A 144179-nucleotide genomic window follows, 5' to 3' on the forward strand; every position below is an offset into this window, starting at 1 on the left:
TTTATTTTATTTATTTTATTTTAGTATGTTGCTGTTCAGGATGCCGCACTGTGTCGGACAAGTTCTTGCTCCGATGTACTTAAATGCATTTTTAATAAATTATACGAGTGCCTGTCTCATTTAACTACCTGTTTGGTAATTAGGCTATTTAACAGTCTGCTGTAGTGCAATATGGGTCAAACCTCGCCAGTGACATATTATAGTTTATCATAATGTGTGTGATAACCAACTTTAAGATGGTGTGCCTTGACGTTCTGGTTTGACCTTTGATGTCCCAAAAAGGTTGAAAACCTCTGCTGTATACAGTATGCCACGTTCACACTTTTACTTACATGCTTTTAAAAATGAAAAACACAGTGTTCAGAAAGTAATCCAAAGTATTTAGATTACGTTACTTACCTTGACTGAACAGAACACGTTACAAATTAAATTTTAGAGCAAGTATTTTGTAATCTGTAGTGGAATACATACTAAAGGTAACCCTCCCAACCCTGATCAGGAGCCAGTGGTTCTCACTGTGTAAAGCTTTGTATGAAATGTCCTCCTCCAAACCAAGTGTGTGCAAGCTTAGCAGAGAAGCAGTGTGTAAAGAAGCAGTGGTGACAATGTGTTGCAGAGGAGAGCATGTTTGTCAGCGTCGTACTGCATTGACAATAAGTATTGCAGCAATAGGGGCTACATCTAAGGACATAATTGGTCATTCCGAATTGGAAGAAACAGGGGAAACACAGCTGCTTGAGGGATACATTCCTTTGGTTTTATTACATTTATTTAGCAGATGCTCTTATCCAGAGTGATTTCCAGCACATTCCCATTCCCTCTCATTGCCCACTGTAAATGTAATACTGTTATATGCAAATTTATTAGATTTAAAATTATGGGCTGTTTAAGATATATCATTTATACTAGCGCATAAATGACAACTCAAAAGCTCATATCCCAAAGGTTGGAGGTTCAATTCCCAGGTGGGGCACTCCTGCATTACCCTTCAGCAGAAGAACTGAATTGCTTTAGTGAATATCCAGTTGTGTAAATGAGTGATTTGTAAAATGAAAAAATGTGAGCTATATAAATCTCTATGAATCAGGGTATTTTAATATTTAATTATAAATATGTAAATAAATACTTATTTACATGAGCATTGCTGTAAGCAATTTTGATATTGCTTACATTTTATATATTGCTTACATTTTACATTTTGGGTATTTCGTTAGAACAAACACACAATGAACAACCAATATATTGTACTGTCAGTGTCGGTGGGTGAGCTGGAAGCAGGGGAAGGCCGAACGCTACCTTTAAATCTATCATTACTTTTAACCTGTTCCCCTATATCCTCCTTGATTAACAATAAATCATATGATTCACAGAATAACCCACACCAATTGCGTAATTAGAATAAATGATTATGCTAGCGAAACAGCGCAGATTGTCTGTAGTGGGTGAGCTTGCAAAGGCTACATTGTGAGATTGTTTAATTAACAAGGATGGCATTTATCGATTTAAATTATGTTAAATGCTCAGGACACATCACAGCTTTTGTAAGGTCTGTGTTTTAAACGTTATTGTTCATTGCACTCAACCTAACCTAAAAGTTTATTCTCAGTAGTTCAATCAATTTAACTAAATTTAGCTCCGTTTTGTAATTAGAATTTTGTAACAAAAGAAAGCTATACTATGAAACATTTAAGAGAGCTTTGGGATTGCTTGCTACTTAATTATTCAAATTGCCATCCTTGTTAATTAAACAATCTCATGCTGTTGCTTTTGCAATAGTACACAAATTTTAATCTGCGCTGTTTCGCTAGCATAATCATTTATTCTAATTACACGATTGGTGTCGATTATTCTGTGAATCATTTGTTTTATTGTTCAGCAAGGAGTATAAAGGGGAGCAGGTTCAAAGTAATGATCGATTTAAAGCTAGTGTTTGGGCTTCCCCTGTTTCCAGCTCACCCGCTGCCACTGTGTACTGCTCTCATTCAATGTACTCTCAGTGAGTGTATCAAACTGAAACTAAACTAAGCTAAAAACTCTCTTCAGCACTAAAGCCCTTCAAAAAAAATGCAGGTGTTGCAGTTTGGCAGAAAAGTATGAAACTGTGAAACATAATGCCTTTTGAAACATCATTAGGTCTATTTCAAAGTCCTTTACACTCCAATAGAAAATACATGCTACCTGCCAATAACTGTTCTACTTATAGCAGTACTCTATAATTGAAATCTCAAAATGGCTTTTCCTTTTTATAAAGCATGCTGTTTGCTTCTATTGATCCATGAGAAATTTCATTTTCTAAACGAAAATGTGATCCCCAGTCTCAAAGAAGAACATTGCACTGCTTGCAAAGGCCAGTCAGGATTTTCCATTATCCATGATATTACACTAAGTATTTACAGAATAGAATAAGCCATTGTAAGGTAATTGTCAATTAGCATGAGTTTGAGAAAACTCATGCTAATCTACAATGCATACATGTTTAAAAACCAGGCAATGGAATGGCTGGTTGAAAAAAAATCTAACTGAAACATGTTAGAACCACTTTACTCATGATTAATTAAATCTGCTATCAGCTACCTATCAGAAGTAGATGTGACATCCTACCACAAAAATGGCACTCCATAGAAACTATTACCTAGAGTGCACATAGACCTGGAGGAGATATCAGGTAGAACAGGGACTCTGATTCAAATTACTCAGGGATTTCATGGACTCATATGTTTCAAGCTGAACAAATAAATTTGTGATAGCTGTATAGAATGGTTATTGACCAAGAACAGGAATAACACAAGGTCAGCTGTTATATTATCTGGGACAAAAATTAAAACAAAAAAGCAAAAACATAAGGCAAATAAAGGAAAAATTGGAAAGGGGATCATGGAGGACCAGATGATAGCTGTATCAAGGCTTTGGAAGGGCACCGGATATATCCCTTGTGCAGGCCCATTGATGAGATAATATGCAACAGCCACTGTGCTTAATTATGAGCCATTCCTGTGAGTGGGACTGACACCATACAAGGTCCTACAGCATTCCTGGCCTACTATGGCACCATTGTGTTGAATGGGCAGTTGCTGATGGTTTCCTAGCCCTGGGGCAGCCCTCTCTGACCCCATGTCACCTTTACTGCTGTCAAAAAAAAATGCAGGAAAACATCAATGCAAAGAGTGAGGCTTTTTACGTGTATTTGTCTTTGTTAATCAATTTTAGGGGCTATACAACAACAATAATAAATATAGCTGCAAGCAGCAATGAAGGGGCCAAGCACCACAGGGCCAAAAGGTAGACAATCAGAGCAAACAAGACACCAGTCCATCACAGGGTGAACAGACGCATTGACACCCACTCTTACACTCACACCTATGGGCAATATAGCATGTCCAATTGACATTACCTGAATGTGTTTGGACTGTGGTAGAAAACCAGAATACCCAGAGGAAAGCCACATGAACACAGGGACAAGGTACAAACTGAACGCAGACACACCCCGAACCTGAAACCTCCATATTGTTAGGCAGTAGTGCTACCCATTTGCACCACCGTACTGACCCCCACTACATATATGTCAAGCTTAAACATAAGCAGTGCCATAAAATGCAGTGTGCCTTCTTGGGACATTTCAATAAGAAGTGCCAACGCTGTTGGAGGAGTGCAATTTATGGGTATTTGAAAAAAATCCAATATCGTGGGAAAAAGGCAGAGAGCATACCATATTAGCTGAATATAATAACATGTCCCTGATTAGAAAAGGACCCCCATTTTCCAACACCTGTTTTTGGTGACAAACTTTTTGAAGATCAAATCTTACTTTTTAAAGAAATCATTTCATTTGATATCAATTTAATAAAACATACTGAATAAAACAAGGTATGGTGATATATTTTCTACATCTTTTAGATAAAATTGCCACATTTAAATAAAAATAAAATGTAATCACATTTTTAAATGAATAAGTTATTTAAATAAAAATAAAAATAGACTAGTCTACTGGGATATCTAATACCATCGAACAATCTCAGATAAATGGCGCCATCTGCTGTTCTTAATGTATAATGACATTAAAAAGTCGAATGTATGACAGCCCCACTTTGCAAATGTAATTAGTGAAGAAGAAAAAACCCTGTCTTACATTCAGGCCAATATGGAAAGTCCAAGTGTTTTTTTAACACTATTTAGTGTATTATTTGTGGTAGTAGGTCAAAAGGTTCAGGAGATGTGCTTATTTTAAGTGCTACAAACTGATTGTTAGCAGCCGTGCCATTTGGACAACTATGTGTTCATTTCCCAGTTAGGACCTGATATGTAATGATGTAATGTTCTACAAAAAAACTGGTGGCAATATCTTCTTTTCTTTGTGTAGTCTGTGCCTTGTTATGTCCATTACAACAAAATGTCATTAAAATCTAAGTACATAGACACATGGGTGTTTAAACCTGTTTTTCATAGCATCCCAAAGTGGCCAAATTTCACTAAATTTGTGTGCCGCCCAGGCCTCATGGTAAGCATGTGTACTGACTTTTATGCCAATGAACAAAAGCATTGCAGAGATATGGCCACTCTTCCTTTATGGCGCCTTGACAGGCGAATTTGTGGGTACACTGTGGCCACATTGTTCAACCTGGCAACTATCCTTTAACAACTCTTAAAGACAATGGTCCAAAGAGGTAATACACAAAAGCTCATTGTACCATAACTCTAGGAGTAGATAGTTAAATGTGTTTTTGACAAAAGCAAAGATGGATGAAACACAAAATGGCTGATGTGGAGGTTTGATAAGGTCCCAGTTAGGATCCTTAACTTTGATGAAGCACAAGAAATTTAGTTGAAATATCTGCTTTTCTGCCAGAGTAATGGGGGTTTAAATTATTTTTGATGGTATAGCGCCCCCAAGTGGCCAAATCTCATGAAACTTGGTGCATACCCAGTATTGCTAATACCAACAAAGTGTACCAAGTTTGGCATCACTCCAACAAAGCACTGCTGAGATATGACTTCCTGTTTTGGTGTCTTCACCATGGAATTTCATTGGACGACAGTGCCCATATCACTTGCCCTAGCAAAATTCTTTGAATAACTTTTGGTCAGGACCCTCTGTAGGTGATACATACTAAATTTGGTGGTGATAGGATCAACGGTCTAGGACTAGTTCGCAAAAATAGGTTTTTTTGAAAAATTCAAAATATGTTTTTTTTTTTGAAAATCCAATACAGTGGATGAGTCTATTCAATTCATCATGACCCAAGGATCCAGGGGAAAAAGATCACAACTCCAGGACAAACGGTTCAAAAGTTATAAGCAAAAATGTACCTTGAAGTTTGGCCTGTTGGTGGCGCTACAGAGATGGATGGATTAACCCCAAATCTGAGGCCTGGATGCTTTGGGCTGTCCTCTATCAATGTGCCAAATTTCATAAAAATCTACCAAGGGGTTCTATGGGCTGCCATAGACACCCAGAGGAGAAAGTATAATAGTGAAAAATTCTAACAATTACAACAGGTACCTAGCACCTTTGGTGCTTGGCCCCTAATGATAATAATAATAATAATAATTAATAATAATAATAAATGATTGTCTTGTTTTGTCAGTTGTTATGTTTGAAATGTGTTCTATCCTCCAAACAGAGGGAAAAAAGCTATCAAAGTCTGCACTCTATATCAAGAAACCCCCTAAAAAATAATGCAGGAGTAATATATCTTTCTGATTTTATCTTAATAGATATGCTGCCGAAATGCCTTTTCAAAGTGCATCACTTTGCAAATAAAACGCATGTTAGAGGAGAATTCTGCAATCACCAAGAACTGTGTTGGTATTTTTTTTTCACTGGAAATGAGCTTGCCTCGCATTCTGGCATAAGGCTAATTATCAACAGGGTCTGTTTTGGCAGGAAAATAGGCTTAAATCATCCATATTTTAATACAACATTTTGCTGTCAATATTTATTCCTGCCTCAGTGTCTATTTCCTTGAGGGGCTACTTCCATGCTGGTCATTTATGACACAATAAATTGTCTTGGTAGGCAGTTTGGGATAAGTCCTGTCTATAAAATTCTAACAAATACATGACTGAAACAAGAGCTTTAAGAAATGTAATACTGCTTTGAGGTATTTCTTGTTTCCCACTCCTCCAAAGGAAAACGTTACCCTGCAGCTGCTTCTCTCCCCATTGGTGCCATTTCAAACAGGACAACTTATGTCGAAGCCAAAATGGCAAACAGAGGTCTCACTTCAGGCTGCTGTCGCAACATACTAAAAGAAAGAAGACAGATTGCACCATCTATCCTTTGAAACAATGGCATTTTAAAGTAACATGAACTGCCGCTCCTGGAAGTAGAAAAGCCTTGTTAATATTTCACAAGGGCAAAGAATAGCTCCGATGATTCCCAGTGAGGCAAAGAAAAAATTTGTTCATTCAAGATTTGAGATGTCATTCCTCTGATAATGATCCTTGTCACATTATTAATACATTCTTGGTGAATATCACAGCCAATATTTCAGTGAACATTATTTGTATTGTGAGTCACAAACAAATGTTTTGTAAAATTTGGAAATATGGAAAGCTGTGCCCTTATCCCCATGAGCCCACTTTTCCCTCAAAGTCAGCAGAGCTGGAGTACTGCAGACATGCCAGAGGGAAAACAGCATTTCCATGGCTCAACCCCCAGGCTGTTTTGAACATTAGAGAGTGTGGCTTACATTAGTTTCCAATGGAATCATTTCAACATGTCCATTCGCTGTTGGACAGTGAGATATAGAGAGCTTAATGCCACCAGTGCTTTCTGATGAGGTTAAAGAGGCATTTGACTTGCAAGTACAAAAAGTGGTGCTGTAAATATGAAGAATTTCATTGGTTCACGCATATGTGGAAACTGGACTGTTAGGATTTTTTTTTCTGGAGTTATAAGATGTTTGAGGTAAGAGAGGCTGAAATTTTCAGAGCGTAACACTGGAGTTAAAATGCTCACTCATTTTTTTTTTTTTTTTGGATGTGTGGATTAGCTGGGTCAGACATGTAGACCTAAACTAGAACAGATTAAAATGAAAAGGTCACCCTCTCCCTCATGGGATCTCTTCATTCTGGCTACATTTATTGTGTTGCTGTTATCCAATTCTCTACTGTGCCCCACTGGAGTCCAGAGCCTCACATAGTTGTTCACAGCCTCGTCACATCGCTCCTTGCCTTCAAAGCTGCTGTGCCTGAACAGTTCTCAGTGTGTAGCTTGTGGGAAATGAGCTAGATGTGGCCTTGTGGTGGTTTTACCCTGCACATCCTGGTCACTCGCATATGTGTAAAGCACACAAGTAATAAAATGGAATCCACTGAGTCAATTTTTACTGAATATGGCTGGTGTGTTGAAGGCAGACAGCTGGAGTTAAGTAAGTACCCCAAGCTCATGCTCATGGAGCATATCTGGTGAATCAGAACAGATAGGGGGCTGACTGGAGAAACTGCCTGGAGACAATGCTGCATGTGTTTTATCTCTGGCATCATAGAGAACCACTGTATGCTACCACAGTGGTCTTCAGTCCATAAGGGCTATTGACTCAGCATGACATTGAAAGGAGCTTCAAATTTCCCTCATGCACCACTTAAATCTCACTGACTATAAAGATTCCTCTCTGTCTCTCCTTTGTTGCATCGGTCCAGTTCTCCTTTCAAGCCAAATGTGCATTCATCTTGTAAATGAAATATATGTAAATGTAAATATATGCTATGTATATTAAAACAATTCTGTCTCTCTGTGTGTAAAAATCATAAAACTGACCATTTCATATATGCTGCTAAGAATAGCAATAAAGTACATCCCTTCAATGCTGAGGTGCAATTGTTAGATAGAATGTGTATGCTGAAACAATCACTGACTAACTTACACTGATTTTCAGTGTTAGCATGTTATGGGCTGTTGTTTTTATTGCTCTTGTTACATGCATGTATGTAATGTAGATAATGCATCTTGTCATGAGGGTCTTTTAAGTCACTCTAGATGTGATGAATGCTGTTAAATAAAAGTTATGACAATATAATGAGCACAATTCAGTTAAATTACAAGTGAGTCTGAAATTAGTTTTTTTCCTTTCTCTTTATATGTATGTATGCACGCATGTTTGTGTGTGTGTCGGGGGGGGCGGGGGGGGGGGGGGGGGGGGGGGGTGAAAAGGAAGCCCTGCTACAAGTGTTTCAAAGTACAAACTGTGGATGGAAATATGTTTGCAAAGGTTCCTTCAATATGAAAACACTAAGATTTAAAATGTCTCATGTTAATGTCACCTAACTCATATCGATATGATTCTTAGCCTGACCACATATTGTCCTGGTATTTTCTTGTGTTGTAGCGATGTCAGGAATGTCAGGACAACTTTGATGCAACAGGGCAAACTCCTGGTATAATATTCTGTAAAAGCCTGACATCTGACATCTCCTAAATTGTGGGAAGTTAAATATATTGTATGTCTGCTATGGCTCTTTGTCCTTTGTCCTAATTTAAGCAAGATGAATATAATGCTCATGTTATATCTTGAAAACTTTCAACACTAATGTGACTGACAATTGTATCAGCCTACCATCAGATGTGTTTGGTTTTTTATGAGACAACAATATTCATTTAGAAATTTGTGGGGAGAGTAACACACCTTAAAGTGGTTTGTAGTGTTGAAAAACAACTTAATGTTTCCTGGAAAATTCTGGGGCAAATTGAGATGTGGCCTTCTGAAAATAATCCCTGACTAATTGCAAATCAGAAATGAAATCCTGGCTGGCTTTTATGTATTTTCAAAGGGAAAGCCTCTTTCATGTCACCGTCTCATTACACAAGTGAAAACAAGTAACCGTTAATTGCTTAGGCACTACAGGGGGACAGGGACACCTACAGTACACCCATTGAACGTGACGTGCGTGCGTGCATGACTTGCCGTGACTTGCCGCGGAGGTTCTCCTCGAAGAATTGGTGAAAAGTCTGTTGTTTATCTATCTATTTATTTATTTATTTATTTATTCATTCTATCATATTATTTATTTATTTATCTATTGATTGATTGATTGCTAAGGACATCATCTACTGTGTTTTGGATGCTCTACGATTGCAAATGGGATTGTTTGATGTCTGATCAGTGAAAGCGTAGCTAGCAAGAAAACGTTGAATCCCAAACGGTACCCGTTATTGAAAAGCAATCTGCAGTCGCTTTCTAGCTGGTTACGAATGCCGCAATTACTGGAGCCTGAGGAGAATACACCTTTGTTAAAAGGTGATGTTGGCAGGGAAAATCACCAGGTTTCACCAACATTTCAGGAAAAATCACCAAGAAGCAAGGAAAAATCACCAAGAGACATGGAGAGCAGCGGTGAGGGGACACTGAAACTGAACTCAAGAACATCAGAGCAGAGCTGAGGACTATGGAGGGGGAGATCCACACGTTACTGGAGCGACAGATGCAGCTAAACACAAGAATGGCCATATTGGAGGCGGTAGGGGCCGGTGATGCTACCCGCATGGCTAGGGCGGCCTTCCATTCCAGTCCCAACGCTGGGTCCGATGAGGATGAGCCGCAAGGCGGCGGCGGCGCAGGTGCCCTGGCTACATCTACGCCGCAAAATTCTCATTTTTGCCTGCCAGCCCCTCGGCGCCTCAGGCCGGGCGCAGCGTTTTTTTCACCCCTGCACCCACGGACAGAGTTTGGGTACGCCAGAGCCGCAGAGGCAGAAAAGGCCGCCCGAGATCCCCTCCACCACCAGCTCCGGATTTTACCACCACAAACCGGTTTGAAGTTCTCAGCTCCCCTGCATCTGTCTCATCCCCACCGCTGTCAACATCGGACAAGATGGATAATGTCGTCATCATCGGAGACTCCATTGTGCGCAATCTGGACACCTGGATTGACCACAAACTCTTTAATGATTTTAAAGTACACTGTTTTCCCGGAGCGCGAGTTTCTGATCTTGCACATTTAGTCCCGACAGTCAACACAAACCGCTCTTCTATTATTATTATTCACGCTGGCACAAATGACATCAGGCTACGGAGATCAGAAACCCTTAAGAAAGGTTTTATTTCACTGCACAGCAAGATAAAATCCTCTGCTCGCAAAATTATAATATCTGGCCCACTTCCTGTCTATAACCGTGGCATTGAAGCTTTCAGTCGTCAATTTTTGCTAAATGACTGGCTTAAAACCTGGTGTTTTGCGAACAATTTGGATTTTATTGACAACTGGGATTGTTTCTTGGGTAGGCCTGCATTATTCAGAAGGGATGGTCTTCACCCGAGTCGCAACGGCACGTCAACTTCATGGACCATCTGTTGTTATGACAAGAGGACTTTTCAATGAAAAACAAGGTACTCCTATACATAGACATGAAAGACATTCATTGCCTGAAAATCTTGTATATAGTCATACACACTGTGATGTCTACTGTGGTGGAAAATTTTTGATAAAGTGTATACCCCATATGTAAATTATGAGTATTGCCACTTTCACCCCCCCCAGAGAAAAGCAGAGCTTGACGTGGTACGATTAAGCTTGTTACATGGTGGAAATAAGTTATTGCCAGCAAACATCATAAGCATTGCCACCAGATGTTAGCTTTTGATTTTAACCACAGTTATTGACATATTAACTGAAGTTATTGATATATTACATTAGCTATTTACTTTATCTTTACTGTACATGTGGAGGTCTGGAAGTGTATAAGGAAACCAGACAATCTAATATGTTAGCCTTAAATAATATGTATTCTATTATATTTTGTATAGTGGAAAATATTGTTTGCACCGGTCGCTTTGACGCTCTCGCCGCTCCTGGTGTGAACGTACAGTTACGCTGTGAGAGGCAGGCATACTTCTCTAAGGGAACAACCCTAGAATCCTATTCTCTACAATCGATCGCCTTTTAAATCCCTCCCGGCTTTGTGAGCTAATATATCGTGCCTCACAGCCAAAATGTGAGGAGTTTGCATCATATTTTGATAATAAGATTGTTAATATCCGAGCTACTATTGCAAAAAATGTTGACAATCAAAACAATCTGACCGTTAGTGGCTCTCTGGGAAATCTGAATTCTTTTTGTAAAAGTAGTATAGAGGAACTCCGTAAAATTATTTTGCAGTTGAACTCATCCACTTGCTCCTTGGATGCAATTCCCACTACTTTCTTTAAGGAGGTCTTTGATAGTCTGATTGGTGAGGTACTGGATATTGTAAATTGCTCTCTAGAAACAGGCTTCCCAGATGCACTCAAAGCAGCCCTAGTCAAGCCCTTACTCAAGAAGCATAATCTTGATTCTTCTGTTTTGGGCCATTTTAGGCCTATTTCCAACTTGCCTTTTCTGAGTTAGATATTGGAAGAGGCAGTGTTTAAACAGTTGGATGCGTTCTTACATGTCAATAAGATTCATGAAAAATTTCAGTCTGGTTTTAGAAGGGGACACAGTACTGAAACAGCACTTGTAAAAGTAATCAATGATCTTAGAGTGAGTGCCGATAATAACAAAGTTTCTATTCTTGTACTTCTTGATCTGATTGCTGCCTTTGACACAGTTGACCATGGGATACTTCTGAACCGACTGGAAAATTGGATCGGTCTCTCAGGCACAGCCCTGAACTGGTTTAATACTTACCTCACTGGCAGAAAATATTTTGTTAGTCTCGCTGACCATGTTTCAGACAAGCATGACATTCTTTCTGGTATTCCACAGGGTTCTATCCTTGGTCCCTTAATTTTTCCAAGCATATACAGGCAAAACAGTATTTGTGATCATGGAGTGAATTTTCATTGTTATGCCGATGGACTGCATTTTAAATGGACTGCATTTTATATCGCGCTTTTCTACTCATTTGAATATTCAAAGCGCTTTACAGTTATATGCCTCACATCTACCTACCAGTGGCAGAAGCTGCCATACAGGGTACCAACTGGCCACTGGGAACAGTTGGGGGTTCAGTGTCTTAATGAACCGATGACACTCAGTTATATTTATCTGTAGCGCCAGATGATACTGATGCCCTAAATCCCTTGATGAATTGCTTATCCAGCATTGTACAGTGGATGACTAAAAAAATTTCCTCAAACTAAATGAAGATAAAACAGAAATTCTTATAATTGGTACAATTGCACAGAGAGAAAAGATATTAAGCAAACTTGGAAATCTGGCTCTACGGAATAAGCCTGAAGTAAAAAACCTGGGTGTTATTCTTGACTCTGAGCTGGACTTGAAATCACATATCAACACTGTTATAAAGATTGTTTTTTTTTTTCATAAATATTGCAAGAGTTAGACTCTACCTCTCACAGGAAGATGCCAAAAAGTTGACCCATGCCTTTGTATTCTCTTGCCTAGATTATTGCAATGCACTGAATTACTGGATTACCTAAAAAAACTATTGATAGGCTGCAACTTCTACAAAATGCAGCAGCCAGAATTTTAACAAAAACCAGGAAAAGAGAACATATTACACCAGTTCTAGCCTCATTGCACTGGCTCCCTGTAACGTTGAGGATAGATTTTAAAATTCTTTTACTTGTTTATAAGGCCCTAAATGGTTTAGTACCTTCATACCTCTGTGATTGCTTATCTAAGTATGTTCCAAACCGTTCCCTTAGGTCGTCTAGTGCTGGCTTGCTCAGTGTCCCAAAAATGAATTATAAAAAGTATGGTGAAGCAGCTTTCTGTTTTTATGCACCAAAGGTTTGGAACAAACTCCCATTACAAAAAAGACAAGAAACCTCTGTTGATAGTTTTAAGAAACAGCTCAAAACCCATTTTTATGATCTTGCTTTCAATTAATTCCACTTTTATTATTTTACACCATTTTCATTATTTCATGTTTCTTCTATATTTCTTAAACTTGTTTTATATTTCTTGTACTTGTCTTATGCTCTTTATATCTTAGGATTGTTTTTATCATTATCCATTTATTTTATTACTATTATTGTCTTTATTTATTTACTTATTTTTTATCTTTTTAGGATTTTATTGTTTTACTGTTTGTTTTATTTTATTTTTTTTCTTTGTACATTGAGATTTTTATTGTTTCTCTTGTAAAGCACTTTGAGCTGCATTCCATGATATGAAAGGTGCTACATAAATAAAGTTTATTATTATTATTATTATTATTACAGGGGGCAAACACAGATGCTTACATCACTGTCCAATTATAATTCCTGTTATTTGTCACCTGCCAGACTGAATGTCACAATCAGAATGCACAAGTTCAGATGTGAGAGATTCTATTTAAAAATACACTTATTAGCGCAGGTTCTTTCAGTGCTTCTTTCTTCAACCTCATATCTACGGACAGGAAACATACATTCTGTAACTGTTAACCATATACCTAGAGCTGGGCTGCGTGTTACTGGAAGGCAAGGACTGAAAACATCCAAATGACTCGTAGTTTGCATGGTTGGTGAGAGGTGCCAGATATTTCTCCAAGTGCAACTGGTAAGAGTAATATTCAGGCATGTCTGACAGCTCCTGCTGGCCCATTTGCCAAATGCCTAATTGTATTGTGTAGAAGCCTTGGCACATTCTGTACTTACACGGCTAACTTGCAATTCCTTGCTGTTAACTGGTGGCTAATTGCCTCACTTCTTGACACGAAAGAGACTGACTGTATCGATTGATTAGGTTGGTAGGACTTTTGAATGATTCCTTCATGCACGTGTGTTTATCCATTACCTATGAAGGAAGCCATTTGAAATCTGCCTCCCAGTATATAGGATAGACACGTGTCTGTACCTTAAAGCTACCCGCTGTCTAAATAGCACATCAACGTGTAATTTGGGTCAAACATTGTTATTCATCCTGGCTAAGGGCACTGCCTAACTAAATGTATTTATATGTAGACATAAATACATAGAAAGTAATACTGTAATTTGAAAATTAGTGGCAGCTGATTCAGAACTATTTCCATACCAATGATAAATGTAGGCACTGTAAATTAAAGTCCTTATTTTTCCAATGCTCATTTTAGATGCCCTTTAGCATTGCATATTGGAAATTAAGGACTGTAGACTTTCAAGTCTGGGAAAACAGGCTTGAGGTCCTACTTAGTTTACGCATATCACATTGCTTCACCATTAGATGTTTCTTTTTATTTCTCTCAAAACCATTTACTTATGTAAGGTAATAGACAGGGTGAAACAGCTGAACTGCAGAACTGCCTTGCCTGATCTTTAGCTATATTTTCCCTTCAGTGTTATCATATCATTTGATATACTTACTTCCAATCTCACATCACTTACTGTAAAATACTAATCAGCCAAGCATTATGAGCTTGGCGGTAACCAACATTGATGAAAATTATTATAAATAATTGGGGAAATATGAGTTGCTTCATTAAGTTTAAGGACAAAGCTTTTAGCAGATTTCATGAAAACACCATAATACACAAACCAAATCCCTAAACCAATTCCAAACAACCTCATTGGGTTAAAAAAAAAAAAAAAACTTATCCTTGCTCCTGCCTACACCTGTCAAGCATTTACTAAACAAGCATCTACCACCATTGCTAGGATAGCAACAGATATCCAGTGCCTGGGCTTTTTCATCATTTTTCTTTCCCAGACGGCTTTAGAGAGAGAGAGAGAGAGAGAGAGAGAGAGGGAGAGAGAGAATTTAATGCATCCCACATAACTTTAGCCACGGATTTCTTTTAATAACATTTAATATCTGTAAATATGTGTATCTGATGATGTCACTGCAGATTTCTCCGTACTATTTAGAAAAAAATATATATATTACAGTAATCCTTGAAACTCTTCAAATCCCGTCTTCCCGCGATCCATGCGTCCCGCTATACTGTGCCTCTATTATGTTGCGTGCAGCGTGACAGTTGCGTCACGTCAGATAGAGACAGCTGACACCACTCGCCCTACCTGCTTCGACGAATACTGTACTCCCATCCACTCCACATACAGCCTTAACGCTATCAACACTAACTGTAGCCAGAAGAGGAAAGTATACGTATAACTGCCGTGGAAAAAAAAAAAACCTGGAAGGAAGCTGTCCTTTGATGTATGGTAACTTTTGAGAGAATATCTGGATCTGACCTTTTTTATTTTGTTTCTCATAAATTGCCTACATCACCTGCAAGGATTCTGGTTTATTCTACAACGGGATGCGTGTACTAATGCCACGGTCAAGGGTCGAGGGATTTCGACTGTTCACCAGAGTTCACCAGGTGTTAGCTTCAACCATTTAAACAGAATTAAGTGGTGGACACATCACATACAAGGCAGGCGTTGTTCAGTAATAAGGGCGTAAGTATGACGGAGCATTGTCGGACGCTGTCAGACAGCCGTACTCTCCTGAAGTTGAAAGCTCTTACCCAGGACTCCGAAAACGTGTCGAAGCTTGAATTAACGTCCTTCTTCGTTATTCCTTTAACTGGCGACACTTGGTGGATTCTCTGTATGTAAGGACACTTTATGAAGTGAAAATCCATGCTTGCTGAATTGAAATGTTTTCATTTTTTATTTGCACGTTGGAAAAATCTACCAATGTGACCAGTTGGAGCAATAGCTATAATAAGACATCTGAGTACACATACACCATATATTGAAGACACTTAGCTAAATAATTTTATAAAAATAACAAACACGTTTACCCTTTATTAGATGTGCAGAGTAGCTGCACTTTGAAAGGGTATTCTGTATGTTTCACGCATTATACAAGGTACTGTGTTTTGTCATACGTCGTTTTGTATTTATATATCTAAAAGTGGTCTAAATATCTATGGACAAAATTCAATCTGGCACGAAGGGGTACACACCAGCTCATGGTGATGTCACATTGCATTCATGCTTGCGTTTTACAACAGATTGAACAGCAAACATGTCTCTGTCTTTCGCATTGACATGCACTTTTCGAATTCATTTCAACTTTGATCTTTTTTTCTGATGTGCAAATAGACCACCATTGAAAACAATGGAATTGTCTGAGGTAAGATGTTCCAGTGCAAGCGATGAGCTGTACACTATCAACAAATCTCCCACCATTAAGAGCAGCATGAGACCCAAAAGGCTGCTGTGGCAAAACGCAGTGAAACATTTAAACGAGCAGCGTCTCATTCATGAGCAGAGACGGACGGAAAAAATCGCTTCACACGAGTCATACTGTCAGAACACAGAGAAACAATCAGCAAACAGCACTTCGGTAAATGACAGACACAACAACGGAGGAACCAAAGTGTTCCCGGAAAGGGCTAGCAGCGATTTGGGATTCCTACAAATAGACTGCGCCCCAAGTAATTCAGACTTCTTCCTTAACTGGGGCTATACGTACAGGGGAGTCATCTTTCCTAGTTTACGAAATTCCTTTAAGTCCAGGGACCTCGAGCGTCTCTACCAGCGGTATTTTTTGGGACAGAGACGTAAATCGGTGGCTGTTATGAACATTTTGGATGTACTTACAAAGCTCACCCTTTTGATTATTCACTTGGCATTGGCTTCTGAACCAATGGACCCTGTAAAATGCATACTTCTAGGCTTTTTCACCGGCGTCGAGGTGGTGATCTGTGCCTTAGTGATAGTTAGAAAAGACACGACGTCTCAAAGTTACTTGCAATACAGTGGGGTGGTAACGTGGGTAGCAATGGCCACGCAGACTTTGGCAGCTGGTTTGGGCTACGGAATCCTTGGAGATGGTATTGGATACGTTCTTTTCACCCTCTTTGCCACTTACGCCATGCTTCCATTGCCTCTTACGTGGGCTATTGTGGCTGGGTTGGTCACTTCGGCACTTCAAGTTGTGGTTCAACTTCTTATTCCCCAAAACGCACATACTTCTACAAACCAGGTAAGCTTTTCTTTTTCTCTACTGACTTATTGATATATTAATTTCAATGGAATGTAAATCTGTTGATAGCGGTTCATATTATTATTGTTGTTGTTGTTTTGAATTATTATTATTGCTGCTGTTGTTAAGTGTAGTAGCCTACTTTGAAACTGTGCTGTTCTGTGATTCCATAAATACACCTTTCACCTGAGTTGAACAAACACATGCAAATAGATATAGCAATTCATAAAATACAGGTTAATTGACGTATTTAATAATTTCTTATCCCTACTCAGGCCGTTTGCTTCTGTTGCAGTGAATCCCTATACGAGATGAGCTTCTTGCTTTGGTGAGCAGAGCGCTTCTCTCGAAGAGAAAGTGCTGAAAAACGTTTTTCGCTTGACTTCACAAACAACTAGCTCCCTCTGTCGGTAGTCTCTAAAACACACATATTTAAAATAAGCGCTTTATTGTCCCGCTCAGGCACCAATAGCTGGCCTGAGGTGCATTGTTGCTAGTTGAGGAATAGTCTCGAAACATTTTGAATGCGACATGTTTTATTTGTTTTAACAACAGCAGTACATTTATGATTTTCTTGGTAACTGGTGCTTAAATGTCAGATGGATTTAAAATGTCCTCAGTCTTCTCAAGTTATGGTTTCGGTATTGATTGCAAGTAACAGGGAAGATAAGCTCTTCTTAATGCTTGTCATTTACATACATATGTCAAAATACGTACTCCAGCTGGGGCATTGTTGACATGATAGGAATGAGCATGAGTGAAAAAGAGCCCACTAGGGAAAATATTAACACTGGAAATTAACACATTGTCATTGATGTAACAGGTGTGCCTTAAACATTTCCTCCAAACGTAAAAGCGAAGTGAAGCAAAGCCAGGCCTGAGCTGTGTGCAGGAGAGTAATGTCAAGGCACACAGATTATACTCACCAACTGCACTGAGCTGATCACTCTGATAGAGTGAGGCCTGCTAGCTTCCTATCAAAACAGAGTAACGGAGCCACAATGGTTACTCGTATCGGAGGGGTTCAGTATTGCCTTGTGATGTCTGCTGAAGAAGCACAAGTTTCTAGTGTTTTCTAGTTCCACTGTTGGTCTTATGGCCACTGATTAGACTGGATCTTGTGGACCTGTTGACACAGGTGTCCATCAGCAGCTTATTAATACATCCCTAAAAAAACCCTTAGGACCATGGATGTCTAGGCCTAGGATTGAACATCTCTGGTTAATCAAAGGGCTCACTGAGGAATCGAAATTGGCTCACACTTGTGAATTGACATGCAGAAATAGCGATCTATTAAATTTAACCGCCAGAGAATATTTTGTTAATGCTGAGAAATGAATTTAGTGTTGTTTTTTAAAATAATACAACAATGTGAGGTTGGATGATGCTGAAACTAATGAAACTCTATGTTAGATACAGAGGTATAAGATCTGCTTAAATTAGCAACTCAAATTTTAAGACAATATACATTATGGTTAGCATGAATATAAGTCAAAAGGAAAGAATGAGTCTAGGAAGTACAACATTTGACAGCTTGGTTTGAAATCGTTTGAGTTTGAGCAGGTGTTGCATTGCCACAACATACATCATCTGGCTTTTAGGTGTGGATGGACTCATTCCATGGTGTCCCTTATATGGGAGATGGGAGACTCCCCACTGGCTGTTCAGTCTACCCACTGACTGGTAGTTGGGCCAAACCTGCTGCCCATAGATAGATTCAGGGTGAAAGAAAATATTTTAATTTTATGTGTAACATTAGCATGCTTGTGATCATTAGGCCAACATGCCAACCATGCTAACTACTGGTTACATCTTGAAGTCACATGGCTATCATGATTTATATTGTATTTTTCCTTCAATATATTGCAACTTTCCTATTACATGACCTGTCTCCTCTACTCTAGCTTTGTCAATGCTAGAGCTGGGTCATGGCAGAGTTCGCTAGATGAAAAAATAACCAGCCTGTATTTCTTCCTGTGGCTGCCTGGTGTCATTTTGTGATACCTGTAAATATGGAGAGATATAAACACATCCATCCAATCGTTCACATTTGATTTAGTAAGCATGCCTCTGTGAAGTTAATGAACAGAAAGTCAACAGCAATTGATGGTAATGGTATGGTTTTTCAAGTCCATTTAACTAATTCATAGTGGCCATTGTGGGATATCCATAACTATCAGTGATAGAAGCACATACAATACAGTCTTTGATAAAAGAATATGCTTAACCCTTTATATCATTTCACTCTCCAATCTGACCGTATTTGCAGTGTTAGGCAAATGATGTGCTGTAAAAAAACAGCACCTTTTCACCTTCAAGGCTTTGAAAATATGTCATTTTATGGAGACCAAACAGGGCTGCTGTATTAGACTCTCCACAAACAAGCTATCCTCCTCATGTAGATTGCATTTTGAACACCTCTATAATCTAAAGCTTTTATTTCCACTTTTGTTATAGCTGCACACAAGTCATTTTCTTACCTTGTTGTTCATGTACTCCATTGACCTTGCTGGATTGTACATAATGAACCCTTGTGTGACTGGATACTAGTGGTTACATACATATGGTCCAGATGGCAAAAACATCACACTGGTTCAATAAAATGCCACTTTTCCCCCGTCTTCAATTCAGATATGCATAAGAAAACTCAGCTTTTCATCATTCAGTGCACACTTTAAATTGTGCTTGCATCCTGACTGATTATATATTGTGGTTTCCCATTATTTCCATAATTGATTTTCCCTTTAAAACATGATTATGGTCATTTTTACCCATATCAAAACTGAGTTTTAATAGCGGTAAGCATATTGATGGTGGAAACACATTAGAGAACTCCCACAAGCAGCGCTGTATGGTACAGTAGGTGAGTAGTATTTGACTGAAAAATATACCAGTTCTCTGACTTCACATTTTAATATTGATGTATGTCATGATTGCCAGTCAGATTGTCAGAAACTTTTCAGCTCAACGAGTTAGATTGCTCAGATATTCTGGGGTGGATTGAGGGATGAAGAGTATAAAATGAATGGCTAAATGGTCTAATTCATAGTTTTATTTAGTCTGCTTTATTAATCATCTTCCTGCTTGTATATTTTAAATCATTATTTCTGACTGCTGGCTGGATAATAGTTTGCTAGTGTGTTTCAGTCTCTCTACACTAATGCATTCCCCAATGTTCAATGCTGTTCACAGAACAGGTGCTGTATGATGGCAAGCCATACAGATGACAAAGCTTTTGATGACATAATTCATGTTTACTGCAGGGTTTCCTGTCCTATATTTTAGTCATTTAGAAAAAAATGTATTTTTTATCTTGATAGGTCTGCATAGATATGTATCTTTTTCATCTCTCTGTTTTGTGTGTCTCCTTGTAAAATGGCAACATGATTCTTGTACCCCCAGAATTATTATTTTACTGGATGTCAGAAATGTTAGCTCACCTGATTTGCTCCCTTATTCCATTACATTACATTATTGGCATTTAGCAGATGCTCTTATCCAGAGAGCAGTGGTGGTTCTAGCTTGTATGGCACCCTGGGAAACCCCCCCTTCAGCCCCCCCCCCCCCCCTATTTTTGTATATACCTGCGTTCTCACTGCCAACCCATTATAGCCAGCGTCGTTGTCAGTTGAGCTAAAGGCAAATTTCCCCTAGCTTGTCGGCAACGACGCTAGTTAACCAGGTCTCAGGTTGTGACGTAACTGCTCGGCTACCTGTTATCCAAACATTTCGTTGTGCTTATGTACAATGACAATAAAGGTATTCAATTCAATTCATCCGCTACCTAAGGCTTTACGCAGGGCTCACACGAGCTACTCACTTCAGCTCTGCCACATATGTAAATACAAATAAAAAAGAGAATCAAATTATTACACTGTTACCATATTGCCAAATATACATGTCATTATGCACAATTTATCAAACTTTCAGAATAGGAACCAAATGAACCATACAACCTTGGCTAATTCTAGGCATAAGACACCCCAAAAGACTCAATATATCACAAAAAATATCAGCATAATGTAGACGTCTTTTAAGTTAGCCCACAGCACTGGAAATTCCCCTTACTGAGCTCAGGACCTAGTCAATCACAGAAAACCTGATGTCACCTCAATGAAAGTTAACCAAATCAATAATGTGCTAGTTAGGTTGTAATTGTTTTGCTGCAGGCTACACACATTATCATGATGAAACTGTGTGAAATTATATCCAATGTTATGTATGCTAGTTGGACAGAAAATGGAGTATTGTTGCCCTATGTGTGATAACATAGCAAGCAACATAGCAGCATAGGCTAACAAACATCCTAAAGAGATGACATAGCTGCATACCTTTATCTTTTGCGCGTTTCTCCTCCTCTTCTTTCCTGTTTCCTAAACTGGGCACCTGATGGCTTAGACCTTTTCTTATCCATTTGTGTTGATTTGGCACTCGAACATCAATACATTATCCATACCCCAACACTGTCAATCAACAGTTAAGACTAAATCAATTCACCTTGGTGGTGTGCAGACTGGTTTTATATTATTCTTAACGATTTCGCACAAACAAAAAAAATGCAACAATATGTCTGTGAAACTATATATTCACAGTTTTATGAATGAATTGTGGTTTATTTGGTAGCTTTTCATAGTGTGACTGATTTTACTAATTGCATTAGTACTGTACAAAGTTAGAGGTGCGCTATTTAATAGATTCCCCTGCTCCCCCTACCTCGGGCTTCCAGTGGGGAGACCTGAGGTCAGCCTACCCCCGCCCCCCTCTCCATGTCATACTTCTGAGTGGGAGACCTTCCCAGGCAGTAGCCTGTCTAGCTCACAAACTAGAATCAGGGCTCCCACTCCGACAAGATTAATTGACCCACACGGTGACATCATATCATTGATGTGACGTGCAAATGAGCGATAGAAAACCGATTGTGCAAATGTCGCCATTCCGAATTTTTTGTGCTGCCCCCGGCAAGATGTCGCCCATACCTAAATCTGCCACTGCCAGAGAGACTTATATAGGTTACAGTGTTTTACAATGTTATCCCTTTATACAGCTTGATATTTACTGAGGCAGTTGTGGGTTAAGTACCTTGCCCAAGGGTACAGCAGCAGTGCCCCAGTGGGGATTCAGACCAGCAGCCTTTTAGTTATAAGACGTGCTCCTTAACCACTATGCTACACTGCCGCCCCAAACTGTGGAACAGTCATGAAGCAGTTATCTCTTCAGACTCAATAGTTATCTCAGAACAGATGTCAATATGTTCACCTAACTGTTAAAAACTCAACAATGATTCTCCAGTAACTTCAGACATTAAGGAAAGGAAAACATTAAACATTAAGAAACATTTCACAAAAGTACCAATGGAACAAGAGGACATAGCATAACAGTACTTAAAGACCTAACTATGGACTAACTATGGACTGCAAAATGTAGATGACTGCAGAGATGTAGTGGTCCCTCTGATTTATGTTCACATGAGATGGCATTTTGAATTTATAAAACACCAATCAATGGCCACCACTGTTCATGCAGTTGTAGTGTTTTGTCTGTGTTTGTGTAGTTATGGGTTTTCTACTGTAGCCTACATCTTGTACTCACTTATACTTGTAGGAATTTTCATCTGATCAGGTTATGTGCTGTCTCCTAGTGGTTATGGATGTATTTTGGCATGCAATGCCTATGTGCACAACACGTATTACACAGTGTAGTAATGTTATATGCCATGACTGTGATGTCAGTTTGTGGACCAGAAATGGAAACACGTGCTGGAGTATAATCCAACCCAAAGGTCCTGATTTGGTCTGCAATGGTGAGACGGCTTCTATCACTGCTGTAGCCGAACCCATTTATGTGAAATGAAAACAAGGGTACAATGGCAACTGAGAATGAATTTCATTCTCTTGATGAAATTTACTTCCTGAAAATTCTACATAGTTGATGTAAGTTGGCACTCCTCGATCATTTGATCTGGACATGAAAAAGTGGAAAACGACCTGTGACCTATTGCAACATACCTAATGGACCGATGCTGCAGTAACATTGTATCAAAGCTGCGTTTTGGCTGAGTAATGTATGTTATCATTGTTTGTGGAGTCCTTGAATTATTTTCAATTCAGTGGATATGAATTTCCTTGCAAAGCATGAAGGTAATGTTTTGGTCATAGCAGTACTTTTATTTGGCTTGGAGTCTGAAGAGGGGATCACACCTGGCCACAAGCCAAGGTTGTTGATCCCCTGTTTGGACATCATTAACAGGGAAAGCTATAGAGAGGAAGAGAGATGCCATGAGCAGCTGACGCAGAAAGTAAGTTGTAACCTTTATAGTTGTTGACAGGACTAGTTTTTCCTATGTGTGGCTAATTGTGTAGGGATTCTCTAAAAATGCCCCTCCCAAATCTTTGTTAGGAACCTCAAAAATGGTAGAGCTGTGGCAATATACTATAATTATCATGTCAGTCACACAATTTTCACATCGCGGTTCCAATTTGTAATAAAAAAAAAAAAAAAAACATTTTTTAGCAGAAAAACATGGACTGCACACGGGGACTAATACGGGACAAACCAGATTAAATATCTCCTGTGTCATCCACGAACTGCTGGTATGAGTATGACTAGTCTGAAAGTCTGAAATTGCATTCCAGTCTGTAAAAAGAGCAGCATGAAGCTCACTGAACATTTACTGTCGGGCCTGATGATACATGCAGCGATCAAAAAGATCCCCAAAATGGGAGGAGGGTTTGTATCAGGTGAACAGGATAACCAGTCCATCACATACATACATCCTTCTCATCATGAGTTGTACTCACTTTATTGCCATGTGATATCAAAACAGCTCAGACATAATGAGGACACTGTCTTGGATTTCTTAGAAGCTTCATTTCGAATCAGTGGTTACTGATAGAATAATAATCAGCACTGTCTAAATATGTTCACAAACTGCCATGTTCATTAACCTGTACTGTCACCCTCTTACACAGTTGGTTGTGATGATACTTTAAAACAAAGGCACTCCATTGTCAGTAGTGTAAGTAAGTATTGTGTCACATTGTAAGTAATGTGATTTGGAAACTCAAAATACTATGAATGTGTGACTGAATTGGTGCACTTTCTGAATGACCCTGTGGAGATTGTTACATATTTACACCATGTTGACTCAAATCGGTTTAGAGGCAGGTGAGAAGATGAATATGTATTCATTGGTCATATCATAAGAAGGACAGGATGGGGCGTGCATACTGAGTCCAATGCAGTACCAGCATGTTCCATTCAGTCACTGCTATTGTGAAGAATAGTGTGAAGAAAAAAGGATCAGAACAGTAGAGAACAAAGGGTGTAAGGGATACTCTTGAAATATTGATGTCAGGGGAGGACGGCATTCCTTGTTAGAGTCTAAGATATGCTTGAGGAGATCACCTTTTTGAAAATTCAAAGGAAGGCACTTAAATAATTAACATGCAAATAATTCAGACATGAACCAGAACCACCCAGGAAAACAGCTGGTGGCAGTTATATGCGCACTGACATTGTGGAAAAATCTGTTTGACACCAATGTACCATCCTTAAATGTTTTTCTAACCCTTTTTGTGCAGCCAAATGGCCCAAAAATGTGGTAAATGGGTCCATTGCATTGCCTTGATGTCAGCACAGTCTATTTTCAAATGTATCAATGTTTCAATGCTTCCCTCCTTTGGCAGGCTAATTATAATTAAAAGCCTCTGGAACCACAGCATTGCCTGTAACAAACACAGGTCTTGTATCTGCTGCACTCTGCAATACACTTTCCAAAACACTATCACACACGTAATTGCTGCTGTGGTGATCTTTTAATGCCTATATACCCAAGGACACAAGTCACCAGAGGATGAATAACACATTGAAGCTCAAACTGAATCCTATGAGGAGGGAAAAACTGCAATAACATGCTGATGGACTGCATCTATTGTTTGTTCTGTTTATCCAATTATAAAAACACCTCATTCAATGTGATCTTCTTGGTGAAAATATAGCCATGCACATTGAGCTTGTGAGGAGATGGCCAGGAATGGCAGTTCAAACCCCACACAAAATCACCAACTGTTATGAATGTGTATTTGGCTCATGGGTCAGAGTGGCATTCTCACACTGGTATCGTGAAAATCAGACATATGGAGGTTCCTGAACAAAATGGCTTAAAGGGACTAAATTTCTTGAAATGGAACTTGAAATACAAGTTCTCTTGGCATTGTGAATACCATTGGCACAAAGGCACATTTCAGTGGGTTAAACTATACTGGTTCTGCAATAGGCCTTTGGTAGTCTGATGGCATTACCTTTGACAAGATGGCTCTGCACAGGGTGATGTTTGATTCATTCCCAGCCCAGTGGGCTTGGAAGCATAAAAAGACAAACCCCAGGCAAACTTGACTTAGCCCCTGATCTTTTCAATAGCTAAAAACGCCCCTGGGCACAGCTGAGCAAAAAGAACAAGAACAGCAAGAAAAGTGCGATTTAATGGATCTGCTGTTTAAAGAAGACCATTCTCAAAAGTATTTCAAGTTCTTAAGAGCCATTTTCTACTCACCCATGTCCCCTTCCTCCTAATGACTTATAACATTTTATAAATTCAACACCATATTATGCACATTCATAGTGTGGGTTTATATACAAGAAGGCACTTGTTAGATTGTATGGCAAAGCAACTGTCAGAATCAATTTTCATTTTACCCACTTAACAACATTATATATCATTCAAGGGAAAGAATTCTTTAAAATTTCAAAGTTCTTTCAGTTAGTTCATTTAGAGTCCATATTTCAGTCATACTGTGTTTCAAGCTATGATTTATGAATGGCACTGATTGAACAAAATATTCAAATTGTACAAAGGGTACTGCTGAAGTACATAAATTGAGCACCTCTGTGCCCAAATTTGGAAATGTAAATGGGAACCACAGTCCCAGGAAGGTTGTCTTTCAGTTTCTAGCCTATTAAGTCTTTTGAGTATGGAAGTAAGTGGTAATTTTGAAATTAGCACATATTTCCACAGGGTTCATGGAGTGGTTTGAGCATGTGAAGAGGACATGCTGATCTCATCTGTATGCTCTCAGGGGTGATGTTAGTGTTTATATTTACAACGGCCTAAAGTACTTTACGTTGTGTTTCATCGAGAATGTTTGCTTTTTGCTCAAACCGTATATTTCAGATGTCTGAGACACAGAATGGAAAATCTACATCAGCTACTTAAAGTCTTATCTCTCCTAATAACCTAGGTCTTGGGATAGGGCTTGGAAATGCAGTTGTCCATCTACTGATGGTGCTCTTCATCCCTAGTACCTGAAAGCAGCAAATTGTGGCCATATGAGCTTACCTTATTCTCTGCTGAGTAACCCGTATGTTTTTCCACATAGAAACTTCCCTTTTTTGCTGTATACAGGAGACTCGTCACTTTAATAATTAATAATAAGTATTTGAATGTTTGTGATCAATTGTTTTTTTATTAATCAACATATAACAAGCAATCCATTGTACAGGCTTGTACCAGGAGAGAGAAAGGAAGAAAAAAAAAAGTCGTTAGTCATTAGGGGCCCACAATACATGCATATATAAAACACAACCTTCAACAAGGTAAAATATGCACTAACATTCATGCATGTAAATAGATACACAAAAAGAAAAAAATTTTAAGCCAATTGGTTTTATAACCTGATATTCTATTAAAATCTGTAAAAATATGTAGTAAAGAGGAAAGTGATCGGTTTTCATCTCCTATGAACAACAAGATGTCATCTGCATACAATGAGATAGAGTGTGAAGGACCATTAATTACAATCGGGGAGCACTCAGATGATTGAAGGACAGCCTGAGCCAGAGGTTCTAAAGACAAAACAAAAAGCAACAGGGAGAGAGGACATCCCTGACGGGTCCCTCTTAATATGGGGAACCCTTCAGAGCACTGAGTGCCTGTTAGCACTATAACTGATGGGTTATCATATAAAACCCTTACCATATGTATAAATTCATTCCCGAGACGGATGTGTTCCAAAACTGCCCAAAGATATTGCCACTCCAACCAGTCAAATGCTTTTTCTGCATCCAGGGACAATACTGCACACAGCAAATCTAATTCTGTTGCTGAGTGGACGATATGTGGTAACCTACGCACATTATCCAATGCTTGACGAGATTTTACAAAACCTGTCTGGTCATTGTGTATTAGTTTCGTCATATGTCTTTCCAAACGGTGAGCAAGTACTTTGGCATATAGTTTAGCATCTGAATTAATTAAAGAGATGGGTCTATAGCTACCGCAGTCTTGTGGATTCTTGTCTTTTTTTTAACAATAAAGAGCTAGCAACAAGACTAGTGCCGAGTCTTGGAACTGTTGACTTCTCTGTTTAGCCTTGAATCTAGCCGTCATAATACCCACCACTTGGCGAAGGCACCTTGGCGCAGAGGGGGGCGTCTAGCAGCAGGGACTTCTCCTTGTCTGGGAGCTGAGCCAAATTTAACCAGAGGTGGCGACTGATGCCACAGATGCTGTCATAGCCCTTCCCGTAGCCTGAGCAGAGCACTTAGACAGTCTAAGAGACAGGTCTGTAGACCTATGCAGTTCAACGATATTCTCCAGGTTGAAACTGACAGCTAACTTGTTCAGCAGCTTAGCTTGGTACCTTTGTAGCAGCGCTGCGGTGTTGATGGTACACGCTGCTTGTTCAGCTGCAAGGTATGCCTTCTCAGTGAGTGTAGCAGTCACTCTACACGGCTTCGTAGGCAACGACGGTTTGCCTCCAAGCCTCACAGGGGAAGAGGGTGAGAGGTAAGCCGCGATAGTGCCTTCCACCGCAGGGAAGGTGAAATAACCCAGCTCTGTAGCTTGGTCGACACACATGTAGGGAGCGAACCCCCTGCACAGGTGAGCAAGCCGAATATGGGCGGCCCCAGGAGTTCCTTACCTCTGCGTGTGCGTAAGAAAGGATGGGGACCGTGGGTGGTGGGAGGGGGCTTGTCGTAGAACTCCCCGTCCATCAGAGACTCTTCAGGAGCAAGGGGGTTGGGCAGAGGGAGGCCGAGTTTAACGGCGGCCCTGCTAGCCACTTCCTGCAGCTGTGCCCCGAGCAACTTATCGCCTCTTTTCAAGGGGATAGAAGTGGGGGCGTCATTCAGTCATAGAGAACTCGTCTCCCAAGGCCGATAAAGACACGCAGTTGTCCTCCGAGTAGAACGACAGTCCATATTCGGAACTTGGGCCGGGGGGGTATTGGCCACCAGTTCTGAGCTCGGGGGTCAAGCTCGCTTGGGGGCAGGGCGCATCGGTGCCGAGGCACCAGCTTGCCTGTGGTCTCCCTCGTCGACAGAGGCCTCTGGAAGGTCCTGCACAGGGCCCACTTGAGGGCCGGCGGCTTCTTCACTGGCGGACTCAGCTTCTGCACGGTCCAAGTGTGCGAAACGACTCTGGAGCGTTCTGACACTCATACGGGTGCAGTGGTTGCAGTCGGCGGAAACGTTGAGGGCGGCCACCATGTGTTCTCGGCCCAGGCAAAACATGCACAGTCGGTGTGTGTCACCTTTCGCCTCCCCCGACCAACAGTCACACCGGAGTGATTAGCCATTTAGCGCATATGATAAAACTGGTGCGATTAGAAAACTAGATTGGAAAAATTCTAGCTAATTTTACCTTTGAGGAAACAGCGATTTAACATTAAAAATATATCAAATGCTAACTGAAAACTATGTGAAACTCAATAATGCTAATGAAAACATAACAAACCATGTAATGTAACTCGCGCTACATAGCATGAAAAATAAGTTACGTGCGAAAGGGTTAAACTACAGTTAAAATAAATTGCTTTGGAATACACTTAAATTTGATGCATTTTTGTATATTTTTTGCTCTTTTAAGAAAAAGTGCTGTGTGGTTTAAGACAGCCTCATGTAACCTTACACATAATAGCAACAACAACAACAATAATAAAAATGGTAATAATGATAGAAATGAAGAAAAAAGAGCTCTGGTATCGGATCTGTATCGGTATCGACAGATATCCAGATTCAGGTATTGGAACAACAATGGCAGCGTCAACACTCCAGAGAAAACCCATCTTGTCTTCTTATTATTATGATTATAGTCTAATCATTAGTAGGCATTACCAATTAGTTTACCTTATCAATAATAATTTAAATTAAATTTTTAAAAGCACAGTACTGACTGTAGTAGCAACTCAAGCATTAAGGAGTTTATTTTATGTCAGAAGCGAAATAAACAGCTAAGCAGTAAGCCTATATAGCTACGTTGTACGCAGCAGCAAGTTTTTGGACCAAACCGAAGCAGCACCTGCTCACTTGGGGTTCTGGTATCGGGCCGAGTGTGCGCCAAAGGGTATTTTACTGTCTGCGCCGGAAGCAGCCTGATTCGTAAGCATGCGGTATAGGCTACCACATTCCGCATTGAAGCCGAGTGTTTGGGCCGGACCTAGATCTAGATTCAAAGCCAGAGTTCGGCCGAGTCGGGTGGCTGTAATCAAGCCGCATTCGGCCCTCGTATTTTTTGCTACTTGGGAGATGACCGCCTTATTCAAATCATTTGTAAAAGATTCCTTCTTTACTGCCGAATGAATCAAGTCAAGCATCAGAGTGCCTAATTGGGACCAAAATGTCAAGAGGAACTCTGGAGGAATCCCATCCAGGCCTGGTGATCTGCCTTTACTCATGCTGCGCACCGCTTCCTCTAATTCCTGTAATGTAATGGGGGCTCCGAGTTAGGATGACTCCTCGGTTGAGAGGCGTGGTAACTGCAGGTCCTGAAGGAAATGTTTGCATTCCCTTTGACTGTGAGAAATATCCGATTTGTAAAGGTTAGAGTGAAAAGAATGAAATTCTGAATTTATCCGCATAGGTTCAGTAAGCAATTCTCCTCCTACTGATTTAACTGTAGCAGTTTCTGTAAAACGTTCATTTGCACGGAGCAGCTTGTGTGCCCCATCCCACCCCCTTTCCTCAGCATGAAATGAACATCTTACAGTACCAGCCTATTAGCCTTTCCCCAAACTGTACACACAATAACTGAATAACCTGTTAATAACTCCAGCCAGCATTATGAACAGGGTAACAACTATTGCCAATAAAGTGGCCATTTAAACAGAACAATAGCAGGTGCTCATTAGACTACTATTAAAGATATACCTAAACAAAATGTGTTAACTGTGGTTGTAGCACCATGTTCACAATCCTCATTTAACAGCCCCATGTTATGGGCCAAAAAAGATACAGATAGTGTCACTCCGATGCTCAGCCATTTAAACAACTCTCATTGCTGTGCTGCATCTCCTCGTTGCAATCTGGCGCAGGTTGAGAGCGACGGTGCAGAACTAGGCAAAGAGGACAGGAAACCCATCGCTTCCGCTGGTGAGCTGAAAAGGTGGTCTTCGCCATGGTACTGAAGTTTCAGGAATGCCGGATACAACAAAAATGCCCGCAATCCCTGTGCTCGAGCCAAACCAATAACTTGGGAGAAACTTTTACGCTTCTGCGCAGTGAAGTTGCCTAAGTCTGGAATGAAAAGGATGTCGTTCCCAGCCAGCTTCAGCAGTTTCTTCCTAGCAGCTTGCAGAATGAGTTGACGATCAGTATATCAAAGAAGATTAAAAATCAAGGTCTGTCGGTGGCCTCACGGCTGCCTTTTTTGTATACCCTATGCGCTCGCATTATTTTGATGCTTTTATTTTTGAGGTCCGGAAAGCATTGAGGTAAGGAGGCCATGCGGAAGGTTGGTGCATGTGGGGTTTCATCTGGTAGCCCCACAATCCTGAGATTGCGACAGTTCTGATCCTCTGCTTCTGTTAACTTGTGCTCTAGTGCGTCTACCTTGGTGGTGAGGCGAGCCACGGTCGCCATGTTACCAGATACTGTAGCTTAACCTGAATGGCAGAGAGTTAAGTATTTATTGTATTCAATTCGCCGTTAATCTCCCCACACAGTTGTGTGAACTCCGAGATTAGTTTGTCTTCCAGAAGTTTAAAATTGGTTACTGAAATACTGGTGCTTGTGGTGTAAAACCACTCCCAGTCCAGGCCAATCGGACTGGAGGCTCCCTCCACACTTTGATGCCTTCTGGAAAATAATAAGTCCACACAGAGTCTGATGTAATCATGGTTGTTTGGTTTATTGCATATGGTGATCAATCATATACAGTAAACCGGGTTGGTCCGCGGAGCAACAGGTGTATATGCGGTGTGTATACATTCACAAACACTCCCCAATCACTCTGCCCTCCCCTCAGCCTGTATCCATCCTTTATACCTTTTCTCACTCCTCCTATCCCAGACCACAATTTCCAACTCCTCACAGGCTCCTCTTCAAGATCATCCCATTTTCCATTTAATACACCATTATTTAATTTTTAAGCTGTTACATTTACCCCACCTGGAAAGTCCCATAAACTCCATAGTCATTAACTGTATATTATTTTCAAACATAACACTTCTGAATTTCCCATTATTTCCACTCCACACCTATATGATTTTTAAACATAATTAAATAATACACAGAATATTTGCCTGGAATATTACCATTATTTCCAGGCCCACGTTTAAATAATAAAAAAGGTTAAGTAACTCAGTTAGCCAGACCACGGTGCTGCAGACTGTAAGAAGGCACACAGATATCTATGTGCCATAAGCTACAAAGTAAGACCTTAAAACAAAGGGTTCGTGTAAGAACTAGGCCCCGTCTGGACACGGCCCAGAAGACGGGCCACAGGAACAAGACAAAGAAGAATTAAACCCTGCAAAGGGGGGCCATTGGCTCAGCACTGCTATGATGGGCAACTATGACAAACTGCAGTAAATCCACATATAGTTCGCAAGCATTTGCCAGTAGATGTCAGCTAGGCCAAAGCTGGCAATCAGCATTTATTTTCTAGCTGTATGTTAAAAGGAGGCAAAAACATGCTGACACGCTGCAGGGGCATGTCAGGGGGAGAAGATACAATAAGCGTAGGTGGCATGACTATGAGTCAGAGGAAGAAGATACAATAAGCGTGACTGTAAAACAATAGGAGAAAGTGGCATGACTATGAAACCAGAGAAAAAAAATACAATAAGCGTAGACCGTAAACCAATAGGAGAAGTGAAGGGAGAGAAGATACAATAAGCGTAGACTACGAACCAATAGGAGAAGTGAAGGGAGAAAAGATACAATAAGCGTAGACTACGAACCAATAGGAGAAGTAAAGGGAGAAAAGATACAATAAGCGTAGACTACGAACCAATAGGAGAAGGTGGCATGACTATGGAACAGCAACATAGTGCACGAAGGTTCTTGGGTACCTATCTACAAGAAAGCTGACTGGACTGATCCAGGAAATTATAGGCCCGTCATCTTAACTTGTATCACATGTAAATTACTGGAATCCATCATTAGGGATAATTGCATGTCATGTGGTAGTTACAGTCAGGTCCAGAATTATTGGCACCTTTGATAGAAGATAATGAAGAAAATAGGCTGCATATAATAAACAACACAGATAATAATCTATACGTTATGTTCAAACATATGTGAAAACTATATACTTTATTTCAATACAGTTATTCTCATTCATCATTTTTTATTAGGTAATATCTCATTTTTTTCTGAAAACCACAGGTGTCAAAATGAGTGGCACCCCTAAAGGATATTGTAAATAAAATCAAAGAAAGTTAAAATGGCAATAGCATTTTAGTTGATTAAGTGAATTTCAGTCTAAAGGAACTATTCTGTGTCATTCCATCACTTCCTGATTAACTAGGGTATACAAATAGGGTAACACACATGCAAAGCCTCTTTGTCATCCATCACCACGGGAAAAGCCAAAACAGTCAATTCCAAAGAGACAAATGGTAATTGTCCTTCACAAGTCTGGCATGGCTACAAAAAATACATAAATGCTTAGACATACCACATAGCACTGTAAGGGCAATAATCAAAAAAATTTGCAACATATGGAATGATTGCAAACCTGCCAGAAAGAGGATGCAAGTGCACGGTGCCCCAGCGGATGGTAAGGAAGATGGTGAGGGAGGCAATAAAGAACCCAAGATCACGGTTCAAGAACTGCAGAGCTTGATTGCATCTTGGGGTGACCATGTCTCAAGAACAACCACGAGATACCACCTCCATACCAACAAGCTCTTTGGAAGGGCTGCACAAAGAAAGTCCTTACAGAACACAAGAAACAAAACAAAGTGTCTGAAGTTTGCCAGACATCATTGGAATTATGATTAGAAGAGAGCACTATGGTCAGATGAGACCAAAACTGAAATTCTTGGCCATACACACCATCGACATGTTTGGCGGCAAAAGAGGACTGCATACAAGTAGAAGCACCTTATACCTGCTGTCAAATATGGGAGTGTGTCATTGAAGTCTTAGGGATGTTTTGCTGCCACTGGTCCAGTGGTCCGTTACCTTATTTGACATGTTTAGCTCAACTATTTGTAAGTCAATCTAATCAGTCTCGTAATTGTAACAAGGAAAAAATTTCATTGTATGAATCAAGAATGTGTCTAACACACATCTTGTACAAGGATCAATTCAGCTAAGCTACAAACAATACCAGTATTAAACAGTAATACTAATTGAGTTATTGAGGAGGGCCAGTCCATCAGACTTGAGGGGGTCATTTGTGGAAGGCCTACTGGGAAGGCCACAGTCCATTTTCCAGGCTTTTCCAGGTTTCGGAGGCTTCTGGGTTTGTCTTCATACAGTGTTACATACAGAGCATTAATAAGTATACGTGCAAAATGCAATGAAAATCACAACATACATCTTTAATACAAAGCGTTATGTGCAAGTAAGGCCAATAGAATTGGTAGTAAAATCAGTTTATCACACCCTACCCACAGCACTTGAGAAGGCATATAGTTTCATTGTCCCGTTTTAAATCATAGGTATGTTCATTATAACTATGTAAGGCTGTCTCAGGCTGCTGGGATCATTCAGGTAGTCTCAGATAACTGTAAAACATCCAGTAAGTCTGGAAAACTGGGAATCCTCCAGGAGTTCTCAAATAGTTACAACCATCTAGGATGTTGTTGACACTTGAAAATTATTGTGTCTTATGGCTTTGTGTCTTGTCACTTCTCTTTTCTCACTTGCCTCCAAGCTGGTGGCTCAGGCAGTACTGTTCCTATGTATGAACACAGCGGGATTGTTCATCAACTACCTGTCAGACAGGGCTCAGCGGCAGGCCTTCCTGGAGACCAGGAGATGCATTGAAGCCAGACTGCGGCTGGAGACAGAGAACCAGAGACAGGTCAGCATGTCCAGCATACACAATGTCATGTTGCAGGGGTGTGCTGGGTGACCTCTGAAATAATGAGGCGATATTTCCATGCAGTTGACCACAGAAGAGGCTTTAAGGATTTTCTTTTTTCAGGAAATTATTTAATCATATCATACAAATGCTGAACAAGAAGTCGCAGATCCAAAATAGATAGCTCAACAGGCATAATTTTGATGCCACAAAAACTGCAGTGCAGTTGGTAAATGCTATCGGTGCAGTTGTGTTAAATAATTTGACATCAGTTGAGATGACAAGAATGCCAGCTGCACAAATATGGCTGTTTTGCCCCACTGGTGGTAGAACTTTGCCCAGTGTAGGAAGGTGATGGGGGATGGTCACTGTGGTGTTTTGGGTACAACATAGTAGACACTTGCATTTACATTACCTGAGACCTGAAGGAAATCACGGAGCAGCATCTACTCCAAATATTTCACAGGGTGCATGTGATTTAAAATAATAGAAACTAAACTATAAGACACATATGAATATGCTGCTAAACACCAAGGTTTCATCAACAATGTTAATAATTTAAATGATAATTTCAACTATTTCGTTTGAAAATGCAGTTTTAAATTCTAATTGCAATAGCCAACCAAACATTCTAAAGGGAAAAATAAAGATTAGACATCTTGCATGACATGTAATGTTGTCTGTTTATTTTAATTTAAAGGACAGTATGAAGACAGTAAAACAGACCCATGCCTCCCAAACCACAGCGTTACATTATCAGCATTTAGCAGATGCTGTTATCCCGGGGACTTACATAGGTTACAGTTTTTACATGGTATCCATTTGTACAGCTGGATATGTTACTGAGCCAACTCTGGGTTAAGTACCAAATCATGCTGAAAGCTAACTGACTTCACCTGTGACCAACTGAAGTGATTCTGATTAGTTCAATTAGTTCAGGATAAAATGAACTCTTCCTGTAGGTTTTCTGAGCAGGTTTCCTTGTTTTGTAGTGCATGCCAATGTAAAGAAACACCTATGTGCAACAAGGAGCCACCAAAACATCTCCATAAGCAAACTGTTAAAAAGTAGAGATCAGTAGTAAAAACCATAATCCAGAGATGTATCAAGTATGGCACCACTGGGACCTTGTCTAGATCAGACCGTCCTTCCAAGATGGATGACTGTGCAAGGAGGAAGTTCATCAGGGAGGCCACCAATAGGCCAATAGCTGCATTAAAAGAGCTGCAGGACTTCATGGCAAGCACTAGCCACCATATGCATAACACACACATGCATACATAACAACAATTTCATGTGTTCTCTACAATTCTCAGATGTGGGGGTAGGGTGATGCAACCTCTCACGAATAAGAATATCCAGCCCTGTCTGAATTATGAAAAAGATACTCTTAATCTCCTGTTGCCATGTGGAAAAAGACGTGGCTTGATGAGACTAAGGTAGAACTTCTTGGCCTTAATTCCATATGTTTTGCTCAAGCCAACACAGCCCACCAGCCTAAGACCACAGTCCCAACTGCCAAGCATCGTGGCTGCAGCATCATGTTATGGGGCTGTTTCTCTTCAGCAGATACAGGAGATCTGGTGAGGATGGAGGGGAAAATGAATAGTTCAAAATACCAAATGATTTCAGACAAAAAGATGCTACTCTATGCACAAAAGCTGAAGATGTAGAATAATTTTACCTTTCAGTATGACAGTGACCCAAAGCACACACCCAAATGCACAGTGGGATGGCTGGAAAAAGGAAGATCAATGTCCTGCATTGGCCCAGTCAGAACCCTGACCTCAATCCCATTGAAAATCTTTGGATCCCCCCCATCTTACCAGGTGTTTCTTTTTAGATTAAAAGTCTTCACCTTAAAAGAGAATTCAAAAGCTACATTTTGTTGTTGTATTCCTTATACATTAATACTTATATGCACAAATGACCCCCCAACTGCAAAACATGATTAATCTTTTTCACTTTCAAATATCCTCTTTAGTTGAGAGTTGACAGCATCAGAAGTTTCAAAAGACCATAATTAGGCACATATGCACAGCTACTTTCATTGAATCATTTTCTTGAAGCTGCTTAAAAAAACATGAGCTACAAAACCTTTATACCATCATGGACGGATTGTCATGACCACGGGCCCTGGACACAAACTCGCCCTGGGCCCCTATCTACACACGCAAATAGTACACACGCACTGTGTGTGCCCTCTCCAAGCTTGGTTTGGTCGCACAATAACATAGGGCAACCCACAAACACATAACATGTATTACTTCAAAATTATATTTGTTATTTGTTATTAGATTACTGCCATTTCAGGTCTGTTTCATTCTATACATGCCATGTACAGCACAGTATAGACATCTTTAGAGTCAAACACGCACCTTAATTTAAATAAAACCGCAGTGAAAAATATCCTACCAAAACCATCGGCTTTCTTCTGGCCTTGCAGCGCTGCAGCACCAGCACCGCTGCTAACAGTAACACCATCACCTTCCACCTGTTTTTTGGTGAAAAATGTTCAAATAGAGGGTATTTGTTGTACCAAAGTGGCATCTTTAGCTTCTTCTTCGAGTTTACGCCTTGCCGACCCGCTAAGCGTGCATTTCTCTGTGTTGACCGCGAAATAGACATTGATTTAAATGGCTAATTATATATATATATAAATACAATATATACAAAAGCAAATTGTCCCTATTCTTTCGGCAACAACACTAGTTAACCAGGTCTCAGGGAGTAACGTAACCGCTGCAACCGCTCGGCTACCTGCTACCCGCTACCTAACGCAGGGCTCACATGAGCTACTCACTTCAGCTCTGCCAAATTTACACATTAAAAAAAACCATAATAATAAATCTTAAGGCCAAGGCCCCCATTGGCTCCAGGGCCTGTGCCCACTTTGCCCATGTGGTAATCTGTCTACGTTTGTCATTGAATGAATGAACTGTACACAATCAAGAATAATGTCTCATTTTAAGGGCATACACTCATACATCTCTGCATTCAGTATCACAATATGATTAACATCTTCAAACTTTCAGAAATGGATGGAAAAGGCTCAACCTACCAGTGCTGGCACTGGACAGGGCACTCAGGAAACACTCAGGAATGTAGAGTGCTTTTATGTGAATGAAGAGGAAATAGATTTTGTAGTTCTATTACTTTGACAGTATGCACAAATGCAGAGACATTCACTTGCCTTCCCTTTAAGAACCTTGCTCCTGGTCAAGGCAGAAATAAAAAGAAAAGTTAATTGTTTTTGGCATTGCTGTTAGCACTTATCGAAATGAGGAGTCTGGAGTGATGTGCTCACGGTGTGCATGGGCTTTGAAACATGTATCTTTTCCCAGGAGAGATTAGTCCTGTCTGTTTTGCCTCGATTTGTGGTGCTGGAGATGATCAACGATATGACTAATGTGGAGGACGAACACCTCCAGCAACAGTTTCACAAAATCTACATCCACCGCTATGAGAATGTCAGGTAACATCTTCATTAGAAACCACTGAGACAGAGCAGAGGACCTCATTGCATCATGAATATTATCTTAACATAGTGTTAAGTGTTCTCTTGAAACTCCACAAGAAATGTAGGGCTCATCTTGTTTCAACCCCAAATCCATTTGTTTTAAAGGGGAAGTCCCCTAAAAATCACTTTGTTCATCAAATTTAATGCAGTTGCTATACATATTCCTACCTTTCTTTATCAGTGGTTGTCAAACTGGTCTTCCAGAACTAATGCTGTAAAACTGGAGCTAAAGCTGCACAGAAGTTCAGATGTTTAAATTGTCTTAATTATTCATGTCAAGCTCTGTGTCTGCAAGCAATCTATCCAGGAGCTTTATTCATAAAACATTTGAACCTCTGTCCATAATGTGCAATCATTTTTTTTTTCTTTTTTTTTAACAAAGTAGTGTCACAGTTCCTGCCAGTTTCTAGTAATGCATGCATTATCAAGATGCTTAATCTATCACTCGTAAGGCATCAGATCACCAGATATTGAAGCAAATTGTAATTTATAGAGGTTTTCCACACCCTGAGTCAATAATAGGCAGTTCAGTCATATTCATGTTAGACTGTTTCTAGTCCTAGGCTTGACTATTTGGAAAAGATGCTTGCATTCTTGTTGGTCTCTGATATTGTTTTCAGACTGTGTCAAAGAATGAAATATTAATGTGATATTTCCATTTTTTGTTTAGCATTCTTTTTGCAGATGTCAAAGGATTCACCAACCTTTCTACAGCCTTGTCAGCCCAAGAGCTGGTCAGGATGCTTAATGAGCTCTTCGCTAGGTTCGACCGACTGGCACATGTAAGTAGGACGGGGGAATCTCTTTGCATTTGTCTCTCTGTAGTACCTATGCCTGTGGGGAAAGATGGAGAAGCTGTCAGTAATGTTGTTTATACTTGCTACAAATGATCATTTCACTCTTTCTCCAGCATAACTTGCATTTCCTCACAGCTAAAAAAAGGTTAGCGACATGGACATAAGAGCAATATTTTCTATGAAACATCATTCAAGTTCAAAGTTTCAAAGTTCATTGTCATATGCACAGTAAAGAAACAAGTTCCATGTACAATGAAATTCTTCCTTTGCCTTCCACTTATGAATGCCGTTAAGTGTTAGAAGTACAATTAAGTAAGAAAAAAGTTTCAGAATTTTTTTCTGCACAGCCCCAGTCATTGTTAGTTAATAATGCTGTCCAGACTGGACTTGGCATGTCTTCAGTTGTACAGCTCAGTCTTTGCTCAGAGTGAGTGCTTTAACTGACTGAGCCCCTCAAGAACTAATTTTTAATACTGATCCTATCCCAAACTGTGACTGCCCCTAGCCCAAGTGTGTGTAGTTGCACAGTACTTGCACAACACTTTTAAAGCACTGCTTTAAATCAGAAAATAAAATTGCAAATTCTAAAGGTTATTTTCAGTAACAAATTAGTGATGATATTGTTGGCTTTCAAATGTCCTGTTAATAACAATGCAAATTTGACAAGTACAATCCAAATGTAAAAAACAAATGTAAATGAATACCCTTCCGATATTTTTATGATAGCCTTCATTTTCCTCTTCATGAAAGAAATTTCAAAAACACCCATGCATTATGTATGCTATTGCAGCTCATAATGGGGCCAGTTAATAAGAAGACATTAGAAGGACAATGTTAGCTTGCCATGTTGATGGTAATGACATGCACTCATGAGTAAATCAAAGAACATTTTCAAATTTTCATTGTCCCTTAACAGATATTATCATTCATCTGGTTAGCTTTAATGCAGTTGTGGTTATATACATCATGAATATGGAACCAGATCATGGAGACTGATGGGGGCAGCTGTTATATTGTTTTTCCTGTGACAGAATTCTATTATACAATGGTCCATTTGCAGTGAGTCAGTGTCAACATTTTCTTTCAAAACTGTGATCTTTTGAAACATGCTCTGAAATAATGGAAAAAAACTGCCTATATAAAAAATAAAAATACAGACCACTAATCAGAAGGTAATTATCTTACATTTACCCCAGGTATCAAAATAAATTATTTCATGTTTTAATTAAGTGATACAGTCTGCTGTACAGGCCAGACATGGGCCATGCATGTGAGACTGATGTGCGGTTTAATTCAGGTTGGATGAGAGCCCTTTTCTCATTGTGGTTTTATGTCTCTGTCATCACATCTTCCATGCAAGTTGCAGCCTCCTCTAACAATCAACAAACTATCCAATTCTTCAACATGCCTTACAAAGGGAGACCTCTTACACAGACGGATAATGGAAAGTAGCAGTATCTGTATTGTGTTTATAGTCCTTGCCATGCATTCCTGTTACATAATTTCATTAGCTGAAGTTAGGATACCGTTAAAGCTAAAACACTGTGCATTATCATGAGATATATTGAAATGAAATTAATGAGTGTTTGAATGAATGAATGTTTTCTTCAATCCAGTCTAAAGCTAATTTAGACCCTGATGATATAATGGTAAGTGCATATTAGCTGGCAGTACTCTGGTGGCCTTATCATATTGTTTTAATGCATAGCAAACGACTTTCTTTCTTTCCCTCAGGAGCACCATTGCCTCAGGATAAAGATCCTTGGAGACTGCTACTACTGTGTGTCTGGCTTACCGGAGCCCCGGCAAGACCATGCCCACTGCTGTGTGGAGATGGGACTGAGCATGATAAAAGCCATCAGGTACACTGCTGCCTATTTTCAACACAGAGACTCTGCATTCTGCCTTCCCTCCTGTCTGTCCTAAAGCATTCTGGTCACTGCATTATGAGGCAAAGACTAACTTTATAGAGTATTAATATTCATGAGAAGGTGTGTCTGTTGTACATTTTGGTTGTGAATGATTAATGGCTGCAGTTACACACATATTGCATTGGCAGTATCAAAGTGGTACTAATTATGGACTGATGTACAGTGATCATAGCAGAAAATAAAAGTAAAACTCTATTTGCCTTTTTCACCTGTGTTGCCATATTGATTTCAAAACGAGGCTGGGGTGGGTAAATGAATCTAGTTAAGCCAGCTAGTGGACACTCAACACTACAAATCTACTTTCTACTCAGTTATTTAGTGTTACCAGAGCATTTAAGGGTGGTCTTAGCTACCTACTTAGCTTCATTCATATTTCAACCGTGTTTAGCGATTTTAAAAAAGCTAGCTAGCTAGCTACCCAGCTGATGACTTTCATGCTAGATGACTGTCAGATGCAAAAACGAGGTAGCTAGCAGCTAGCTAGATAACAGCATCAAAACACGATTAACCTATGAATGGACAACATTTCAATACTAATTAACATCTCACTAACACATACAGGGTACACAAACTGTTAGCCAGCTGGTGGACACTTAATTAGCTAATATTTAATCCGTTTTTAGCGAGCTAAAAGAGCTAGCTAGGCAACATTACCTAGATGACTGTGAGATCGAGGTAACGTTAGCTAGCTAAATAACAGTAGCAACACACGATTTACATATGAATGGGCAACATTTCAACAAGAATGACCATACCTTAACACATACAGGGTACACAAACTATCAAGCAGTAGGTTTTGTGTCCATCTTTCACATGCCATGCCCAACTAATGTCAAATTACCTCGGGCGGGGGGGGGGGGGGGGGGGGGGGGGGGGTGGGGGTTGGGGGGACTGTTTGTTTACCCAACCAAGCCTTGTTTTCATTTTCAATATGGACACGAGGTGAAAAAGGCTAATATGATTCATTTCCTACACATTGATTTTTCTCATTGCAAGATTTTCACATTCAAAGATTTTACCTCCTAAAGAGAGGTTCTGAATAGAGAAAAAGTGTCCTTTTAAGAGATGAGGAAAATGGAACTTTTCTTATTTTCTATAAATAAGAAAATAGTTTGGGAATAGTTTTTAGAATGTCATTTAAAGGAGAATATATGAAACTGATAATGTAAAATTTTCTTTGGTTGTACATCCATGCCAGGTGAGTTTAAATGTAAATTCAAGTTCATCCTTACTAAATAAGTGTTAAAATGGAAAACAAAGTATTATGAAATTTTACCTAAGCATACAATATGTCATAATGTAGTGCAATAATGGTATATTAGATTTTGTGTGCTACTTGTGTACTGTGGGCTGTAGCCATCACACAGTGAGGCTATCAGGTAGCTGAGCAGTTGCAGCGATTATGGCACTACCTGAGACCTGGTTAACTAGCGTTGTTGCCAACAGGCTTGGGGCAATTTGCCTTCAGCTCAACTGGCAACAACGCTGGCTGTAAGGGGTTGGCAGTGAGCAGTGAGAACCCAGGTTCGAAACTTGCTCGCTCGCTGACTCACGTAACATCTTGTTAAAATACAGAATGCAGTCTACACCTGTTACATTAACTTCCAGCAGGTTAGACTGGGCTTTCTGCCTGAACAATCCCAACAACTTGAGATGCCGGCGCAGTGTTGACATATTAATATTAATGCCATCCACATTAAGTAACATTAATATTTACCAGTGTCTCATACCGAGAAGGAAATAAAAAGCAGATTAAATGCAACAGCGCCACTGTCTTATCTTGTAGCCTAGGTTAGCGAAAATTGATAACTAGGCTACCTTAACTTTTCTCATAATTACGAGATTCTGATCTCGTAATTACGAGATAATGTCTCTAATTTTTTTTTCTTTTGTGAATGCAATGCGCTTCTGTACATTTCCCACTACAATTTTTTTTTCTGGTGCCCTGTTTTCAGATTCTTCTTGATATACAGGACTTCACTCCTCCTGATGTTTTGATCCCTTTTATTTTCTATTTGATTATATTGTTGTTGAAAAGGACAGTGATTCCTTTGACATTGCTTTTTCTCAATATTCATTGACATTGTTATGTCTTTAGTACTTTGAGTAAACCGGTTAGCATACCCATGGTTTACATCCGTCAATTCTAATTTAAGGACAAAATAAGATGTCAGATTCCAAATTGGCACAGTATTTCTGGGAAGACAATGTTAGCATTTGTTGTTGTTTAGAACTTCAAGATGTTATTGCTTTGGACAGAAGCCTTTGATTGTATTTCTGAAGAGCAGCACATCATATTTCTATGCAGCCATGATTGGATTGTCGGTGATGAACATACTTTGTGATATGAATCAAATGCTACAAATGAGAGTTCAGCATTGCAACAACATTGCAGTTCAGTGATGGCACAATTGTATCAGAATAACACAGTGAATTATCTTTCTACAATTTGCAAAACTGTGTGGTTGCGGTGACGAGCTGCACATGTGAGCCGCACATGGAGGCTGCATCACTCTCACTGTTTCACCCCACATAAGTATATATAAACCTTTCTATATATAAGTTAATATAAACCTTTCTATATACAGTATAAGTTAGAAAAGGAAGATACTTCCACCATTGTTTGTTCAGGAACATTTATTTGATCATTGTTGCTGGGTCAGTGCACGGGCCTAGTAAATGTGAATGGTTAAATTGTTCCAATTTTACTGGTAACAGGAAATGTTTGTTACCTCTGTTGGGTGATGTGGCTGCGGGTGAGTCCAGCGTCAAAAGGAGTGCCAGCAGGAAACAAGACAAATTTATTTGGTTCCTAAGGGGAGGTCTGAGCAAACGAGCTGTTCTTGGCCACGGGGACCGTGGAAGCAGCTACGGCCGAGCTGTGTTCTTTAAAATGTGCTCTCTTCTTTTATGAATATGCTTAGTAGTGACTAATGGGTTCTGCATGTTGATAATATTAGTCAAAGTATATGGTTCATTCCAGGACATGTCTTGTGGGTGTTTGTGTTATTTGTTATATTTGGACCCCCCCCCCCCTCTTTTGTGTGTTTTATGGTGCTGGACACCTTGATATAGTGTGTGTTTGTCTAATGGAGATCAGAGATGTATCTTGTCCAGGGTTGTGCTCTGCTGATATTGACCTCTGTGCAGACTTTTTAGAGGCAGGAGCAGATATGGTTAAAAGGGACTTTTTTCCCCTTTTGATTGAGTTCTTTACTGATGATATCAGGCCTCTTTTTTTACATTACATTACATTACATTACATTATATTTAGGTCATTTGGCAGACGCTTTTATCCAAAGCGACTTACAAGTGAGGATCAGCAAGTAAGCTACGGTGGTGTAGGAGACCTTGGAGTAAGTTTTTGTGGAGGTTTTGACTGGCAAGGACTTTGACTTCTTTTGTTATCTTTGCTCTTTTAACTTTTTCTTTATTTTTTGCCATTTTTCATCATTTGGTCCACTTGGGTTGATTTGGGTTTCCAATTTTTGTTATCACTTGTACAAGCTTTAATAAAACCCTGTCATTTTGTACCTTCACTCTGTCCTTGTTTCTTGTAGCCACGACCACCTTCATAGGGGGACGGTACCGCTCAGGGTGGCTCCGTCACAATTTTGAAAGGAAATTGGGAAGTTTTTAACTGCACGAATTTTTGTCAACAAAACAGCAAAGTATTTGTGAAAAAAATGTTGTGAAATAAACCTTAATAACCACTCCATCTGATCTGTAACTATCGCTATCATTATCTAGGGATGGTGTTTAGGTTTTATTGTTGAGATTCATTCTTCCTTGTCTTGTTAAATCAGATATGTGAGGTCTCAGACAAAGCATGACATTGACATGCGGATTGGGATACACTCTGGCTCGGTTCTGTGTGGCGTTCTGGGCCTGCGGAAGTGGCAGTTTGACGTCTGGTCATGGGATGTGGACATTGCCAACAAACTCGAGTCAGGTGGGATTCCTGGGTGAGTTGCTCCTGCTGGAAGGCCAAGAAATCTGGTAATCCCCATATTGTATATTCTCTGCTTATTGAACGCAGTAAGCACCTTTGCTGTATATGATGTAGTTGTTTTGACCCCGCAGCAGAACTCTCACCTTGGTTAATAACTCAGTGGGTCTGCCTAGCCTGATTTTTTTGTGACATATTATGAAATAATAGAAAGAAATATAGACTTTTTGTGTCAAATTCAGTGTTTCTTCTTAATAGGCACCTCAGGTTGTATATGTGACAAAATAAAACTCATGGAAAGTACACAAATGGATGTACTAAATATTTGTAATTCAGATATATGAGGGCCATTCACCAGGTGCTGGCTTAGTACAGTCAACTGCATATTTTCTCTGGAGATTATAATCAAATGTTTTTTGTAGCCTTAAAGAAATATTGATCATACATAATAATTGTAAGGCCTACAACTGATCATGCATTTGATTGCACATTGCACAGCCCTTATTGTGCAATTTAAATAAGTTTAGTAAATTTTTGTTAATTCTGGCAGTGACAACTTCAGTGTTGTCTCATTTTTACAGACCTACAGTGCCTTGCGAAAGTATTCACCCCCCCTCCCCCACCCCTTGGCATTCTTCCTATTTTGTTGCCTTACAACCTGGAATTAAAATGGATTTTTCAGGGGTTTGTATCATTTTATTTACACATGCCCATGCCCATATTTTTTATTGTGAAACAAACAAGAAATAAGACAAAAAAAACAGAAAACTTGAGTTTGCATAACTGTTCATCCCCCCCCCCCCCCCCCCCCCCCCCCCCCCCCAAAGTCAATACTTTGTAGAGCCACCTTTTGCAGCAATTACAGCTGCAAGAGTCTTGGGGTATGTCTCTATAAGCTTGGCACATCTAACCACTGGGATTTTTGCCCATTCTTCAAGGCAAAACTGTTCCAGCTCCTTCAAGTTGGATGGGTTCCGCTGGTGTACAGCAATCTTTAAGGCATACCACAGATTCTCAATTGGATTGAGGTCTGGGCTTTGACTAGGCCATTCCAAGACATTTAAATGTTTCCCCTTAAACTACTCAAGTGTTGCTGTAGCAGTATGCTTAGGGTCATTGTCCTGCTGGAAGGTGAACTTCTGTCCCAGTCTCAAATCTCTGGAAGACAGAAACAGGTTTTCCTAGTGTTTTTCTTGATGGCCAGAAAGTTCAATTTTACCTTCTTCCATATGTTTGGGGAGTCTCCCACATGCCTTTTGGCAAACTCCAAACGTGTTTTCTTATTTTTTTCTTTAAGAAATGGCTTTTTTTCTGGCCACTCTTCCATAAAGCCCAGCTTTGTGGAGTGTATGGCTTAAAGTGGACCTATGGACAGATACTCCAATCTCCGCTGTGGAGCTTTCCAGCTCCTTCAGGGTTATCTTTGGTCTCTTTGTTGCCTCTCTGATTAATGCCCTCCTTTCCTGGTCCTTGAGTTTTGGTGGGTGGGCCACTCTTGGCAGGTTTGTTGTGGCATATTCTTTCCATTTTGTAATGATGGATTTAATGGTGCTCCGTGGCATGTTCAAAGTTTGGCATATTTTATTATAACCCAACCCTGATCTGTACTTCTCCACAACCTTGTCCCTGACCTGTTTGGAGAGCTGCTAGGTCTTCATGGTGCCGCTTGCTTGGTGGTGCCCCTTGCTTAGTGGTGTTGCAGACTCTGGGGCCTTTCAGAACAGGTGTATATATACTGAGATCATGTGACACTTAGGTTGCACACAGGTGGACTTTAATTATGTGACTTCTGAACATAATTGTTAGGGACTTCATAGCAAAGGGGGTGAATGCACATGCACGCACTACTTCAGTTCTTCAGTTTAAGTTTTTTATTTTTTAGAATTTTTTAAAACAAGTTTTTTTTTTCATTTCTCTATTGAAATCACTATCACATATGTACTATTAGTTAAGGTTTCCTCTGCCTGAAGAATGTACTTACCCTAATCTTATGTTATTTTCCCTCAAGGAAGAAACCAATTGTTCATATTCCTTTGTGTGGGCACTTGAATCGCTGAGTATCCAGTATGGTCCATAATTGTAGGGAGCCAGATACACAAATGAGCCCTGCTGCAAAATCACACATCACAAGTAATTTTATTGCAGTCATTGTTCCATGAGCCCTCTCTCTCTACACCTGTGATCACGCTACACTATTAGTCTTGACAACCCCAAAATAACTGGCAAAACTCTCTACAATCACATTTGAAAAAAGCCAATAATTTTCTTCTGATTAATGTCCACATTAGAAAATGGGGAATGGAAGTAGTACCTGAAAAATAATTTTATCCTCATTCATGACAGAATAACCAAGATGATGGCAGATCTTTTGTCCATACATTGTCATAAATATTTTGTCCATACTTTGTTACCCATTGACTTTGCGGTCTTTGGTTTACCCGGGCAGAAAAACATCACCTGAGTGTCAAGGAAATCTAATTTCAGCTGATTATCATGTTGTGATCCAGCCTTCATACTTGGCTTCATTTAATAATTTACCACCATGAAATGCCATTCATGTGTCTGTTATTATTTTTGCAATAATTTTGTGCAATAGATTACATTTACATTTATTTATTTAGCAGACGCTTTTATCCAAAGCGACTTACAAAAGTGCATACTTTGTGGTGGGAATATTGTGCTGTGAAATTGCATTGTGCTTCACAAGGTCAGATTCTGACCACATTCACATTAATAAGGTCACAATATAATTAAAAGTGAATTGATTGCCTTAATTGATAGTATTGTAATGCAGAAACAAATCTTTCTCTGTTAGTGATAATTTTTTGGTTCTCAGAATACAATGCAGGCATTTGGATTGGAGGAACATATGATCAGCTGTGTTTTTTCTTGACTTGTTATGTGTGGCTGGGTGTCTGTATAAAAAAATAGTGTCATAAATTATACCTAATGAATGGACAAATACCAGCATAAATGAAACAATGCATATGCATAAGTTAATATGTAATCCATTAAATAGAGCATACTGTTCCCTCCCCAGGAGAATCCATATCTCTAGAGCAGCCCTGGACTGCCTAAATGGTGACTATGAGGTGGAGGAGGGCCATGGCAAGGAGCGCAATGATTTCCTGTGCCAGCACAACATTGAGACATACCTGATCAGGCAGCCAGATGAGAGCTTGCTGACACTGCCAGAGGACATAATGAAGGAGTCCATGAGCTCAGCAGACCGACGGACTACCAGCACCGCTTTCACTGAGGGCTCCTGGAGCCCTGAGCTGCCCTTTGACAACATTGTGGGCAAGCAGAATGTAAGTGTTCTCTGCTACTTCCTCCTCCACTTTCTGTGTGATCAGGAAGCACGTGAGAATGGTGATGCAAGTTTCCTGTCTGTTCAGTGCTGAATTCTTATTTTTTATTTAGATTCTCCTTTTATTTAATGTATTGACATTGGTTGCATTTGTTTATGTTTTCATGATTATTATTATTAATATTAATTTTATTAGTTGGAGAATTCAAGACAATATGTTGAGGGAGGATTACGACCCATTGCTAATATAATTCTAACCATAATGATGTAGAGGTTATTGTAAGATGTAGTTATCACATATTTCACCCTACACAAGACTGTCAGTTGTTTTGACGTGCATTGTGTTCATTCTACTCGAGTTTGAGGACAAATTACACATGCTTCAATGACACAGAGCATGAAAAACATGCCAGCAGACTATTGTACGGACAATGCCCGTGATTAGAGGGGGTGTAAGGGGGGGGGGGGGGGGGGGGGTGTTACATGTAAGGAATATCCTTACATGAGGTACCAGTTATGTTGGTGATAAAAACACATGGAGGCGCCATACAGAATATGGCGTCTACCATAGTGGTTAAAATAAAATATCAGTCTCAGTTTCGTTTTGTATATCAGTCTCATAAGATATACTAAACTATTAATTTGGAACTTCAATTAATAATTAAATTAATAATCATAATCGAAATTACCACATCAATAGTTAATCCTAATCAAATCACAACATTATCTATTTAGCTAACTAAACAAATAACACTGATGATTCAACCAAGAAGTGGAGGTAGTTAGAATTCTGATCAGCAGAGGTTGGTGATATTCACTCCACGTGTAACATGACAACAGACAACCTTGGAAAACTAATGCATTTGTTGAAATATAACATCGAAGTAGTAATGCACGAATCAATACATTTATGTACAAGTGAAGCATGTGTATGTATTTACACCTATATGTAGGTTTGAGCGAATGTCTTGCGCTAGTGTGTGTGAGCGCGTCATAGAGTGTGGGTTCCTTTGTTCCGAATTGTGCATGTGCTCCGCGTGCAAGTATGTGCGCGCACTTGCTGAACACACGTCTTCAAAAAGAACAAAGGAACGTGTGTGACGGAGAGTTTCAGTTGCCTATGTGCATGTGTTAGTGAACATAACGTCTGTCTGGTACAGGATATGTTCGGACGATTGATAACCGCGGGGTTATTCTGTGCGGATTATAAGAAGGTACCGGGGTTAGGAAGAGGATACGCATGCAAAGACCCTACGTCTCTGTGTGGTATCTTAACTAACTCTGCGCGGTGAACAGTGTGTGACAAATCAGCTAGGATCAACGAAACATAGCTAGTTACATTCCTCATAATGATCTGAATCACACGCAGGTACAAACATTCATAAATGTATCTAACAGTCAGTTGTTTAGCTATGCAATGTCCTACAGCCAGAGTTAATAGCCTACTGTACCTAGCCTACACGGGGGCGACAGTGGCTCAGGAGGTAGAGCAGTCGACTGGGGATTGGAAGGTCCCTGGTTTGAATCTGGCTCATCCTGGCAGAGTGTCGAAGTGTCCTTGAGCAAGACACTGAACCCCCAACAGCTCCCAGTGGCCAGTTGGTAAGCCTGTATAGCAGCCTCTGCCACTGGTAGGTAGATGTGAGGCATATAACTGTAAAGTGCTTTGAGTACTCAAATGAGTAGAAAAGCGCTATATAAATGCAGTCCATTTACTGTAACTCATGAAGTCCAAATCTTGCAGTTCCGTGGGTGCTTTCGCTGGTGGTTCCGTCATCGGGGAGCCAGGGCTGGTCTGGTTCGGTCGGTTTGGTTCAGGCGCTGATGAGGGTTTCTTTCTGGGGGACACGCTGAGGTGGATCCGGTTGCACCTTTGCCTCTAGCTGGTAACAAGTTTGCGCTGCTCTGATTGCAGGCGCTGAAACTCGGCTCTTGTTTTATTGATCTTCGCTAGCAACTCGTCACTAGCTTGGAGAATCAAAGCCCAGACAGGGCCTTCAGCTCGGCTGTCCGTATCCTGTCCGCGTGGTGTGGCCTTCTGGAGAGAGAGAGATACGTCCGTCTTCTTCGGACGTACGGAGCAAGAGGCAAGAGAGATAGCAAATGAATGCACCCGGTTTTTACTAGCATCACTGTGGCGGAGGGGGGGGGGGGGGGCATTTCCTGTTTACTATAGCTGTCCTTGGTTGGGTGAGAGGTCGTGAAACTGCAACACTTCCTGTGAGATTGCGTTTCACATTAAAAGTGATTTATAAATAACTGTCCGTAACAGTTGATCAAATAAAATGATGGCACTGTATCTACATCCCCCCTTTGGTCTCAGGATTTCACCCGAGTGTAGTCCCTGAGAGCATGTTAGTCCAATGTACTAACATGTACAACAAAAGACCATGTAACAAAAGTCCATTAATCAGTTCATTTAGGCCTGTAACATCTGGCCAGTTCATATTGGCTGCAAACATTCTGGGCATTTTGTGGATACTAACTAACTTGGCTAAGCAAGAATAACATGTCATCACAGTTGCAGAAGACAAAGTCTATATAATAAAATGACAGTGTGGAAATAGCACCAAACAAAAATACCAGTGGGTGTTTGTCTATCCTTCAGGTTTAGTAAGGAATAGGAATGTTAGTAAGCCAAATGAGTCAATGGTGTTAGAGAGAGAGATATACAGGAAAGACATGAAAGCACCTGATATGATATAGGCACCTATGGAAGGAGCCAGAAGCAGCTGTTTTGACGGATTCTACAGATCAGATGACAAGACTACTGGATGTAGTAATTTGGTCTGGTCTTGGCAGACTTGAAAGGCATTTAAATCCTGGTGGCTGATGGTAGTATTTGGCAGTGTGTTCTCATTTCTAAACTTGTGTTTGAAAGTGAGTGCTTGTGTGTCTAGCTTATGAAAAGTCCCTCTGTGGGGTGTCCTAAGCTAGCAGTTTGCCATAGTGATACCAAAGTTAGCGATTGCATTTTTGATACAATTTAAAGCACTACTGTGGAGTTGATCCAAGTGTACTCGCAAGTTTTGAACCGTGGTGATGGTTTCAAATTGGGATTTTTGTTCCTTTCAACTAATAGAAGAGGGTCTAGCTATTAGTGAGCTCCACTTTCTGAGGTCTTCTCAGGAGAAGACAAGACTAAGCCAGTGTTGGCGTGAGCTTGTGTGTCACGTCGCCTTTGTTGTCCTCTCTCTGGTTGAGAGGCCGAGGCTGAATGGCATTCATTGCTCTCCTGATAGTGAGGAGATGAGGCTGAACAGTCTTCAGATGTTCTGGTCCCCCCTTTGGAGGGATAAACAGGGATGAAGTTTTCTTGTCCCTGTTGCATGGAAGAATGGGAGGCCCACTGTCTTCCGTCAGGCACGTGGCAAGATTCTTCCATTTCTGTATCGGACAAATGGGACATCAGGCTGTAGTTGTCTTGTTCTGAGCGAGCAGAAGAGGGTGGATCAGAGTAACCTGAGTTAAGGCTGGACCCTCCCTTCCCATTTCAATGGGAAGATGAATGAAAGGTGGATAGGTGTTGGTCACGTGAGTCTTTGCTGGAGCGAGCAAAGGGTGTCTGCAAGGGTCCATGGTTGTAAATAGAAGCAGAACATGGATACATACACTATACTCACAATCACTCAGTGAAATTGTTTCCAAAAATGTAGCACAACCTATCTTACCTAAAGCTGCAGTTTTATGACATAGTCTTCAGCTGAAGGTGCATGTTCAGAGGATGTGTATATTCCTGGGTCTGATTCACAAGGTAGTTTCACAGGTGAATTTCCTTCTCACAGGTGTTTCTCACCAGTGTTGTTTATTCCTGGCAGTCAGTCAGGGTGTAAAATGATCTGCATGGGTAATTGCTTTGCTACCACACAATAGTTCTGTAAGATGGGACCTTATTAAACTGGGGATATGATAATCCTGCTTCCATATCCATTTTTCATGGTTTTTAATATTGGCAAGGAATGTTTAAAGTTGCATGTTTGTCATCTTTACCACGAAGTTACTGTTGCTGAGCTGACTGGAGCAGAAAAATAGGATTTTCCAAAGGGAAATAAAGACTCTTATAATGATGATGTAATGTTTGGTGTGATCACTAATTAAAATATTAAACTTGTTCATTAAACAGATGGACAATTTTGACATTCTGCCACATTAAATTTGAATGTGTTGTTTCTAAATTACACCTGGAATAAAATTATTGTGGTTGCACCAATAACACTACACCATTATGCTCCTGTTGAAGTAAAAACAAGAAATAGTAAGGTAACTCATAGCCAAAATAACACTAGTACAACGGCTGTCTCTGTTGAGTTCTGTTTTCTGTGATATCAATTATTTTCTGCAGCTGGCATTTAAGGCCATTGCTTTAAGGTACTTAAGGACTTAAAACTCATGCTTTACAGTAGTCCTAAACTATTAATACATTAGCTAGGCCAGAGCTCTCTGGAGCTGAAATATTGTTTTTTTTTTCTTTTTGAATTCCTAATGAGTAAACATGGTATATACTGTAAAGTTTCAATGGGGCCTGATATTTAAACTAAGCCCAACCCAACACCAGAACCCAAACCCCAAATATTGTCCAGGTAATTAAGGAAACATTTGCTTAATTTTGTTATGCAATATTAATGACAAACTATAGTATATTGTGGTTAAATTGAATCTGGTCTTCAATGTCCCTCAGCCTCTCCCAAGGTGACAGTCAAGCAGCTTGTGTTAACTTGAATTTGAATAATTCATTCATCAATAATAAAGCAGTGTTGCCAAAAATCAGCAACCACAATAATCATGTGTCCTTTATTCCTACAAAATGAGTACAGTACTTTGTGGAGAACAATTCTCATTTTTATCTCCATTAAAAATTACAAAGGAAGTCTTCTGAAATTCCTAAGGCATTGTTTGACATTATTGTGTGATGCAGTTTTGAGGAAAAAGGCCTGTTGGCTTGAGTCAGCACAGATGGACTCCCATCCTTATTCATTGCATTGTGTGATAAATGTAATACGACATGCACTGTACGTTACCATTTAGGCTGCAGTGTTATGGAGCAGAACAGTGTTTAGGTAGATAAGATACTGTTGGGAATTTTCTCCCTTCGTGGAACCAAGTCAGGACCGGCGAAGTAACAGACTGATGGCCACTTTTCAATTGAAAAAATTTATTTCCATGCGCAAAGGGAGACTCGCGTGGGAGCAGCGACATGCGTTCCGACCGAGATCTTCAACATAATGGCCACAAGTGAGGGCTTAAGTACCTTGTCCGCGGTTTACCAAATGGCAGGTGTGCATGTCGGGAAGTGTATGTCACACCTGGATGACCTGGGGATACCCACTGGGTCAGCTACTGGGGACATCTCTTTGAACCCTATATGTAGCGGGCTGTCTCTAACAGTCAGAGGGCTATTACAGAGTGTGGGTGTGGGAATGTAAATACAAAATATAGTTCAAACGAAGTGCAATTTAAATAGAATGTAACTGGTTCAAACCTATCATTCCCTCATTTTGTATTGGGGGGAGGAGACATCCTACCCACCACTCTAACCATGTTAGCTCTAACCATGTTACCGTTTTCAAGAGAATTAGTGAAGTTGGAGTAGTGACATCATACGACATGTTATTGATCAGACTACGTAGCTCATGGTACATACAGAGAACTAAAACAAAGGTAACAACATTAAGTCTCCAGATACTCTGAGATATTACCAGGGGTTAAATTGGGATTTGTTATGGGGGGGGGGGGGGGGGGGGGCTCTGTAGTTTCAGGGTTTCCATGGGTGCAACTATTAGTGACATATTGTGTGCACATAGACTTGATGTCATTTGACAAACTGTAAATAAAATATAACAAGGTGAGACAACCCTCTGCTCTGAACACTAAAACGCTAATCAAAGTCATTCTAGATACTGTTGGCAGTGGGCAAAACTACAGCTGATGACAATAAAATCTTTCTGTAAGTGCACTCTCCTGTGTATCTGTATCAAATATAGGAATTTTGTTGTTACCACTAAAGGAGAGAATAATAATATAAAGTAATATAAATAGAACAGTCTTTTTAATATTTACATTAAACTGGAATTAAGTTACATCTTACAATATTACAATATACACAGGCTGCCAACACCTTTTCAAATTTCCAAACCTTTCCATGACTTTTCAAAGTCACATAAAATTTCAATCACCATTTCCTCGCAATCTTGCTAACCATAATCTATAGATAGAAAAGTGAAAAAATGGAGAAGCAACCATGATTGTCCTGACAAGGCTGAGAGATTTCAATACATGCTAGCTTGCTTGACAATTTAGCTCGAACTAGAGGTTGCCAGCTAGCTTAATGCAGTGTTTCTCAATCCTACTCCTGGTGGCCCACTGTCCTGCATATCTTCTGCCTATCTTTGCTCTACCTACCTGAGTGAAGTCATCAGTGGCACTTTTGATTAGCTGAGCACACCTGATTTAATCAAGCAGCAAGGATAGATAGAAGATACAGAGGACAGTAGGCCGCCAGGAGAGGTTTGAGAAACGCTGGCTTAATGTAACAGTTAGCTAGCTACCAAAGATTGGAGGCACCTGCCGCAAACTATTTTACGTTAACATCAAACTATCATTTAGTAAAACTGAAACATTGTCTAAGCTGTTTTAAGCTGTTTATCAGACAATTTACATTCTTTTATTAAACGTATCAATTTCTGACCTATTTTTCTCCTTACCTTGCCAGCCACCTATCACTGCCATCTGTACTGGCAAGTGATTGAGTTCGCTGATCTGCTAGGTAGCGTTTAACCCTTTCACGCATACGGTCACACCAGTGTGATTAGCCATTTAGCGTGTATGCTAAAACCGATGCGATTGGAAAAATTCTAGCTAATTTTAACTTTGAGGAAACAGCAATTTAACATTAAAAAATATAGCAAATGCTAACTGAAAACTATGAGACGCTTAATAACACTAATGAAAACATATTGAACCATGTAATGTAAGGCGTGCGCTACAAAAAATAAGTTACATGCGGAAGTAAGGAAACCCATTGACAGAAAAAAGGGAAACCCCGTGAAAGGTCTGATGTTCGCAAGTTCTTACATCACCTCATTTATGTTCTCTACAGCTACAGGAAATGTGTTTTAGTCATTGTTTGAATTATTAAGAACGAGAAAGGGGTAAAAAAAAATATAAATTGTTGAAGATGTGCGCGGCTGAGCATCCCCTGATGACATAGAAGAGCGTATGTTTATGTGCCGGGGCTGAGCCCCGGACAGCCCCGGCCCAATTGAACCCCTGGATATTACCACCCAAAACCACCCCCAAGAGGTGCTAGTTCAGTACACAGCTGGTTCAAATGATCAACTCATTATGAACTCCTGAAGCTGCTGAATAAAAAACTGATTATTTGAATCAGCTGTGTTGGAACAGGGAGAGATCTAAAACATGCAGGACAAGTGGCTCTCCAGGAGAGGTTTGGCCACCCCTGGTGTAGACGATGGACGGTGGACGAAATAAACAACTGTTACAATCGTCCCGACAATGACTCCTGACAGTTAAACCTGACTTGCTTCTAAACTGAAAATCTTGAAACTCTGACATGGCAAACTTCAGGATGTGTCAACGTACTAATTAATCTGTCAAATGATCATAACTATGACGCATGATACAATAGACACAACTTGTCATTCAAAAAAAATTACAGCTTGAGTGAATTTACTTTCCATGATTGAAAACAGCTTCTCGGGTATAACTCTGTGAAAGTATGACATATCCACGCGATTTTTTGTGGTTCTGGTAAGTGTTGCATGCTGTACCTGCTGACGCAGTTAGGCATATCAGACTTGTATGGGCTCGGAGAAGATCGCTGTGTTACTTTTGACCCGTGTTACTTTCGTACCAGCTCTCCCCTACTCTAGCTACGTCAGTTACAGTGGCATTAGCTACTGGAAATGCTTCTACCCATCTTGTGAAGTGATCAATGATTATCAGAACATGTTTCTTTCCTCTGCAACTGGGTAGGGGGCCAATGAAATCGATCTTCAATTGTGCAAACGGTTGGGTGGGTCGAGGCTGTTGTCTCATTTTGGTCTTCATGGTGGGCGCCTGCGAACATGATCATAAATATTCACATTTAATTTAGGATGCCACCATCCTGTGTCGCATTTGTCATGCTCCGTCATGACTTAGCGAGTGGTACAGTTGGATCATGGTCCCCATTGGAGCATTAGGCAAGACATAAGCATTCCCAGGGCCTCTCCACATGTTGTCTTTCCCCAATTTCCCACCATTCTCCATCCACAACCATTTTTCGGCTCTAGGAGCTGCATGTTGTATCTGCTCTAATTCAAGAAAAACATGTTTGCCTGCCTGCGTTGTCTGCACAGCTGTCACAGAAGCAATTTTCCCTTCAGTGGCTGCAACTTTTGCCCACTCATCTGCCTTCCTCGTACCTTCTGTATGGGAGTCAGTTCCATTGGTGTGGGCCTTCACTTTCAACACTGCCACCTGTCTTGGTTTCTGTACTGCTCCATGTAGTTTCCTCACTACTCCCCCATTTTGTACTGGGGCTCCTGCACTAGTCAGGAGTCCCCTATTCACTCACAAGCTCAGATAATCATGTACTACACCAAAAGCATATCGAGAATCTGTGTGGATGTTTACATTGTAGTCAGCCATTGCTTCACAAGCTGTGGCTACAGCATATAATTCAGATACCTGAGGAGACTGGCCTGACAGTTGCTTATGTCTTATTACCTCACCCAATTGTATACACACTGCCCAACCAGTTTGTCTCTTTCCATCTACGTAAAAAAGAGGAGCCATCTACATACAGGTTCAGTGCTCCATCTATAGGAGTTTCTTTCACCCGTGAAACGTCAGCCGAATCTTGTTCGACGTAACATGTATGAGGTTCTCCTTCGTCTGGATTTGGAAACAGTGTAGCAGGATTAAGAGAGGAGGTCCGTCTTAGGTGTACTGATGGCATTAGCAGACTCGTTTCCCATTGTGTCCAATGAGCTAAATGTACTGCAGAGGATTTTTTTCCAGACAAAATAGCAAGGACAGCATGAGGTACAATAATGTCAACATCCTGAGCTCCTATTAATGGCAGAGCTTGATTCAAAGCAACTGATGCTCCTTCAACAGCTCTTAAACGTTCTGGCATTGCTTGAGCCACAGCATCTAGTCTGGTAGAGAAGTAAGCCACAGGCCTCTGTCTATCACCATGTCTCTACGTAAGTACTGTTGCCATGTGGGCAGAACTTACATGAGTATATAATGTGTAAGGGAGCAAGGGGTTAGGGAGTCCCAACCCAGGGGCCGTGCACAGCTTCTCCTACAGGGTTGTAAATGCCTGTTCACATTCTGAGGACCAGTCTATTGGATCATGTGGACTCCTAGCTCCTTTCAAAAGCGCTTAGATGGCGGTGCGCGTGAGTGCAGTGGCTTTTGGCTTTCTTGTATGGTGTGTTTTTTGCAGAGTGTATGTGCCTTTCAAGAGCAGCACTGCAATTTCGTTGTATTTTTAATACAATGACAATAAAGGCATTCTGTATTGTGTATTCATTCATTAGTTGTACGATTTTATAATACATTTACATTTATTCATTTGGCAGACGCTTTTATCCAAAGCGACTTACATAGGTTACAGCTCTTTACAATGTTATCCATTTATACAGCTGGATATTTACTGAGGCAACTGTGGGTTAAGAACCTTGCCCAAGGGTACAGCAGCAGTGTCCCAGCGGGGATTGAACCGGCAACCTTTCGGTTACGAGTCCTGCTCCTTAACCACTATGCTACACTGCCGCCCAGTTCAGTATGTAGTGTCGATAAAAATTAAACAGCCCAAGTATTTTCCGTATTGCTCTAACAGTTTTGGGTCGATGGCAATCTTTAATACAATTTATTCTATCAATGGTCAGCCTCTTATTACCTTAGAAAATCACAAATCCTAAATATATGACCTCATCCTGTGCAATGTGTGCTTTCTTTGGGTTACACTTCACACCATTGTCAGCCAAATGTTTCAGAATCACTTCAAGGTCCTGCCTATGTGTCCTTCTGTCTGGGGATGAGATAAGCAGGTCATCAACATACTGCACCACATGTGATTCCAGGTTTGGAAGTCTAGACAATACATCTGACAAGGCTCAATCAAACAATGTAGGTGATCAGAGATTATTTGCATAGAGGGGGAATCTCCCAGATTCAGCTGGCACCGTAGTTCCTTCAGCATGTCCATGCAAATTATAGTCCCTTCAACTTGTGCTGTACTGTAATACAATCTACCCATCCAATATCGATTTTCCATCTCGAAAAGCACCGGTTTTGTTAAACTGCGCTCTAACTAGAGTTCCCCCTAAACTTCGTAAATCAAGGGATTTACGTGTGAGCAGCAAACCGGGAATGTTAGTAATCGATACAGATGCTCCCGTATCTATCAGGATATTACACAGTACGCCCCCTACCCTCGCTTTAAGATACGGTCTTTTATACAAATCACAGCACCTGTTGCAATGGGGGCCGAAAATTCCTATTCACTAGCTTGTAGCGATCTCACTAAATGGGCTAATTCCTCCTTTGTCATGTCTCTTATCTGGGGCTTCCTAACTGAAGAATCCTTCCTCTCTTTCTGCTCGGGGCAGTCCTTTGCACAATGTCCTATTTTAATACAGTTTATGCAGCTGTTTTTCAACCCTCCTCCATGTGACACTTTGCTTTATAATGCCCAGACTTTTTACAGTTAGTGCAGGTTTGTTGCACTGGTGACATGGGGGTGTGCTAGTGTGCTATGTGCAGCCCACGCCAATAGGTCACTACAGTCTCTTGGGGTATACCCAATTTCCCCAGCTTTGTCTTTAAAGACTGCCCCCGATTACTGCACTCAGGAAATCGCTGCAATCTCTACTGGGTTTGTTTCCTGGGTTACCATAAGCTGCATACAGTTTAAATAATGTATCTCTCAAAAGGCTCATTCTCTCCTTGTTCCCTAGCGGAGAACACAGAAAACAGGGTAGACCCCGTACCAAGAGCTTGCGTTACAGCTCTTTTCAAAAGTTCTACAGCATCGCTCATTGCTTGGGTAGACTCAAACCTTGCTGTAGCCCATGCTGAGTCCCTGTGGTTGTCACTCAGATTCATCCAGACTGTTTCAGGATATTTAGCTCTAGTTAGCCATGTATTGTCCTATCTTACTCCAAAATCCTAGGTTTGTGTCCTGTCTCTGTAGTTCTTATCTTACTCCAAAATCCTAGGTTTGTGTCCTGTCTCTGTAGTTCTGGTAACTTGAATCTCCAATGAAGGCACCTTTTGGATCATTAGCCTCAATACCCTTTAAAAGGCCTACCTTCACCATCAATGAAGTGAATATTGTTGTGATGAAGAATCAGAATATATAATAATATTTCAGTGGACTTTAATGCATGACACAACCATTATTAACATCAACTGCCCTAGCAGACCTCAAAAGTGGTCAAGCAGTTTTCTAAACATGAGGTACCTCATATTCTACATCTAACTTCATACATATTTTAGTAAGTATTCAAAACATAGTCATTGTTTAAATCTTGTTACTTCACACTCTTTGCTTGCAGGTTACCTGCCATTCCTGTACTTGAGAGGACTTTAGAATTCATTCAACCTTGAGCAGCCAGAGACAGCTGGCTGATAGATAGCTATACCAATATTTTTCTACTGAAATGTTCCTCAGCAGTTCTTTCTGGTTTCTTACTGGCAAGTTCAATTCAAAGATGCATTTTAAAGCAGGGGCTCCCAAAAACTCTGTAAGTCAGGCAAAGCTAATTAGGCAGCCAAAGATCTGTTTACCACCTGCAGTGGTAACAACATGGATCATGTCATTCATATTGATTTTAGGGGGGGTTTGAATGTATGTTTTCCTGAAGGCCTGTGTCCAGCTCAGTGGATACATTATTTGTGTATACCTGTAGAGGAAGAGGCCTACAGCTAAATATCACCAAAAGTTGATAATGAGCACATTGCATAGGTGAACAGAAGAGTAATATTTATATCAACTTATACAAGTAAAACATAGGGGTAAGTTTAGATAAATTATGAATTTTCCATGGTAGTTATTGCAGAAGGAATTATCTAGTACCTTTTTTCTTGGTTTCTTGGTCCTTGACTAGGTGCTAGGGTTTTTTGCAAGCTAACTAGCACTAGCAGTGGATGCTAACTGATTACCACGATGAGAGCTGGTGGGAAAAAGGAGTAGACATCTGATGTTCCTCTGGAGCTCACTGAATCTCAGAATAATATAAGAAAACAGTTTATTTATTTGACAGACTTATGTTCAGGTCTGTGAAATAAACAATGTCAGTGGACATGACCTTCGCAAGAATGTTTAAATGTTGAACACTTTTATTAATCTATCAATTGTTATGGCAGGTGTTGGATCTTACTGTATTATCGGTATTATTGCTATATTTTCACCCAGTAATGTATTTGTTTTCAGTGTGTTCATTAGATTGTTTAAGTACATATTTTGTACAGCTTCAGCACTGTTTCCAGGATCCTTGTATGTATGAATGTATGGGAAATGCATGAACTGCTATGAGCCATTCTTTGATCTACAACATTGCATTTTGTTTTGACTAGACAAGGAGACCAGGCAGGTTTATTCTATTTGCATGTGCTTTCCCCCTAGACACTGGCTGCCCTTACAAGAAATTCAATAAATCTGCTTCCGAACCATCTCGCTCAAGCTTTGCATGTCCAGTCTGGCCCAGAGGAAATTAACAAGCGAATAGAGAGCGCCATCGACTTACGGAGTGGCGATAAATTGAGAAGAGAGCATATCAAGCCTTTCTCACTGATGTTTAAAGACTCCAGCCTGGAAGAAAAGGTAGCTGGGTCTTAGCTTGTCTTTTTCAGATACGAGTTTAGAACAAACAGAAGTTTTGTTTTTTAGTTTTTTTTTAAAAGATTAGTGTATGCTACTTTTATCATGAGTAAGCTAAAGGTAATTCATCCAAAACCCTAATGTTCAGGTACCATTCCATGAAAAACATGTATTTATTCAATGTGTGTCGCATGTATGTGAAAGAAAATGGGAGAGGAATGAAGCCCATCTGTGGTAGAATTTCAAAATGTGTCATCCCTAACATGGAAAAAAAGTAATTCTTCACTTTGCAGGTTTTTATGTAGACATACATAATGGCCTCTTACGCCCTCCATAATATTACAGTATATGCTAACATTCATAAGACTACCCCATGGAATTTATAAATATTCACCACCACCACTTCTTACCCCTAGTATTAAAGGCCAGAGACCATCCAATGTGATACACCTTAAGGCTGAAATAAACAGTCAGTGATCATGAATGTCAATAAAACACCTTAGTAATATTATGATATTTCATAAATGTTGTGTGGACTAACATAGTGCTTAATAGGACAAACAATGTATATGTACATCAGACCCACTATTATAAAGCGTGATGGAAAAAATATGGACTTAAGTGTTTACTGTTTTCTATAGAAAACAAAACATGATTATTAGTGCTCTGTTTGAAAAATATGCCATACTGTGACATTTTTCTGTCCTGCATGTTCACTACTGTACATGATGATGGTGAGGGAAGGACAAGGATTTCAGAGGTACAACTGTAAATACAATCCAAAATGTACCATACTGCAAAGAGTAGTGGTAGTAAGCATATATACAGTATGTACTGTCCAATCACAAATTATTCATTTCTACTTTGTCTGCAAATTATCTGTAGTTTTCTGATTTGGTTCCACTGCAGTTATTCATAAACAAGACAATTACATTTGATAATGCTGATTGGTTCTATTGAGAGTACGGATACCTGTTTAGTTTACTCATGACAAACTGTATGTGTGGACTTCTCCAGACAAGTCATGTTTTGCAGTGCAAATATATCTGCTTTTTCTGTACCTGCAGCTTTTTGAGTTGAATTGATCCTTGACTCTGTTTCGTCTCTGTTTTGCAATTTCAAACCAATGTTGAAACCCCTGTTTTGTTTTGGTTTGTCTTTGTGTGGATCTTTCTTATTGTGGCATAGCTATAAAAACACCTGGAGCATCTTCTTGCCAATTCCACAGCACCCTCTTTAAGAAAAAGAGCAGAAAGCAGGTCAAAATGACGGGCCAGCCTTTCCATACATGGCAACCATTTGACCCCAAATCCCATCTACGTGTCCATGAAACTGGCTATTAATCTTTTCCAAAGCTTCTGTGCTTTGTTTTGGTTCTGTATCCCCAGAATGGCCCTATACTCTCTGCCCTTTTACATCTAGCACAATCATAGTTAAGCACTGTGGGATGGGTGCTCAGGCACAGTCAAAAGTGTTCATTGCTCTCCTGTCTGTCTGAATTCATTCTCCCTGCAGTATTCCCAGATGAGGGATGATGTCTTCAAGTCCAACCTGGTCTGTGCTTTCATAGTTCTTATATTCATCACTGCAGTCCAAAGTCTGCTCCCTTCATCTAGGTAATGGATGATCTTGGGTGTAGCAAGATGGGCCAATGCATGAATTTGGGGGTTTGGGGGGGGGGGGGTTCTCACTATAAATTATTGAGTTGCATCTCACTGTATATCTGGCCATTAAGATGTTAGACATTTGTTTGAATACTATAGTATATTACTTTATGGCATCATTTGTAATTATAATTTACTGTGGCAGATATGTTAGAAAATGGTCTATTTCTCTCTTGGCGAGTCAATCCCAAATGTCTTATGTCATCATGAGTCTTAAATGGGATAATGATCTACCGCTACCGCTGATCTATGATAACTGCAGCCCGTGTGTCACTGCAGGATGGTAACCATGGTGATCCAGTTCTCCATCCTCATCATGCTACACTCAGCCCTAGTCCTGGTTACCACAGTGGAGGACTACAAGTGTCTGCCCCTGGTTCTACGCAAGGCCTGCTGCTGGATCAATGAAACCTACCTTGCCAGAAATGTCATCATCTTTGCATCCATCCTCATCAACTTCCTTGCTGCTGTGATCAACATTGTAAGTGAAGAAGAACAGTGTATGAGCAGGAGCTGTTTCTGTGTTCAGAAATTTGGGGCAAAGTCATATCTTGGAAATAGGAACCCAGTGATCAATGCTACCTACTGAATCCTACTTCCAAAATTCTTCTGTGTGTAACTTCACGCTTTTTCATTGTATGATGTGAAGAGACTGTACTGTCTTTCACACTTTGCGTCATGTCCAAGTCTTAAAAGGGTTTAGTAGAAGCTATCCATTTGAACAAATTTTTCCCAATGATCGAACGTCTTTGTCCTAAGGGAGGAGAGTTGTGGTGTTGTATTCAACATTGCATTCAAGTATTTCACTAAAATATTCAAATGTTCAAATTGCTGCTTTAATGTCTACTACAAATAAAGAAAAGTACAAGTAGAGAAACAGATGAAAATGATGAAAAAAGTGACTAATATATATGCCTAACGTGCTGTTTTTCTGGCTGAAAGTGCTTTTTTGTGTTAAATATAAAGGTACAATAATAAAGGTGTATTCATTCCACAAATTTGCAGGTGAGTCATCTGCAGCAAGTGAGTGGAGGCTGTTCAGTAGTCAACAATACAAAGCAAATTGCCAATAATCTATGGAAGCTGATTAATAAATTCTTGATGCCTTCAGTGAACCCTTTTCATAGATGAGACTATCTTTTGAAAGTATCAAGTTTATTTATTTCATTTACATTTATTTATTTAGCAGACGCTTTTATCAAAAAAAAGTGCATACAGTAAGTATAGCGACAGTACGGGGACAGGATGTGTACAGTTCCACAATGAGACAGTTCCCAGCTGACAGCAAGGTCTGTTTGAGGACACAGTACTATCAGATTTGTACAACTACAGCGTATAGGGCAACTAATACGATACACTTTGCAAACAGCACACTTCAACAACTTCAAATGGCGCAATGAGCGTCAGGGTAAAGGCGGCAACAAGAAACAATTTAAAAAGCACAGCAATTTACGACAGCACTGATTGGGGGTGGGGGGGGGCAGCAAGTCCCAGGTAGAGTCTGAAGAGGTGCGTCTTCAGGCCCCCTCTGAAGGAATGGGGTGAAGGAGCTGTCCGTAGCAGGACAGGGAGTTCGTTCCACCACTGGGGAGCGATGTAGGTGAAACGCCGATGTCTGGCAGAACGAACACCTCCTGCCTTGACCATGCAAGGAGCGAGGCGTCCAGCTTGCTGCTGAGCGCAGGGGTCGGGCTGGTGTGTAGGGCTGGATGAGTTCTTGGAGGTAGGCAGGGGCTGTCCTGTTGATTGCAGAGAAGGCGAGGGTCAGGGTCTTGAATCTGATCCTGGCAGCGACAGGAAGCTAGTGGAGGGATTTAAGCAGGGGAGTAACATGGGAGAATTTGGGGAGGTTGAAGATTAGTCAGGCAGCTGCGTTCTGGATGAGCTGGAGAGGCTGGGTGGTACAGGCTGGGAGGCCTGCCTTATTATTATTAAATCTGGGGATGTTTTGGCCTTGATGAAAATTATAAATAGCCAGATTTGAGATTAATGCACAATATGTTGGTGGTATTGTTCCAATACTTTTCACTGTGAAAGCTGGCCAAATACTACACTGTTCTTACTTCATGCTCCTGTTCTCTCATTGACATTCTTCTTACCAATCATTGCTTCATCCAAGTAACCATTAATTAACATGCTTATTTTAATGGTACATGTACACAATTGTGTAGATCTTGCAATAAAGGAATGAAATCAGGCCAGCTGAATGAAAAAATCTGTGAATACTTGCTTGATTTTGTACATTAACAGATAAAGCCCTCCACCCACTAACCCAGCCAGCCAGGACTGGGGATTTGTGGAGACTAATTGCTTTAATTTTTACAGCACAAGATGGACCAGGGCAAACTGAGTAGCCATTAGCAACATCTCTTTTAATGAATGTCTACAGTGTGGGAACAGAACAACTGCTTCAGAAGGCAGTGAAGTAACTTTTTGTTATAATCTGTACAGTCCAGGGTAGATAAGTCTACAGCAAACTCCACAAACAACAGGTGTAAATGGTGATAACAGGGTAGTAAAGTGATGCTAGAAAACCAATGCTTTTGCTTGCCTAACCATGGTTCAAGTTTGTGTCTGAGTGTGAGTTTAAATGTGCTTCAGCTGACTTCTAAAATAACTGACTTTTGAACAGTGAATGCTAAAAGTGCCACCTATAATGCTCTCCTCTCCTCCTTCTTTGTTAGGAAGTCTTCAGGTTTTACACTCAGTGTAAACTGAGTGTAAAACTCACTCACTTTTGACTCAGTTGAGCAGTTACAGGCTGTTTGCAAGATATTACAATGTAGCATGGGGACAGTTTACACAAAGAATAAATTGGTGTTATTTTCATTATTTTATTGTAACATGTATACAATTGTGCATTGATTGACTATTGATTATTTGTACATTAACTTGACCTAAAAAGAGAAGTGTATTTTTTTTTCAAACTTTTCATGATATGTGCTTGCCAAGGTTAAATTCACTCAGGATAGGAACAAACCACATAAGGATCGAGGTTCCACTCTGAATGTAATGTCATTATTACAGACAGGCTGATGCGTACTGCATTTACCACTTCCTCTGCAAGTTTATGCTTAAAAGGATATCCTTCTTTACAACATATTTCTGCTTTTGGTACTATTACATGAGCAAAGAAATGGACAGCAAAGGTTGGCGTGAGCAACTTAAGTACTGTATTATGTTGAAGCTATTTTGAGAAATTAGGCACTACTTTTGTTTTGTTCAATTTCTGGCCACTGTGTATGTATGTATACATGTGCAAATATACATCCATTTGTTTATTTATTCCTTCTGTGCTCTACAGCTGTGGTGTGATTTTGACCAGTCAGCTACCTTCAGGAATCAGACATTCAATGCATCTGCCTCAATACCAGACATATGTTTCTATCCTGAGGTATCATTTAATTATCTAAATATGTATTGTTTAATCATATCATTGACATTCCTAAATAATTAGCAGAAAGCATGATCTGTTTATTGGTTGAAGTAGGCCTAATATATGCTATCCTGATAGTGGTCATTTAAGCAATGTATGCTATTTTGTTTTGTCTAAAACAAATTGGCAGGCTGAGGTATATCAAGAGGAAGACTGTAAGACTAAAACTGCAGTACTCTCTTCTTTGGACTCTTCTGCAAGAATAAATGCAGTGTATCTTAATATTTCTTAATGTACTTTTATTTTTCTTGTGTGTTTCTCACAGTACTTTGTTTTCACCGGTGTGTCAGCTATGGTGACCTGTGCAGTGTTTCTGCGCCTTAACTCCATCCTGAAATTGGCTGTGCTTCTCGTAATGATCACCATCTACTCACTGCTCACCGAAGCCTTTTACACCTCACTCTTTGTTCGCTATGACACCTTCCACAACAACAGAGAGTGAGTATAAGTTCAATAATCTCATCTCCAAAGACCTTCTATATCCAAGAAACTAAAACGCAACAGTAAGCTTTACTTTCAGGCTAAGATTCAGTGTTGATGCATTTAGATACACAGTATGTAATGTATTTGAGAAATTATATGATTAATCATTAAAATGATTCTTTGCTGGCCTGGCCATGTGTGTTATATGCAAAGTAGCCATGTTAATTTATTCTTGGTGCATCTTCCCACAGGAAGGGTTGATAAGAGGCTGGGCTCACTACCATGATGATGAAATAACCTTACCTTAAAGTTGGGAAAGTTGACATTTTATACTGAACATGGGGACCCTGATGCTTATCAAAGTAAAAAAGGCTTGGAGATTTCAGCTGCTATAGCATCTCAATGTCCATCAGGTCAACACTTACCCACTCGTGGGTAGGGTAGTATACCTTAATACCACCCACATTTGTCAGAAATATCTTGTTTGGATGATGCCTGCGAACAGTATGCTTCAGGCTTCAGAATGGCATTTTAGTGTAAAAGATCCTTTGCACTTTCTTTTGAATTTCTGTAGACTTTATTTTCCTTTGGGATCCGGAAATTGTTATTTAATTTAATGCATGCATAGACTGTATCAAAGCAAACTAAGCTTCTCATAGTTTTTACCGCCACATTTGCTATACTTTATAACGTTAAATCAATGTTTCCTGTAAGCTAACGCTAGCTGGAAATTTTCCAGTCTAGTGTTCTAATCACACTCGTTTGACCCCATGCGTGAAAGGGTTATATGTAATTTCATGGATTTTGATCTACCCCATCTGAAGAACATTTATGCTCTCTTAATAATGTTTCAGTGTCTAGGAAATGAAGCACTTAAGTGATTAGTTTTGGATTGCAGAAATAACAGCACATTAATTTAATGATAAACATTTGTATGCCTGATAATTCAATGTAATGAGCAAATACAAATATAAAACTAATTAGCATGGGATGGGTGACTCATTCAATGGGTGAGGGTTTAGAAATGAGCTCACAATTATCGTGAACAAGAAGCTCATTAGGGGGCCAATACAGGCTTAAGGGTGCTGAGCATTTTTTTTTTTTGTTATTATTGCAGTGCCTCAATTACATGTACATGTTGTGCACTGTGAATAAATGTGTTTCCCTGGAAAACCACACCTTCCTGCCTGGAGACTGGTGGCTCTAATTCTGTCACAGAGTTTATTGGTCCTTACAGCAGAATGCAAGACACTCACTTTAAATATGAAAGCTGAGAAGATTTCAGAAAAATTAAAGCACATCTATAACTGAGATGAGCCTTTTCAGTATTTCTGCATAAAATGATACAAGCTGAAAACTATGAAATATTTTTTGCAGTATGAAATATTTTTTATTTTAAATTTAAAAACATAACAGCAGACTCTCAAATTAGTCATTGTGCAGATAAGTAACACAGCAAAAGCATACAACCTGTGTTGAGAAGGGGTGCATTGTACGACACAACGCACCTCACAAGACGAATCAGCTCTGAGAATAAAAGGTCCCTACAAAAGTTTACATGCATGGTAATAATCTAGCAGTGCTGGACATCCTGGCCACAGAATATCTGATCAACTGTAGAAAATAGCTGATTAACAACAGAAAAAAGCACTGCCACAAACACTACAATTCCCAGTTTCCCCACAGAGAAAAATTCAAATGTGCCACACATGAACCTGCATGCAGTTTCTGCCTTTTAATAGACACAACGTATTGTGTATTCTAAAGCATAACAGTAATTTCAGAAAGACATTATTTCCAAGGGATGACATCTCCCACCATTTTAAGATTGATTTGTGAAATCACTGGTTCTGCATAGCTACTCATAGTAAGTTGTCCATTATCTTTCCACTGACTGTAACCACAGTAAACCCTCCTACTTTTGAACTGTGTCAGCTTCTTTAATAAAGTTGTTTCTCTAAATGGTGCTTCACTTTTGCCATGAAATTGTTGATAGAAATATGAATTTCAGTCAGCACTGTTTTCCATTTCTTGAGATAATCATTCTGTTAATTTTCTAGAATAAAATATTCCACTTCTAAAACCTTCCACCTTTTTGGTGTTTATCAGCATGTCATTGTTCACCCAGATGTAATTTCTCTGCTCTCCTTTATTGCAGCAAAAACGTCTTGGGCACTAAGGAGACATCCCTCCTTCTGATGGCCATGTTTGTCCTGGCTGTGTTTTATCATGGGCAACAGGTAAGGCTGCATTATACCAATGACAACCCCTGATATGTTTATACCCATGTCCATACACACATACACACACACAGAGGAACACACATGTACATGAACAGGTACACATACACACAAACAAGCACAGAGCACTTTAATAATGTTAGGCATCCAACTTATGTATGCAGTACAAAGCATGCCCTTTGGCATGGGAATGGAAGGATTAACTTATACTGTTTATGACTAACAGATGGTGGTAATCAATGCTGTAACCCTACAACATTCTCATAGCACCGTAGCACATCCCTTGCAATTGGCGCTTTTTTCCCTTTAACAACTACACTACCCATCAGCACTGTTAGCGGCGCCATTTTCTGGCTAATAGCTGGCTAGTCGCGCTATTTACATATGTGGCTAATTGCGCGTCTTGCATAAGCAAACCACGTGTAAACAGTATGGGACAATTGCTCTGTCGTTAGCTTAGCTGCAGTTTAGAGTTTAGCATGGTTTTAAACGCGCATGTTGCGGAAAAAGTCACGTGGCTTCTTAAACCCCATTGCTGTGTCATTGCTGTGGTTTAACCTACTGCTGAGGTTTAGCTTGATCTCAGTTGCTGTGTCGTCAAGAAATCTCATACCAGCCACTAGAGGTCGCTTTTTGTGCGTATTTGCTTAAACCTGATACTGAGGTGGTTTAAGGAGAGACTAAACCATTTTATCTGTAGAATGAGACCTACATCACATCCTACACACAAACTGTAGTAATATTTTGTTAGCCTGATGTCTGCCCCCATGTAGGCCTATGTCGTCACTTACTTTGACTGTGTGAAATAAAAGCTATATAGGCATATCTCTTTATGCAGTCCCATAATTAAGGTTTGCGGAGATAACTCTCTTCGAAAAATTGCGGCCTGTATTTTTCTAATCACAAAGACAGATGACAAAACACGCTCAAACTAAATAGTGCATTCTGTATTTGTCACCAGGATTTTAGCGCCGTGCGGCACCGTCAATTTTCAACAAAAAGATATTTATATATATATGCATGCTGTGAGGTTAACTGAAATGGTTTGCAATGATGCCTTGGCAAAATGCATTCCCTGCTAGATCAGCAGCATCAGGTGCAGCGGCAGTATTAAAGTCCTGAAGGTCAGCACCTTGTGGCTGAGGGTAACAGGGCTCATCCCAGTCGATCACCAAGTTATGGAGGACTGCACAGACGACTGTGATGATGCTTGCCCTCTGTGGGGTGGTCCGAAGGCCAAAGGAGAGGCATGCAAAGCGACTCCTCAATAAGCCAAATGTTCGCTCGATGTAGCAGAGACTCTTCTTGTGGCTCTTATTGAACTGGACCTCTGCATGGGTTACTGGCCTCCGAACAGGCGTTAAGAGGTACCGGCGCAGAGGGTAGCCCCAATCTCTGAGGACTCCACTGTAAGCCCCCTCTTCAAGTTGAGCCTTGAGTTGGCTGCTGTCAAAAATGCGGGCATCATGCGCACTGCCAGGCCATCTCGCCACAAGATTGCGAATGCGCATGTTGTTGTCGCAAACCATCTGGCAGTTTATAGAAGTGTACCTGTAAAATTAGAAACGTAAATATCTTGCCAGAATATATTATAGTGTGCTTCACTACGTATTACCAGCAGAAACATCAAAGGCATCCCAGAGGCATTTACTAAAGTTTTTCTTTAGTTCGGACATTTTTTCGGACATTAATTGTATACAGTATATAAATAGAGTATTGCATTCAGTGTACGTTCTTGAAGTCTAGACAGAAAAAAGATCAGAGGGTGTAGCCCTACATACCCATGGTGATTGGTGAAAGCGGGATTGCGCAATGTGCCATGGAATACGATTGGAATGTGGGTGCAGTCCACAGTTCCAATCACCCCAGGCATACCGGCTTTAACATAAAAGGCAGTTCAGATGTCTCTCTGCTGCTCCGCATTTGGCATTACTATGTAGCTTGTGTGGAGTGCAGCAAGGGCGCGGGCCAATGTATGTATTATCAGGCAAACTGTGCGCTCGTGGACATTTATCATATCGCCACCGCAGCGGAAGAAGGACCCTGTGGCGAAGTAGCATAGCGCAAGCAGAACTTTGTACGCTACTGGCACAGGCATGTTCCCTCTCCCTCTGGCAGTCAGCTGACCTCCCAAAATGTTGATAAGCCGCCTGACTGCTGTTTTGGACAGGCGGTACCGTCATTGGAATTGCTTGTCGTTGTACCTTTGAAAGGGGTTACGAAGTAGTCTGTACCTTCTGCTGATAATTCGTGCTGCCTGCACGCTACGCAACAACACAATGTCATTTAGGACATCCATGGTAGCTACAGAGGATAGACAACCCACTGAATACCCGTTTAAAATGCCACACCCAGCACTAAAGCTCCTGATCCAAATTATTAATAGAACCTGAGTTTATCACCATTAACATCAGAATTCTGCAAATTTGTGAACTCAAATTATCAATCATCACCAGAATTGCATGAACTTGTGGACTCCTGTTATCACGTCAGCCCAAAATTGCAAAAGCTTGTTAAATGGATAGTTTACCCATTTTTCAAGAATAAGCTCTGAAATGTTAGCCTATGTAGGTCAGTTGTTATCCTCAGCAAGTTATGTACTGGCCACTTATCTTGCAGGAAAGTAAACTGGGGTGCTGCCAATCCTTTGCCAGAACGGGTATTTGCCTGCCTCTGAAATAACAAATAGAAGTAGTTATATGCGTCGTGGTGATGCTAAGAATTACTCTCCCTGGCAGAATGTGTGAACTCTCCCTTAAGGACTTCGACAATTAAATTTATACATTTATTTATAAATTACCCTTCACCAAGGCTTCTCTAACAAGACCAACTCTCTTGGGCGCAATAATTTTTTATTAAATCAACTCAAAAACATCAGTTGTCACTGGAGCTTGTTCTGCTTCTGGCTGGGTGAGGATCACCTCCGTAGTGCTGGAGTTTGGCCTTGTAATACTGCATTTTTGCAGTGTAGGCCCTTCGTTTGGCTTGCTGGGTTCTCCTACGCTCCTGGTGTAGCTCCTCCTCCTGGCGCTCTTGGTCCCTGATCAGTTCCAACCTCAAAAGATGCTCCTCACGGTTCATCTGTAGCATCTGCTGTTCAAAGTGCGGCAGTGTGAGTTGGCGGGCAGCTCGAGCAAGCCTTTCAGGAGCAGGCTAGCCTGCCTCTCTTTCAGAACTGTCACCACGCTGCCTCTGTGTCCCCCTATTTGTGGGTGGGGTGTCCGGGGCTTGTGAAGAGCTTGACTGTGTGCTGCTGGGTGACTGGGGAGCTTCCATTTGAGCATCGGATGTTTGAGGAGTTTGTCTGTGTGGCTGGGGGGCACTTATGGTGCTTGAGGTTTGGTGGGGAGTTTGTCTGTGTGGCTGGGGGGCACTTATGGTGCTGGGGGTTAGGATGGATGCAGGTCTAGGTGGCTGGTCAGCAGTACTTAAGATGCTGGGTGCCAGAGGAGGCTGATGGTGAGAAGTGCTAGGAGGGTCATTGGGATGTGTGTCACCTCTTTTTCTTACTGTGTTGAGGCTCCTGTTGAAGCAGTGGTAGTTTTAATATATATGACATGCACACGCATACACACACGTTAACAAAAAGAGGTTACATAACTGATCAAACCTTCGAAAAAAATCGGAATATTTACTGGGAGAGACTGTAAGATGTGATTGAATTTAGGGGCAACAGGCATCTTCAGTACATCTTCAGTACACCTTAGCATACAAAGAAAGATGAAGGGGTGACCAGCTTTCTGTGTCTAATTTAAATTTTTCAAGTAGTGGTTCAATATTTACTTTCATAATATCTGGCAGGTTGGGTGAAAACAATATCCCAAGGTACCTGATGGATGATCTGGCCATCTAAAGTTGCCTGGCTGAAATAGTGTTTTTGGGCAGTATGCCGTAAGAGCAAGAGCTTCGCACTTGGACCAATTTATCTTATATCCTGAGAATTTGGAAAACGAATTGATTAAAGACAACAGTGCTGGGGTGGAGGTTTCAGGACGGCTAACAAAGGTCAAGATATCATCTGCATAAAGCATCACCTTGTGTGGCGTGGGTCCCACACGTATCCCAGTGAAATTAGAGTCTAGACCACTGATTCTCAATCCTGCTCCTGGGGCCTCCCTGCTCTGCACATTTTCCATCTTCCCCTGCTCTACCTACCTGACTGAACTCATCAGTGGCACTTTTGACTATCTGAGCACACCTGATTTAATCACTAATTTCAATCAGGTGTGTTTGGAGTAAAGATAGATAGAAGATATGTAGGACAGGGGGGCTCCAGGAGTAGGATTGAGAAACACTGGGACTCTAGACGAATGGCAGCAGCCAGCAGCTCTAAAGCCAGAGCAAAGTTGGCTGGGGGGGCAGGGTCGCCCTGGCGAGTGCCTCTGTGTAGTCTGAAATATGGGGAGATGAGACCATTAGTTATCACAGCTGCAGTGGGTTACCTGTAAATTAAATGTAACAAATTAAGAAAAACCCTTCCAAATCCCAGGTGTTTCAGGACAAAGAATAAATACTCCCACTTGACCCTGTCAAACACCTTTTCGGCATCCAATGACAGGGCCGCAGTGGGTGTCGTGTCGCCCCTAACTGCCCACATTATATCTATCAGACGACGTATATTATCTGAAGAATGGCGATTGCGCATAAACCCCAGCTGGTCGGGGTGAACCAGAGAGGGTACAACCTTGTTTAATCTACTGGCAAGGATTTTAGAAAAGATACGGCTATCATAATTGGTCAGAGATATAAGTCTGTAGCTATGACAATCTGTAGGTTCCTTATCCTTATCGAGAATTAGAGTAATGAGGGCTTGTGAGAGTGTTGATGGGAGCGCACCCCTTTCAAGAGAGTCCATATATCAAGCATCAAAGGAACAAGGTCAGCAGCAAAGCACTTAAAGAATTCAGCCATAAAGCCGTCTGTGCTTTGCTTGTGGGCAGTGTCTGAATAATTTCCTGAATTTCTATAGCAGTAATTGGTCTGTCAAGGTGTTGTGTCTGTTCAGTAGACAGGGTTGGAAGATCCAAGTCACGAAGAAATTTTTCGATCTCCGCCCTGCCTGCCGCTGATTCAGAGCTGTATAAATTTTGATAAAACTCTTTGAAAGTATTATTGATATCAACGGGGCTTGTATGTAGCACACCCTGTTGGTCACGTACAGCTGGGATAGTACTGTGTGCCTCTTGCTGTTTTGTAGTTGGCCAGCATGCGCCCAGCCTTCTCACTGCCTTCAAAGAAACGTTGTCAAGCCCTAAACAGTGAGAATTCCACTTTTTGAGATAACAAAGTGTTGTATTCATATTTAAGCAGAGAAAGTTTGCACAAGTTGTTCTCAGTGATGCAGGTTTTAAAACTATTTTCAGCATACTTAACCTCTTTCTCCAGATAGAGAAGTTCTGCTGCCTTTTCTTTCTTTTTTGTGGGAGGCATATTGAATTATGAATCCCCTAAGAAAAGCCTTCAATGCTTTCCAGGCTGTTCCTGGAGAAGGGGCTGATGGAATATTGATTTCCTTGAACAATGTAATCTGTTTTTGTAATAATAATTTGAAATTTGAGTCCTGAAGTAAAGAGGAATTTAATCTCCATCATTGTAATTTACTTACATTGGTTGGTTGCCACATGTGGAGGGACACCTCTGCATGATCTGACACCAAAATAGACCCTATGTCACACGAATTGACGTATGAGATGAGGCACTGAGATATCAGAAAATAATCAATCCTAGTGGGAACCATGGGAACACACAAAAACAAAACTGGGGCAACAACGCTCCATCAAGAGTGCTATATAACTCGCACTCCAAACATAAAATAATTTGTCTGTGGGCTACTCACTTTCAAGGCTACTCTCGACACAGCGGCACCATCGAGAAAGCGCCTGCTACGCCTGCTGTGCATTGCCAACATTGTTGCGCTAGCCTAAATGGGCTAGCTGCTGCTAAACATTTTACAAAGACTCAAACAACAGCTCCTTGCAATAAACTATGACAGCCATAGAACGAAAAGAAATTTCACATAACTGCGCTCCTTAACCAGCCGTGCTCCTTACCGTGGCACCATTGAGAGCATCCTTACCAGTTGCATCACTGTGTGGTTTGGAAGCTGCACCACCGCCAACAGGAGAACCCTGCAGCAGAAAAGATCTATGGTGCCTCACTCCCCTCCCTCCTGCACATCTACAATACACGCACACGCCATCGCACACGCTCTTCAGTCCCCTCCCATCTGGGAGGAGGTTCAGAAGCCTGCAGGCCCGTACCTCAGGGTTGAGGGACAGCTTCATCCACCAGGCCGTTAGGAAGTTAAACTCTCTTCCCTCCCTCAGCCGTCTGCTCCAACACAGAACTGAACTTTGACCACCCCCCCATACTGAAGTCTGGACTATTCTCCACCCATTCCTACTCCCAACATTAATCACGCACAAACTTTCACAGATCTGCACAGTCACTTTACATGTCGTTCAACTTTTTCTTGCATTCCTTGAACTTTTGACGTTGTGCCTCCACCGCTTTGGTGTAGTCTGGAAAAATGCTGATCTTGTTGTTATCTCAGATGATCTCCCCCTTTGCTCTTGCTGCACGTTGAATCCGAGACACATGTTGAAAGCACAGGAACTTTGCTATTATAGCCCTCGGTGGATGACCCTTTTGTTGGGGTGCTAGAGTACGATGACAAGTTCGATGACAAGCCCCCTAGGAAAGTCAAGTTCCAAAAGATCAGGTATTAGTTTTTCCAAGAATTCAACGGCATTGTCTCCCTCAGAACCTTCAGGAAAACCCCGAAATCTCAGGTTATTACGTCTGCCCCGGCCTCTAAATCATCGACCCATTTTTGCGTTTGTACCAACTGAGACATTTGAGCTTGAGGGTCGGCCTTAGCGGCTTCTGCAGCTTCTTCAAGCAAAGAAAGACAGGTCTCGGCATTATCTAGACGTTCCGTGAGCACTTCCAGTTTCTCGCTTATTGCTGCCGTTGTCTGTTTGATCTCTGCCAGTGCTATTTTCTGACTTGCATCCATCTGCTTCAGTAGCTGGTGCATGCTTGCTACTTCAGCAGCCAGGGGATCAGCGAGGGGGACGCCATCTTTGTCGCTAACCTTCTCAGTAGCATGCTCAGTGTTTTTAGGTTTGTTGGTCTGTCGTCACATCTCTTTTGTAGGCTGGAGTGACATGATAGTCTTCAAAAAGTCAGCAATAATATGTTAGCATTAAGTAATTAACAGGGGATAAACTAAAATCAGTAATTCACACGATGGTGCCAGGAGCTCACAGTCTAAGCAGCCATTCCCCAGAGAGTGTCACGTGACCTCTTTAAAACGTATCTTAATAACAATTACAATAGCCTATAATATTTATATTACATCAAGGATCCAACTTGCAGAGAATCGTAAATCATGTCATTAAGTGGCATTCTTGTTAACTCTTCATTCTGGCAGAGCATATCTGCATAGACGGGCTCTGGTTCGGGGTAGATCTCCAGCTTCCGGTTTCCAGACAGTTTAACTGCGAATCAGCTGAAACGGTGCGTGTTGTTACACAGCAATCACGTTCAGCTTAACACTCAGCTGCGCGCTAAACTCGTGAGACACCGTTCTAAACCGCAGCTAAGCTATCTGACAGAGCAATTGCCCCTATCGGTTTAAATCCTGACATTTGCGACATCGCATCTGCGCCGCAATAATGACAGTTAACCAAACTGCCGGATAGCAGTTACTATGTCCAAACGCGTTAGCTACATTATGCTACCACTAGCCGTAATTTGGAAACAATGATAGCTGTGTTAAACGATACCATCCGTGGCAAGCCCCCACTATTCACAGGGACCCCTCCCCGGCCGCCACCCAGGGAGGCGGCTCTATAGCCTTAAGGACAGCTGACCGCACCCAACCTGGTACACTGACGTGAGAAGGTCATCTATTAGGGCTGCCACCTCCATGCTAGTCCTGTAACACACCTCCTCTACTCTCATGCGCTTGTTTTCTCCCACCAAGATTTTTTCATAAAATTTACTGTTTTTGGCCAAATGCTGGAGCAGAACAGTGATCACCTCCCCAGTATCATGCGTAGCGGAAGCAAGATGGCGAGTAGCTTGGTTAGAAAGTAGTCCTTCTTTTGCCACCGATATAGTACCTGTCGCTAACAGGTTATTAGCCCAGTCTTAGTTATTAGACTCTAGTGCCATTGAAATTGCGTTTACTGTTGACCCAGCGGCTCCCACCCATCCTGCAATATCTGAGAGCAAATCCCTATGTTTCCTAATTGCATCATTCCTGAAACACTTGGGTAACCTTTGTAACATAGTGCTGATCAATATTTGGATTGACTCTTTCTAATTCTGTGAAAACAGAACAGTTTTTAGGCCAGATAATATGATTCACTACGACAACTAAACGAGAGTGTCTGATTGATACACCTACTAGGCCGGGCAGAGGTTCTCCTTTGGAGGACTGCATGTAGAACGTGTCTCACCTCTTTGCTGAAGGGCATGCTCATATATGGCCTTCGGAGTGGGACAACCATCTTCCTCCAGTCCTGCAGCAGTTTTATTCCAGTTAATATTAAACATCTCATGTATTCTAATTGCCTCTCCCCAGCCCATTCCTGTATCTACCCATCTTGGATCCTTCCAAATCACTATACTTGATCCATTACCATAAGGGTGAAAGTGAATCTGGGTTAGTTGGCCCTGCTCTCATAGAGAGGAGCACGGCAGATTTTTCACCCAGTCGTCACCCAGTCCTCTGAAATGGAGAACAGCTGTTTCGTTAATTTGTTCACTTTCAACACTGCCACTTGTCTTAGTTTTCTGTATTGCTTCATGTAGTTTCTTCACTACTCCCCCATTTTGTATTGGGGCTCCTGCACTAGTTAGGAGCCCGCTATTCACGCACAAGCCCAAAAAGCGCATGCTTCACAAGCTGCGGCTAGAGTTTATAATTCAACTACCTGAGCAGACTGGCCTGGCAGTTGCCCATGTCTTATTACTTATCTCAGTCCCTCTCTCTGCCTCCCTCTTTGTTCCTAGCAGTGTGCCTTTTGGTTATACGTGCAGCCCACGCCAATAGGTCGCTACAGTCTCTTGGGGCATAACCAATTTCCCCAGCTTTGTCTTTAAAAACTGGAAGACTGCCCTCTATTACTGCACTCAGGAAATTGCCGCTATCTCTACTGGGTTCGTTTCCTGGGTTACCATAAGCTGCATACAGTTTAAATTTCTCTTCAACATATTAGCCCATGCTGAGTCCCTGTGGTTGTCACTCAGACTCATCCAGGCTGTTTCAGGACATTTAGCTCTAGTTAGAGTATACACATCAAAAGCATGCAAACCACCCACAGCCATATACTGTCCTATCTTACTCCAAAATCCTAGATTTGTGTCCTGTCTCTGCAATTCTGGTAACTCTTTAACCGTAGCTGGTAAATCAGAGGGGCTAAGAGCTGTGTGTTTTAACATCGTGATCATGGCAGGCTGCCCCCCCCCCCCCCCCCCAGTTGCGGGTTAGGAACTGTGTCAATGGCCACAGCTGCTTCGGACGCCTGACCATTACATCAACAGGGACTGTAATGACATTGTATTCAAATACATATACTTTAATATGGAGTTGCTCCCCCTTTTGCAGCTATAACAGCTTCCACTCTTCTTGGAAGGCTTTCCACAAGATTTTGGAGTGTTTCTGTGGGAATTTGTGCCCATTCATTCTGTAGAGAATTTATGAGGTCAGGCACTCATGTTGGATGAGAAGGCCTGGCTCGCAATCTCCGTTCCACTTCATCCCAAAGGTGCTCAATGGGGTTGAGGTCAGGGCTCTGTGCGGGCCAGTCAAGTTCTTCCACACCCAACTCATTAAACTATGTCTTTATAGTCCTTGCTTTGTGCACTGGGGCAGAGTCATGTTGCAATAGAAAAGGGCCTTCCCCAAACTGTTGCCACAAAGTTGGAAGCATAGCATTGTCCAAAATGTCTTGGTATGCTGAAGCATTAAGATTGCCCTTCACTGGAGATAAAGGGCCTAGCCCAAACTCTGAAAAACAGGTGTGGCCAAATACTTTTGTCCATATAGTGTATCTCAGGATAGAAGAGGGGTAGGTTGGCGGAGGCTGACAAAATGTCTCTGATCTGTGTTTTACTCAGTTCAATTCAATTGTATTTGTATAGCGCTTTCACAAAGCAGCTTTACATTCCCAGGCCTGAGACCCCCTGAGAGCAAGCCTAAGGCAACAGTGGCAAGGAAAAACTCCCTGATTTACAGGAAGAAACCTTGAGCAGAACCCGGCTCAGAGGGGGAGCCCATCTGCTTCTGGCCGGCACTGGGCAGATAGAATTACATAAAATACTTGAAATTGTACAATGTACTTTAAAACATTTGAGTTTTGATAAACAGTAGTAAATAACAGAGTAATTATAAAATGTATTCTAGAGAATGTCCGGTTCTTGGCACGCAGTTGGCTTGATAGGCAGGGCAGCGAAGTAGCAGGACTGGAGATCGGGCTGTGATGCTTGGACTACAGCTCCAGGCAGGAGCCCGGAGCAGGGACAGGAAACAAATAGAGAACAATGATTAGTGGATGGTAAGAATGACATGAATGTATAGCAGAGAGGCAGAAGAGGAGGGGCAGGGAAAAAAGATGCCAGTGTGCAACAAGGAAAAAACCCTGGCAGATTAACATTATGGCAGCATAACTAGGGGACACAAGGCAAGGAACTGGCATAGTCATGAGGGCGGCCCTAAGGCAGTCAACACCAGGTCACGGCAGAGTCCATGTCATGACAGCAATGACCACTTAGTCCACCAGAGACTCTATGATCCACGCCAGCACCAGACCATGTCCCTCAGCTAAAGGATTTACTGTATACTGTACTGTAGATGTGTTTTTAGCCTAGACTTAAAGGTGGAGAGAGAGTCTGCTCCCCGAACTTTGGTAGGTAAGCTGTTCCACAGGAGAGGGCCTTGACAGGAAAAGGCTCTACCGCCTATAGTAGTTTTGCCCATTCTTGGAAAAATGAGAAGCCTGCCATTTTGGGAACAAAGGGCTCTTTGTGGAAGGTATGGGTGAAGAGGGTCCGTAAGATAGGGAGAGGCAAGCCTTAAATGTGAGTAAGAGTATTTTAAAATCGATCCGGTATTTAATGGGTAACCAGTGGAGAGAAGCTAGAATTGGGGTAATGTGCTCAAAACATTTCGTTCTAGTTTAGATTCAAGCAGCTGCATTTTGTACCAGCTGAAGGGGTTTTAGTGAGACATTTGCACATGGTCTAATCTGGATGTTACAAAGGCGTGGATTAATTTTTCAGCATAATAAATTGATACAATTTTCCTGATTTTGGCTATATTTCTCAAATGGAAGAAGGCTGTCCTAGAGGTGTTAGTTATGTGAGTTTCAAAAGAGAGCTCAGGATCAATGACGACACCAAGGTCTTTGATAGCTGCGCTCGAGGAGAGGGAGACACCATCAAGGTCCAGTGTAAAGTGAGTGAATTTACTCCTGATTGAATTTTGGCTGATGACCAATATTTCGGTTTTGTCTGAGTTAAGGAGGAGAAAATTTTCGGCCATCCAATTGTGTACATCTTTTAGGCAGGCCTCCATGTTTGAGATGTTCAGAGGGACATCAGGTTTGACTGATGTATAACTGAGTGTCATCCGCATAACAGTGGAAGCTAATTTCATGTTTACGGATGATATCGCTGAGAGGCAACATGCATAACGAGAAGAGCAGAGGCTCAAGCACAGATCCTTGTGGTATACCATATCTTACTCTGGAATGAGCAGAAGATTCATTGTTAATGGAGACAAACTGATATTGTTCTGATACATAGGACCTAAACCAGGATAGAGCCTGTCCACTAATACCAACCAGGTTTTTGAGGCGGTCGAGGAGGATATGATGATCGATGGTATCAAAGGCAGCACTCAGGTCAAACAGCACAAGAAGAGAGATACAGCCATTGTCACAGGAGAGTAGAAGATCGTTGAGCACTTTCAGAAGAGCAGTTTCTGTACTATGATGAGGTCTAAACCCGGACTGAAAGACTTCCAAAATGTTGTTAGCGTGTAAAAATGCAGAGTTGCTTTGATACTGCTTTTTCCAGGATTTTTGAGCGGAATGGAAGATTCGAGATGGGCCTGTAGTTTGACAGGTCATTGGGATCAAGATTTGGCTTTTTCAGAATAAGCTTGATAACTGCTACTTTGAAAGACTGAGGTACATGTCCAGATGTAAGGGAGGCATTGATAAGATTTATTAGCGGTGTGCCAACTGCAGGCAGTAGCTGTTTTAGGAAGCCGGTTGGTATGGGGTCAAGTTAGCTGATAGAGTTATTAGATGAATTGATAAAAGAAGAAAAGTCGCTAAATTCAATGGGTATAAAAGAGTCAAAGTGTGAGGCGGGCCTAATAGACATACCTACATAATTTGGGACAGGACTGGCCAGGCAGGAGGCAGAAGTCGATGAAAATTTTTGTATTGTGTCACTTATCTTTACTTTTACTAACAAAGAAGTTCATGAAGTCATTGCTACTATAAATTGCTGGTATGGTAGGGTTAACTCTTGGTTAATCTGGCGATAGTGCTAAACAGGTACCTAGGATTGTCCTTATTTCTCTCAATAAGGGTAGAGAAATATTTGGATCTGGTAGCTGTGAGGGCATGCTTGTAGGTTAGGAGACTTTCCTTCCACGCCAGGAAAAAACTTGTAATTTGGTGGAGCACCATTTTCTTTCGAGTTTTCACATAGCTTATTTGAGAGTACGCATATGGTCATTGTACCAAGGTGCTAGCTTTTTGTCTATGATTTTCTTCCTTTTGAGAGGAGCAACGGTGTCGAGAGTTTTATGCAAAGTAGAGTCAATACTGTCTGCGAGTAGATTTATTTCAGTTAAGCTAGGGTTTGAACATACACTAGAGAAGATTTCATTGTACAGGTAGTATGATGTAGGGAGCTCATCGATAAAGGCATTAACTGTAAAAGAAGAAAACGTGCACTTAGAAGAAGATTTGGGCTCCAAGTATGTGAAGCATGTTAACGGTAAATTGAAAGAGATGAGATAGTGGTCCGATAATGCGGAATTGAATGGCATAATTTCTACCTGGTTAATATCAGCTCCATATGTGAGGACCAGATCTAGAGTATGGTTACAGTAATGTGTGGGTTTATCCACAGCTTGATAGAGTCCAATAGGTTCAATGATAGACAAAAATGCTGTTCTGAACGGGTCATGTTCATTATCCATATGCACATTAAAGTCGCCTATTAAATCATCCAGACATTGTTTCAGATGACTGCGGCACTCAGTCAATTCTTTAGTTAGTTCCTATAATTGTGTGTCATGCTCTAACTTTTGTTTCTGCCGTACTTCTATTGTGCTGTGATACAACAGCACGACACACATAATCGCTTCTTTCCTTTTCTCTTCACCATTTTTATGACCATTCCACCATTCACTCATAGTTTCAGCTAGTTTGGCTATTTTGTGCTCTCAAAAGTAACTGTGTTTTAGCCTTAATTACGCCACTGTATCCAGGTACAGTCGCTTCCGTAGCAGATTTCGTAATCTCTTCATTTAATATCTCTTTCTCCATTCCCGGTCCCGCGATTGGTAACGGTTCAGAGATTATAGTTATCTTAGCTACTATAAAGAATTTTACAGCTAGCGCCAAAGTACTTAGCTAATTCTTGTCGGTAGCTATGTCCCTGTGTGTAAAACAGTTTTTAAGGGCAGGGAAAGTGTGTGTTTTGTTTTTATTGTATAGGGGCGATTCCTGTGTGTTATTACTTTAACCTTACTCCCTTATCTCGGGCTCATAGAATCAAGAATATTTAGGGGCTCATACTGTCCACGGTCATGCTATTGGACCGGAACCTCGACAAGTTTATATCAATATTTATGATAATCCTATTATATTATATAGGCCTATAGGCTATTATATTCTATAGGCTATATTCGTGTACACTTCAAATAACATATCACACAGGCCTAGCACAACAAATACAACAGTTATTCTGCCAGCATACAAGCATTTCAACTCATGAACATAAAACACAAAACACAAATTAAGATCAGAACAAACAAACGATAGTGCACTTTCTCTCACGCATTCATTCAATTTGGCAAACAACCAAGGTTCTTCTTACACACACTTGGCACACAGCCCAGTTTCTCACATCTTCCTTTTTTACCGAAACAGTGAAAAAGGCCAAAGCACTACCCCAAGTGTAGGCTACTTCCTACAGCTTTAATGCCAACAACAACTGCAGCGGTACTCGGAAGCATCCGCTAACAGAAACCAATGTACCCAAACGGCACTGACACCTAATCGTGTCCGGTGGGACTTGAAAGAACCAACTACCGCGGAGGCAACTGCTAGTCGCAACCAAAATGCCCAAACGGCAATGACACCCAAATGTGCCCAAATATGGGTCCGATCTGACCCCTCTAAATGCCCCAAACAGCAATGACACCCAAACGTGTCCAACTGTGGGTCCGATCTGACCCCTCTAAATGCCCCAAATGGCCATGACACCGAAATGTGCCCAACTATGGGTCCGATCTAACCCCTCTAAATGCCCCAAAAGGCAATGACACCTAAATGTACCCAACTATGGGTCCGATCTGACCTCTCTTGATCATCCAGTGGTTCAATCACAACGCTGTCCCTTTCCACAGTTTCTTTACAAAAAATAGGAGTCACTCCAGTCAGTGGGAACGTAAATACAAAATGTAATTCAAACAACGTTCAAACAAAATGCAATTTAAATAAAATGTAACTGGTTCAAACCTATCACTTCTAATGAATTAGCTTCTGAGATGCTTGTCCTTCTGGCAGGTTTTCTCATCTCTGCAGAGGAGCTCTGAAGCTCTGTTAAAGTGGCTATTGGGATCTTGGTCACCTGCCTGACCAAGGCTCTTCTTTCCTGGTTATTGAGTTTGACCGGATGGCCAGCTCAAGTGCTGGTGGTTCCAAACTTCTTCCATTTCACAATGATGGAGCCCCCTGTGTTCCAAAGCTTTAGAAATGCTCTTATACCCTTGCCACAATCAAATGTCACAACACAATTTGATTGTAGAGGTCTATGGAGAGTTTCTTCAACTTCATGGCTTGGTTTTTGGTCTAACATACGCTGTGAATTATACACAGGTGTGTCCTTTTCTATGTCCAGTCAATTCAGTTTGCCATCTCATTTGTACATCTCAATCAAAGCAAAGAGAACACATCTGAGCTCAGTTTGGAGTGCAATAGCAAAGCGTCTGAATAGTTATGTAAATGAGATATTTCAGTTTTTGATTTTGAATAAATTTGGAAATTTTCTAAAGGGAGAAACTGCCCAAATCCAAGTGTGCAAAGCCTATAGATGTGTACCCAAGAGGGCTTGAAGGTGAAAGAAAGTTTGTTTGATTAAAGGCTTTAGCTTATTTCTGGTCCACCTGTAAATTAATATCAATATAATGCAATACAGTTTTTATTTCAGTATTTGCACGCTCTTGTGTTTTCTCACTATCATCCTTTATTATTGCACTGCTTGTTGTTGCAGCTGGAGTACACAGCTCGGCTGGACTTCCTGTGGCGTGTGCAGGCAAAGGAGGAGATCAGTGAGATGAAGGAGCTGAGGGAGCACAATGAGAACATGCTGTGCAACATCCTGCCCAGCCACGTCGCCCGTCACTTCCTGGAGAAAGATTGCGATAATGAGGTGAGGCAACAAGGAAACTAATGTGTACTGCTACTGCAGGTGTTTTATAAATGTTATTATAGTAAATGTTACCTATGATTAACCTAGTATTTGTAAGTGTTCAAATGAATGAAATCATATTGTTGTGCAACATTCTGATGTGGTTCTTTTCTACAGAAGCACAAAAGTGTAGTTTTTTCCCAGTTTGTGGGTTATGGATTCTTATTCAGGAAAGATGACACCAACTGCTCAGTTCTATCATTTTTCTGGAAGAGCAACAAATGAAAAAAGCTTTTGAGTACATTGGAAACATTTTATTACATCTTAAATCATTCATTTAACTTTGACTTCCATTTATAGTATGTCATTCACAAAGTGTAAAAAATAATTAAAAACAGTAACAACACCGCTAAAACAATAGCTAAAGGAGATAAATCTGTATTCGCCAAGTATGCAGTAGCACATATTTTTCTCCATTATATCAACAGATTTAAGTTATGTATTAGTTCATAAGTAGATCCCAGATATTTTTAATGAAATAGTTTAAATGAAACTATAAGCGAGCTAGCTTGGTGACTCAGTTATGTCCCATTATTGGGTAAACATGGCACACATCCTACTTCCCTCCCTGGATAGCAACTAGCGAGTAGAACAGCTGACTTTGCAAGTTATGTTGCTTCGCATTTTATACAGTGATTTGCACATTGACATGAAAGGTACAATTTTTGAAATACCAGTGCATATCCTGCAGTGTAAAAAAAAAAAAATATATATATATATATATTTTTTTTTTTTTTTTTTTTATGCTCCATATGTATGTATGTATGATATATGTTACATATATATATGTTCCAGCAGCTGGGGCACCAATAAAATACTGTAAAATTATAGAAGTTAGCCAAACTCATAAAAATACAGTAATTTTCCATAATTAAAATACAGTTTGCTGCATTAATTTTACATGAAATTGTGCAAATCTTATGTCTTTAAATGTTAATAAAGATATTTCCTCCTTTAAAAACAAACTATGTATAAAAATGTAGTAATGCTGCAATGATACAAATAATGAGACTGAGATTACAAAACTATACCGTTTTAACTTGTGTATTATTACATAAAAACATGACCACAGGACAGTGTTGATATTATTCTGTACATAAAAACCTTGTATATTTAATCAATATTTATTGTAATAAAATTTTATGTTACCCATAAAACATTTCATTTACTTGCTGCTATTGCTCTTTTTGGCAAGCAGCCTTTTATTTTGGCAATAGCGAAACCAGGAAGTAGCACGCACACACTGACACGGTAGGAGGGAAATACATCAAAGTCGAACACATTCACGGTGGGCTAAACAACAGTCCCATCGCCCCAAGGCATGCTGGAAAACTCTGCCCACTACCCCCAATACATGTAGTATTTAACGGTTTACTCTTGTTTTTTTTAAATTGTAGCTAGCTATGTGTTTGTTTGCAAGGTGATATGTGTATTTGCAGCGGAATATGAGAGTAGCTAGCTAGTTACATTTATTGTTTTGTTTGCATTGTAGCTAGCTAGCTAGATTTGTGTTTATAAGGTGATATTTGTACTTTTTAGCTGAATGTGTAAGTATAATTTGGCTTTCACACACTTTGCTAGCTAGCTATCAAACCAATACAGCTTAAGCGTGTCTCTTCTGAACAACTAGCAAGCGTTAAGTGCACCAGGCCATTCATTCATTAGTGGATATAACTTTAAATCCAGCTACTGTATCTCTTTTTTGAATTCTTTTTGGGGTCTCTGCTGACCCATCTAGCCATTTTCTGATTTCTTCAAAAGGTAGATACAGACACACATCAAACTTTTGGTCCACTTTGCCATAGATGTTGACTGAAGAGTTACCCTGCTCCCACCCTGAGTATGACATAACGGCGGATCGATTTTCAAAACATGATTGGAGACTTCCATGCTGAGATGTCCACGTTGACAGTCCACTGTTGCTTATAAATGTTATATATTGATAAAAACACATTAGCTAATGCTTTTGTTGTGAAAATATCCATAATAATACAGAACAACTGTAAATGTAAAAATCTATTTAAAATAACAGAACCTTTACTTGTTACTGTGAAGCCCCTTTTAGACATGCACTGAAAGCCGAAACGTATCCAGCCCCTACCCGGAGGAGCTGTATGTGAGAACGCAAATGTCCGAATCAGTCAGACTGGACATGAGACGGACTTTTTTCTGCCAGCTCCCCAGTACAAAGTCCGTCTCATGTCGGAGTGAGCCCATGTGTGAATAGAGCAGGTAACGTTCTGGAGAATCCACCGCGAGCGAGTGGGCGTGTTGATGACGTTTCTATCATGCGACTGGCACGAAACCAGAAGAATACAAACATCTGTCTCGTAGTCTTTTCTGCATGCCTGTATATTGCTTTCCACGGTTTCGTTGACATTCGTTAAGACATTTCGTTGACATTCGTGAGATAGCTATAGTTATACTGCGAAAACTTGTCTCTTACGATGATCAGTAACGTTGGTTAGTAGTTTATTATCTCGTTAGTAGCTAGCTAAGCTGTAGCTAAGTAATAGTGATAGGTATAGTGAGATAGGTGAACTGGTGACCTAACATTACATAACGAACAACAAAAACTTACCTTCCTGTTATAATAAATGTATGATTAATAATAAATTACGTGTACCGGTAGCTCTATTTGGATGGCTATGTGTGATTTTTTTATAGGCTACCCAAAAGTACAATAGCTATGTTCGCCTTTTCCTCCTCCTGCCACATTATGTGCCTGTACCACTGAAAGGTAAGATATTGAAAAGAAAACACTTCAACTCACAAATGCTTTTCGTGAACTCGTCGACACTTTTCACCCAAGAGAATGCATGTGGTGTAAAAAAAACCTACCCATCAGCATCATAACAGCAGCATCACATCTGAGATACCAAGTTACAGCAACAACACTATATACCTTGTTATAGTAAGTGCTCTACAACAACACTATAGAGAAGTACCCACAAGAATGGCCTGATGCCAAAAACTCTATCTCTTTTTGTTTTTCTCTCTCTCCCTCTCTCTCACACACACACACACATACATACCATTTGACTACTTTTTTCTGTACACATTAGCGCATGCCATTTTTAACAAAAACAAAATATGCAAGAATGATGGGCTACATGATAGAACAGAATGCCCTGTCATGTAACCTACAATGTCAGAAAAGGGTCCACCTAGGGATGCACTACAAAACGTGTTCCAACTGTAACGACTGCCAATAGATACTGGAACTGTTTTTATCACAACCGCTTTGCAAGATATTGTGTCAAACATCATGTCCCGAATAAAGCAATTTGGTAACCACAGCAAAAATAACATACATTACAGAAGAGAGACAGGCAATAGGTAGACAGGAAAGTTAAAGGAAACATGTGTGATGGTCTTTTAAGAGGTCTGTAGGCTTGGGCCTACTATTTGAAGAGAAGCTCACATCGACAACCTTTCTGGGACGCAAGCAGGTTAATCACCATGTCATTGAAGTCCGGTGATTTTTGGATGAAGTCCCAAAGGTTCGAATAGTTCCTAATAGTGGCTAGTCACAAGCAGTGTTGGCCGTTCTTTGAGGTATAATCCGAACAAAAAGTATCCAGCAACAACGTAAAAAGTCGAATCATTCTGATTTTTTAATGTTCAACTAGATCGATAAGTTAAATTTGAAGAACAGTTGGGGATTCATTTAACGGAGTATTTCCCGTCATTTAGCTACCGTTTTTAAAAGCTTTGAGGGATAGGTCTAAAATCACCTCTTATTTTAACCAACAAATAATTCAATATATCATCACTATATTAGATTGACTGATAGCTATTTGACAGTACTAGCTAGCTAACGATGGTTGACAAACAGTGGAAATGTTATCTAGCTAATATCTATCAGTTATTAACCAGCTATCTATTAGCTAGATACCTAACCAGGGCTTAGCCCTGTTAGCCCATTTATACCAGCCGTCCCTGTTAACAATAAATTGTAACTGAAGTTAGTGAGGTATAGCGTTGTGCAGTTTCCAAACAAAAAATCTTTTTGAACAATTCTTTTCACTGTGCTCTATGTACTGGCTCACTTTTCTAAACCATTTGTTCATTAGACCCACCAGTCAGGCAACCTTCACAACATACTTAAAATACAACTCCATTAGCCTACAGAAAAATAACAAAGATGACCACAACTGGAGGAAAAATTATATTGGGTTGGGATGCTGTCCAGGCAGTGTATCAGAACTAGTACAGTCATAGAATGTAAATTCCACAATCGGTACCCAGTACAATAATTTGGTTCGTTCGGTCCCTGTAGTTCACTTGTTCAACAGTTCTTCCGGTTTGGGAGGTACTATTGATTTAAGTTTTTCCATTTCTTTCAGTTTTTTGAACTTGTTGAGTTCATTCAGTTTGTTTCCCTCTTTGACCACAGGGTGACTAGATCAGTCATCATACTGTGCAATTAAATACATAGCCTGCAAACTTGGCCTGTTTTGGCAAAATCTTATACTTGAGATTGCAGCATGCAATAATACAAGTCTCCACTGTCATTTTAAGCTAATTAGGAGTGAAGCTACTTAACTCATTACAGAATTAATATCCTACTCAGGGCCGGCCCAATCCTACTCAGGGGGCCCCAAGCAGAATTTGATTTGAGGACCCCCACCGCCTCTGTGTCGCCAACACTATTGACTATTGTCAATGCTTGATCATTCGCACACCTGCTGTAAATCTAACACACCCATTATCAATTTTATTAGTTGTAGCTGTGTTGCTTACACCATACCAATGTCAGCCTTGCATGGTTTACCCTGCTATGGTTTTTAATCTTAAAAGGTAACAAACGAGTGGTCTGGTGTTAATTTGCACTCTAATATTCAAAGTGATACAGTACTAAGTGGCATACTGAACGTGGTGTACTGTTATCGTTAATAACACCACCAACATAAAACCCTGATATTACAGATCAGCATGCATTAGTTCTTAAGAGTGTATTCTGATCAGTGTACATAATACATAGTTAACAGGAGTAGAGTTTGGAACAATTCGTGAGGTATAAAAAGCTGGATTTACAGCAGTTATACAAAGAGCTACTGGGTAGCACCTTATTTATTTGCAACAGTAATGACTGTGGTTTTCACGTTCATTGTCTTATGTGTTACCTTTTTGTTGTCTTTTTGTTCCCAGCAACATCAGATGCAAACATGTTGATTCCATATTCCAATGTTATGTTTTTAGTAAATTCAGTCACATCAACATAATTTTAAATCACTTCCCTCTGACTTTTGATTTGATTCTTGATTATACAGGTGTCTTGATTAGCCTGCAAAATAATAAATAATCATAAAACAGAATTCCTTCGGATGTTATCTCCAGCTTGTTATAACTCCTCCACACGCACATTATGAAATCATATTTAAAATATAGCATTAATGTAATAATAATGCAATATTGTGCATTAAGTTACTGTAATTTGTCTTTTCTGGTCTGTGTTTTTTATTTAATGATGTTTGGTAGATATTCCACTAAAACTGCACACATAAACATGTACAGACCCATTCACTTTTTGCACATTTTGTTACAGACTTAATTTAAAATGGATTAAATGTATTCTTTTGGCTGTCAGTCTACACACAATGACCCATAATGACAAAGCAAAAGCATTTTTTAGAAATTGTTGCAGATTTATTACTTTGTCTCTTTTTCTCTACACTGTAAAAAATGTTTGTAGAAATTGCGGTAAAAAACTGTCAAATAGCAACAGTAAAAGACCATAAAATCCAAAATAGTATATCACCATAGTAGATACATAGAATTACCCTAAATCAAGAAAGTGCATAACTTTAATTTTTACTGTCATAGTATGTAGAAAACACACAATTTTACTGTGAAAATATAAAATGGGTAAAATTAATGGGCATATACCATAATGTCACAAGCAAGTAATTACCCTAAAATTAACGGTATTATTCTGTCGACATCACAGATTTTGCTGATGTTTACATTTAAATTTACAGTATAAAACCTTTCACCATTCAGCAAAAACATACCTTAATTTCTACAGAAACAAGATATTAAAAATATGGTATATGTTTGTTAATAATGTTTATTTGATGGTAAAACATGTATGCTTAAATATACTGTAATTTGCTGTCATTTTATGTAATGTCCTTGTGATGTGCTATATGCAATGGAAAACTAAAACATAAATAGAAAGATGCATTTCTTGAAGAAAGTCAAGTGATTGCTGTGCAGCAATGCTAGCAATCATTTGTGGCTGTCAGGGTTTATTAGGTGGTTGTAAAGGTGTTTTTAGATGGTTGCTAGGGTGTTTGTAGGTGGTTGCTATGGCGGTCTAGGTGGTTGGTAAGGTGTTTTTAGGTGGTTACTAACGTGCAGTGCACAAGGTGGCTGCTGGGGTATTGTGATTGCTAAGGTGAACTAGGTGGTTGCTTGTGATTAATTATTGTTTATATTGGTTATCTTAGTTAAGTCCTTCACTTTCATTGTCCATGTTTGTTTGGGTTCGGTAGGGTGCCACCGTTGAGTGGTTTGTGTTACTGTTTGTTGACTTCCCTTCCCTTTTTCTCTTTGTTAATTGAAAAAAATAAATGTTTGCCTATGTGCTGACTGGGGTGACAGTGGCTCAGGAGGTAGAGTAGTTGACTGAGGATTGGAAGATCCTTGGTTTGAATCTGCTGTCTCCTGGCAACATGTCTAAGTGTCCTTGAGCAAGACACTGAACCCCAAACTGCTCCCACTGGCTAATTGGTACCTTGTATGGCAGCCTCTCTCACTGGTAGATGGAACCCCATTAAATGACAGTCATATAATGAGGCTTTTATGGTTAAAAACTTGTTTGTTTGGTATTTTTCAGTGAAATTGAATGGGAGTCAATGTACAATAAGTGAAAACTGCATGTAAATCTTACTGAAAGAGTTAGTTTAATAGCAGTGTGGTCATGCTAATTCAGCAGAAAAAGACTGTTGGATTTACTGATTTAAAATGTATTTTTTTGTAAATTACAACAGTTTTAAACTGTAAAATTTACAGGTTGTTCCGTTAAGTTGTTTACATTTTTACTGTATTTTTTTACAGAATTATTCTGGCAACCACAGCTACCAGTTTTTTTTCCATAAAAACAACGGTATATTTTTTTTACTTTAACCGTGATAGTAGAAAAGGTTCAACCGTATTTATTATGGTGAAATTCTGGCAACCACAGCTGCCAGTTTTTACCGTAAAAACAAAGGTATATTTTTTAGTGTACCTCCTCCACGACCCACCCTGGTCTGTCACTTCTTGCAACCTTTCACCTTCAGCCTTCACCATCAGGGTCGTTGTCATGCTGAAAGGTGAACCATGGCCCCAGTCTGAGGTTGTGTGCACTCTGGAGTTTTCTTCAAGAACCTCTTTCTTCTTTGGCTGTCTTCATCCTTCCCTTAATTCTCACTGGTCTCCCTTACAGTGCTGCCACCACCTTGCGTCACTGTAGGGATGGTATTAGACAGGTGATGAGCAGTACCTGGTTTTTGCCAGATGTAGTGCTTGGAGCCCAAAGTGTTCAATTTTTGTCTCATCATACCAGAGACGCTTTTTTTCTCTGGACTCCAGTCAAGTTTTTTTTCTTGGTCATTATGGGTTATTGTATGTAGATTGACATCCAAAAGAATACATTTAATCCATTTTACATTAAGTCTGTAACACAACAAACTGTGCAAAAAGTAAAGGGGTCTGAATACTTTTTTCAAACACATGCCACTGTCATAATTCCAGCTCTGTGGTGCAAGAAAAAAAAGAGCTACTCAAAAAATTATGTGAGCAGCTGCACAACCATTGAAACAGAATAATCAGTGACATATGGAAGTCATGTTGGAATCATATAACGCTAACAGTGTTGAAAAACATTAATCACAAATCTAAAACTGAGTTTTAACACTACTAAAAATTTTCTAAAAATTGTCTCCTCTCCTGCTCCTGTCGGATTTTCCCATTATTGACAAGCACCGTTTGTGACATTTAGGAACTTGAAGGTAATGCTCAATCAATCAGGACAATGCTTATGAAGATGCACAACAATGCTTCATTGCAAGACTCTAGCTCTCATAAATCTTCCAGTTATAGCCATTTAATGCTTTAAAAATATTTGTTTATAATCAGGGTTGGGGAGTAACAGAATACATGTAACGGCGTTACACATTTAAAATACAAAATATGAGTAACTGTATTCCATTACAGTTACCATTTAAATTGATGGTAATCAAATTACAGTTACATTTTAAAAATATGTAGATGATTACTGAAGGGATTACATTGGATTTTTGGATTTGGATTTCATTTAATTTCATTTATTTTTTTCATTTAATGTTTATTCAGCTGGAAAATCAATCCAATGATAGGCAACTCCGGGGTGTATCTCCCATATGCCCTGAAGAAAATAGCGTGCAGTAGAATGGAAAATGAGACAGAAAGCAACCGGCACAACGCGTTTATGTCATGGAAATACCGGTTCCATTTTAATTTCAAATTTGACAAAGGTCTTGCCCCCCCCTCGGAATCATTAACCCCTGTGTAGGGATTAAATGGTTCACTTATCTCCACCAGTGCAATCCTTTTCACGCTGCACCTGGCACTTTTTGTACAGACTATACAGATAATTTATTGACAGTACAAGTACATGCTGCTATTCCTCCAAATATATTGTAAATACTTTTTGCTGCTACAAAACTCAATTTACAGTACACTCCTTGCTTGTACAGTGTGTAATGTATATAGATATATGTTGTGGTTATTGTCTGTCTTAACTTATGCACACTGTTGGTATGGGAGAAACATTATTTCATTCTTGATTGTACGCAAGGGCATGGTAAAATGACAATTGAAATCTGAATCTGAAATTTTATTTAAAAAGTATATTAAAATATTTTGAAAACTACTTTTAATGTACTGTTGTGATCATTTCATGCACCTGTTTGTTGAAATGTGAAAAGTTCAGTAAAATAGACCTTTTAATTAGCCTTCTAACTTCATCATAAAACATATCGGTAATGAGAATTATACTGGTGCACGTCCTTATAAAGCTTTAATAAAACACTTCATATGTTTTACTTACATACTTTTAAAAATAGTGTTTAGAAAGTAATCCAAAGTATTTCGATTACGTTACTTACCTTGAGTAATCTAACAGAATATGTTACAAATTACATTTTAGGGCAAGTATTCTGTAATCTGTAGTGGAATACATATTAAAAGTATCCCTCCCAACCTTGTTTATAATTAAAATCAATTGGATAGCTGGACATTTTTGTGAAGGGCAGTCATGGTTCAGCTCAGAGTTTCTTCACTCACTGATTTTCCTTAAAAGTCTCTTTAATTTAGTTCCGTGCTGAATTTAGTATGCTGAAAAGAGGCTGGCAGTCTCACTCACGGTCTTCCATTGCAAGCTATCACTAGATGCTAGTTTCATCTTCAGAAGACGAAGGAAACACTAACCATGTGGTGAGGGCTAGGTCATTTCATAGATCCAGTGAAAAAAAATCTGCAGATCTCTCTAACTCTTATAGAACCTCTTTGAGGGATATGATTGATATAGGTTGTAGGTTGTAAGGCCAACATGGATCAGCTATCAGCTAATCACCAGTGGTCACACCTGAGAAAATGAAATGCAAGGGAACGATCCTTTGTATGAGCAAACACAGAAACAGGAAAATTTCTATTTCTCGTTATCTCTAACGAGATCTCTATCTCTCTTCTTGAAATGGTTAACTCAGAAAATGCACGGATGCAAGATGCCCATCATAAAATTTGCAGCTACAGGAGAAAATTGTCTAGACATGATAGCTGTTATCTACATGATGCATTTCAAGTATTGTTCTTATCAGATGTAAACAAATTTGTCAAGTGATAGACTTTGGCAACAGGTTGGACCTGCAATACAAAAATAAATAAATAGCCTTGGTTTGTTTCACTCTTGATTAGAGGGTACATCAGCCAGCAAATTGTTTAGGGGATTGGAAGTCCTGGTGCCTGTATTTGCCAATAAACAGTATAGAAGTATAGCCACAAACCACACACTGACACTGGAATGTACAATCAACGTTGAGGTCTAAGAGAATGCACAGAATATATTTAATGTGTTAATGTAAATTAATTAATGTTATTATGTTATTTATAAACAGCCAAAACTTCTATCAGTACACATTGAATAATTAAAGTGACAAAGGTATGCATTATGCTACTTGTATAACTACAGCCTAATTAACCAGTATAATTAAAAATTCATGTGCATGACTCAATTACTCCTCTCAATATTAAAGGATTTTATTCTATTTTTAGATGGTGAATTATGTATGCCAGTAAACTGACTATGTGTCCTGTATAATGCATTCACCACAGTTTAATGAAAGTCCTTGAAATTTGTGCAATTAACCTGTATGAAACAGGATAAAGCAGGTGTGCCAGGCACTGCCCTTTTTCCATGATTAATTAATTAAATTAAAGCAGAATGTTCCTTAATGCTTGGGGAGCAGTTTAATTGCCAAAGGCAAGATTTCAGCCATTGTTAGAGGCAGGCTTAAAGTCAGTCCGATTGGAAAATATTAGGCTCGACTCAAAAATCTGTTGGGAACACAGAGTACTTTCATGTTGGTCCCTGCATTCCACTGGTTTGACACCAAGTGGTAACCCAGCAAAGAAAGGGTCAGTTATATGTCTCCCCTGGGTAATTGAGATGCCCGATTATGGTACATTTTTATGGCAATTATCTCTGTAAATCTGAATTTCATACACTGCTATCTCACCCTTTGCAGGAGCTCTACTCCCAGTCTTACGATGCCGTGGGAGTGATGTTTGCTTCCATTCCAGGATTTGCCGACTTCTACTCTCAAACTGAGATGAACAACCAGGGTGTGGAGTGCCTTCGCCTCCTCAATGAGATCATTGCTGACTTTGATGAGGTATACCTATATATTTTTTTCATGTTACGATACATTTTCTTCTGAGTTCTCTGTGCCCAGCATGCTTCATTCCAGAAAGAGGATATTGAATTGGGTCTCTGCGGTCCTCAGTCAGACAGTCTGTTGGAGAGTGAAGCAAACCACAACAAATCAAACCTTAAGATGCCTGACTTCATTTCACTTTATTGGAAAGCAGTTCAATATGCAGTAATGGCAATATGTCAAATTTTGAATTTCATCCAATTGTCATGTTCATCCTAGTTTGCATGCCTTACGTTTTTACATTCCCTTGCTTAGATTCTCCTTCACTTCCAAATCAGACAAATCTGTCAACATGAATCTCAAGGCTAATTTCTGCATACACTGTATGTCCAGGTAAATAAACAATTCATGTTTCAGTCTTATACCTGCAGCTGGGAAACAATTTCCATGCAAATAGGAAATGAGAAGGCGAGTTCTAAAAACCCTTTTGAGACAAACTCAATTCGGCTGATTTATATAGGGTGTCTTTCTCAGGTGGGCAAAGCTTCCAATAGAAATTTCCACCACTGTGAAAAAAGGGGCTGTTGTGCTCTCTCAATACATGCTGCTACCACACCAGTGATTTATGTGTAAATCAATGCAGGTTGCACAGCTGTGCTCAGTGATGCAACTGGACGCATATATGGTTGATAATGTGTCTGTCTTACCCTCCCTCAGTGGGAAAAGGAAACACTTCCAGTGTAGTGACTGCGCTTATCATTATTCACAAGGACAATTTCTCAACATTTCCCTCATGTCTTGACTGTAATGTGAATTTCCCTTTGGCTGTTTACTCATCTTGATTGGCATTACATTCAGGGTGTGAAATACGGGGGGTCTCGGGGGGTCTGAGACTCCTTGATTGACACTTGAGACCCCCTGAAAGCCTCAACAGCAAAATTTTGGGGGGTCTCTGGAAAAATCTTTAAAAAAATTATTTGTCACTTATTTGACAAATAATTTGACAATTGACAAATTATTGACAATTGTCACTAAAAATGTCTTTTAATCATTAAAGCCCGACAGACACAGCCTACGTCCAAATTCACATCCCTTCCTCTCGGTTGAATTGCTCACAAAGTATTCATTGCTAACAATGCTAGTTGCTTGTCTATGTGACGAAGTGTTGGCGAGAAAAATAATTTTGAATTTACATCAAATTTGATCATAGTTATGATCTGTATACAGATCTGCATCCATCTCCACACCCGTTACTCTTGTTTGAATTACTCATGAACTCGCCATTGCATAGATATGGAACACATATCACAAGAAAGAGCGGAACCGGAGCTTTGTAATGATGCTAGTCACATATTTGTACATACCGAAGTAATCATGTTATGCAGACAGATCATACTTCAGCAAAGTAATATCTTTACTAATTTCTTCACCCATTTTCACACTCCTGTTTCTTGGTTGAATAAGTCACAAAGTCCCTATCACTTCACAACATACCGCATATCAAAATAAACAGCAGAACGTACCCTTTCGATGGTACTAGTTGTTTAACTGTGTGACAAAGCATTGTCGAGTAATCTGGTTTTGAAATCACAGCAAATTTCTGCATTGTCTCCAACACAGGGCTGACATTACATCCCACTTTGTATGAAAAATAAACACAAAATAACGTATTTGCTTTTATCTCCCGTACTTCAAGGCCATCTCCCAGCGCCCTCCCATTTTGTTGTTTCTCCCAGGAAACTCCCATAATTTGCATGGCAAACTTTATTATGAATAATTGTCATACACGGATCCATAAGTTTGTATGTTTGTCTAACGTTGCCAGATTGTTTATGAAACACAATCTACACACACAATCCACATACTATATACAATTATTTATTTTATTATTATTTATTTATTTACTATCCACAACCCCCGCCGAAAAAACCTCCCGTGTTTTGAAACCTAAATGTTGGCAGGTATGGGTAGGGGGGACCCCCCGACTGCCACCGGGTAATTCGCACACTGATTACATTCAAATATTGTAGATCATTAATATGATTGTCATTGTCATATCAGTTGGTCTCACCTTGGTTGGTCACTAATCAGTAAGGACTGTTAAAAGATTCAATCTGGCCCTTAACCCACATGGGTAACGGCATTGTGTGAGCTGTTGGGGTAGGTTTTGATCCCAGTAGTATGAGCAGGGTGACATTTAATCATGGTGATTTTTAAGGGAGCATTGTATTTTTCTGTTGTATTCCGGGAGGTGGGTTTTTACCCCTGTGGCTTTTAACACTAGAACAGCCAAACTGTTCCTTTTGGTTGACTAAACATACTTGAAATGTTTAGCTGTTGCAGTTTTTAGAATTGGCACAAAGGCTGATCCAGAAACAGCAGGCAGCCTTGTTATATAACATTTCACTGGTTGTTATGTTAAAATACACATCTGCTGTATCAAAAAAAAAAAACTCCTTGCAAAAAGGAACTGAATTGGATAATATTAAAACTAACTTTTAGCTACTTTTCTGGGTCATCTGGCATACATGATATTTTTACTGTTATAATAATAGATGTCTTTGCAATCTTTATAAATTACATTTGTAAATGTACTCTTTTAAAATTAATTACAAAGACAATAGATTCTCCAGGTCTCCAGGATAAGAAGTCTCCAGGTATGTTTGTACCATTGTTTTTCTGTTTACAGATGTGCTGGCCTAATTTGCCTGTATATCAGACTACCTGAAGAGGAGAATTTCTGTAATCATATTATTTAGAGATGAATGTGTCCATTCCTTATTTCGTAGTACAACTGTAATCCATTGATTATGCCTCTTCACATCTATTTGCATAATTGTCAACACCTAGCTTCTCAAAAATCAGCTCACTCATCTGTACTTCATCGTTTAAATGTGTTGAATGTGTTGATGACATGAAAGTATCCTCTCAAAAGACATCAGGAGATGATTCAGGATAGTAGACACATATCAGTTCAAAACAAGGCATTCCCATTCCCCCCTCTACAGGAAAGTCAGCATTCCATAGCCCTTGATATAACTGCATGCCGTTTTATTGAAGTTGAACTCTATAACAGTTGGAAAATGTAGAGGTTCTCAATCCCTATCCATTTAATGTTTCAGACTAATTATGTTCCTTGTTCCTTTCCTATGAGCTTACATAAATCATCAGTGAAATCACCTCTTTGATCATCAATATATGCAACTGCGTTTCATATGTAACAGTGTCAGTCAGGTTTGCTATACGTTTGGAAGTGGGAGTAGACGTAGATACAGATGTCTCTGTCAATTGCATGCTTTTTTATATAAGATGAGGTCTGTCATGGTGTCAAGGCTCATTCAGGGTACTGTCTGTTGAACTCACTTTTCAGTTTGAATGGATATACTTCTGTTCTCTTGTGCTGGAAGTCGCTCTGGATAAGAGCATCTGCTAAATGAATGTAATGTAATGTAAATACTCCATCAGAGGATGTGGGTAGACAGCCATATGTTAGCTGTTCACCTTTGCATCAAGCCCCAATCAGAACATGTGCTTGACTAAGCTCAACACCCGCTTCCTTCCGAAACAATGACTGAGCTCAACACTTGCTTTCCTCCCAAATGGTAAATGGTTTGCTAAATGAAGCAAAGATGTGATCCTCTGGGAATTTATTCTGTCTGGAGATGAAGTAACAGGGAGGCATTCAGCTTATGATATTGTGACTGAACATCAAGGCCCCATTGAGAGACCCTGTGTTTAATTACTTTGGACATGGAGTCACATCAAACTATGTGCTGAAGCCAAGGCAACCATGACACAGAACACTACATTCACACCAGGAGCAGCGAGAGTGTCAAAGCGACCAGAAGTCATCCATTTTCTATGTGAGCCAGCGTCTCTCTGCGGCGAGCAGCAGCATGACCGTTGGCGGCGCATCTTGGTCGGTGTGGGTGTCAGAATAAAGTTGAAGTCTGGGCAACTTTATGGTGATGAGCTATGACGCGGTTTGGCGGCAACCAATTGGAATAGAAGAGCTCCACTCTAGAGAATTCTAAAGAACACAACGGTGTAAACTTTTGTTCCCACCGAACATTAGTTCCCAAGCACAATGGAGGAGAGGTTTATTTAATTAAGGTTGGCTACACACAAATTAATGTTAACTAAAGACCAAGGCTAGTAAACGTGTCCTATCAACTGCATGTTGAAATTTGACTTAGCATTTAGCATCAATACAAAAGTCACACCACACAAATGGCTTTTAATTAGTTTATTTTGTTAGTTTATTTTGTTACCAAACATGTAATTATAATTGTTTATTTCTTTCCTTCATCGATCGATTTTTTACCTTAACATTTAAAAGATTTCATGAGGCTAACTACACTACTTGTAGTCAGTCAGCACAAAGATACCGGTCGACACGTTTGTTTGCTTTACGGCCCCTTTAAATAACGTTTGCAAGCCCCAGCATTCCAAAGGAACTTATAGCCGCCTATTTCATCTATGTCAGAGCGTCCACTTCTTCGACAGTGTTGTCGGCAGGGCGGCCAGAGCAAATTTTGACACTCTCGCCATTCCCGGTGTGAATGTACAGTAATAGTTGGAAATATTATGATATTATTGTAGGAGTCACAGGCTTCAAACCACGTTTGGTAAAGCATCAGTCATTTCTGTGCTTTTATTTTTAAAAATTGTGCGTGTTACAGGCCCAGTGTCAGCATTACTATCAGTGTGAAGATTCACTCGAGGCACACAAGGGCAAGCTGTTCATGGAAACATTGCATAGCTGAATAACTCAACAAATTCTGAATTGAATGAGGGTTGAGGGTTCATTTTGAGAGGCTTCCCATATCTTGGAAAGGAGAATGCAGGTCAAAAATGATTGCTATGATGAAGAAAAACAAAATTACTCGGCCAATTAAGCCAGGCCTGATGTAATGTGCACTGAATATCATTTGTGAAAGTGATTTGACAGCATTGAGTATGAATGAATTCAAGACCAATAAAATGCATGTATTCAGAGGACACCGAATATACCAACAGCAGAACTGGGGTCAATTCCATTTGAATTCAGTCAGATAAGGAAATTAAATTGAGATTCAGTTAGTTGATTGAAGAACCTTAATAGGAAAACAAGTTCACTTCATATACAGAATTTCAGTTAAAAGACCTCCTCATAATAAAATAATACCACTCTGACAGCCTGAATAATGCCACTAAAGAACCTACAAATACCTCAGGCTACTAACTCAAACAGGGCAGTGTGTTATCAAGATGGCTGACATAAACTTTTTACTGGCTTGTAGAGAAGAACAGCTGCCTCTAGTGGTTGAAGAAAGAATTGAATCTCTGATGGAGAGAAAGAGAGAGGGGAGAACAGCTTCTTCTAGTGCTGGAGCGTTGCTTGGCACCACACCTGTGACAGAGCCCCCTGCTGGTCGCAAGACATGGATATCTTGAGCAGTACAAGTTTTACATGCAACTGCATATGATTTCAGAGAAATTACTGCTTTTACAGAAAGATAACTTGGACTAAATTCAGAAATTCCTATTAAAAGACAAAGTTATTTGTAATAGTGTGAGGGTTCTTCATTTAATTAAATCAATATGTTGCTGCAAAGGTGTAGTTTCTTTTTCTCTTTTGTAACCAGTTAGGCTTCTTCTGACAGGGCTCCCTGTGATGTAAGAGGCCAAGCATGATAGTTTTGGGAAAAATACATTTCAGGCAGGCTATATTTGTTTCTGTTTTGTTTTTTGTTGTTACTGTTGATTTGTTTTATCTGTGCTGATTCAAAATCCTATCAAAAGGAAAAAAAAACACTCATTTCCCTCAACATAATAATCATCCATTAGCAATGACTACTTGAGCAATCGTTTCTCAGCCATCAACTAATCGACATTCAGAAATGTGTTATTCACATCATTGATATGTGTGTGGTTTCTAAGAAGGCAGTAATTTATTCCTCTTAGAATAATATTCTCCAGAGATCTTAGTTGTGGATGGATTTCAGTGCTCTCACCAATACTTGTTGTATGATGGTGTTTGAACTCAAATGTGCTCAGAAGATTGCCTTGAACATCAGCCTCTTATCAATGTACCAGCTGTGGGCGTCAGGTTTTCGTGCCCTGAAAGAGCGTGCACTCTCTCAGCGATTCCTGTCTCTGGTAGTTCATGCTGAGATGCTGAGAAGTTTTAAATGACATTATGGCCCAGGTCATTCATCCTTTACATGAGAAGCTGACATCTTTTACGAGCTGCAAAGATGTGGGTGTTGAACTGGAAGCATCCATGCACTTTTGTTACATTACAAATAGTGTTATTTGACAGTTATACCTAACTACATACACATTAGTAAATATGAGATTTCACCACACCATGGTAGATTGACTCAATCTATATTGGGTAGAAAATGCCTTTTATACTTGCTGGTAGCGAAAAATCATAATGCATTTGTTTATATTTGTGTTTAGTTGCTTGGTGAAGAAAGATTCCAAGACATTGAGAAGATTAAAACCATCGGCAGCAGCTATATGGCAGTATCAGGACTGTCACCTGAAAAACAGGTAACAAGGCTATGCTGTACTTTCACCTGCTGTAACTTTGAATTAAGTGACAGTTTAGAAATCATTCTTTCATTTTAGGGATACCGAGTTCATTACAGGATGTCCATAAATACCCTCCTCACACAAGCCCATAAAAAACCATTGAGGAAATAGATGCACCCTTTATTCTTATTTTATATCTCCCAACACAGCAATGTGAAGACAGGTGGGGCCATTTGAGTGCCCTGGCTGATTTCGCCATTGCCCTGAATGAGAGCATCCGGGACGTCAACAAGCACTCATTCAACAATTTTGAACTGCAGATTGGTAAAATGTTTTTTTTGCATTTTGACTGTGTGTTGCCCTTACCCATATCAATTATTCATCACCACTTGGCAATTTACGTTCCTTTGAAAGATTCAAGGGATTAAACCAGTCAAATGTAGTCAGTCCACCTACTGCTCAGCTCATGGTCGTACAAACAGAATGGCTGTGATTCAGGCATGTCAATGCATGCATAGCTGTCCTCCTAAAAACCAGACGTACCATGTGTGGATCTGCCAATATATGTGTTTAGTAAAGGTGAATTCCATTGAACTCTAAGACATGTACAGTACACTACAGTGCAAAACATGTGCCAGTCTGGGAATTTTCAGGCTACTTTGTACTGCTGTGTCACATGTTACAAAATCTGCTTGAGGTTGAGGTTTTCCATTAGACTATAGGAATAAGATCTAGTCCTGTTTAAACAGTAGTATAACATCTGTGTTGCTAAAATGAATTTAGGCCACACCAGTTATCACCTACACTTCAATAGAGGTTGTTTCTCCTTTAACATTAATCTGAAACCAGCCACATTTGACAAAATAATGTAAATTGGATGGAATCAACACTGTTGTACTGTGGCCAGTATCTCCAACAAAATTTAATGATCTCCAAGCTCACCTTTCCAAAGACGGTCCTTTATGAAAAGGAACTGGTACTTAGCTATCATAGGATATCTGGGAAACATTCCTCTTCTCCAAAAGTGCCTTTGAAAGTAGGGAACCTGAGAAGCTATATGATTTGTTGCTTCTGTGTCTTGCTCCAAATAATTGCCTTTGTGGTAAAATTAGGGAATTATTAACTTGTAACCATGTTGCATATTTGAATGTTTAGCTCTTAATATTTTCATAAAGGAGCTCACTTTTACACTTTACACTAATCATGAAACATCTATAAAGCTACAAGTGGAACCACTGTAAGATTTGTTGTGCATATACAATAGAGACTGTTACAATATAATTTGTTTATTTGTAAGGGTTGCCTGGCTACATACAAAAATGTAAAAAAAATTAGTCATATCTCAAGTTATTTTCTGTGAGTTAAAAAAAATGTTTTTATGTCAAATGTTTCTGTGTCTTAGATATAAGTGCATACATATGTAACAAAGTTTCATGTTAAATTTGGTCCAAATTCTTTTAAATATCCCTTTAGGAATGCTTTGATGAGATGTCTGAATTTATAATGTGTTTCCGTGTAGGCATGGCACATGGGTCAGTCGTGGCTGGGGTGATAGGTGCCAAGAAGCCCCAGTATGACATCTGGGGAAAAACTGTGAACCTGGCGAGCCGTATGGACAGCACTGGCATCAGTGGCAAAATCCAAGTGCCTGAGGAGACGTACCTCATCCTGAAGGAGCGTGGTTTTGCCTTCCTGTACCGCGGCGAGATCTATGTCAAGGGCATCAGCGAGCAGGAGGGCGAGATCAAGACCTACTTCCTGCTGGGGCAGGTCCAGCCCAACCCGCTCATCCTGCAGCCGCGCAAGCGGACGGGCCAGTACTCACTGGCTGCTGTGGTGCTGGGGCTGGTCCAGTCACTTAACCGGCAAAAACAAAAGCAGATCCTCAATGAGAACAACTGCTCCGGGATCAAGAAGGGACATTTCAACAGAAGGACCCTACTGATGGCCACGGAGTCTGAGACAGTCACCCACATTGAGGCTGTTGACAAAACGGAATTGCCATAGCACATGTCATGCCCATCCGCTTTTTTTGGTGTCAGTGTTTCTTTTTTGTATTTGTTTTATATGTATATATACATAAAAAAAAGTAATACATTTTTTATAGCCAGGTTTTGTAATGTAGTTGGTGGCTTTGTATGTCCTACCTTTGCTGCAGCAGAGGAGATTAGGAAATAAGAGTTTGGCTCAACGTGCGAGTAAGTCGCTTTCCTTACAGAATTGAAAATGTTTTTCAGGTGATAGGGTACAAACACACTAAGCTGATGCTTGCTTCACAATGTCATATTCTACATAATTACTGTTATTAAATATTCATGCCACAATAACCAGGGTCACATTTCATCTTAACAAAGACAGTTAAATGGCTCTGATAATTAGATCTACAATTCAGAAGATTGTCTAACAGAATGCTTCCCATTGAATGAGCAGTTAATTGCCTGTCAAGTTTCAGCAGACAAACGGAGAACTACCTTGGGGTTAGAACTTTTTCTATGTCCAATCTTTGAGATTCAGGCTGATCCCATTTAGAATGTACTTGTTCATTGCAGACTTAGTCATTCACATAAAAAAGCAGATAAATGGCCATCAGAAATGCAACTCATCCAAATGATGGCTACCAGATACAACAAGTGTCAAAACTGCACACACTTTTACATCAGAGACAGAGCTATGCACTCATGGGTTGGCATTTGCCTACAATGGTAAATTGAGGGGTACAATATAGTGAGGGACTAATGTAATTACATCTTACATTACAAGCGCAAGCAAAATAGCTTGTATAAATGAAAACTAAACATTTTTAAGAGCAAAAACTCTCCAGTGATTCCAGGCCTACAGCTATGGAGGGACTTATGTGAATGAGCATCGATGATTTGCAGTAAATGCCTTATTCACTGAAAAAATTGATAAAACAACAAATTCAAATTTAGGCATACCTCTAGCACAGGTTTCTCATCTCTACAATATTCCTTGCAGCACTGCTCGTAACTATAGAGAAGCTATAGTGGCTCTGCGGCATCTGCAGTTAAGGGTACCATATTAAATAACATTTTATTACATTTATCCTTTTCTCCAAAGTTTGATGAGAACATGATCTTATTTTTTAATGACGAGGGCAAGCTGTGAATATTACAAATCATGAATCAGCACAGCAGATAATTACAGATAAAATCACTGATAAGGTTTGTTCTTATTGTTCAAAACAGGAATAGAGAAAAATCTGCTGTAGAAATTTCAGCCACAGCTGAAAAACTAAATATTTTTTGACTGGGCCGAGTAAAAAAAACAAAAAACAAAACAAAACAAAAAAAAAAACTGCCATTCAAGTGTTTATAATAGCAGTTGCTCTGTGGTAAGGTGTAAAATGTCATTTTGCTCTCTTTTTTGCATCTTTCCACCTCTCCTCCTTTGTTTTTACCACCATTGAGTAATTTAACCTTTTACTGCCACCTTCTGTGTGAGCTGGTAAGTACAACTCAATTTCAATAACTCCTGTTTCTTTTCTTCATTACCATCTCTCCATGTACAAGTTAATGTCAACCTTATTGCAACTAAGGATGTATATCCAGATACGTAGTCCTTTCAGTGGATGGTTGATGTTACTTGGCTGACACAATAATCAGGTTTTTGTATTATTTTACAGTCAAAAACCTGAGAACAAATTTCAAGTCTGCAAGCTGCTTTACCATATATTACCTGTTATTCATTAAATAGAGGGAGAGGCTTGATCTTGGCAAAAATGAAAAGGTTCACATTTCACTTACACTGAAAAATATGTTTTTATACATATTTCATTACAAAAAATGACTGCTGAAGAAAAAAAGAAATACATATTCTATGTAAACATATTCTATAGAGACATTTATAAATGTCAATATTTATAAATTACTGGAATTTATAAATTCGAATTCAACCATCATAAAGTGAAAGTGATGATATCACAGTTTTGCCTCTTCAGAGTCCTCATCTGAGCACAACTAAGATCCTAAGAGGGAGGAGGCAGAGGTCTTATTTAAGGGCGTCATGCTTCATAGATTCATAATGTTGTTAAAAATGAATGTGGGAAGCCATCCAGATGATTTAATGATCAGTAAGTCTTTGCAGAGACTGTCCAACATGTCTTGAATATGACCTAAGAACTATCAAGCCACACGCACAGGCCTATCCACTGAAATTCAATAGCAATGACCATCAGAGAGGTCAAGGGCTTTAACACCAAGCCCTGCTTTACAAATTGTCACATCTCATCTTCACAGTCCCCTGACCTTTGACAATAGAGTTGTTGGAAGTAATCAAATCCTGTTTTGTAGAATCATCTGAGTCTTTGGGTACTGAAAGGGTTCAGTGTCTCCATTCCACACCTATCTGAAACAGCATACAAGTAGTATCTGCAATGGAAACACGCATTACTGCTGAGTTATGCTCTGATTTTTCAACGATACATGATAATTGGTCAGAAAATCTTTTATTTTTCAGGTCAATGACAAAAATTTGGCCCTCAGCCTAGTTCACCTACATGGTGAAACATTTCCCAGAGGAACCATGAGGGGGCTATCTAGAATGGTAAAAGCAATGCAATGTTAAAAATGCCAGTTTAATTATCTAAGGACACAAACCTGACTTTATTTTAAATGTTCATGAATCAATATATATATATATGAATATTAAACAATATTAAACAAAAATATTTTATTAAAAAATAATAGAAATATAGACTATAATACTTTTAGGCATGCAAAACAGCTCATCAACAATATCAAATTATGCAGCATGAAATATTGATTCACTGTGTACAGCACACACATACATACACTCACACAAATGGAAACTTCATCTCTAAATCTCCACTTAAAAAGTAAGTTTGGAGATATCCCTGGGAATTTCTCCATTCTTTCTTCATTGCTTTGACAAATGAAAGTGGACTAATTTAAGAGTTTACTTTCTCCAAGCCACAATTTACTTTTTTCAAAGTCATTGCACATACAGAATCAGAACCAGTCTTTATTGTCCAAGTATGGTTTTACACATACAAGTTCCGGTTCCAGTGTCTCTTGTAGCGCATTCACACAATGATTTACAAGGTGACAACAACAAATACCATCCAACAGTAGTGGAACAACAAACAACAAGAGTAGTGCAGAACACATACACAGAATGGAGTAAAGATGAAATCAATGAGGTATATATAAAAAAGTTATGAACAGATACTGTACAATAAGTTAACAGCTACTGCATAACAAGTTAAAGTGTACAGGAGTGCAGGCTGTGGGTCTGTACAACAATTTGTTTTAGACAGCTATTGCACTGTGTTATAAACAGCTATTGCACAATGAGCATGAGATAAAGTGTAACTGAGTGCCGGCTGTGGGTTTGTACAACCATAGTTGTACACCTATTGCACTGTGAGTCGTTAGTTTAACATTTCAGGAGTGTGATAGTATGTGGGAAGAAGCTATACCGGTGTTGGCTTGTTTCGGTGGGTAGTGATCTGAAGCGCCTGCCGGGGGGAAGGAGTTCAAATATGTGGTGGCCAGGATGTGAGGGGTCAGCAATGATTTTGCTTGCCCATTTTCTGGCTGTTGTATTGAAAAGATCTCAGAGTGTGGGCAGGTTGACTCCACTATAGTTCATGGTTAGTGAATGTTTGATGTCTTTTGCATAACCCATTGACCAATACAATGGAAAAACACGTTTTCATGACTTACAGCTTTTACGAATAGGTGCATCAGAGAGCTTATGTTCAGCAATGTTATGGCTTGTACAATCCAGTGGCTATGAGCATCACAGGAAAGTTTGTAAACTGTAAATGGACCTTAATTATGTGCATCAGTTTGTTGGAGAAGTGAATTTCACTTTTGGTGTTTCTGAAAAAAGAAAAATAATGATTGGCTTGCATGTTAATGTGATGTGTTCGTCATGACAAGTGAGACCAATTCCATTAGAATAAGTCATTGCACTAGAGTACAGGGCTGTGTAAGGGCCAAGTAGTTCTTTAATAACTCTGTACTGACACCAGTATCGTAGACACTGGACACCACCTGTTAATGTCACATTCCCACCTCTGGATATGGCATGATTGCACATGTCACATAACATATCAAAATACCCATACATTTACAATGGTCTGATTCACATTATTGGACTCCATTTTTTTGATTGTAGTCAACATTTGATCGTATTCAAACCTCCCAAAAATAAGTCAAACCACCCTACTGATGACGAGAGAGGGTTGTTGCTGGTACTGGTTACATGCAACACTGGCTAAACAAACAAAATCAGAATTATTCCTGATAAATCAACATTCCTTACTGATGAACGTCGGTGTTGCGGCATCTCCGCGTAGGACATGGATAAGTGTATCACTTTCATAATTGTTAATAGTTGTTTTGTCAGTTGTAGTTGTAATTAACTTTATATTTGCAGTGACCAGTTTCATTCTATTGTGGTGTTAATCATCGATTAGTATCACCTGTGCTTAGCTGTAACCAGCTGTTTGTGCTTCGTTTGATCAAGCTAATTAGCATCATAGGTATTTAGTTTAACCCAGAAGCTGCCAGTATGGCAGCCTCATCATCATTTCCTCACAGCAATTTTCTCAGTGTTTTCCTGACTCATCTCCTCACTCTCCTATCACCAGACCCTTTACTCATTACACTGTGTGCCGCCTTCCTATCCTTGTCCACTCTTCCTCTTGTTCCAGGAAATATAACCCCCGTAAACGCAACCTGGCTAACCTGGTCTATCCTCGTTTGTCCTCCTCCGAGGTGCTGTCAGTGGTGGGTGGGCTATGAAATTGGCAGAAGGCAGAATTCATCACGGCCTATGCTGAGACCATGTCACTCCAGTTTCTGGCACTCACTGAGATCTGGATTTCCCTGGACAACACCGCCACCCCTGCTGCCCTGTCCTCCTCATACTCCTTCTCTCACACTCCACAGGCATCAGGCAGAGGAGGGGGAATGGACCTGCTTATCTCCCCATCCTGGAGATACTACCCCCTGCCCCTCTATACTCTCTCCATTAACTCATTTGAATTCCATGCCATCTCTGTATCTCATCCTCTAAAACTCACCATTGTTGTTCTTTACCGTCCTCCAGGTCCCCTCGGCCTCTTCATTGACGAGTTCAATACTCTTCTGAGCTCCCTCCCTGATGACACCCCACTGACTCTACTGGGAGACTTCCCCAATGGCCATCATAATCTCCCTCCTCCAGTCCTTCACCCTAAATCTCTCACCATCACCTGCGACCCACAAGGCTGGGAACCAGCTAGACCTTGTATTCACCAGAAGCTGTGCCACAATCCACCTCACGGTGACTCCCCTCCACGTATTGGACCACTATTTTGTATCATTCTCCCTCACTCTCCCCTACACCCTCAACCCCCCTACTGACCCCCCCACCTCCACTTTCAGGAGAAACTTCCACACGCTCTCCCACTCCACATTCACCTCCAATGTTCTCTATACCCCCCTCCCCTTCCCTCCTTCTCCATCATGCCTGCTGAGTCTACTACATCAGTCTTTAACACATGTCTCTCTCAATCCTTAGATGCACTCTGCCCTACTGTCTCCAGGCCGTCACGACCGTCACCCTCCTGTCCATGGCTGACTGACTCCCTCCACTCAGACAGGAACGCACTGCGATCTACCGAGAGGATTCACAACTGCAACAACATCAGCTAAGTCCTCATTCTTCCAATGCAAAATTAATGCTAACATAACTAACCCACGAAAACTTTTCTCCACCTTCTCCACCCTCTTCTCCCCTCCTCCTCCCTCCCCCTCTCTGCCAATGATTTTAGGGTTTACTTTGAGGAAAAGGTGACCTGCATCCGGGACTCCCTCGCTCCCTCAACAACACCCTTGACCACCATGACCAACTGCATCAACCTCCTGTCCTCTTTCATGCCACTCAATGATTTGGATGCGCTTCAGCTCATCTCAGACCACTATGCCATAACCTGCCTTCTGGACCCCATCCCCTCTTCTCAGCTCCAATCTATATCCGGTGAGATCACGCCATTTCTTTCCTCAATTATCAACACCTCACTAATCTCTGGTACTGTCCCCACAGACCTCAAGAAAGCTCTGGTTACACCACTCCTGAAGAAACCATCCACTGACCCATCAGATGTTATGAGCTACCTACCAGTATCTCTCCTCTCATTTCTATCCAAAACCCTGGAACATGCAGTACTTAACCAACTGTCCCTTTTTCTTCTCAGGAACAACCTCCTGGACCCCCACCAGTCAGGTTTCAGAGCTGGCCACTCAACAGAAACCGCACTCCTGGCAGTGACAGAGGCTCTCCACACCGCTAGAGCCTCCAACCTGTCATCCATCCTCATCCTCCTTGATCTCTCCACTGCTTTTGACACAGTTAACCACCAAACACTAATCTCAAAGCTGTCAGAGATCTCTGGGACCGCCTTCTCTTGGTTCAAGTCTGACCTGACTGGTAGATCCTACCAGATCTATTGGAAAGGTTCCACCTCTGCACCCACCCCTCTCACTACAGGAGTTCCACAGGGTTCGGTACTGGGACCCCTACTTTTCTCAATTTATTTCAACTCACTTGGCTCAGTTATCAAATCACACAGTTTCTCCTATCACTGTTACGCTGATGAAGCTGAACCTCTTGAAAACTGAACTGCTCTTCATCCCAGCCAGCCCTTCCCCCCTGCAAGACCTCTCCATCACCGTCGATGGCACCACAATACCATCGTCTCAGTCAGCAAAGAGCTTGGGCGTCATCCTTGATAGCAACCTAGTCTTCAAGGAGTACACTGCTCGCACGTCATGGGGCTGCCGATTCCTCCTCCACAACATCAGGAGGATTCATCCGTTCCCGACAACATATGCCACGCAGCTCCTTGTCCAGGCCATAGTGCTCCCTCGCCTGGACTACTGCAATGCTCTCCTTGCAGGCCTCCCAGCCTCTGCAGCTCATTCAGAATGCAGCTGCCTGACTACTCTTCAACCTCCCCAAATTCTCCCATGTTACTCCCCTGCTTAAATCCCTCCACTGGCTTCCTGTTGCAGAACAGGACAGCCTCAACAGCCTATCTCCAAGACCTCATCCAGCCCTACACACCTGCCCGGCCCCTACGCTCAGCAGCAACTGCAATGTCTTGCTCCTCGCACAGACAAAGTGGGAGGTTCTCCCTCAGCAAGGCAACAACAAAATCCCTGTCCCGCTACGGATAGCTCCATCACTCCAATCCTTCAGACACTGTACCTGGACTGACCTAGCACACAATCACCCCCCCCCTCCGACCGCTCACTTCCCAACTCCTGTCTGCTGTCATCTTTCAGCTCCCCATCTGGATCAGTGCTGTTAAAAATTGCAGTGTGTTTTTGTGCTCTTGTTACGGCCTTTACTCAGGCACTCATTGCACTGTTTTGAAGTTTAATCTTGTTAGTTGCGCTATACCTATGCCTGTAGTTGTATAAACTTGCTAGTACTGCGTCCTCAAACAGACTTTGCTCTCAGCTGAGAACTACTGTCTCATTGTGGAACGGTACACATCCTGTCCCCATACTGTCTTTATACTCACTGTATGCACTTTTTTTTTTGATAAAAGCGTCTGCTAAATAAATAAACGTAAATGTAAATAAACTTGGTACTTTCAAAAGACACTCTCATCTATGAAAAGGGTTCGCTGAAGGCATCAAGAATTTATTAATCAGCTTCCAAAGATTATTGGCAATTGCTTTGTGTTGTTGACTACTGTACAGCCTTCACTCACTTGCTGCAGATGACTCACCTGCAAATTTGTGTCTGTCAAATCTGTATGCACTTTTGTACGTCGCTTTGGATAAAAGCGACTGCTAAATAAATAAATGTAAATAAAAATATAGCTGCAAGCAGCAATTCCGGGGTCCAAGCACAAATAAGCTAATTGCCCGGGGTCTTTAATTTCATGCAGTAAAAGTCTGTGATGAAGATTTTCACAGGCCTAAAAAAAACCCTAAAAACTGGGTTAAAAATGGGCGTGTTCAAGCGCTTGTGGAGTCTGTGTTTTTTGACGGATCACTTTCAAATTTGGAATATCCTATCAGTGAGGCCTTGTCATTGTGCACAAGAAATTTCAGAATGATTGATGCAACGGTGAATGATATTGGCTAATTTGCATATTAATTAGGAAATGAGGCAAATTGATTGGCTTGTGGCAGCCAGGTTTCTTGATGTAGCAGCTTCGTCTTCGCAATTTAAGTGGGGATTTTGTTCAAGATGACAAGTTTCAAGTTTTGTGCAAATCGGCCCAACCGTTCAGGAGAAGATTCATGTTTGCTGAAGTCATAATTATGCAAATTGGCTCAAAATCCAATATGGCGGACTTCAAAGGTTCAAGAGGCAAAGATGTTCCTTGAGATGAGGGGAACCTCTATACCATGTTTCGTGACTTTTCCTCAAATGGGTCGAGGGGGCTGAGCTTTTGAAAATGGCGATTTCAATCCAAGATGGCTGCCAGGTCATGTGACCTATGGATGCCATATTGTAGACAATTGTTCAGGAGATGACCCTCTACCATCTTACCAATTTTGGTGACTTTTCAATGCACGGTTTTGGTTTTATGGGCAAGAATGGAAAAGCGGTGCAAGAATAATAATAATAAGTGTGGATACTGCAAAGAAAGCAAGTGCCAATGACACAGAAGTATATTCAATATGTTGCGACAGCTGCAAGAAGTGGTCATCATCTATTCAGAGTCCCTTCCAGCTCATCCTGGATCTGTGAATGCTTTTGAAGAAGATGTCAACTCCATTCTTGTGATTGTTGGGATTGGCTCTGATGTAACTGCCAGCAAAAAGTGATAATGTATGTACCTGACCTTACTAGTGCACCAAAAGATGGATTGACCATTGTGATTTGTATTCTAGAGGGAAACAAAGTAGCCCTAGCAATGTTTTTTACTTGACAGCAGAATGCAGTGGTGGGAGTTGTGAAGCATTCAGCATTGTTAGAATGTCACAGGCTTAAATAATGGAATGAATTACAGTGTGTGCTTGAAACTTGAAAATTTTTTTTTCAACAGCCAGGACAACCAGTACAGATAAATTAAACTCATGGAACAGAAACTTTGATTAAGAAAGTGAAATGATTTGTTTTATCTTATATTAATTTCTTGATTGAAATGAATAATTCTAACAGTAGTGGCTGTATGCACAAATCTGACAAGAAAAGGCCAATAGATTAGCTTGAGTTTGATATGTTGGATTAAACACTTTCCCTGGAATTCATGTTTACTTTCCTAGAAAACTAATTAATTTCCAGTAACATAAAAAATGATACATGATAAATGAACTGTACTATAAACTACTGAGCTTTTTTGAGACGGGAGCTCCAGCTACTGTTTAAAAAATACCACCTTAACAAAAAGAAGTCAACTGTAACAAGGCACTGGCGATGTATCTGTGAAGCATGTGAAAGCTGACAGTGCATGGGTCTCTGTTTATCACGTACTTTCTTTTACTGACGTAACCAACCGTAGAACACTACAGTGCTATTTCACATCAAATTGGAAATTAGAGAGGGAGTGATGAAAGAGCTACTGTGTGGGCAGTATGCGGACAAAACAAATAGTAGTGTGTTTTAAGTCAACTCTTATCAAACAGCCTACTTTCTATGTTTGGAGAAGTCATTGCCTTCCTCTGCTTTTGCAAAACCAGGACCATGGTGCCATGCTCCATAAGTGATATAGTCTTTGAGTGGATTAAAGTATAGCTTTGAATTATGAAGGCTAACACTTTGAAAATACCAATAATGTTGTATCGAAGACATGAATTCGTTGTGATGTAGGTTAGCGCACAGTGTAACCACTGTAATGTCTCTGAAAACATTTTCCTTGACACACTGGCCCAAGTGACAGTCACAAGACTATGTGAAAATAGTCATTTTTGCTTCCTTTAGCTAGGCCCCTTATCTCCAGTGAAGGGCAATCTTAATGCTTCAGCATACCAAGACATTTTGGACAATGCTATGCTTCCAACTTTGTGGCGACAGTTTGGGGAAGGCCCTTTTCTATTCCAACATGACTGTGCCCCAGTGCACAAAGCAAGGACTATAAAGACATGGTTTGATGAGTTGGGTGTGGAAGAACTTGACCAGCCCGCACAGAGCCCTGACCTCAACCCCATCGAGCACCTTTGGGATGAAGTGGAACGGAGATTGCGAGCCAAGCCTTCCCGTCCAACATCAGTGCCTGACCTCATAAATGCTCTACAGAATGAATGGGCACAAATTCCCGCAGAAACACTTCAAAATCTTGTGGAAAGCCTTCCAAGAAGAGTGGAAGCTGTTATAGCTGCAAAAGGGGGACCAACTCCATATTAAAGTATATGTATTTGAATACAATGTCATTACAGTCCCTGTTGATGTAATGGTCATATACATATTGTGATGGGGCTACCCGGTTGGCGGGCAAGAAACGTGATTAGCATGGTGACCTATAAATAGGCGGCAGTAACCAGGTAGAAAAAATGCCTTACCTGTTGTGGTTTCGATTTTCCCCTGGGAATTCTGAGTTCCTGTTGTGCGAAGGTAGGCTGGTGTTTCCATGTGGGTTCATGCTGTCTTGAATTGATTCCAGCGAAACTGATGAGTGTTGTCTATGCCAGGGTTCCGTAGACGGACTGGTGGCGCTTGAACCTCCTGTTATCCAGAGTGCTGAGGTAAAGCAACAATTCAAATGTTAAATTTATAATGTATCTAATATATTACAACAAGGGCATTTGGATTGTTTTGGCTTTGTATACATTGTAAAGGTAATTCTGCTCTTGATCGCGTTATGAAAGAAAGTGTATCAAATGTGAAAATGTTCAAAGGTAATATGGCATTACAGTGCTATTGTTTTTACTGTTTCCTGTTTTTCTTATAGGATAGTACTGGCTGCTGTTTTGCCTGGTTACAATTGTATTACCACACTAGTTCTTTTAACGCAGACCGCTAAATGAATACTAACTCGCTCAAGTAGTGCCGTCTCCACATAGTTTGACGGTAGCTAGCACCGACTAATTCGGTTGTATCTCTGTATGGAACTGCACTTACTTGATAACAGGCGTGCTCGCCATGACATTGTTTATGCTTCCCAGTTGACAAACCAAGTGTGTATCGGGTTGGGGCTTGGTGTACATTTTTAAATGTTGCTCTCTTTTATATATATATATAATTAGTCATACATTTGTCATTACTTAAAGTTCACTTCAGTTGTCATTAAATGTACAAGTAGAATTTAGACACTGTGGATAGTATAGAAAAGTGGTTACAAATACTATAAATGGACCTTGATTTTTCTCATGGCTGTGTTTTGCACAGTCTTCCTCTCCACTCTCTCTCCATCTACATATGAGGGGTGTTTCCATGGCAACACAGCCTGCCATGTTTTTGTAGTCACATCAGTTCCTGCCCCAGAAACATCAAGGTGCAGAGCCTGTGCTTTCATGTGGAACAGAAAGCCCGTTCTGAGGTGCTTTGTAATGATGAAATGGCACTGGGGTCTGCATTCAGCAAACGTAACAGTCGTCTCCCATGGTTGCTGGGCTTCTTCATGATTCACCATCAGCTCACCCTTGTGCAGGTGGAGGAGGAAGAGTGATGTGTAGGAATAGACCTGGAGATGTTTTGCAATGTCAGAACCCATTTCTGATGAGCGTGGCTTGGCCTGTTACGTTTGTTTGCCATCATGGTGTACAGAGTGAGGGCAGATTCACTAACCTTCAGATTATCCAGACTACTTGTTCCCTCATTCTCTGTCCTCGGTATTAGACAATCCACATACAGTGAAGATGGCCACACATCTGTAGCATGTAGCATGCGCCTGGTGGAATCATTATTAGGAGTTGAATTTTCTCCCAGAGCTGCCTTATTCCACAATGTCATGGCGAACTTTACAATCCATAAAATTGCATTAATGACCCAGCTGATGTAGCAACTCTTCATACTTCATAACGGAGAAGCCAGTCTTTTTTTATTATTTTACTTTGCAAGTGACTTGCAGCAGACACAGAATGAGGCACAATGATTCCTGAACCCTCCGGAGATGTCACAACTGGAGAAGGCACCACCATAAGACAATCACACTGCCTGTGCAGTCATTCTGAGTGTGATCTATTGGAACAGCAAAGTAATCTTGCAGGTTTGTGGTAAAACTAAAAGACCACACCAAGGGAAGGAAACTGGTGCCTTGGAGATTGACCAAAGTAGGGTAGTAGGCTTCAGTGTTGTCGGGGAGGAGTGTTATTAAGCAAAATCTGCTTTAAAATCCATGGAGAGCTTTTGGGAAGTTGTTGCCACTACCTTCATCAGTCTTCTCCTTTAACACTGACATGCTACATTCTTCCACTTCACTTCTATTTGAGCTGCAGCCATTCATTTGCCTCTTGTTGCTTAGCAACTAGCTCCAAGAATCAACAGGTCATGGTGCAATTAGGGGGATGACAGGATGGTGACAGCACATGGACTGCACATGAACCCCGCAGAACATATTTGTCAAAAAAAAGTTTTTTTTTCCCATTACTGCTGCAATGCCCAGATAATGATTAAACAAAGTTTACAATAAGAAACAGGTACAACATTTGTCAAAGGCTAGCAGAGGGAACTCCTGAAGTACAGTGAAAACCAACATTGTGTTAATCATTTAAACTTGCATCATAATTCTTTGTAGTCACTGTTATTATGTTTACACTTTCTGTATAAAAGGGCAGTTTCAAATACACATTCAAAAGGATTATGGAAAAATATGATCAAGGGAATGTAATTGTTTCGGCCATTTACTTGCCTTGTGCAGCATGATGCATGCCCAGGATTCTTTATTGAAGACTAATTAACAAGACAACATAGAAATCATCTCAAACTCAAATTAGACAGGTATGCAAAATAAGTCTGGACAGAATTATCTCAAAGACAACACCTGGATATTCTTGAGGGAAAATGCAATTAATTGATTTCAAGCAAGGTCATTTTGTCTCCTTCTTATGGGGTTTCCACATGGCTTTCAAACTGAACATTGTTTTGCTTCTAACAGACCTGTATGGTTGTGGGACCAGATCCAAACTCAAATTCAAGTTGGCTTAAACTAACTCAACACTCTGAGCAAAGGGTTCAGTCTTGAATTAAATATTCCCACAGAGTCTGACCTCCTTTTAACTTGGCTGGCATCACTACCAAATCTGTAGATAGTGTTTAAAGATTGATCAGCTTGTCATGCATGATTTATTAACATTTTACAATCTGTACTGTGACATAATGACATTGACATTCATGATAAAAACTAATTGTATTGCTGCTAAGTGAAGTTTGCAAATGACACAAAGTGGCAGAAGGTCACCTAAACAACCGCAATATAAATGCAATACAACTAACATTCTGACAACATATTTTTATTTTATTTATTTATGTATCTTTTGAGGATTATGCTGTTTAGAAGATGGATGTATTTGTGCAAGAAGTGATTTATTCACCAATTCCAATCCATAGGTCATAGTTTCAGAGCATGTTATACTTAAAGAAGTACACTTCATACTTCTATGCAAAACCGCTTTGGTATACTCCTCAATGGTAGTTCTAGTATACATTTTAAGTTACAGATGACACAGAGATTACATCTATGGTATATGACTCAAAGTAGTCATATGATCAAGGTGTACACACTGTGGTGTATTTTCCCCAAAAAGTATTTATTGACTAGGATGAGCGGTAAATTGAACATGTACACATTATAGAGTAAAAGATAACCCCTATGAACAATTGATTTTTGCAAGTGTATTTTGCAAAGAGGTCCATTGTTAAAAGAAAGTATGTAACTGAGCACCAAGATGCCTTACAAGATCATATTGTATGTATAGTCTTCTAGTAGAGGGCAACATAACAGATGTATTGATGCATGTGTCATTCCAAACTGGGCAACAATGAACATAAAATATGCTTCTCCAAAGGCAGAAATTCTTCTGTTTGTTAATACAGGAAGTCACAGTCACACTGACCTCTCACAGGCAAGGATCATGAAAAAGGACACTGACAAACACTTCTTCTGAATTTGTCACACATGCCTACTCACATGCCATCAACACAGAAATATGATCACTAAGTATTTACATCACATATCCATGGCACACACATACAGTGGGGAAAAAACAGCAAAAAAAGCCACCAAATTGCACTAAATGTTTGTAATCACAGCTTGGTGTAAAGCCCAACATTACGAGACATTACAAACTGGCTGCATCCAGGTCTAACTGCATCTGTCCTTGGGGCTCAACTCATATGCACTAGCCAGATGTATGATAAAAATATGCTTACTGGCTTCTCTTATTTTTCATCTCAGACTTGAAACAGCGTGGTAGAAGACACTGAGCAGGCTGCAAAAACCATGCAGTTATCGGGAAGCTTTGGTCCATACAACAGGTTTTCAGTGATATAATGCTTCTGGTATCACAAATCAGAAAGAACATGAATTGATCCCCTTCAGTTTTGTGTGGAAGCGTCTTGCTAAAGTGAGGTCCTTGAATGTAGTTTAAAACAATACTGATTGCAGACTGAGTGCAAGGCTGTAGTCCAGCAAATTTTAGCCACTTGCTCAAGGTGTGGGAGGGTAATTTTTTCCATGGGAGGTCTCTTTACTTATCTTGATTAGTGGCAGTAGCTTTTTGTTTGTTTGATTGTTTAGTTTTACCTGCTTTGGAGCAGTTTGCCTATTGACTGAATATTCTCAACCTTCCTCTGTCCTGGAGGCATTTCTCAAAAAGTGATCTTCACCAAGTGAATATTTCACAAGGCCATTACAGAGCCAACATTTCATTCCACAATTATTTGTCAAGTCATATGTGGAGGGCATAGAAAATTCATGATTGCTTACAAGCAATTGGGAATATATATAAAAATGCATAAATTAAACGTGAGGACTCATTGTGACTGAGATGCAGCAAATGGGCAGAGCCATTGCTGAACTGGGGGTTCCTGAGAAGAACGCTCCTTGCTTGTTTAGTGGCATTTATTCAGAGCAGCATCTTCATTTTACTTCATTTACAACTTTATATTTCATTAGTTAATGTGTACTTCCTCATGGAGCCTTAGCTTACTGAATAAGTCCCTTTCACTCTATAACAACCTACTTGACATTAACTTGGGAAATGGTACTCTCCTCCTTTTGCCTTTGTTGAACCTTTATTTCCTCTTGAACAAGGCAGTAAGTAATAGTAGTCACTATGACTATGCCAATGTATTCATTCTTGTGTTCATGCTATTGTAGAATTAATTGAATTACACAGATTGACAATTGAAAATAAAACCATGAAAACATTTTAAAGTAAACTTTGAATTTTTTTTTCCCAAGGACAGCACTGTTCCACAAAATATCAGACAGTTAAATGAGAATTCAATCCATTTCTTTATGCTTTACCAAATCATACAGCAATCTTATCAATTTTGCTCACAGCAAGAATAAAACTGTATTTTGCTTAAATTACTGTGAGTATTAATGAACAAAATGTTTTGTTTGCAACTGATATCAAATTCTGATCATTGCCATCTGACACAAACAGGTCCCTTCAGGGTCTTTTTCAAGGTGCTCTGGGAGATGCACATAGGTATCATGTATATTGTAGGTATTTAGTTCAATCATTTGTAAAAATCATTTTGGTGTTTAAGATGCGAAAGCTGTAAGGAGAAAAAAGCAGGTAAGCAGTACAGTATTTAGAAGGGCAGAGACTGGCTACAGTTATTCAACTAAGGCCAATAATATGCTGGTTGGGTTGCACACAATTCCATTTCTGACCGACACTATAATTGCTTCCTGTGACTTTAAAGAAAATGTGTCCCACATTAAATATCAGGAAGTGTTTCACAGAAGCACAGTGCATCTGGGGGGCTCAATGCTTTTTAACCTCATGTCTGTTAAAAGCATTGCCCCATGTGTTGCCATATGCCATAGCTCATTATGGTTTGCGTTAACATTTGTTTGGTAAATGCTCTTATCCCAAGGGACGTACTAAGCAAGGTGCATAAGAGCATATAATAAGGCAAAAGTTATAACATAACATTATAACATATTAGATTTCATTTTGTCATCCTGCAAACTCGTTTATCCAGAATAACTTACAAGGAGCAAGTATGAAGTGTACCACACAACACTGACCTGTTGAATGATTTCTTTTTAGTTGACATCAAATATGAAACACCTGCTAAATGTATGTGACAATTTTGGGAATATCTGAAATACTGCATGCTGACAATGAAATGAACATACACAGATGAGCCAAAACATTATGACCACTCACAGGTGAACCGAATAATGTTGATCATCTCCAAACAAGGGCACATGTCAAGGTCTGGGTAGACAAGGCTTGTGGGGTGCTCCCGGTCAGCAGTGGTGAGTACCTACCGACAGTGGTCCACGGAGAGACAAACCACAAACCGGTGACAGGGTGTTGGGCATGCAAGGCTCATCTGGCCGGTCTGGTCTGAACCGACAGAAGGTCTACTGTGGCACAGAAGTCACAGAAAATTCTAATGATGGTTACGGGAGGAATGTGTCACAACACACAGTGCATCACACCCTGCTGCATATGGGTAACACTGAGAGGTAACACTGACCATCTAGTGGACTTTCTGGAAAGAAACAGAACCACCCTGGTGTGAGGGTAGAGGAGTTGATGGAGTCAGGAACAGAACCTATACTCACCAAAACTGAAACCTGTGTGCTATACCATCTAGCTGGTTACATTGTCAAGAAGGTCATCACCAACTCCACCGTTTGTGAACAATGCCAGGTTGCTGTAAGAAGCACCACAGAGAATACCGACAAAGAATGTAGTATTTTACTAAATGTAGCCGATCGGAGCATTAAGAGCCTTTTATGTTGACATGATAGCCATTTCCTCCCCCTTTGTCCCGGTACAATCTGTTGGCAGGCTTTGGAACCCAGCGGGATCAGGGATAGGCTAATTGGCGGCCACCTGGCGGATATAACGTCACGTCTGTATTGCACATTTTTTTGAGACGCTGTCTGTTTGTCTGTGGGCACTGGATTGCTGGCGTTTGGATTTCTCTCCTGAATCATTCGTGGGGTTGTGACTAAAACGTGAAGGAGGTAGGCGATAAATCTTTCCGTTGTGCTTTTAATGGGGAGGGTAGGCTGTGGGGTTGTATAGCCATAGTATTGGTTATTGATTCGGTCTACCTCTCTCACAGTATTGTTGGTGGTGTGAGCCTGGCAACGAGGCGAGATTGTTTGCTGAGTGGAGCAAACGGAAGGTAATGTTGCCTTTTCTTTTGTTGGTGCCATAGGGCATTCGCCTCTGAGTGTGGCTAATCCTCATGCATATTATGTTTACGTACATCTAGCCACGATGTTGCATGCTAACAACAACTTTCCTGTTATCACTCTCAGGAACTTCCAGGCCGTTGCTCGGCGTTGTACGACGTAGAGGGGGGCACCACTGTTTTTCCCATAGCCGAGTTTTTGTCATATTTGTTTGGTTTTCTTTCGTTTTTTTTTATTTTTTCCTCCATGTTTGTCTCACATTGGCGCACAATAGTTGTTCCTGGTACAGGGCAGGCCTTGAGAGCTAGTATTTATGCCAACGCGGTACTGCTTGCGTAGGAAGCACAGCCGTGTGGGATTGCGGTAGCAGTGTATGGTATCGGGCTAGTGCAATACTTTTATTTAATATTTATTTTTCCGGGCGGTGCAATATAGTCGGCAATAGCCAGTGGCCATATGGGCAAAGTGCAATCCTTAACTGCGGTATAAGTTATAGTTCTTCTCTGCTAACCAGCCACAGTATTATCTTTGTAGTACAATTAGATCACGTGTGTGTGTGTGCGTGCGTGCGTGTGTGGTGGATTTTGATATTGGTTTGTCACGTTTTTTTGTGTGACGATATCTTTTGTTTTGTGTTTGTTTCCCCTTTTTTATTCTTTATTTTCTTTATTGATTTTCAGGACTCACTTTGCTGTGTAGTGTGCTCTGTTGGCTGGAGTGAAGAATTGATCTATAGGTTACACTTATACTATTGTTTGAATGCTATCCCTTGGGTGAATTCAAGGTTTTGCTTGCAATTTGCACAGTCCAAATTTTCTGGTTATTTAATGGTATTTGTATTGTATCCTTGTTTGTGATCCATGGTGTCTTATTTATTTAGTGTGTAGCCAGTGACGGACTCATGGTTCCTACTGTTGTGTAATATTCATTGTTATTTAATAACTTATTATCCGGTGTCATTGTTATTTGCACAATAAGTATGACTAGTTTGCCCTGAAGACTGAGCAGATGAAATGTTATTTATTAGTTAACATTTACAGTTACTATTCTGCCTAACTTATTGGGCTTTGCCCGTTGCTGGTAGCGCGTTTTGCCCTGTGAATACGGTGCGTCATCCCTATAGCCCTTTGGCAAAATTGGGTTATTGTTTTCTTGTTTTCTTTATTTTTTTTATGATTTTACTAAGCTGCCTGAAAATAAATAAGTCTCGATGAAAGTAGTTGTGTTCATCTATTTATATTGGTAAAGAATTTGTTGGGGGACCGAAACCTTGAGTGTTAGGGCTCTCTCTCCCTTATAATTGAGAGTGGCGTAGTCAGTTTCCCTTAGTGCTGTAGGCCACATAAATACTAAAAGAATTCAAGAGCGGTGCACTTTACCAACCGTCAGATGAGGCCTTTGACCTAATCTGCAAAGTTGAGCAGCTGTTCTGGGCGAGGACAACTGCTTCCCTCATGGAGCTCCCAATGCGGTGGCACTTCTAGAAAGAGAGGCCATGCTCCTAGACAGCAGACTTCCCTCATGCCATAATCTGAAAAATATTACTACTAGGTACATCAGGCTGAGATTACAAATAGAAATGAAATGCATCAGAGCTGCAAGGAGGGAAAAGAAAATGGACACAGGGCACCTTGGCAGCAAGAGCCAGAGCAGAAAGTTATCAATACATGGAATAGGTTGCCAGGTCATGTAGTTGAGGCAGAGACCCTTGCTGTGTTCAAGTCTAGACTTGATGCAGTTCTGGATACTCTTTAATTAAGAAATGGCGAGCTTAGTTGGGCCGAATGGCCTGTTCTCGTCATCATATGTTCTTATATACAGAAAGGCAAAGAAAACCAACGTCTGCTTGGGTTCTTCTGCACCCGCTCCTCCTACAACCAATCCACTACCAAGCACCTTGCTTGTTCCCATGGATGTACTTGATCTGTCCATTCCGAGCATGACTGCCAGTTGATCATCAGGCTATGGTCTGCTCGCCTTGTCATTTGAAATTGACATCACAAATAAAACTGATTAGAGTTTTGTGTATGACTTTTGATTGCTACATTTAATGCCTACTGTATAATGATTGCCTCAATTCTAAATATGCTCTTAATTCTTTAACATATTCTTATTTGCTAAATTACTTTCAATGCCTTTAATCGTAATACTTCTTGTCTTTGATCATTAATTTTCATTAACTCATTAACTGATCACGAGCTCAAATTTCCTGACCACGAGCTTACGCTAACGACTAGCGAGCTGAGCTGAGCATGCGGAGGCGGAAAAGCCGCCGATCCCAGTGACGGACGGGCTGCGCTCCGTCACAGGTATATATTGACAACATACTTATGCTGTTTTATTGCCAGTGCTAATAAAATACACATTGTGAACCTAACCCATCCTGTCTGCCTGTGATTCCTGCAAGAGTAGCGTCAGTCAGGAACGAGGGGTTACACCTACATGGCATCAAATGCTAGCCTGTAGGCTACCAGGTAACATTTTATTTTCTCCTTTTTTCATGGCAAAGTCCTCTGCTGCCAACTTGAAATCAAACATGTCCTATGTGTCTTTGTAGGTTGCAATGCTGCGTGCTATGAATAGGCTAAGGAGAATGATAAATTGCTTCAAAGTTGAATAGTAGTGGGCCTAGTAGCAAGTATCGTGCAATAAAAGAGTGCACCCTCTTGGGGAAAAAAGTACTGTAGGCTGTTAATAGGCTGTTTTGCTGTCAAAACACAAATGTCCTGTTTAGGGATAGCCTTCGTTATAGCTACGTTTTGTATGAGCATTATAACCGGACATTTTGACCTGCAAGTTTTTAATTTATCAGTTTTTTATAAATTTTAACAGCAAGAACCTGACAGCACTGCATGAATGCCTAGCAGTGCAAATGAGCCAGCTACTAACCACAGGGTCCCACTCTGACTGGATGATGCAAGGCAGAACGGTACTAATCCTGAAAGACCCTAACAAGGGAAGTGCGTCATGGAACTACCGGGCTGTAACCTGCCTCTCCACAGCATGGAAGCTCCTGTCAGGGATCATAGCCTCCAAGTTGAGTGTACATCTGGGCCAATATATGGACATGGCTCAGATGGGGATTGGGAACAACACCATAGGCTCAAAACATCAGCTACTGGTGGACAGAGCAGTTGTCCATGACTCAACGTCCAGACACACCAACCTGAGCTCAGTCTGGATTGATTCAATGCCGTATACATGGATTCTGGAATGCCTGGAGCTGTACAAGGTCAACAGGACAATAAGATATTCATTAGGAGCTCAATGAGACTGTTGAAGACAACTATCAAAGCCAACTCAACACTAATAGCACAAATTGCCATCAAGTGTGGAATATACCGAGGTGATGTGCTATCCCCACTGCTGTTCTGCATAGGCCTGAACCCCCTCAGGCAGATCATCACAAAGAGCAGATATGGGTACAGGCTCAGAAATGGAACTGCTATCAGCCTTGATTGCATCCTCTACATGGATGCTATCAAGCTAAACACCAAGAATGAGTGGGACATCAACTCATTGATCCACCTCACAAGGATCTACAGCCAGGACATTGCTGTGTCTTTTGGACTGAAGTGTGGGCGTATGATAATAAAGAGAGGGAGGATGATCAAGACTAAAGGGTGAAACTACCTAAAGGCCACATAGTAGGCATACAAGAAAGCTACAAATATCTGGGGATTCCACAGTCACATTGGAACCACAATAATGAAGTAAGAGAGACAGTGAACAGCTAAGTACTTTCAGAGAGTCAGACAGGTCCTGAAGAGCTAGCTCAATGGGAAGAACAAGATCAAAGCCATCAACACCTACACAGTAAAGGTCACTAGATACTCAACTGGTATAGTAAGCTGGCCAGTGGAGGAGATGGAAGATGCAGATATCAAGACCCAGAAGCTGCTCACAATGCATGGAGGGTCCCACCCGAAGTCAAGTACTCAGAGACTGTACACCAGCTGGAAAGAAGGGGGTCGGGGCTTAGTGAGTGTCAAGGCCACTGTCCTGGATGAAACACGAAGCATCCACAAGTACATAAGGATAAACTGCTAAGAGAACATCTCCGGCAGCAGCAAATAGAGCCAATGGTGGATAAAGCAAAGACAGTGGAGGTGCCATTGCAGGACAGGCCCCTCCATGGGATGTACCATCAGCAGATAACAGAGGTGACTGATATTCAGAAGTCCTACCAGTGGCTGGAAAAGAAGAATAGTATTGAGGCACTGATTATGGCAACACAAGAGCAGGCATTGAGCACCAAGTCAATAGAACCAGGGGTGTACCATACCCGGCAGGACCAAAGGTGGTGACTGTGCAAAGAGGCCCCCAAGACGATCCAACACATAGTGACTGGGCGCAAAATGCCAGCAGGAACAGCATACACTCAACAGCACAACCAAGTTGCTGGGATAGTGTGCAGAAACATCTGCACTCAGCACGGATTTGAGTTCCCCAAGTCTCAGTTCAAAGGGTGGCTGAGAATGACTGGGTCAAGATCCTGTGGGATTTCCAGTTCCAGATGGACAAGCAAGTCCTGGCAAACTAACCAGACATTGTGGTGGTGGTGGTGAGGACCAGAAGACAGCAGTGGTGATAGATATAGTAGTCCTCAATGACATGGAACGTAAGAGCCAAAGTCGTCCCAGTAGTGGTGGGTGTACTCAGAACTGTGACACCTAAGTTGGGAGAGTGGCTCCAACAGATCCCAGGAACAACATCAGAGCTCCCAGTCCAGAAGAGCGCAGTACTAAGAACAGTGAAGATACTGCACAGAGCCCTCAAGCTCCCAGGCCTCTGGTGGAGGACCTGAGATTGAGGAAAAACATACCACCCCAGGGCGTAAGACATAAATTATTATAAAGTATGTGGGAGTAGATTTTACCGATATAAATTGGGGGTAAAAGGTGCAGACTTTCATGTAAATCATACCTATATTCAAAGACACCTCAATGCAAGTCTGGAACATTCTGTGGAGCATTCCAGGCTCAGGGCGCTCTCATTGCCGTTCATCTAATGGCGAACGAATGAAATCTTTCATGGCCACATTATGGAGGACACAGCAGGCCAGAACCATCTTGCGCATCTCTCTGTTTTGTACTAAAGCGCACCTTCTGCTGAGTCCAAACACATCAGCCAGTATTTTAGGACATCAGTAGTGCACTCTATCCATTCCAAAATTTTTCTCATTTTTATCTTATGCACATTATATACACACAAAAACATGCATATGCATGAATAGTGAATCTGGGCCAATGAGTGTTCTCTGCACACATCAAATGTAGTTGATCTCACATACCAGATAAGGAAATGGTGAATGCAATGGAATTTTGCCCATGCAGTCACTGTCCCCTGCAGCTCTTCAGTTTTGACGTGGTGATGTTGGTTTGGTTACTCATAACCCACCATTCTGCTGACTGGCTAGAAAGAGTCTGCCATTAACTGGCAGTCAAAAACCTATGATCAGCAAATATTTCAATGAGTGCAAACAGTTGAAAACTGAACTGTACCACAGACCAAAACACTTTGTTACTCTGTGTGATGAGTTCAGTATATACTGAAATTAATTTACATTATGTTCCAGAAATGTTTACATTTAAATTTTTATATTCCATTTAAATAGTTTTGTATGAAGTGTAGAAAACATATTGCTTGAAATAATAACAATTTGTATTATTATTATTATTATTATTATTATTATTATTATTTCCTTCATGTGTTCTTGTTTCACCAGCCTGGCCCTCATCAAACACAGAGCTTCCCCAGAGGCCCCTACTTCTACTGACAGCAGTGAGTCAGGCCTGCGGGGAAGGACATCTCAGGAGTGCTGGCAAGGGCAGCCTGGGAGCCCTGATCACAGATAAAGCTCACTCCCTGCTCCTTGTATGCTGCTAATTGGGAATGACAAGTGTGAGGACACTGACCCGGTCCCTGAGCCATGCAGAAGCTTCGCCGAAATCATATTTCACTTTACCCCTTTGGTCCCCTTTGGTCTACACAAAACTGTTACCGGGGGTGAAAAAAGTGTCTATGATAATGTGAATCAGATATGATTGGTTGCTGCACTAGCTTCAGGGCTGTCTTTGTAGGATCTGTTTAAATGCTGGAGAGATGAGATAGGAAGCATGCTTTTGTGAAAAGCTGGCAGAACAATTACAGAGAAAATCTGTTGTTTGATTTCTCTAATGTACAGTACCAGTCAAAAGTTTGGACACACCTTTCTTTCTTTATCATCATGCATAGGCAGCAACTACATTTCAGAAATGAATTTCAGGCATTTAAGCAAAAGTCTAAATATCAAATTGTCTTTGATAGCAAGTTTCCCATTATCTTAATCAGGCGGGTCCAGACTTCTGACTGGTACTGTATTTTGCTTTGTCATGTGACAGTAGATGACCTACAGGAACTGTGAGGTCCACAGGGTCTTCCTAACCTTCCACATTTGGGGGCAGTAATATGTTTTTAGACTTGTTGAACCATTTCTGCCGCATGGTGTGTGGAAACAGAACAAATATAGTCAAATTGCTTGTCAGCAGTGATGGGAATTTTGACTCTTTTTACTGAATTGAATGATATCAGAATGAAGATTTATTCACTGAGTCAGTAATTCATTCAGTGAGCCCCTAATGAACCCATGATTACTACTTCAAAATATACATATATATATATATATATATATATATATATATATATATATGTATATATATATATATATATATATATATATATATATATATATACACACGCATATATATATACACGCATATATATATGTATATATATATATATATACACACACACACACACACACACACACTGTAACAGAGTGTGCCTGAGCGGAGATTTGGTCAAGACTGAATGAGGGACAATTGCAGACAAAAGTTTCCAATTTGAAGACTTTTTTATTTTACTTTAGGCTACCGGCAGGGTTATAAACATACAGACAATAAAGACAAAGCAAACAAAACACTGTGGCAAAAAGAAAAAAAACACTGAGACAATGCCCATATACTAACTAGGCCCTATTACAAAGGTCCATTGGCATGACCTTTCACTCCAGAGGCATCTCCCTGTCTGAGCTACACAGAAACCATATAAAACCCCAGTCTCAACCATTGCACAGACATAAATCAACCACTACGGGGGTTAAGCACGGGGGTGGATCAATCATGCTTTGGGCTTGTGTTGCAGCCAGTGGCACACAGAATATTTCACTTGTAGAGAGAAGAATGGATTCAATTAAATACCAGCAAGTTCTGGAAGCAAACATTACACCCTCTGTAAAAAAGCTGAAGATGAAAAGAGGATGGCTTCTACAACAGGATAATGATCCTAAACACACCTCAAAATCCACAATAGACTACCTCAAGAGGCGCAAGCTGAAGGTTTTGCCATGGCTCTCACAGTCCCCTGACCTAATTACACTGTATGGACAAAAGTATTCGGACACATGACCATTACACCAACAGGGACATTGTATTCAAATACATATACTTTAATATGGAGTTGGTCCCCCTTTTGCAGCTGTAACAGCTTCCACTCTTCTTGGAAGGCTTTCCATAAGATTTTGCAGTGTTTCTGTGGGAATTTGTGCCCATTCATTCTGTAGAGCATTTATGTAATAATATTGAATAGATTCTTTCCCTACATTGAACAAAACATACTCAATACTTTAATGGAAGAAAATTATTCTTACTGAAAAATAAAATTGCATGAAAAACAGAAAAATCCATTTTGGATAAGTACCCCCTTGACTTATTTTGCATTTAATACTTAGTTGCTCCCCCTTTGCAGCAATCACAGCCTCAAAATTTTTGTGGCATGTTTCCACAAGCTTTTCACATTTTGAGGGTTAATTTTTGCACACTCCTCCATGTAAAACTGCTCTAGTTGTTGCATATTGTGTGGGGACGGGCAGTGTACAGCAATCTTCAGCTCCTGACACATATTTTCTAGTGGGTTTAACTCTGGACTTTGATTTGGCCATTGTAGTACATTCACTTTCTTCTTTTTAAGTCACTGAAAGGTCACTTTGGCGCTGTGTTCGGGGTCATTGTTCTGTTGAAAGATGAATTTTCATCCCAATTTAAGGTCTTTTGCAGACTGTTCTAGGTATCTGTATCTGCCTGTATTTTTCTCCATACATTCTTCCTTTGATTCTGACAAGCCTACCAGTCCATGCCATTGAAAAGCAACTCCACAACATAATGCTGCCAATGCCATATTTTGCAGTGGACATGGTGTTGTTCATGATAAGCAGTGCCCTTCTTTAGCCAGACATAGCATTTAGCATAAAGGCCAGACAGCTCAACTTTAATTTCATCATACCACAAAATTCTCTTCCACGTTGTCCAAGAAGTTTCCTCATGTCTTGTTGCTTAATCCTAACTGGAATTAATATATTTTTTTATATAAGTATGGCTTCCTCCTCACACCCTACATACAGGCCAGATTTGTGGAGTACCTGAGCAATTGTCTCATTCACAGTTTCTCCCATTCACCAGGTTAGAGAACACATCCTCCACACAGAACTTTTCAAGATCATTGATATCCTTGGATTTGCGTGTATGGGCTGCCCTCTTCAGTTCAGACCACAGGTTTTCGATGGGATTTAAGTCTGGAGACTGAGATGGCCATTGCAGATCATGGATTTTGTTTTCTCTCAACCATGGCCACGTGTTCAGCATAGGATCTTGTGAGATCTTTGAGACTGCTGACTGTGCACAGAAAGCCAGGGAGTCTGTGCAATACACATTTGAATGGACCCACACTCAAGGGTAATGCAGGGTATGCTATCATGTCTCTTCAGGACTACTGGACTAAGAAGGAATCCTGGGGGAGCAGGTTCAGAAAACCCTATATAAACCCACATGGTGGTGGTGGTGCTGTGGTGGAGAAATGTTTTTCGAACACTACTGTTTGAGTACTATGTAGTTTTTGAGCACTGTTACTAATATGAGCCCTACTGAAGTACGTTTTGACACACAATCTCAACTGGAATATATTTTTGAGAACTACTAATGCAAGCACAACTACTGAAAAACATTAAGCGCTATTAATAATACACTGGGATTTTCTGTGTGTGGTTTTAATATGATTTTATAAGTTTAAGCAAGGCTGGGGGTGACTCAAGGCCGCAGGCCTATTCCAAGATGGTTGGTATCAGAATGGATGACGTTGGAGGAGCGCAGCATGGCCAGACCAGCCCTTGAAGTTATTTAGCCTTTTTAAAAAAATTATTCAAGCAAGGGCCTGGAAATAATGGGAAACTCCAGACATGGGTAAGCGTAAGAGATAGGACAAGCCTGCTGTATTATTTAATTATTTTTAAAAATCATCCAGGTGCAGGCCTGGAAATAATGGGAAATTCCAAAAGTGATATGCCTTAAAATTACATTTACATTTATTCATTTAGCAGACGCTTTTATCCAAAGCGACTTACATAGGTTACAGTTGTTTTACAATGTTATCCATTTATACAGCTGGATATTTACTGAGGCAATTGTGGGTTAAGTACCTTGCCCAAGGGTACAGCAGCAGCGGCCCAGCGGGGATCAAACCTGCAACCTTTCGGTTACGAGTCCTGCTCCTTAGCCACTATGCTACACTGCCGCCCCTAAAATTAATATACGATCAATGGCCATGGGGTTTTTGGGACTTTCCAGGTAAAAGATAATGGTGTATTATGTGAGATGAGGTGATCTCGAAGGAGGAGCCTGGGAGGAGTTAGAGAATTAAGTCACGGTAAATGAGAAGTTGGGAAAACAGCATAAAAAGAGGATGCAGGCCAAGGGGTGTCAGAGAGAGTGTTTGGGGTATGCTTGCGAATGCATTGTAACCTGTTGCTCCATGGACCAACCCAGTTTACTGTATGTGATTGATCACCATATTCAATAAACCAAAGCCTTAACTTATATCAGACTCTGTAAGATCTTGTTATTTCCAGGAGATATCAAAGTGTGGAGGAGCACCCTCAATCCAACTGGCCCAGACCCAGGGGACATCCGCCACAGTGCCTTTAGGTCAGCCCCACCCCAGGTGCATAATCGTGACCACAGTTGCTTCTCCCACAAGCTGAAGAATTGTTTGAGAAGGTGTGGAGCCTATACAGGAGCTCCAAACACATCAATGTGTTGGAACTGAAGGTGGTGCACCTGGCCCTCCCTCATATCTTTCTTACCCCATACTCAAGAAAAGCATGTCCTGGTGAGAATGAACAGCATGTCCACAATAAACTACATTCATGCTTCACCCTCACCCTCTGAGTGGGTCTGGGTCTTCTCCCACCTGCCTATGCCATTTCTACAAAAAGGAGGTTGAAGTATTTTGCTCTCTGGATCTCTAGCTAGCTAGCTAGCAAGCTAAAATTCTCATTGAAAGTGTGCGATTTTACCACTGATTCACTTACCCCAGGAATGAAAGGGTGCATATATTTTAGTTAAGGCATTTTGTGTATGTTTTAGTTTTCACAACTGTACAATACTTATGTGATATTGAGTAATTAATTACTTTACCTCTGTTTGTGGATGCATAAACAATTCTATTGTGAAAGCATTAATGGTTAAATTTAAAAAAAGACCACACACACACACAGCCAGGTTTGGAAGGATGAACAATACCAGGCTTCTAAGCAACAGGACGTGTACAGTGTCCTGTACTGAATCATATCAGCTGGGGCACTGAAAATGGCAATAACTGAATATGTAACGGCTCAGGCAAGGACTCAGTCGCAGACCAAAAGAGCTCCAGGTTCCAGGCGGGTTTATTAATGACGACAGGCAAGTTGCGAAACGAAAGCAGGCAGGGCCGAAAACCGGAAGGCAGTCCGCGGACAAAAACAGGGTCGGTAACAGGAGCAGGCAGGGTCAGGAACCGGGCAGGCAAACGATCAAGCAATGGGACAAGACGGCAGCCAGAAAACAAAGACGAAGGGCAGGCAGAGTCAAAACACAGAGAGAGAAAGAAAGTGTCAAAAGAAAGTGAGACTTTAACAAATAGGTTAAAAAAACAATGCTTACAAACAGGGATGCCAAGACTCTCACCATTTCCCCCCCAGCCTGGTTCGCTCCCCTCCCCAACCTGCTCTCCCCTCCTGGGACTCCGATTCCCCAAAATAGCTGGCTCCACAACGAAAAAGAACTAAATGGGGGGGACCCTGTCGAAAACTCCCTGCACGTCAAGCCTTCCTCCCTGACATCCCTGCTGACTAAGCCTTGCAACCCTCCTAAATACCTACCTACCTGGCACCCTAATCAGGAACAAGGAGCAGCTGCGTGCCTGCACTCCAGCTGAAGCCACCTCCCAAAATGTTGGATTGAGTCCATCTGTGAATAGCGCAAGTCATTTTCCGGAGAATTGACAGCAAGCAGGTGGGCATGTTGATGACGTTTCTATCATGCGACTGGTGCAAAACTGCTTCATACTCTTTTCTGCTTGCCACTCTTTTATTGCTTTCCACTCTTTTGTTGATATTGTGGATATGTCCAAATACATGTTATTTTAAGTCCAATGATCGTTAAAGAGATAGTTAGCTATAGCTATACTGACAAAACGTCTCTTACGATGATTAATAACGTTGGTTAGTAGTTTATTATGTGGTTAGTAGCTAGCTAAGCTGTAGCTAATAGTGATAGGTAGTGATAGGTACCTTCTTGTTATGATAAATGTATAATTAATAGTGGTGTAACGGACCATAGTTGATCCGTGATCTGTATGGATCCACAATCCCCCCCCCCCCCCGGTTCAGCATGCATGTGAACAGCAGATTAATTGCAAAGTTTAACCATAATAGTGTGAAATACAGTTTTACTGCTGCTGTTACTTTTTAAAGAAATACTTCCCTAAATCTCGATTCAGAGTTGCAGTGGAAAATATACAAAAACCAGCAACCTTACGTAGCAGAAGCATTGTGAAGAAGAAGGCTGCATCTGAAATCGCTCACTCGTTCACTCACTCACTATTCACAGTCATACAATTAATAATTGTCTGGATATAGTTTTATGTTTGCAAGTTTATGTGAACATTTGTATGAACATCTTTGTGTCTAACTGTGGCAACTAGCTAGCTAAGTGAGCAGCTAGTTGCAACTGACTTTAACCTGCTAGCTAGATAATACTGCTACCTATCTAGCTATCACTAGCTAACTTAATGAAAGAACTAGCACCCAGCTTCATCTGTTCAAATTAGTTTAAACTAATGTTAGCTAGCTAGCTGGCAGTTAAGTCCAACGATCAAGTGTGAAATATATATGCACTATATAGTGAATAGGGAGCGATTTCGAACACAGCCTAAGAACAGCAGAACAAGCGCTCAACAATTGAGTATTGATGTATTGATGTGTGATTAGCTGTTTAGTGCATATGGTCAAACCGGTGCGATTAGAACACTAGATTGGAAAAATTCTAGCTAATGTTAGCTTTGAGTAAACAGCGATATAACGTTAAAAACTATAGCAAATGCAGCGGTGAAAACTATGAGAAGCGCAATAACTCTAATGAAAACATAACGAACCATGTAACATAACACGCGTGCTACATAGCATAAAATAAGCTATGTGCGAAAGGGTTAATTTTTTGGCCTGCTTTGTCCTGAAACATGTCTGTACTCCAGCGACTCATAAAGTGGGCAACCAGCTGGACCTCATCCTGACACCTAACTATATCACTGAACAGATGAAGTGTGGAAGTTCATTCCACCATCGGGGAACATGTCAGTACTCCAGCCCTCTAGCTGTTGTTTTGGTGTTCTCCCTGTCTGTCAATGTGGTCCATGTGCTTTTGTTTACTGTTCTCATGTGTTCCAGCCCTGTCCCGCTCTCCGCCCTGTCCCCACCCACCTGATTTCCTGATCGCCTCCATCTGCCTGCCGGCCCACCTGCATCCCATCCCCTGGGCAGCCCAGCCCTATATCTACCCTGCTTGTCTCAGTCTTGTTGCCAGTTCGTTTGCCTTGGTTGCCTGCCTACCCGGTTTGACCCAGCCTGTTTCTGTGATTGATCCCTGCTTCTGTTTTACCCTGCCTTGGACTGCCTTCCCGGTTTTTGACCCTGCCTGTACCGCCACTACGAACTTGACCTTCGATTCCAATAAAACCCCCTTGGAACCTGTACCTCCTTGGTCTGTGTCTGAGTCTGTGCCTGTGCCCTGACAGAACAGCAGAGAAAGTTCTGGATAGTGATTTTGCGCCATGCAACAGGACCACCAGATGATGTTCAGTAGCACAGCGTAGCAGTCGAGAGGGCAAATAGGCTTGTAGTAGCGAGTTCAGGTAGGGGCAGTTTTGTCTGTCGTCCTGAATGCAAGCATGAAAGCCTTGAACGGCAGGTACAAGAAGCCAGTGGAACATACTGTACTCATATAGGTAAGGCCTGAATAAGTAAGGCTATCATCGCAATGTGGTAATAAAAGTTTAGCTGGTCATCAAACACTATCTCCAGGTTCCATGCAGACCTAGATGGAGTTAGTGTCATTGAGCTAAGCTGTACGGTGATGTCATGCTGAATGGACAGGCTAGCTGGAATGATGAGGAGCTCCATCTTAGGTTGAGCTGAAGGTGACATTCCTTCATCCAGGCTGAGATGTCTGAGAGGCAAGTGGAGATTTGTGCTGAGACTGTGGAGTCATCAGGTCGGAATGAGAAGTAGAGCTGGGTGTCATCGGCATAACAGTGGTAGGGGAGGCTGTGTGTCTGCATGATTTGACCCAGTGAGGTTGTTTATAGTGAGAAGAGGAGGGGACCAAACACCAATCCCTGAGGTACCCCAGTAGTTAGGTAATGTGACTTAGATACCCTGCCCCTCCAAGATACTTTGAAGGATCTACCTGTGAGGTAGAAGTCAAACTAACAAACAGAGTGTGGTGCTGGTGATGCCCAGAGAGTGGATAGGAGGATCTGTTGATTCACCGTGTCCAAGATGGCAGATAGGTCTAGTAGGGGCAGGTGGCAGGTCGGTTGGAGAGGAGAAGCTTGGAGACGTCAGCCTCAGAGATAGGGGAGGATATGGACTATACAGTGTTGTGCGTAGGTGGAGACAGGCTGTGTGTGTGTGGAGTGGAGAACTGACTGCTGATTACTTCTACCTTTCCAGTGAAAAAAGTGGCAAAGTCAGTCAGAGAGATAGTGGTTGGAGGCAGTGGAGGGCAGAGGAGAAAGGTGAATGTTTTGAAGTTTGCAGCTGTCTGAAGAGCTGTTGATCTTGTCGTTATAGTAAAAGGCCTTGGCAGTGGAGATGTTTGAGGTCTCAATTTGCAACATTGCCTCTCAGCTGCCCTGACCCTGGTCCAATGGTTGTGGAGAACCTTAGTAAGCCAGTGGCTGGAGGGTGATGCACATGCTGGCCTGGAGGAGAGAGGGCAGATGCTGTCAAGGCAGGAGGTTGGACCACAGAGTGTCGGTGGTGTCATCTACATCAAGAGGGGAGAAGTGGTTGGGAGAAGGGAGGGAGGCAGAGATCAGGGAGGAAAAGTGAGTGGATGAGAAGGAATGGAGATACTGTAGCAGCATAAGGAAACAAGAGAAGGAGAGGGTGGTGGACATGGGAGACACAGTAAACAGAATGAAGAATCGATCAGACATATTTACATTTACATTTATTCATTTGGCAGATGCTTTTATCCAAAGCGACTTACATAGGTTACAGTTCTTTACAATGTTATCCATTTATACAGCTGGATATACAGCCATACATATGTAGAGGACTGACAAGGAGATCTGTGTCTGTGGTGCAGTTACGTGTCAAGATGAGGTCCAGCTGGTTGCCTGCTTTGTGAGTCAGTGGGGTGCAGAGGGGTTTCAGGTCGAAGGATGCCGCAAGAGTAAGGAAGTTTACAGCATGAGGTTTGTCGTGAATGATGAGGTCGCTGAGGATCACAAGAGGGCTGCCGTCTTTAGGGAAGGAGGACGGTAACATGTCCAGCTCTTTGATAAAGTTGCCCAGCTGACCTGGTGGACGATATATAGTTATTGCATACAACAGGCTGTTGCATAAAGGAGAGAGAGGAGTGAATTTCCAAGTGCTGGAAATCAGCAAACCTGTTCCACCTCCTCGACCAGTTGGACGAGGAGTGTGGGAGAAGGCAGAGTTGGTGGAGAGAGCCCTGAGAGTTGTAGTGTTCTCTGCCCGGATCCAGGTCTCAGTCAAAGCTAGCACTTGGAGGGAGGACTGGGTGGTGAAGGCAGGGATGAAGCCTAGTTCATTACAGACTGGCATTTACAGAGGCCAACTGAGAGGCAGAGGGGTGCACCTGAGGAAGCAAGGATAGGCCTCAGGTTTCCTCCTTTCAATAAAATGAGCATCTGTCATGAACAATGGGGATGTACTAAATGCACATGTTAGTACCTGACGGCACAGCACAAATAATGGAAGGAAAAAAAGGTGAACTTAGCTGTGTATAATTTTGCTTCTCGGTGTCCTTGCTCAGTGGACTCGTTTGGGTAGATTCGCAGGTCTTTACAAGGATAGATCACACATGAGGAGGGCTTCACACAAGGGCTGACACTTCTGCTAATGCAGAACTCTTTAAATAGCTATGCAAATTACGCTACACAAGTGTTCACAGCTGAAGATGCTTATTTAATTAGCACAAGAAAGCTCTTAACAGGTGAATCGCTTTCTCTGCGCTGAAACTGAAACACTTAAACTAGCAATTGTAGCACTTTATCTGTTTGTCAGTTTCCTTGCTTAGAACTGTTAAACAAAAGTACCGATTCCTGGCAAAGGATTAACCAAACACCATGGTAATGCACTAAAACTCCCTGTTAACAACAGCACTAGTCTGACTACTCTGAAAACAAGTAAACAGCTCTTACAACTACTGCAGCTTCCTACTGCAGATCACCGCCATTCAAATATATGTTTCATGTGTCTAAATTGGGTATGAAAGCAATCAATTGACTCATTCAAGGTTAATTGCTTCTGTGCTGTTTTTGATGAGGGAACTGATAGTCTAATGATTGCTAAGAGAACCATTTTTATAGTCATAAGGTAGCTAGTTAACCATATGAACATTATTTATTGATGCACACAGCACCATGAAGCTAAAGCGAGGTGGACAGTGATTTCCAAGCACTGATTCTTCAAATTCAGAAATGAGTGAGGAGTAATTGGTAGGGTGAGTCATTTCATATTTACAGTGAGCTGGATTTGCTCTTGCTATTCTTGAAGAACTGTCTGCACTCATAAAAGGACACAATGATGATTACCACCCCCCTCCCCCCACAAGTGGCCCTTGTTTTTAAATGACCTTAACCCCATCCTGCTTGGATCCTCGTTGTTACCTGGATGAGGCTCCGTTTTCTCAACACAAATGTCTGTATTTCAGCTGTTGCAGGTATATGACCTAATACCCAGCATCTGACTGTTGACTCATCTGAACTAACCAGCAGACTGATTTGTTCACACATGAAAGACAGTGTTTCTAATTCAGGGTAGTGGTTCCGAAAACCATCACCATTTGATGACTTCAGAACAAAGAATGCATTGTTTTATGTTTTCAAGGCACGCATTGATCATTCAGTCTTCTGGTCTGCGAACTCCAACTTGATTCAAGTACAAAGAACAGTTTGTGGCACAGCGGGTTCAGCTGCAGCTGTTTACTGTCATTCTGTTTCTCCCTGGTTTTTAAAATTTCTTCCCCCTTTTTGGGATGCTAATGTGAATGTGAAAACTGGGAGTTCTAAAATGTTTGGACTAAAATAACTTGATCTGAGTGAAATTATTGTAATTTGCTCTTCAAAGCTGTCTCGTTCAGTCCATTTCAGCCACCTGCTGCACATATCAGCCCATCTCTGAGGGGGCTGTGTCATTGGGCCATAACATTGCCATGGTAACCCATGGCTTTCTTGGTGCATACTGCTGTGGTATAATTCAAGCATTAGTGCACAACATTTTTCTCACAAACTTTCAGGACTCCCCTCTCATACATGGCTACATTATTAAATGCTTTCAGGTAGTATTTTTGAATATCATTTTCTCTTCATTGAGGCTGTAAAGCCTAATTACTACCAGTACAGAAATGGAGAGAGGCAGGAAGGCAAAGAAGAGAGAGAAAGCATGTGTGTTTATTTGGGGAAAGGAGTGAGGATCCCATCAATAATGCTACCTTTAAAAAATCTAAATAAATTCTAATACAAAGGATGACATTCAAAAATGTCTGTTGCCTTATGACACAAGTAATTCAACATGTCAGACTACCCCTTGACGATGGGATTCCAAGCAGTCTTGGAACGCAGATTCTCAAACATATCTCTTAAACATGATGACAGCATCACATGAATGTGTTTAATTTTTAATTTCTGATATTAATAATAATATAATATAATAATAATAACAATATATTTTTATTAGCATGTGATGAGCATGTGTTGTAATGATTAGGAATTACAGTTTGTCACCAGAAGGTTGTAGGATAAGAGAATGGGAAACTTGCATTGTTCCCATGTTCATGCTCCTTCAATTGGATTTTTTTTTTCTTCTAAACATTGAGCCGTGTCTTATTTCTATCTTTCATAGCGTATACTAAATGTGGTGAGTGTATTATTTCAGCTTTCCTCTGGAAGGTCTGTTATATTTGTGTTTTATATGAATCAACTTCAAATTCAATGATAGTACAAAAATATGAGCTTTATTTTGGCTATGCCACTTCACTGACATTCTTGGATACTAGTTCAGATACAAATAGGGAGGTTACCTTCAGTATCAGTGTCATAATTCTATGGTCACTTACTTTAATATTCAATAATAGCGGATTTTCATTATGAATATAAATCAATGGCCCATTTTCAACAAAGACGAATGTAAAGTGAGAACATTTGAGATTGCAGGGGATAGCAGGGACCAGGACTAGCTAAGTAGATATTACACAAGGCAAAAATGGGACAATTAGCTGCTGATCTTGAAATTGAATTGGCTTAATGATGCTAATAATTACCATCATTATTGTAAAAACCTAAATACACTGACCATCACACCCATATGAGCTTATTGAACATCCCATTCCAAAATCATGGGCATTAATATGAAGTTGCCCCCCCCCCCCCCCCCCCCCACAAAATTGTAAGCGTACAATTGTCTAAAATGTCTTTGTATGCTGTAGCATTAATGTTACCCTTCACTGGAACATTGGGGCCTAGCCCAAACCCTAAAAAACAGCCCCAGACCATCATCCCTCCTCCACCAAACTTTACAGTAGGCACTGTGCATTCCAGTAGGTAGCGCTCTCCTGGCATCCGCCAAACCCAGATTCGTCCCTCAGACTGTCAGATAGTTAAGCGTGATTGATCACACCAGAGAACGCGTTTCCACTGCTCCAGAGTCGTGGCGGCGTGCTTTGCACCACTCCAGCCGTCGCTTGGCATTACGCATAGTGATGTTGGGCTTATGTGCAGCTGCTCATCCATGCAAACCCATTTCATGAATCTCCTGACGCACAGTTCTTGTGCTGATGTTGCAGCCAGAGACAGTTTGGAATTCTGTAGTGAGTGATTCAACAGAGGATAGGCATTTTTATGTGCTACGTGCTTCAGCACTTGGCAGCCCCGCTCTGTAAGTTTGCATGGTCTACCACTTCATGGCTGAGCTGTTGTTGCTTCTAGACGATTCCACTTGACAATAATAGCACTTACAGTTGACTGGGGCAGATCTAGCAGGGCAGAAATTTCACGAACTGACTTGTGGCAAAGATGGCATCCTGTGCCACGTTTAAAGTCACTGAGCTCTCCAGTACAACCCATTCTACTTCCAAGGTTTGTCTATGGAGATTGCATGGCTATGTGCTTGATTTTATGCACCTGTTAACAATCGGTATGGCTGAAGCACCCAAACTCAAAAATTAGGAGGGGTGTCCACATACTTCTGGCCATATAGTGTAGTTTAGATGGGAAATGGAGGGAAGGAACACAAACTGTCTTGCATGAAACACTCGGAAACTGGACGCAGATGTTTACAGTGCTGAAGGGATCACTGTGTATTCTAACTGAAATTTACACAATAAAACACTGTTATTTAGGAAAATATACATTTTTGCTTTGATTGGTCCACAGCAGTCACCAGGACATGCTTTCATATTGAATAAAAATACTGACCTGGTGCATGAAGTCTGAAATCAAGGATTCAGTCACTTCTAATATATGGCAGAGGGGCAATGACACATTGTGACAGAAAAAAAGTCCAGATTTAAGATTAGCATTGGGGTGTGTTTTTGTACTAAAGCTTCTTAAAGGCACATCTTAAACCACTGAAAGCTCATGATGGAACAGAGTCTTTGAGGATTATATTTCCACAAGTCCACATCTCCTGTGTGATCTCTTCACTTGTGTGAATTGACGGCAACACCAATCATTGCTTCACCTTTTTATAATAATTTTACCTGTGCCTAGTATCAATCCAGGAGTGTAAGTGTTTGTTTACAGGATACTTTCAGTAGTATTGTGTGCAATACAAACTTGTTCAAATTGTACAATTGCAGAATAAAAAAATGTTGTCACGTGAAGGGGAACTGGAGTTGAAATTTCTATCTGAGTGCATCTCACACCAAATAATTTACTGCAAGGAAATTAATGAGACTCTTTCTGTGAGACAGGGGTAAGGAAATCTGTATCCAACTATGAATACTGATAATCTCACAAACAGAGTAAATTATGTGTCACTGTCATTATAGGACTGCCTTGAAAAGATGATGAATTGTAGCTGAATCACTGTTTTATGGAAGTTAAATTCAAAGATAATTTGGCTCTATCTACTATTTATGCCTAGGCATTTATTTAACTAGGCATTAACGGGTGGAGTTTACGCACAAACCTCACAAACCTCAAGCACTGGTTTGGTTTATTGGTTTCCCTTAGGTCTCTTGTGAGCACCATCAAATGCCTTTGGTATGAAAAGGAGAATTTATTTTTGCCAGTAAATTCATGCAGCACAATGGAGCTCAGCAAGAGAGAGAATCTGAGCTGTTTGCTGTGGCTAGGGAAATGTACCCTCAGGGCCATTACACCATTCATGAAAGTGCTCTGCAAAAGCACGTTTGGGCTGTGCTGGACTTTGGGACTTGGAAATGAGAGATTGAGGCTTCCGGATATAGGAAAAATAACTTAGTACTTTAAACCACTGTAGAAACTAGTCATCAGTAGATCAACTGCAAATCAAGGTTCTAGGCATGGAATTCAGGGAATCCAGCAAATGTATTTATTTATTCTACTATCTAAGCCTTGATGAAGGAGCACCACGTTCAACTTAACGTATTCAAAACTGAGCTCCTAGTCATCCCAGCCAGCCCGACCAGCACGATATCACTGTTCAGCTAGGATCAGCAACACTAACTCCATCCAGGTCTGGAAGGAACCTGGGGGTAGTGATTGATGACCAGCTAAAATTTACCGACCACATTGCTACAACTACCAGATCATGCAGATTTGCACTATATAACATCAGGAAAATCAGGCTCTACCTATCTGACTATGCTGCGCAGCTCCTTGTCCAGGCACTGGTCATCGCAAGACTGGAATATTGCAATGCTCTCTTGGCTGGCCTACCTGCACGCACTATTAAGCCTCTGCAGGTGATACAGAATGTGGCTGCACATCTGGTTTTCAACCAACCAAAAAGGGCTCACGTTACACCTCTCTTGGTCTCACTCAACTGGCTCCCTGTACATCATGTTGAAAGAAGACGTAATCAGATTACCGATAAATTTAGTAAAAATGGGGATTATTAGCAGGGTTACAATTTTAAAATACATTTTAAAATAAAGAACGATATATTACAACGCACATGTGCACACATTCCACAATTGTGGAAGGAAAGGCTACTAACCTATAAGTATGTCCTCATAGTTTCCAAATATTTCTATACCCTTATTGAGAAAAATAAGAACAATCCTAGGTATCTGTTTAGCACTATCGCCAGATTAACTAAGAGTCCTGCATCAGTTAACCCTAACGTGCCAGCTATTCATAGTAGCAATGACTTCAGGAACTTCTTTGATAGTAAAATCAATGATAAGAGACACAATACAAAAGTTTTCTTTGACTTCTGCCTCCTGCCTGGCCAGTCCCATCCCAGACAACATAGGTATGTGTATTAGGCCTGCCTCACGCTTTGACACTTTTACACCCATTGAACTTATTAAATCTTATCAACGCCTCCCTTACATCTGGACACGTACCTCAGTCTTTCAAAATAGCAGTTATCAAGCCTATTCTGAAGAAGCCCAATCTAGATCCCAATGACCTGTCAAACTATAGGCCCATCTCGAATTTTGAATTTCCATTCCTCTCAAAAATCCTGGAAAAAGTAGTTTCAAAGCAACTCTGTGCATTTTTACACGCTAACAACATTTTGGAAGTCTTTCAGTCTGGGTTTAGACCTCATCATAGTACGGAAACCGCTCTCCTGAAAGTGCTCAATGATCTTCTACTCTCCTGCAACAATGGCTGTATCTCTCCTCTTGTGCTACTTGACCTGAGTGCTGCCTTTGATACCATCGATCATCATATCCTCCTTGACCACCTCGAAAATCTGGTTGGCATAAGTGGACAGGCTCTATCCTGGTTTAGGTCCTATCTATCAGAACGATATCAGTTCGTCTCCATTAACAATGAATCTTCTGCTCGTTCCAGAGTAAGATATAGTATACCACAAGGATCTGTGCTTGAGCCTCTGTTCTTCTCGTTATACATGTTGCCTCTCAGCAATATCATCCATAAACATGACATTAGCTTCCATTGTTATGTGGATGACACTCAGTTATACATATCAGTCAAACCTGATGTCCCTTTGAATATATCAAACATGGAGGGCTGCCTAAGAGATGTAAAGAATTGGATGGCCAAAAATTTTGTCGTCCTTAACTCAGACAAAACCGAAATATTGGTCGTTGGCCAAAATTCAATCAGGAGTAAATTCACTCACTTCACACTGGACCTTGATGGTGTCTCCCTCTCCTCGAGCGCAGCTATCAAAGACCTTGGTGTCGTCATTGATCCTGAGCTCTCTTTTGAAACTCACATAACTAACACCTCTAGGACAGCCTTCTTCCATTTGAGAAATATAGCCAAAATCAGGAAAATTGTATCAATAAATGATGCTGAAAAATTAATCCATGCCTTTGTAACATCCAGATTAGACTACTGTAATGCTGTCTTGTCAGGATGTGCAAATGTCTCACTAAAACCCCTTCAGCTGGTACAAAATGCAGCTGCTCGAATCTTAACTAGAACTAAACATTTCGAGCACCTTACCCCAATTCTAGCTTCTCTTCATTGGTTACCCATTAAATACCGGATCAATTTTAAAATACTTTTACTAGCTATGTAGCTAATTTGGCTTTCACGCACTTTCCTCAACTGTCATACTACTAATAGCTATCTCGCTAGCTATCAAACTAATACAGCCTCATCATCTCTTCTGACCAAATAGTTAATTTTACCACAGACGCTGCAAGCAACCTGTTCTGACAACTTTAGTACTGTTAGCTAGCTAGCTAGCTACCAAATTAACATTATAGTTAGTAAATTTGCATAGTTACCACCAGTGTGCGAAATACCTGGTGGCAATCGGGGGGTCCTCTACCCATACCTGCCAAGTGCCAACATTTAGGTTTCAAAATACAGGAGTTTTTTCGGCAGGGGGCGTTGGATAGTAAATAATTGTATGTAGTGTGTAGATTGTATTTCATAGAAAATCTGGCAACTGGGGTAACGTCAGACAAACATGCAAAACTTATGGATCCATATCCAAGTTTGCCATGGAAATTACGGGAGTTTCCCGGGAGAAACATCAAAACGGGAGGGTAGTCATTCACCCAGTATTCACCCTGTGAAGCGATAGGGACTTCGTGACTTATTCAACCGAGAAGCAGGTGTGTGAAAATGGGTGAAGAAATGAAGATATTACTTTGCAGATTGATCTGTCTTCATAACGTGATTACTTAGGTATGTACAAATATGTGACTAGCATCATTACAAAGCTCCGGTCCGCCCTTTCTTGTGACATGTGTTCCTTATCTATACAATGAGGAGTTCATGAGTAGGCTAATTCAAACAAGAGTCGGTGTGGAGATGGACGCAGAGCTGTATACAGATTGTAACTATGATTAAATTTGATGTAAATTCAAAATTATTTTTCCCGCCAACACTGTGTCGCATAGACAAGCAACTAGCATCGTTAGCGATGAATTGTTGTGGACTAGCTTAAAGTGGTGTGGGGCAGACGACGTGGGGCACTCAGAAAAAAGAGGAACATGCTAGTTTTGGATGCTTTCCATGAACATTTGACTGCGCCTGTCAAAACGCAACTGCAGGCAATGAACGGTGATCTCGGAGTCATACCAGGGGAATGACAAGTCAGCTACAGGTGTTGGATGTAGTGGTAAACAAACCATTCAAAGATAATCTGCTCCAGAGATACACAGAGTGGCTACTGTCTGGTAATCACACACTCACACCATTTGGAAAAATTCAGAAGCCTGCGGTGAGTTTGCTCTGTGATTGGATACTCCAGGCATGGGCTGCAGTGTCCTCGGAGAGCATCATCAACGGCTTCAAAAGATGCTGCATCTCAAATGCTTTGGACGGGAGCGAGGATGACATTCTGTGGGAGGAGCCGGTGGAGCCAGTGCATGAGAGGGATGAT

The 144179-nt window shown here is 40.6% G+C and overlaps 1 protein-coding gene across 1 annotated transcript; it reads left to right on the plus strand.

The window, feature by feature from the left end:
• The first annotated feature begins 15911 nt into the window (after positions 1–15911).
• Positions 15912–103302, plus strand: LOC118772739 (adenylate cyclase type 8-like). Its single transcript, XM_036521312.1, has 18 exons — positions 15912–16781; positions 33886–34035; positions 37380–37510; positions 38226–38337; positions 40087–40214; positions 44090–44248; positions 47273–47543; positions 60183–60380; positions 61893–61993; positions 62321–62522; positions 65346–65435; positions 65743–65915; positions 68059–68140; positions 83672–83830; positions 94645–94791; positions 101221–101313; positions 101505–101619; positions 102815–103302. The coding sequence occupies exons 1-18, from the start codon at positions 15912–15914 to the stop codon at positions 103300–103302; spliced, it is 3669 nt and encodes a 1222-aa protein (XP_036377205.1).
• The last annotated feature ends 40877 nt before the right edge of the window (positions 103303–144179 follow it).

Source organism: Megalops cyprinoides, chromosome 2 (assembly GCF_013368585.1).
Source record: "Megalops cyprinoides isolate fMegCyp1 chromosome 2, fMegCyp1.pri, whole genome shotgun sequence".
Lineage (NCBI taxonomy): Eukaryota > Metazoa > Chordata > Actinopteri > Elopiformes > Megalopidae > Megalops > Megalops cyprinoides.

Excerpts from the sequence above, each read along its gene's own strand:
- LOC118772739 (XM_036521312.1), top strand. The coding sequence starts at position 15,912 with ATGGAATTGTCTGAGGTAAGATGTTCCAGTGCAAGCGATGAGCTGTAC. Across the intron at positions 34,036-37,379 it reads AGACAGAGAACCAGAGACAG|GAGAGATTAGTCCTGTCTGT; the intron begins GTCAGCATGTCC and ends ATCTTTTCCCAG. Across the intron at positions 83,831-94,644 it reads AGAAAGATTGCGATAATGAG|GAGCTCTACTCCCAGTCTTA; the intron begins GTGAGGCAACAA and ends CACCCTTTGCAG.